The sequence below is a fragment of the Oryctolagus cuniculus genome, chromosome 21, assembly GCF_964237555.1.
Source record: "Oryctolagus cuniculus chromosome 21, mOryCun1.1, whole genome shotgun sequence".
NCBI classification, from domain to species: Eukaryota; Metazoa; Chordata; class Mammalia; order Lagomorpha; family Leporidae; genus Oryctolagus; species Oryctolagus cuniculus.
Window position 1 is genome coordinate 161,023 of NC_091452.1, and position 144,179 is coordinate 305,201.

Consider the following 144,179-nt stretch of genomic DNA (forward strand, 5'->3'; position numbering starts at 1 on the left):
TGAACGCTTTTCTTAATATACAGTTGATCTTCTGTGTTAAAGTTAATTAAAAATGAACTTTAGTGGAGAATGGGACTGGGAATAAGAGAAGGAGGAGGGGGTCTGTGAGTGTGGGTGAGAAAGCAGTAAGAAGAATCACTATATTCCTAAATTTGTACTTATGAAATGGTTCTTTGGAAAAAACCCAAAGAAGTAGGAATTTTCATCCATTTTTTCCTTTCTAAAGTATGAGAATTCACATCAAGAAATACCCACGGACATTTCAGACACCCTGTTAACAACATGACAGAATTCTGATGATTGGATCAACCACTTCCCCATCATTTCCATGGGGGAGAGGAATTATTCCCACTTGATCCCAGGAGACCATGACCACTCAAGCAGAACTGAGCCTCTCCCAAAAGAGAACTTGAGGCTTGGGAATAAAAATGAGATTGCTTAGGATACTTGGGCTGTGCTGCCTGGGATAGCAGTGAAAGATGGCCCCACTGCTTGCTTGAGCTCCTGCACCCACATGGGAGACCCAGATGAAGCTCCTGACTTCTGGCTTCAGACTTGCCTAGCTCAAGCCATTGGGCCATTTTGGGGAGTGAACCAGCAGATGGAAAACTTCTCTTTCTCTCTCTCTGCCTCTCCTTCTACCTATTTGAAACTCTACATTTCAAATAAATAAATATTTTTTAAAAAAACAGCAATTTTGTAAAACCAATTGTTCTCTGGTGTGGTATATTCATTCATGTAACAGCTGAATGAAAAAAAGGATCAAAGGTAATGAGTACAGATGGAGGTAGAGAATGAGATGGTGACCCAAATGTATATATAAAAATACTAAATGTGTTATTTCATATAATCTAAATCCTTAGGTGTATACAATCAGAATATACCTAAGGTTAATTGTGATGTGAAGGGGAAGGGGAGAGGGAGTGGGAGAGGGGAGCGTTGTGGATGGGAGGGAAGACACGGGGGGTGGGGAGGAGGCTATTGTGGTCCATAAGCTGTACTTTGGAAAGTTATGCTCATTAAATAAATTAAAAAAAGAATCATTACAGTCAAAATTACAGGCCTTAGTTCTTATCTATCAATACTAACCTTGAATGTAAATGCATTAAATTCACCAAGCAAAAGACTTAGGTTGGCCTAATGGATGAAAAATATGGACCCCACTAATTGCTGCCTACAAGAAATTCACTTCACAGACAAAAATGCAGCAGACTAAAAGTGAAGGGTTGGAAAATGATATGCCAGGCAAATGGAATGCAAAAGCAAGCATGTGTAGCCATCCAGATATCAGAGAAAACAGACTTTAAGTCAAAAACTGTAAAAAGAGATAAAGAAGGACATTATATTTTAATAAGTTTCAATTCAGCAAAAAGACAAAACAATCATAAATACATAAACACCCAACACAAGACCACCCAGAAATATACAGAAAATACTATCAGAACTAAAGGGAGAAATAAAATCTAATAAAATAATTGTGGGTGATTTCAACAGCACACTCTTATCAATGGACAGATCATCCAGATAGAAAATCAATAAAGATACACCAGAGAGGAAACATATTTTTGGGTAAATGGATCTAACATATACAGGGCATTTCACTCAAGAGCTACAGAATAAACATTCTTCTCATAACTACATTGAAACTTTTCTAAGATAGACCACATATTAGGCCACAAATCAAGTCTCAGCAAATTTTTAAGATTGAAATCATACCATGCATCAACTCAGACCATAAAGGAATAAAACTATAAATCAACAACAAAGAACAATGGAATACTCAAATACTTGGAAATTAGAAAATATAATACTGATCAATGGGTTATTGGGGAAATTAAAAAAGAAATCAAAAATTTTCCTGAAATAATGAAAATGAAAGCAATATATCAAAACCTGTGGGATACAACAAAAACAATATTAAAATGTAAGTTTATAGCATTAAGTGCTTATATTAAAAAAAGAGAATGTCTGAAATTAAAGATATAACAATGCATCTTGAAGATTTTGAAAAACAAGAATAAACCAAACCTAAAATCAAGAGGAGGCAAGAAATAATAAGGATAAGAGCAGAAATAAATGAAATTGAAACTAAAAAAAAAGATCAACAAAGCAAAAAGTTGTTTTTTTGAGAAGATAAAAAAATAAACCTCTAGCCAGACTGAAAATAAAGAAAATTGGAGATAAAAAGGAAACATTAGAATTGACACCACTGAAATATGAAAGATCATAAGAAGTTACTATGAATATATGCTAATAAAGTGGAAAACCCTGAAGGAATGGATAAATTCATGGATTTGTAGAACCTACCAAGATTAAATCAAGAAAATATAGATTTCTAAAGAGACCCATAGCAAGCAATGAGAGTGAAGCAAAAGTCAAAGCCTTTCATCACGGAGAAGTCCATGACCTGATGTCTTTACCGCTTTTTTTTTTTTATTTTTCTTAATTTAATAAATTTGAATTTACAAAGTGCAAAAAAAAAAAAAACAGGTAGGGAATTATTAATAAAAAAGGTAGCAAAATTCTGTTGGAACTGTTTCCTGAAAAATTGAGATAAAATTGATAGACTAAGATCCATGTTTGATACAGAACACAGTTCTTTTCACTTGTCATATGGAAACCAAAAAATGCTAAAGGCTTACTGAATGTGGAGAAAATCAGGGAGGTGGGTAACTGGATTAATCGTGTGGAGGGGTATACATGATGAGAGAATTGGTATGCTGTTCTGAATATGCCTGCTCATTCTTAATCATGAAGCCAATGTTCCCAGCAGAGTTCTGCAGACTTGAGAGTGATTAAGGCACAGAAATGAAGAGGATGTGTGGGCAGCAGAGAGTCATCAATGATGGACATTAGCCCTTGACTTCTTTCCAACTCATATGTGGAATGATGCAAGTGGACATTTTGTTGATCCCAGCACCAACTCTTTCTTTTTTTTCTTTTTTTTTTTTTTTTTTTTTTTTTTATGACAGGCAGAGTGGACAGTGAGAGAGAGAGAGACAGAGAGAAAGGTCTTCCTTTTGCCGTTGGTTCACCCTCCAATGGCCGCCGCGGCTGGCGCGCTGCGGCCGGCGCACCGCGCTGATCCGATGGCAGGAGCCAGGAGCCAGGTGCTTTTCCTGGTCTCCCATGGGGTGCAGGGCCCAAGCACCTGGGCCATCCTCCACTGCACTCCCTGGCCACAGCAGAGGGCTGGCCTGGAAGAGGGGCAACCGGGACAGAATCCGGCACCCCGACCGGGACTAGAACCCGGTGTGCCGGCGCCGCTAGGCGGAGGATTAGCCTAGTGAGCCGCGGCGCCGGCCAGCACCAACTCTTTCTATACTCACCAAAACCACCAAGAAGTCCACTGGAGTAACACACAGTCCTTTGTGCACAGTCCAATCATTCAGTGGTCTCAAGTGCCTTGTTGGACCACGGTGAATTTATACAAAGAGGAGAGGAATGAGCATCCAAAACATGTTGTTCCAACATGTTTTTCCAACATGTTTTCCCCCAGAATGGAGGGTGGCAGGTGCAGAGCCCCAAGGCAGGGTGATCTCTTGAGTTACTGTATGGGACACAGTGAAGCAATGAAAAGGCTGAGCTGCAAGTGCTGTGCTGATCACATGGGTGCTAAGGGCAATGTCTTACTGCACTGACTTCCTTAGAAATGACTTCCTGTAGTTTCTAGTTGTGCCCCATTCTGACTCACTAGGTGGGAAGAGAGCAGTACTGGGAATCAGCTGTGCCCTGCACAGAGAGCTATCCTCTGCAGGGGTTTGAGCCCACCAACACCTGCCAGTTCCTTGTTCCCCTAATCTCAGCTGATGTTTTGACCTTCATCTCTGCATACTGAAAACCCTGGAAAGATGTTGTTTGTGAGCCTCTGTACCTACTCCTTCCTCCACACGATACACACTTCACAGGGCAGGACACACAGGAAATGCTATCATTACCTTAAGCCAAGTATCAACCGAGATGGAGACCTGATCCTGGGTGGCTTTTTTCCTATCTATTACCAAGAACCCGACACCATCAAGTTATTAGAGAACATCGGAGAAACTCTGCAAGATATAGGCACAGGCAAAAACTTCTTGGAAAAGACCCCAGAAGCACAGGCAGTCAAAGCCAAAATTAACAATTGGGATTGCATCAAATTGAGAAGTTTCTGTACTGTAAAAGAAACAGTCAGGAAAGTGAAAAGGCAACCAACAGAATGGGAAAAAATATTTGCAAACTATGCAACAGATAAAGGGTTGATAACCAGAATCTACAAAGAGATCAAGAAACTCCACAACAACAAAACAAACAACCCACTTAAGAGAGGGAATGGGAAAGGGGAGGGTTGCGGGTGGGAGGGACGTTATGGGGGGAAGCCATTGTAATCCATAAGCTGTACTTTGGAAATTTATATTCATTAAATAAAAGTTAAAAAAAAAAGAGATGGGCCACGGACCTCAATAGACATTTTTCAAAAGAGGAAATCCAAATGGCCAACAGGCACATGAAAAAATGTTCAAGATCACTAGCAATTAGGAAAATGCAAATCAAAGCCACACTGAGGTTTCACCTCACCCTGGTAAGAATGGCTCACATACAGAAATCTACCAACAATAGATGCTGGCGAGGATGTGGGGAAAAAGGGACACTAACCCACTGTTGGTGGGAATGCAAACTGGTAAAGCCACTATGGAAGTCAGTTTGGAGATTGCTCAGAAACCTGAATATAACCCTACCATACAACCCAGCCATCCCACTCCTTGGAATTTACCCAAAGGAAATTAAATTGGCCAAATAAAAAGCAGTCTGCACCTTAATGTTTATTGCAACTCAATTCACAATAGCTAAGACATGGGATCAACCTAAATGCCCATCAACAGTAGACTGGATAAAGAAATTATGGGATGTGTACCTATAGAATACCATACAGCAGTAAACAAAAATGAAATCTGGTCATTTGCAACAAAATGGAGCAATGTTGAAAACATCATGCAGAGTGAAATAAGCCATTTCCAAAGGGATAAATATCATATGTTCTGCTTGATCAGTGAAAACTAACTGAGCACCAAAAAGGAAACCTGTTGAAGTGAAATGGACACTATGAGGAACAGATATCTTTTTTACACTGTCCCCAGTATAAAACTGTTGTGTCGTGGTAAGTTCAAGATTGTGCTTATGTGTTAAGTGTGCTTGTGTTTGAATGTGAGTGTATGTTACTATGTGTTTAATCCTTTTTGAGAATGCTGTATGGTATGCAGAAAGTTGCAGAAATGCCAACCAAGTAAGGAGCAGGTTCCTTCCATGCTTCCCTGTTCACTTTTCTATTTGCTTCTTATTCCTTCAGTGACAGAGCTGTTCCCACTCCATTGGCTTAGATTTCTCAGATGTAGCCCTGGGCATCTTGGAATGAATCACAACATGGGGACTCCACATCCCATCCTACCTACATGCATGGAGAGGGCACAGGTGTCCTGAGACACTGAGAGTCTCATCTGGGGTTGATATTAGGATTAAGAGGTCACTCTGGGTGTCAGCATTGATAAAACCATTGTTAAAATGTACATAGTAGTGAATCCATGTGTGTCTGAGATGTGCCACCATAAACAGACTGTGTCTCACCACATGTCAATAACTGAGCCCCAACAGACTGAAGGCGTTACATTCCTGAAAGTAACAAGAAGAAAGGGATTTATCTTCCCTGAGTTTATTGCTTGAATCCTGAAGGTTCTTCTCCAGGAACCACACAGAAACTGCATTAATTCTTGGCTTAACATACCTGTGCAGTATGTGTTTTAGTAAACAAGATATCTTGTCTCTGCACCCTTGGTGGTGGTAACAGTGGAGTGTGCTTCTGACTCACTGCAGAGAAACACATACTCAAGTGTTCAGAAGAGGGTGAGGCAAGGAGCTGTTGGTTTAGGTGGAGCTTGTCTGTCCTTGTCAGCGACTGTTGGAATTTAATGCTTATCAACTCAGCATGTTGCCATGCTCTGGAGGTAACTGATAATGGGGCCAGCAACCTCTGAGGCATAAGATTACTGTGTGATCTCTCCTAGTCTGTGTACTCATATTGTTCTGTGCTTTCTCAATATTTCATTGAATAAATTTATCTGTTTTTATTTTGTATATTATTAACCAAGATGCCTAATTGGACATTTTGTGGAAAACCTTTAAATCGTGAATCTTCTGGTTAAGTGGCAGCTATTGATTATACCCTGTCAGATTTATGGAGACAGAGTTTGATTATTTGAAAGGGAATTAATCTCTCATCTCAAGGATGCTGTGTGGGAGACAGTGAGGATCTGCCTTGTTCATTATCTCAAGGTGAGAGGCTTTAGCCCATGCCACAAAGAGGAGGCCAGGCTTTGCTCTCTTCCTACTGTTCCCAGGTAAAAAAGTGTCTGGCCACCATTATGTGCAGACCTGCCAGCACTCATATGTTTGTCATGCTCTAAAATTGCATATGCTTTAATCCCATTTAGTGAATATGAGCCAGATGATTAATTTTTTCTGGAGTCTGAATCAAACTCCAGCCTCAATACTGTGAATTTACTTCCCTGATGGAAGTTATGTTGTTATTTGCCTAATAGGAATTATTTTATGTTGATATACCACACTTCTTTACCCAATATTTGACCTTTGATTTGGTATTCATTTCGTGCAACTGTAAGTAGCACTGTAATGATCAATTTTATTTAATAAACTGCATGTTTCTCTGAGATGCTGGGGGTACAAAAATGAATAATGAGATAAAGTCTTTTATCAAGATTTTTTAAATACTTACCTAATCATGGCTGATAAACCTGTAGGTGTTCAGCACCCTCTCACAAAAACTGCACTCTTTTTTAATGTCTCCACATCCTTCATTCCTTCTCTCCAACTGTGTACCACCCATCTGTTTTATGTCTCTAAGGATCAGCCTGTTATGGCCCCTTCATGTGAATTAATTCATATCCTTTGTGGTCTTTTGTGACTGACATCTTGCAGTGCACCATGTTTTCCTGTTTTATCCACGTTGTGGCCTGCAGCAACATTTAGTATACCTTTCTCAAAATATCTTAATATCTATACTACCTTGGTGTCAGACATTCTTATTTACTCAAAATAACTCTGCATACCATGTCCTGTACTTAACAACTGACAAATTTGCCTTCAGAATAAAAAGAACTAAGCTAGTCAACTTTCAGCTGATACCAAATGCTATAAATAACCCAAGGTGAGTGCAGAATGACCTTCACAGTGAAAATTATACTACTAAGGCCAAATATTTAAAAGAAAAAAAGTTTATTCAAAGGTTTTATTTTATCATTCAAATAAATAAATTTAATTTGGACACATGCCAGCTGCATGATTTCTTTGTAAGGTCAACTTCATTTTTAACAAGTTCGTCCTCTATATGATCTGAAAATCTCCTTGGGTTAAGTGTGCATAGAATGCTAACTTTTACCTAGAGGACAAAATTAAATTTCAAATTCCACATATAAGAACAGCATGTACAACACTGTGTAACACAATAAATACCATTCAGTTAAAAATAAAGCACTGCCAATTAGAAACTTTTTGAATGTGTATTATATAATATTGAGGAAAAGGATAAATGACAAACTCTTTAGTTAAGCTCAATACAGAAACATAATATCCAGTGCAAAACAACTAAATGTATGATTGGATGAATATATTGAGTCCCACGTAACTTATTAACTGTTACGAATTTTCTTAGCATTCAAATTATGGAATAAATGTAATAAGTTATAAAAGTTCAAAAGAATTCCAAGAGAAGAATAAAAAAGAAATTCATAGTGAGAAAATAGAACATCCACTCTCATACACATAGAATGTGACAGTTCATAAATTCTAAGAAATCATTTTTTCACTTAAGATATAGGCTGTTATTATAGAGTAAATTGAAATTATGTTATAGCAAAGATTAAAGACAAAAGAGAAAGAAAGGGGGGAATTGAAGGATGGAAGTGTGTTTATTTTCTTAGGACTGTATCTATGAAATATATGAAATCCATTCTCTATTTTAATATCAATTTTTAAGAAGATATATAGAAAAGAGGAGGGAACATGCAATTGTAAAATATGAAATCACAAATATGAATTCAATAGAGAACAAATAAATGGAAACTAAGCAAAAATCCTCAATTATCTGACAAACAGAGTTCAGGAGTCAACTCTTTACATTTCAAAGAAAACAAAATGTTAAATCTGATTTGAGCATAGCAAGATATTAGAATAGAAAATTAAAGTGAAGGCCAGGGACAAATGGCTCAGGTGGACCTGGCCGAGGAGGAGAATGTTTTAAAATTTCGGACAACTGATGAATCAGGTTGTGTTCTTCCTGCTCCAGAAATTACTGAAAACAGAAATGCTTGCTCCTGGGTATTGTCCATAGGTTGGGACACATCGAAGCTTTCCTACATGGTTCATGAAAGTGAGTGTGATCATTGACACAGTTTGCTTCAGAGGAGTCCAAAGGCCATTCCATGATCTTCTAGAGCCCTTGGAACCTCACTCCCATCTCCTCCATGTGCCAGAAGTGTGGCACCACTGAATAGAAGCCTGAGTCTGACCTTTGGTGCTTCAAGGCTTGGCTGTGTTGCTGCTCTGAATTCCATGGTTTCACCCTTCTCCGTGATGCAGCCCCTCTCTTTAGGTGGATGTGGAAGAATTACCAATATGTGCTGGCCTTATGCTTTGCCATCCAGGAGATCAGTATTGTCCTTCATCTTCTCCCAACCTGATCCTGGATTTCAAATTCTTCAATGCCTTTGCCAATGAAGAATACACCATATTAAACCTAGTGTATTTGTTGGTTGGGATGAATCTGTCTTTTCCTAGCTAAAGCTGCCATAAACAAGACAGACATATTGCCATCATTGCTGGAACCACATCAGCATTGTCTGTTGAACAACTTTTGGAACTTTACAAAACCAAACAGGTAAATGAATTGTAAATATGGAGAGCTTTTAGAATGCTTTTGGAGCTCTACAAAACCAAACAGGTAAAGAGTTGTAAATTTGGAGAGCAATAGTTGAATCTCCCTCAACAGCATTCTCTCACCTCTGAAAAATGGAAATGGGGCACCTGAGTATACATATCACACCACAGTATAAGAGAGATCCCATGGATTTCCCGGGGATGTGAGATTATTAACAGGGGAAATAGAAAGGAGAAATGGAATTAGCAATGCATTTAGATAGCTTTCTTAAGATTCCTGTCAGGACCTGTGTAACATTCCCCACCTGCTGGAAGCATTGAATGTCTAATAGTCTCCCTCTTTGCCTCATAAATAATGTCCACAGCACAAAGACGTGTCCCATCCTAGAACAGCACTGTCTCAGGTGGCATACAGAGTCCTAGAACTGTTGTATGTGGGGATATATTTCTGGGTTATCTTTGGGAAAACACCGAGGGTGACAGTGAAGAAATGTTTTTAAAAAGACTTCTATATTTATTTATCTAAAAGGCAAAGCAATGGAGAAAGAAGGAAGGGCACATAAACATACACAAGGTGATGAGGTAGATCTCCTATGCGAAGGATCCCTCCCCAAATGCCCACAAGAACTAGATCTGGGCCAGTGTCATGGCTCAATAGGCTAATCCTCCTCCTTGAGACGCCAGCACACTGGGTTCTAGTCCCGGTTGGGGCGCTGGATTCTTTCCTGGTTGCCCCTCTTCCAGGCCAGCTCTCTGCTGTGGCCCGGGAGTGCAGTGGAGGATGGCCCAAGTGCTTGGGCCCTGCACCCCATGGGAGACCAGGATAAGTACCTGGCTCCTGCCATTGGATCAGCATGGTGCACCGGCCACAGCACGCCAGCCGCAGCAGCCGTTGGAGGGTGAACCAACGGCAAAGGAAGACTTTTCTCTCTGTCTCTCTCTCTCACTGTCCACTCTGCCTGTCAAAAAAAATGAACTACATCTGAGCCAGCCATGAGACAGCAGCTGGGATCTCTCTCCAGTTATACCACATGGCAGGAAGGGTACCTAGTACTTGTGCCATATATTGCTAATGCCTAGAGCAAAGCAAAAGACAAAGCAATGGAGAAAGAAGGGAAGGCACATAAACATACATACAGTGGTGGGGTGGATCTACTATCCACAGGATCATTTCCCAAATGCCCACAAGAGCTAGATCTGAGCCAGTCAGCAGCCAGCAGCCAGCAGCCAGGATCTCATCCAGTCATACCACACGGCAGAAAGCATGCCTAGTACTTGTGTCATACATTGTTGATGCCTAGGGCACATTGGCAGGCAAGCATATCTGAAGCAAATTAGCCAGGACTTTAACTGGCACCTTGAAATGGGAGACTGGTGTCATAATTTGTAGTCTAACACACAGTACCACAATACTGGCTCCACCGTGAGTGTTCAGACTCATATCCAGTTATACTGGAGATCAACCAACCATAATTAGTCACAAGCACAAAGGTTGATTTTTCCCAGCATTTCCAGTGGTGATGCCACATACCAATATGCATATCAGACATGTGGATGTTTATTCCAATCTTTGGGATACAGGAAAGCAGCTGGGCAGACATGGAGTTCCTATATTACAAGCTCTGCAGGTTTGCTTACAAAATTTCTGACTTGATGTTGTGCTGAGTATGCCACAGAGATATGCACAGCCAGCAAGTCTTTCCACATGAATGCCATGACCCAATGACTTGAGTCATTATCACGGCCTTAACATGTCTGTACCAGCATCTCAAAAATAATTCCCCAGGGACTCACCACACAATCAACAATCAGGACATGTGCCTGCCATACATATTCCACGTGGTGAGCAGAAGATTGTGGATTGGAAAAATTATTTTGCCCCAGAAAAAAGAGGATTGGTGATTGTATTCTTGGAGACAATGCAGGATTCCTGCGATAATCAATGCGCTCCAGATACCAAGATCAACACAGTAGAGATTTCTGTCTCAGAGTTAATTACATTGGTGGCTGCTGGAGGAGGTGACTCTGCTCCACCAGTCACCCTGGGCAAGGATGTAGGAAAGACCACGGGTTGGGTGGAGCAGAATCCAGAGTTACTTCTTCCTAAGTCCCCACTGCAGGACATGAACAGCATACAAAAACTGACAGATTTTTTTTAAAGCTACGAATGAGGAGTCACATTTATTAACCTAAAGCAACGGGCATGCAAAGCATGGTCTTCTCTGTGGCTAGGATAGGATGATTTTTCATCTCTACTGCACTCTTTCTTTTCACACAATAGTAACCTAATTAAAGCCCACCTTGGGATATCTTTTTTTCACTCACTTACAAGAGAGATAACGCAAAACTCACTAGGCTCACTAGGCTAATTCTTTGACTGCGGCGCCAGCACCCTGGGTTCTAGTCCCGGTTGGGGCACAAGATTCTGTCCCAGTTGCTCCTCTTCCTGTCCAGTTCTCTGCTGTGGCCCAGGAAGGCAGTGGAGGACAGCCCAGGTCCTTGGGCCCCGCACCCGATGGGAGACCAGGAGGAAGCACCTGGATCCTGGCCTTGGATCAGCACGGTGTGCCAGCTGTGGAGGCCATTGGGGGTGAACCAATGGAAAAAGAAGACCTTTCTCTCTGTCTGTCTCTCTCACTGTCTAACTCTGCCTGTCAAAATTTTTTTTTAAAAAGAATCTAAAAAAATATTTGATCATATTTTTCTTTGTTTTCAGCTCACCTATGGCCCTTTTTATCCCATGGTAAATGATAAGGACAGTTTTCCTCACTCTATCAGATGGTCACCAGTCACAGCTCTGTGGGCCACAGAATGATCTCCTTGTTGCTACATTTTGACTGGACTTGGTTGGTGCTTTTTGTGTCTAATGACATGAAGGGAGAGCTGTTCCTTCAGTACTTTGAAGCAGAGGTGCTGAAGAAAGATGTCTGTGTGGCTGGCCTTTACAGTTAAGCTCCCTGTCACAAAGAAGTTGTATGGAGATAGTGATCTTACTATCATGAGTAGCATCAGAGCCTCATCTGCAAATGTATATACACTCCATGGTGATGTAAGGGGACTTATCAGTGTGGACATATCATTGCAGTCCTTTGTAACCATGAGGAAGGTGTGGATCATGACATAAAAGTGGGATCTTGTTATGTCTGAGACAAACTACATACTGAACTCTTTGCATGGAGGCTTCTATTTTCACCCAACAAGGAGAAATCCCTGGCCTCAAACATTTTCTCAAGATGGTAAACCCTACCTACTACCCAGAAGACTTTTACTTCAGTAAATTATGGCTTTTCCATCTGAACTTCTCACTTATAGGATCATTGTGTTGACATGTTGGAACCTGCACACCAAATACTTCCTTAAAGTTTCTTCCCGGAAGTATTGACCTGCTGATCATACCTGACTCCAGCTATTTAGTCTACAATGCTGTCTACAGAGTGGCCCACATCCTCCATAAAATGCTTTTGTAGAAAGTAGAAATAGGATCTCCAGGAGAAGAAGCCCAGCCTATGATTCTTCCCTGGCATGTAAACCTCCCCTTGAACAGAAGAGGCAATGACAACTTGATGGAATCTAGAGATGTTTTATTGACCTACAGCATCATGACCTTGTTCTCATTTCAAGGTCAGAGAGATTAGGTACAACAGAAGATGGGTTGTTTCCATTGGTTAATGGTTTATCTGTGATTGATGGCTTTGGCTGAAATTTGTCACTGTAGATTGTGAGTGTTTAATTTCTAATCAGAAATTGTATCAGAAAAGTTTCTAATGTAGGCTGAACTGCTGCAAACTATCTAATGCAACACATAAAATTAAAAGATAAAATGTTGTCATGCGAAAATATTCTTTGGAATTTATTCCAAGCCAAAAAAGACATATTGACCAATTATTTTTAATTTCTATAAATTTTTCATTTGTAAAATTTAACAATTTTAACATCCTGACACATGTACATCACATGTGGATATTTTATATATATACGTATATACAGTTTTTTTTTTTTTCTGGAATAGGGATATCAATATAACAAGGTGAGGGATTGATGACAATCTTGCTAATACAGGGAGAGAAGGGTATATGTCACTGAAGTGTACATTGTATGGTTCAGTGAAACAACATACCAAATGCTAGGCTATCATGACAATTTTTATACTCTGTATATTAACTCCCATAAATCAGAAAAACATGATATTTACCTTTCTTGGCCTGGAGTCTATCACGGAGTCTACTGATCTTCAGTTCCACGTATTTTCTTGCAAATTTTGATAAAATCTGGAAACATTGTAATTGATCTATAATTCAGTATAAGCTCTGGCCTAAGCCCTTGCTGAGATAAGATACTTTTTGTGAAAATAGAAATGGATTCCACATAATATCCTAAAAACAATAGGCTACGGATTGGAAATGAAGCATGCTAGACAAACTGTCCTTAGAAAATCTGTAGCAATCAGGAAGCAGGGACTGTAGTCAATTTCTTAAATGTGAGACTAGTGAGGATACACGTGTGCACAGGATATGCCCTCTGGGTTAAAAATGGATTTGTCTGGATTTTAACCTTGGCTTACATGAGTCCATTCTCCATATATAGAATGTATTTAGGACTTTATTTTTGCATGTGAAAAAGATAAATACATTAAAAAATTTGTAGAATAATAATAATAATAAATGAATGAAATGTGAGGAAAAGTAAAATATATATGTAAAAATTAACATCAGAAAGTTTATTTCATAATCTAATTGCAATTTACTCATGAGAAGTTTATTTTATAAACTACATGATTGGAGTCAAACCTTAGGAAAGGAAATTAATCTTTTAAGAAGGTTCCCATAGATATAATTAATGAATTATTTATAAATTTTGTCCTCTACATTATTTAAGAATTAAATGATAGTGCTTAAAGAGAACTTATTTGTAGGCTGGCGCCGTGGCTCACTAGGCTAATCCTCCGCCTTGCGGCACCGGCACACCGCGTTCAAGTCCCGGTCAGGGCGCCGGATTCTGTCCTGGTTGCCCCTCTTCCAGGCCAGCTCTCTGCTGTGGCCCGGGAGTGCAATGGTGGATGGCCCAAGTACTTGGGCCCTGCACCCCATGGGAGACCAGGATAAGTACCTGGCTCCTGCCATTGGATCAGCGTGGTGCACCGGCCGCGGCGGCCATTGGAGGGTGAACCAACGGCAAAAGGAAGACCTTTCTCTCTGTCTCTCTCTCTCACTGTCCACTTTGTCTGTCAAAAAATAAAAATAAATAAAAAAAGAGAACTTATTTGTATTCCATAGCAGGTGCGTTGCGATCCAGAACGTCAAAGGTTAACACATAATAGAAAAAATATAATAAGCTTTTGTAGATTTGAAATTTTGTCTTTGGTTATACAGTACTACCTGTTATGCCAAAGATAGTCACAGTCTTCACAATAAGTAACCCAAAGCCAAAGAGAGAGAGAACATCTTGTACTATATTCAACCTGTGTTAAGGTATAGGAATGCCTTAAAAGGCATAATGTATATTGTTGATATACATAAAGTATGTATTTTATAAATATGGACCTCTGAGATATTACCAGTGGTCTTGTATCTCTTAATGGAAAATATGTCTTATGAAACAATCATGCATAAATCTCTAATTTTTCCCCAACCAAAATACACCAACCATCACCTGTATTTTGAACTTTATGAAGAACTTATGTATAAACACACCTGTGATATATCACAATAGCTAACAAGTTATTTCAGTAGCCATCTATGTGGTGCCTAACTGGTAACAGTAGAGTTTGCTTCCATAAAGCCTCAACCTAACTTTCATGGCCAAGGCTGCAATAGAACCTATGCTGCAGTCAAACTCTGGACCACAAACTATAGTTTTCTGATTGGGTACAATCATCTTTAATGTTTTGTTGAGGGAGCAGAGGAGTACCTGAACCAAGGAAATGTTTAACCATCCAAAGAAAACTAATATTCTACCAAATGGAAAAACTGAATGCAAAAGACAACAAAGAGGGCTTGTTTAGAGCATGTGATTTCCCACAACTAACTTGGATGTGCTCCCTATTTCCAATTATGCCTGTCCTCCAGCTTCATCCATTTCTGAGGAAAATCTAATTTACAATGGTGCTAGAGACAACGTACTCTTCCATGAAACAGGAAACCTCATGGCGCATTACGATATCCAGAACCTTGTGTATTTTCGTAGTGGCCTTCTTTTGCTTAATAAATTGGAGAGTTTTCTTCCAAGAATCCACATGAACAAAGCCTATTTTACAATGAGGAGGTGATAGAATGGCCTGTTGCATTCAAAGTGGCATGATTTTCTTTTGATATGAGATACCCACAGAGAGATCTGTGAATAGTCTTGTGAGATTAAGTGAGAAGTGATCAGGTTCCTCTCTAACACTTGGGAAATAGGGTTGGTGAAATGGGAATGGTAATTGTTGAAATGCTGAAATGGATGTCTAGGTATTAGCCACAGGTACAGGAGGAGGGGCTATAATCGTGACCTTCAATTGAAGGCAAAGGTGTTATGTAGTGAGGAAGGATCTACTGACACCCTTCACAGTGGATGATAATATACCAAAACATGACCAGTGCTTCTCTTTTTTCCTTCAGACTCCTCCATCTGTATGTTGCAAGAGGTGTGGTCCAAGATTTTGGAAAAAGTCACAGGAAAGAAGACCTATCTGCTACTATACTTGTGTTTTTTGTCCAGAGAAAGAAATTGCCAATCAGACAGGTAGAAAATTTCTAATCCATAACCTTACTGTCCCAATATTTATCTACTAAAGGGAAACCAAAGAGATTTATAGTGAGTATCTAGTGCATCATTGTTCTCAATGCACGCATGTACACATTCATTCAATATATCCTTTTATGATCACTACAGCTATTTCTTTGTGTTTAAGTTGTCTGGTGGTGTTCATTCTAGTAATATTAACTGTAGCACTGATTCTAAAAGATATCACAGCGTGTTAGATAAGTCATCATCTGAAATTTGCTGATGGAACATGCTATATTCCATGTAAGAAATGCAGGATGTATGATCATCAAGGCTTTCTATTGGTGCCTTTAATCTTGAAGCCAATTCATCTTTACAAACAGATGATAAGTACAGAGCTCGTGCTTGTATGTCAACATGGCCATACTGTGTTCCTTCCTCCACTGTCTTTAATGTTGTGCACAGCATTAAGGATGTCTAGTACCACATGTACATTTAGATTTATAGAATTTATTAAAGGAAAGGTGCAAGGCGAAGTATGAACATTATTCATAATAAAATATACAGTTTGGTATACTCATAAAAACTTTTGAAAAAGACAAACATAAAAGGAATTACCTATAAAAACATGTACTAAGAATGCAAAAAATATGCTAGGTCTCATTGAGAAATACTTCTGTTTTCTTTTTCAAAATATGAGAAATAGACCTTGTAATGATTTGGTTGCCTCTAAAAGGGCTTCCTTTGTGTTAGCAGTTGCAGCCATTTGGTTTTAATTGTTTCCTAGAGGAAATAGTTTTGTCCATGAAGAAAACAACAGAACAAAGAGTTAGCCTATGCATGAAGGTTTTACAAAAATTTAATAACAAGTAAAAAGAATTAAAAATCATATGCCTGAAGAATGTTGTACAACAATACTTGCTTGAATGTACAAACACTCTAGAAAGTATCTGAGATTGAAGCCAGAGCCCCTCATGACCCCAAGAGGAGGAATGTGTACATCAAAATAAGAATGCCAGGAAGACTGACTCTAAATTACATTAGGATCTTGTATGGTTGAAGATGTATCATCTACAAAATCTAACTCAAACCCTTATGACAAGTGCAGCCAAACCCCAATAACATCCTCTGCATTTAACTGAAACAAAGATATGCCCATTCACTGACTTGTCTCTGTGACTTGTTTCTGGCTGTACTGGCACCAAAATGTTATTTCAACAGAGACAACATGGTGTCCAGAGCTGAAGTTGTCCCTCACCTACCATAAGAACAGTAGGGTAACAAGCTATGCTTTCATTAAAATTAGTGAAAAGTTCAAACAAAACAAAAAAATTTCTCAGAGTTTGAGAATGATATTCTGCTATACCTGACCTGTGATTATTTTAAAATTTATTATGTATAAATGAAATGGACACTTTTATTTGGTTATTGTTTATACCCTTTGCCTACATTCCCACTGAATAATAGTCTTATTGCTTTTACTTGTTGAACTCTTTATTTGTTGGCGTTTTAAGCCTTTGACTATAATGTAAATTAAAAATATGATATTTCAAAAATCAAAAAGGAAGGAGGGAAGGAATAGTGGAAGGAAAAGGAATGAAAGAAAAAAATGAAAAGAGAAAAAAAGAAAGGAAGGGAGGCAGAGATGGAAGGAGGGAGAGGTGAAATGGATGAAGGGAATTATCTTAAAATTGTAACAATGAATGGAATGGAATCTCTTGTACTTCTATTAATAGAAAAATAACGTGAGAATTGGTGAGAATTGTATTACAGTAATTTTCATGCACTTGCTGTGTCCCTGAGAGTGTAATGTATTGACAAATTCATTTGGAAATTAATATAAACTATTTACTAGAAAAACATCTAAATACTCCATCAATAACTTGATAAAATATCAGTTACACCCATATTTCTTTATTTTAAAAACAGGTCCATTCAAATCTAAATGTTGATAATTCAATGAAATGCACCTCAAGATTACATTTAAAAATTGACAAAAGGATTCCCATGGAAATGAATATAGAGAATGAGAAAAGACTTGTTTCGCCAGATATCAAGTAGTATGCAGTCAGAAAATGCTAGCATGTTGGCTGTAAGGTTATCTTAGGAGTTTTGGGTTTTTTTTTCTGTGTCTGAGCCTCAGCAATACAGGATGTGACGTGAGGCTGACTTAGGGAACAGAACAGAGAAAGGCTGGGAAGCATTCATGCCCATACGAACACTGAAGTGTCACAGGATGAGTCAACCTAGACCCATCTGCTGAAGGTGCTATTTGAATGAGTTTTTTCCAATCTATAAATGGGCATCCTCCCTCATCAGCAATGCAGAAACTAGATCGGGTGGGCCCTGGTATACATCACATGCTCCAAGTGGCATTGCAGTGTTGAACATTTTCCACAACAGGAAGAAATTCCGAATTTCTGCGAAGTAAATATTCAGTCCTTTTCCTTACTCAGAGGCAAAACAGTACATCCAGTGTGCTGATCATGGGTACCCAAATTAGGAAAGAAGTTGCTGCCTCCCTAAACTGGTGATCTTCTTAGCCTTTGAGGAATCCCTGGGGATGGCTCTGGCCTGCATGGCTCTGTGCTTCTGTGTACTCACAGCTGTGGTCCTCTGGGTCTTTGTGAAACAACAAAACACTCCCATTGTCAAGGCCAATAACCGGTCCCTCAGCTGCATCCTGATCATACCCTCCTCCTGTGCTTCCTCTGCTCCTTACTCTTCATTGGTCATCCCAACACAGCAACCTGCCTCCTCCAACAAATGGAATTTGGCCTTGGCTTCACAGTGGCTGTTTCTGCTGTGCTGGCCAAACCATCACTGTGATTCTGGCCTTCAAGGTTACAAAACCTGGAAGAACTATCAGGCGATTGCTGGAATCAGGAGCTTCAAACGCTGTTGTTCCCATCTGCTTCCTGATCCAACTGGCTTTCTGTGGCATCTGGTTGGGAATCTCTCCTCCTCTTATTGAAACAGATGCACACTCTGAGCATGGCCACATCATCCTGATATGCAAACAAGGGCTCGGCCACTGTCTTCTACTGTGTCCTGTGCTACCTGGGCTCCTTGGACCTGGCAAGACTCACTGTGGCTTTCCTAGCCAGGAATCTGCCTGACATGTTCAATGAAGCCAAGTTCTTGACTTTCAGCATCCTGGTGTTCTGCAGTATCTGGGTGAGCTTCCTGCTTGTATACCACAGCACTAAGGGGAATGTCCTGGTGGCCGTGGAGGTCTTCTCGATTTTGGCCTCCAGTGCAGGGCTCCTGGGCTGCATCTTTGTCCCCATGTCCTATATTATTCTCATATGACCTGAGAAGAACTCCTTGAATGATTTAAAGCAAAAAAAAAGCAAGTTCTAAATGATTCTAAAATTTTTCCACTTGGTTTGCTATCACATATTCAGAGAACAGAACTAAAATCCAGACTGAAGTAGCATTCCAGAAATATGAGAGAACTAAAATTGACTTTTCCTTTAAAAACTAGTTGTGGATTGGATTTTTAGCCTAGCAATCTGAGGGCATGGCATCAATTTCTGGCTCTGGCTCTAGGTCTGGCTTTGGCTCCTGATCTGGATTTCTGACTCCAGGGGCCCCTGGAAGGAAGTCGTGAATCCTCATGTAACTTGGTCCTGGCCACCCGTGTGAAAATCTAGGACCTGACTCCCTGCTGTTTGTTGTAGCCTCAGCCCAGGCACAGGCATTGGGGGTGTAGAGGTGTAATGCATTGAATGGGAGGTCTCTCTGTCTCCATCTGTAACCTTCTGTTTCTCTTTCTCTCAGAGTTTGTAATGGAGTTTAGAGAAAAATTTTATATTGAGTAAAAATTAATTATGGTGCAAATGCCAATCAAGGCTACAACAACAATGCTACTTTATATTAAATGGCTATCCCTAAAATGATGAAGACTGAATTAATTTCTATTTATTTATCAATGTTCAGACAATGTAAGTGTTCATATTTTCTATGACATCTAATATACATGCTTTATATTATGCTTGGTCTGACTATTGAGTGCTTGTCAACTAATATGAATTTGAAAGTGAGATCTTATTGCCTAAACTGAGAATAAACTTTCTTGCACGTTTTAGGATCTTTCCCTTATGTTTCACTGTGGTGAGTTTGATTACAATGTGTCGTGGTGAGGATCTCTTTTGGTCATGTTTATAAGGGGTTCTATGAGCTTCCTGTACTAGGATGTCTCTGTTTTCCAAACCTGGGAAAATTTCTGCTAGCATCTCACTAAAAGGCCTTCTAATCCTTTCTCTATCTCCATGCCTTCAGGAACTCCTAGAACCCAAATGTTGGTTTTTTTTAATAGTATCCTGAAGATTCCCAATAATATTTTTTAGATTTCTAATTTCCTGTTCTTTTCTTTGGTTTGTATACTTTCCTGTGCTCTGTCTTCTAAGTCTGATATTCTCTCTTCTGCTTCAGTGATTCTGTTTTTAAGGCTCTCTAATGTGTTTGTCATTTAATCTATTGAATTCATTTCATTTTGATTTCTCTTCACTATCACAATTTCATGTTCTACTAGTTGTTTCATTTCATTTTGATTCCTTCTTATGATTTCATTTTCACAAGAGAGATTTTCTATCCTGTCCAGTAAGGATTTCTGTAGTTCAAGAATTTCCTTTTGAGAACTTCTTAATGTTATTATAAATTTTTTGAAATCCATATCTTGCATTTCTTCTATCTCTTCGTCTTCATAATCTTGAATTGGGGTGTCTTTTTCATTTGGGGGTGTCATAATGTCTTCCTTGTTCTTGTTTCCTCCGTTTCTGCATTTGTTGCTTGGCATTGTGAAGATATTCTTTGGTTTCTTCTTTTTTTTTCCTTGCTGGTGGTTTTTCTCATTACACTATGACTCTAGATTAAGTGGGCTGTCTGCTTTTGATGGATTCTTAGAGGCTAGTGATGGATGTGGCCAGAGAGCTCTGTTCAGTTTTTCAGGGTTAAGGGTGTGCCAAAGGTGACACACCCAAGTTAGGCTTGGTAAATCTTCTCTCTCTCTCTCTCTCTCTCTCTCTCTCTTATTTATAAGAGAAGTAATTCTGCCCAGCTGAGCAGAATTGAAGGTAGTCAATGTCTGAGCTCCAGCCCCTGTGGGTATAATATTCATCTGCTCTGTCCCAAGGACCACACAAAGGATCTGTTCAGTCCTCAGTGTAAGTGCAAATTCCCCTGCAGTCTCCCACTGGGTTGCCAAGGTTACTGAGTTTGTGTACTCTCCCGAGTACTCACATTTTGGGTACTCTGTTAGATCTCTCACACAACCTCAGTTTTTTTTTCAGTCTCAGTTCATTAGCTCCACACATTCACTAGGTCCTAACCTCCTGTTATTCCTCCCCACCAGAGTCATGTTTTTCTGCTTGGCTGATGGCAAGTGCCACTTTAAGTATGTCCAAAATGGTACCTGCTCTTTGTCTTGCTCACTTTTGTAAGGTGAATGGAGAGAATTGTGTTCATACCTGTCACTTTTATTTATTTATTTATTTATTTTCTCTCCTCTAGTTAGCCTGGTGAACATTTCCCCATGGGGCTTCAAGCCTCATTCCCTCTAGGCTCTTTTTTAGATTATATTTATTTATTTGAGAGGTAGAGTTACAGACTCTGAGAGGGAGAAACAGAATGGTTTTCCTTTTGTTGGTTCACTCCTCAAATGGTCTCAATGGCCAGAGCTGTGCCAATCCAAAACCAGGACCAGGTATTTCTTACAGTCTCCCATGTGGGTTCAGGGGCCCAAGGACTTGGGCCATCTTCTGTTCCTGGCCACAGCAGAGAGTGGCACTAGAACCAGCACCCATATGTGATGCTGGCTCCTCGGGTGGAGGATTAAACTACTGCACCATGGTGCTGGTCCCATTCTTGGAATAAACTTAATCAAGGAAGTCAAAGACCTCTACAATGAGAATTACAAAATCATAGAAATAGAAGAGGCTATAAAAATTGGAAGAATCAATATCATCATAATGTCCATTCTTCCAAAAGCAATATACAGATTCAATATGATACCAATCAAAATACCAGACATCCTTCTCAGATCTGGAAAAAGTGATGCTGAATTTCATAAGGAGGCACAGGAGACCTCAAAGAGCTAAAGCAATCTTGTACAACAAAAACAAAGCTGGAGGCATCACAATTCCAGATTTGAAAACCTACTACAGTGCAGTTACAATCAAAACATTATGGTACTGATACAGAAACAGATGGATAGAACAGTGCAACATTGTTCTATAGAATAGAAATACCTGAAATAAATCCAAACATCTACAACCAACTTATATTTGATCAAGGAGCTAAAACCAATTCCTGGAATAAGGACAGTCTATTCAATAAATGGTGCTGGGAAAACAAGATTTCCACATGCAGAAGTATGATGCAAGACCCCTACCATACTGCTTACAAAAATCCACTCAGAATGTATTAAAGATCTAAATTGAGGACCTGACATCATCAAATTATTAGAGAACACCTGTGAAAGCCTGCAAGATACAGGCACAGGTAAAGACTTCTTTGAAAAGACCCCAGAGGCACAGGCAGTCAAAGCCAGAATAAACAATTGGGATTACATCAAATTGAGAAGTTTTTGTACTGCAAAACAAACAGTTAAGAAAGTGAAGAGGATGGGGGGAAATATTTCCAATTATGCAACTGATAAAAGGTTAATAACCAGAATCTACACAGAAATCAAGAAATTCATAACATAACAAAGAACCCACTTAATAGATGGGTCAAGGACCTAAATAGATACTTTTCAAAGAGGAAATTCACATGGCCAACAGTCACATGAAAAAATATTCAGGATCACTAGCTATCAGGGAAATGCAAATCAAAACCACAATGAGGTTTCCCCTCAACCCGGTTAGAATGGCTCACATACAGAAATCTACCAACAACAGATGCTGGCGAGGATGTGGGGAAAAAGGGACACTAACCCACTGTTGGTGGGAATGCAAACTGGTAAAGCCACTATAGAAGTCAATCTGGAGATTCCTCAGAAACCTGAATATAGCAATAATGAAATGAGCCAGTCCCAAAGGGACAAATATATGTTCTCCCTGATGAGTGACAACTAACTGAGCACCTAAAAGGAAACCCGTAGAAGTGAAATGGACACTATGAGAAGCAATGACTTGATCAGCCCTTTTCCTGACTGTCAAGGAATAGTGTACTTTTTTTTTCCTTTTAGTATTTCCTTTTTCTGCTTAATTCCATTGGTTGAATTCTTTAATTAACAAACAATTATTCTTAGGTATTTAAAATTATTTGAATGATGATTCCTGTTAAAAATAAGAGTTGAAATAAGAGAGGGAGGAGATGTACAGTTTGGCACACGATCACTCAGACTTATCCCTAAGTGTAAAGCTAGAAATATGCCATGGATTTCAAATCACATTAATTTGGCAGATACGAATGCCACCCTACTATTTAAAATGATCAGTTTAAGTTCATAATTAATCAGAAAGATAGGACTAAGGGATCAAATGAATAAGACCAGTGTCTGCTAATAATAATTGATAGAATTAAAAGGAGAGAATGATCCAACATGGGAATCGAGATACACAGCAGACTCATAGTATGGCAAACGCCCTAAACAGCACTCTGTCCTCAGTATCAGCCCAAAGGCATTTGGATCTGGCTAAAAAGCCTATTAGAGTTTCTCAGGCATAGAAAGCCAAGACACTGTGGCAAAAAAATGACCTAAATGAAAGATCTCTGTGAATGAGATCCCAGTGGAAATAATGGGCTACCAAAGAAGGAGGTACATGGGCTGGCACCATGGCTCACTTGGTTAATCCTCTGCCTGTGGCACCAGCATCCCATACAGGTGCTGGGTTCTAGTCATGGTTGCTCCTCTTCCAGTCTAGCTCTCTGCTGTGGCCCAGGAGGCAGTGGAGGATGGCCCAAGTGCTTGGGCACCAGCATTCACATGTGATACCAGAAGGAAGCACCTGGCTCCTGGCTTTGGATCAGCATAACTCTGGCCATAGCAGCCATTTGGGGGTGAACCAGTGGAAGAAAGACCTTTCTCTCTGTCTCTCTCTCTCTTTCACTAACTCTATCTTTCAAATAAAATAAATAAATAAAAAATAAAAAGGAGCTACTTTTCTCTGAAGGGAGAAGAGAACTTTCACATTGATTATGGCCTTATCTAAATAAGGTCAGAGTTTGTGAACTCAAGAGGCTTCCATAGTCTTGGCATCTCATGACAAGAGTCTCAGGTGATTACTGACATCATAAATAAGAGTGTTAATTTTAAATCAACAACAGTAGTCACTATGCATTTACTCCCCATGTAGGGTCTCTGTCCTTAATCTATTGTACTATGAGAATTAACAGTAAAACTAGTACTCGAATAGTACTTTATACTTAGTGTGTCTGTGTGTGTGCAAGCGGTTGAAATCTTTACTTAGTAAAAAATTGATCCGTGTATAAAGATAATTAAATATGAATCTTATTGAACAATGGGATGGGAGAGGGAGAGGAGATGGGATGGTTTTGGGGTGGGAGGAAGGTTATGGGGGGGAAACTGCTATAAACCAGAAGTTGTACTTTCAAAATTTATATTTATTAAAAAGTTTCTTAAAAAATGAATACAAAAGTACCTAGAACCAGGGCTGAGCACATTCCAGGCAATTCATCACAGAAATTATTCTCTTTCCCCTCCTGTGTAAGAAATCAACCCACATCTTCATTTGGTCATTAGATAAGTATATAGTTCCATAAAAAATCTTGAAGCATGAAAATAATTTTTAAATTTTTTACAACATACATATGACTGAATTTTCAGTGGTTTGTAGTGGTAAGATATAGCCACACTATCCCAAGTTTCTAATTCAAGTCACTGAATAAATGTTCTAATGAATGAATGGAATTCATTTAATAGCAATATTATCAGTATAGAACATTTTTAAGCAGTATTTGAGACAGTGATAAAAAGCTCTGTTTCTGAAAGCTGTGATAGCTCATGTTATGAAGCACCTAAAACGTTGTGTTAGGATGGATGTAGAAAGGAAAATGAAGGAATAAAGAAGAGAAGTTTTACCTTACTGTCATTTTCCAATATTTTAAGAGTTGACACATAGAACAGAATGAAGAACCATTCTCCGTTGAGCCAGAGGTAGTAATTAGCACTGAGCAAAAGAGTTATAAAGAAGCAGGCTCTGGACCAAAAAGATGGAAATGCTGCCAGGTATAGATTTTTATGGTTTGCAAGTATTATTCTACACACTCAATGTGCAGTTGCTCGTTTCATTAATGACATTAATATATAGTAGGTGGTAAACCCATTTTTCATATGGAGAAACAACATTTTCAAATTATCAAGAGATTAATGTAAGATCACACAACTTCTGAGATGTGGGTCCGGGATTTCACTAAGATGTTTTGACTGCAAACCTGAAAAATACTCCTGAACACCTTGGGGTGCTGGCTGTCATCACAAGGACAGCTATCAAACCACCTGATAATGAAGTAGCCCATCCCTGACTTGCCCTCTTCCAGAGTTAACGCTTGTATTTCTGTGGCTGATTTTGTTCAGACCCTTTGTTGCTGTATGTGCGAAGCATTATAGAATGGGGATGGAATTCTGCTCTGAGATGGCACTTATGTAGGAGGAGGCTATGGCCATAATACAGCTGTTGGTTTTATTTTCAAGATGTCTAGTTTTTTTTTATGAAATCTTGGGGGAAAACTTGAATTTTAAACATAGCTGCCAAGTGCTTGCTAGGGGCCTCAGCTTCTTAAATCTACTTCAATATAGTAGCCTCAGCTTCCTGAATCTACATTACCACGGATTCCTATATCCAGACAGAAAGGAGGCTTTAGGGTTAAAAAAAAGATCCTGATAATCAAACATTGAAATTAGTAGTAATAACTCACAATTCAAGCTTGCTGTCATTTGTTCCTCCCACCGATGCAATGATTTAAAGTACTATGAACCCAATTTACTCATAAGGAAACAGATTCAGTGGAGTAAGTGACTTGGCTTAGGTTCTTTGGTTAATAGGAATATAACCAAACCCACTATTTTTTTTTTACTAATGTCTTTAAAATTTTCTCACCACCATCTGAGCCTACTCATCTTCATTCCTTACCTACACTTCTGCATATGGTCCTTTTGCTTCCTTTCTTGCCTAACTTTAGCACCTTGCTCACCCACAACCATAACAATATGAAGTGAATGAAATTGTTTCTCTAAGACTTAAATCCCTGGGGAATGTCTTCTGGCACTGAAAGCAACATCCAGACACAGCTGTATGGTCCTAGATCACTTGATTCCCCCTTGGTTGAGTCCCATGTCAGACAGCCTCATCTTAACAATGTACTTTGTACATGTTTCTTCTTCCTGCTTTGTCCTTCAATCTTCTGGTGCAGTCATCCTGAGAGGTCTACAAGGTGATCTAGGGCTTAGAATAATAAATGATTACATTATAGGGTGAGATCTGGGTTCCTGACTCTTTGCAGCTGCACGAACTTGGGCAATTCCTTTCTCCTTTTCTGTAAAATAGTGGTAATAATAATAATAATAAATCACCCATGAGTATTGTTTGTCCTTGCAAGATAATAAAAATATCCCCTGGTTTCCCAAATAACAATGGCACATGTGGTGGTGCTAATTATCTGCCCAGTGCCTTGAAATTTTGCACTTTAGTGAATAATATCTTCATTGATGTTCATGTAAACTGTGTTTCTAGAATATATTTCTGGAAATTTTTCTTTATTTTTGAAAGTATGTGGCCATACATAGCTTTCAAGAGTTTTCCTTTTTCTCTTACAGACAAAGTGCATCAAATCTGGCACTAAGATACACAGCTCTCTGTGCCAACATGGATAGTAAGGTAATGGAAGAGATTGGAGATTAAAAAAAAACTGTCTGCTACCTGTTACAGTTTGCTTCCACAAGATTATGACCTGTATAGATGTTGGCCCCTCACAGGTAGGTAGGTGTGTGAATAAAGAGGAATCAGGATCTTGCAGTGACTTTTTCTGGTACAAATTACTGCACTAGACTTTGACTAGTACTTAGCTTACTGCAGTTGATATTTATCATTGCAACAGTGAGAACAGGCTAATTTTACAAGAAACTGACAAGCCATTAACTCATATTAGAGAAGGAGGAAATTGAGGTACTGAGATGCAAATTTGCTCAAATCAAAGAAAATAATTAATGGTGTGAGATCTATACCCAGTCTGATTCCTCTTTAGTCTACACATAGGATCACACTTTTTGACAGTTTTCAAAAATAGTTCATGTAAAATGTACATTATAGAGAAAACCAATGAATTTCAAAAACATTTGCACCAAAATAAATGTATCTTTAATCCAATTTCCCATGAACATTTATTTTTAAGTCCCTTAGATATTAATGTGGTGCTCCACAGCTTATTAACCATTTTGATCTACATTCATTTTATGGAAACCAAGGCAGAGAAGGATGCTGACTGAGAAATGATGGGTTCCAGAGGAAGAGATACCAGCAGCACAAGCACTGTGGCCACGTGAGAAGAGAGGGTTGATAAGGATCCCATTTCTCATTCCTCCCACCTGTTGCCACCTCTCCTCAGAATTGGAGTAACAGGTATGTTTTATGAGGTTTAGAGATAAGAGGCAAGGAAAATGGGAAAAGAGATTTGAAAGCAACCACTATCTTTTGAATCTTTAGGAAATTTCTCACTTTTATGAGTTAAGGTTGCCTTTTATAAAAGGCTCAAATTATTTTCTACTTTTTGAACAATTCATTTCCTTTCATGATTGAGGGTACTGCACATGTAAATCATAATCTTACAATAAACCTCTTGGGCTTCTTTTCCAGGACTTTTGATTCTTGAACTTCTCATTTCTGTGCACATGCAGATTATCAGAGAGACAGGGCATGCATGGAGGTTGATGGGACACTAACACTCATCTGGTACTTTCCATATCTCCAGTAGGAAGACTTCACCCAGAGGGAGTTCAGGCCTGCATAATGGTATCAGAGCATGAGGTGTCCAGACCCTCCCACTACATCTGCAGTAAACATTGCTGTTCTTTTTTCCTCTGATCCCTCAGCAACAAGGGACAGAACAACACTCTTGTGGGGATAATGAAGACTGGATGTTTTTAGGTGTTAATGGGTGGCCAGTCTTGAATGGTCAGAAGCATTGGGGCATTTCAGGGACTTACAATGGCCAAAGCAGAAGATCCATTTGGAATTCTTTCAAAGGAGATCTGCAGGAGAGGTTACAGGGTAGTTACCATGATTAGGAAAAAGACTCAAAGTAAATGGACAACTGACAAAAGACATGATGTAATACCACCACAACCCCCTCCCACTGCTAAAAACTTACGGGAGATTGAAGAAACCTCCCAGAAAAAGCCTTAATATTGATGTGTGTTTATATACAGCTGTGGGTGTGTGGTGTAATGAGAAGATGAAAAGGTCATGCCAAGATGGCCACTGAGGTGAGAAGGTCATGCCAAGATGGTCACTGACAACAGAAACTGCCTGGCAACAGGCTGTGACTGGATGGCTTCAGAAACCACATGACAACAGAGCCTGACTCATAACAGGCTGTAATTGGATGGTTTCAGAAACTGCCAGGCAACAAAGCCTGACTGGCAACAGGCTGTGATTGGATGGCTTTGGAAACTGCCTGTTAACAGGCAGTGATTGGTAGGGGCATAGACCGCCCCTTGACCGGATTGGCTGTCTTGGCTATATAAGCAACTGTAGCAACTGAAATAAATGAGTCTGCAGGCTGCTTGCCTCTGGCCCACTTTCACCCGACTCCCGGGGTCTGTGTGGTGACTCTGTGCCTCTTGCTCCCACCACACTCCTCCTCTCAGAATGAATCCTCTCAGAAGAAATCAACATCAACATCTGGCACCCAACATGGGGCTTGAACCCAGAACCCTGAGATTAAGAGTCTCATGCTCTACTGACTGAGCTAGCTGGGTGAACCAAAAGTAAAAGGAGGAGCCGAGAAGTGCTGTGTGCTTCTGGGTGGTGTGTGCTAACCTGGGGTCACTTAGACCAAGGACAAGTACAAGGAAAGGGGCATAGGAGGGGCTTCTGTGCTCACCCTCACAGAAGCGAACAGCACACAAAACATCAAGGAGCCTTCTTGCCGAAATCCAAGGGGGATCTTGCCGAGTCTGACACGCTGTCTCTCTGTCACGTTGTGCACCAGATGTTGCTCACCCTCACAGAATGGAACAACTGATGTTGGAGTTGATTTCTTATGAGAGGATTCATTCTGAGAGAAGGAGCATGGTAGGAGCAAGAGGCACAGAGTCACCACACAGATCCCGGGAGTCAGGTGAAAGTGGGCCAGAGGCAAGCAGCCTGCAGACTCATTTATTTCAGTTACTACAGTTGCTTATATAGCCAAGACAGTCAATCCGGTCAAGGGGTGGTCTATGCCCTTTCCAATCACAGCCTGTTGCCAGGCAGTTTCCAAAGCCATCCAATCACAGCCTGTTGCCAGTCAGGCTTTGTTGCCTGGCAGTTTCTGAAACCATCCAATTACAGCCTGTTATGAGTCAGGCTCTGTTGTCATGTGGTTTCTGAAGCCATCCAATCACAGCCTGTAGTTTCTGTTGTCAGTGGCCATCTTGGCATGACCTTCTCACCTCAGTGGCCCTCATGGCATGACCTTTTCACCTTCTCATTCCACCACATTTCAACCTCAACAGAGGGAACTGATTTAATAGACTGTACAGGGTGTTCTCTAGGGAGTAACAGCTGCTGATGAGGAAAGGATGGGGGATTTGTGTCAGGGATAAATATTTTAGTTAAACAGAAAATTCAATTATTGAACACAACTGGTGGGGATTAATTTTTTTTTTAATTTTTTCATTTATTTGACAGATAGTAGGAGAGACAGAGACAGAGAGAAAGGTTTTCCTTCCATTGGTTCACCCCCCAAATGGCCGCTATGGCTGGAGCTACACCAATCTGAAGCCAGGAGCCAGGTGCTTCCTCCTGGTCTCCCATGCAGGTGCAGGTGCCCAAGCACCTGGGACATCCTCCATTGCCTTCCTGGACCACAGCAGAAAACTGGACTGGAAGAGGAGCAACTGGGACTAGAACCCAGTGCCCATATGGGATGCTGGCACCGCAGGCGGAGGGTTAACCAAGTGATCCATGGATCCGGTCCCACTGGGGATTTACAATGGTGAAGCTGCTATGGGAAACAGTATAGGAGTTCACCAAAAAATTAACAATTGAAATAACATATGATTCAATAAGCTGGATACATGGGTATTTCCAAATGTTCATTGAAAATAGAATTAAAATATTAAAAAATGTTATTAAATTATGTATTAAAATCTTTGCATAGGTTTCAAAATTTCTGTACCAAAATCAAATTTTTTTATTTGACAGATAAAGTTAGACAGTGAGAGAGAGAGACAGAGAGGACCAAAATCAAATTTTAATTCAGCTTCTCAACAAGAATCTTGAAGTACCCTCATATACCATAAAGGATGGAAAGTAGGGACTCAAAACATATATATATATATATATATATATATATATATATATATATCCATGTGCATAGTATCATTCTTCACATTAATCAAAAGTGAAAGCAACATAATCTCAGCAAGTTTCAGGAAAAGACAAGATGTGGTCAATCAACAAAATAGAATATTAATCAGCCTTAAAATGAAAAGAAATTCTGACACTTGTTTTAATTTGACTGAACTTGAAGTCATGCTAAGTGAAATAAGATGGTCATAGAAGAACAAAATTTGTTTGACTTCTATGAGATCGCTAAAGTAAATTCATAGAGACAGATAGCAGCCTAGGGTGGGGAAAAGTCACTAGAGACTGGAATGCAGAGAGGAATGGGGAGTTAATATTCATTGACTACAGTATTTTAATTGAAGAGGAGGAAAAATAGTTGGGATATGGATAGAGGTAATGGTTGTGCTACAATATGAATGCACTTAATGCCCTTGAAATTCGTACTTACAAATGGCTAAAATGATGAATTGTATTGTGTGTATTTTACAATTGTTTAAAAGAGAGAAAAGGAAAACTTTAGGCAAATTTGTTGTGAAGGAAAATGAAATGTTTGTCTCACAACTATGAAGTCCACATGTGGATCTACCTGCAACAGCATCATGATCCAGGGCTAATGATCAAAATATGGGATCTATGTCTTGACCTCCCATCACTTAAGACCCCTTGGGATAAGCCTCCAAAACCATCAGACCTACTTCACTGCCACACTCAGTTAAGTAAGAAAGATCCATTTCCCATGTAGACTCAAACAGGGTGATATCAATCCCTTTCCATTTCTTGAAGCACCAATAGCACTTATTACACAATTACGGAAATCAGCTACTGTGGCCAGAGTGTAGAATTCAGTGACAGGCTCAGGCTAAGGCCCTGTGCCCCAACCCTGGGATGGGACAATCAATCACATTTTAGTATAGAGTCTAGGAAGAGAGTGGATGATGGTGTCCCCAAGTTCAGATAGAGGTGTAGTTTCCAGAAGGAGAAACAGAAGAAATAGTTATTCATTCATTCATGCCATTGTTTATTCAACATTTTCTATTGTTTTGTTGTTCAGTCATTGGCTTAATGTGGGACGAAAGACAACCACAGTCAGGGCCTCGTCTTTGCCTGGAGAAACATTATCTTGTGCAGAATGACAAATGTATGATGTTACTTCAAAAACTTCAGAGGGCAGGCATTTGGCATGGTGGTTAAGATGTTTATTGAGATGCCGACATGCCATACCAGAGTATCTAGGTTCAAGTACTGAGTCTCCTGATTCCATGTTCCTGCTTTTACACACCAACAGAAGCAGCAGAGATTACGGTACAGTTGATTGGATGACCTGAGTTGAGTTTCTCACTTCTGTTTACAGCTTGGCTCAGTTCCAGATGGTGTGGGTATTTGAAGAATGAAGATGGGTTACTGGCAGTCTATGATGTCTTTGGCTTGCAGACACATCACCCTGATCTCTGCTTTTACTTTCACACATTCTGCCTGTTCCCATATCTGCCTCCAAATCCCCCCATTTCATAAGGACATCATCCATTGGATTGTGAGCAAGCACACTCTAGTATAATCTCACCTGGATAATTTAATGACCCTTCTAAGTCACAGTCTGAATTACTACAGTCATGATTTAAATACCAAATTTGAGTGTTAGGGAGCACAATTCATCCTTGGCAGTGACTGTCCTTTTTCTGATCTATCTTCCTTGTTTCAAAAAAGTGTGAAAAATGGAGATTTAGGAAGAGGAGCACCTCCTTATGGTGATATGCAAGAAACAGAATAGACCATGTTGAGGATTGACCTAAGTTGACTAAAAATCTTCTAGAGGGGAAGGGAAGGTTCAAGGAGGGGTGAGAATTTGTAGCTTCAGGGAAAGGGAAACTTCCAAAACTGAGGAGACAGGGTGGACCTGCGAGGAGGACTCGGATGCCTGAAGTGCAGAACACCAGCAGGGGAGTCTATGCAGCAGTGCTGGAAGCCTTAGACCACTCAGGAAATAAAAATTCAACAGAGTGAGTAGCACCTGTGGAAAGAGTGCACAGTTCAGGGGGGATGAATTGAGGGACTAAATGCACCAGGATCCCTTGGTGCCTCCACCCTCCCCCAAATCAGAGCTTCGGTGGGCAGGCAGCAGCCATCTTGTTTGTTTACATTTGGGCTTAAAGGTGAGCTGCCTCTGCCTCTGCACTAACCTTTGGAAGTGGAGTCCAAAGGTGGAGTGGAGCGACAAGACACTCCTTGTGCAGGGGGTGCAGCGAGGGTGCCCCGGCCCGCGGGGTAATCAACTAGGACATGAGGAGGGCAGACCTGAATGGAGAGACAAACCAGACACGAGAAGGGAGACCAAGACAGTACTCTGATCAAGGTCTCAACTTTATTGGAGAAGGAGGTGGCTCATATAGTATAAGGCAAGAATTGTACAGTTGAGGGTAAGCAGGAGTCATCCCACAACATAGATCAAAGGAATAATTTCACAGGAATCAGTATCAATTTGACAAAGGGAGTTACAGCGAGGTCTTACAGCTACCAGATGTGCTTATCAAGGTACAAGAAAGAGAGCACTGAAGCCAGAAGGCCAAGCGCTAACCATATCAGTGAATTGTACAAATGGAATTTTCTAGTGAATCCTCCTTACAGGAACACAGCTGAAGGTTAGTTTAAACAAAGGCCTATACAGGGAAACCAGCACAGTGGCTCCCAACAGAGGGAGGACAGCTCAAAGCCCTGACACCAGTTACCAGAAAAAAAAAATTGAATAGCACCCACAGGAAGAGGGCATGATCCAGGGGGATGAACTGAGGGATTAAAAATGCCAGGATCTTTGGAGCCCCCACCCTCCCCACAATCAGAGCTGCAGCGGACAGAGAGCAGCCGTCCTGTTTGTTTACATTAGGGCTTAAGGGAGGCTGGCCTCTGCTCCAAAGGAGGAAGCAGCAGGGGCAGAGTCCAAAGGTGGTCTGGAGCTACTCAACACTCCTCATGCCGTAGGTGCAGTGAGGGAGAGCGACTGACCAATGAACCTCAGGCACAGACACATAAGGGAGAACATAGGAACAGGGAAACTGGCCCCCAAGGGGCAGAGATTGGCACCTCAAAGCCCTGACACCAGCCCACTCAAGTTACAAATAAATAAATAAGTAAAAAATAAATAAACAAACTCTAGAAGGTAGAGCAGCCTGCTTACACTGGATATTGGTATAGACCACAGCAGCTTATAGCAGAGGGAAATCAACCTGAAAAACAAACCAGACAGAATACAAAAAAACAAAGAAAAAACCCACAATAAGAATATAGAACATATAAACTCGCCAATGGAGCAAACTAAACCAACCATAACAGAGACTGAAGAAGAAGAAGAATTTGAAACCATGCCAGAAAAAGAATTCAGAAAATTAATAATCAGATTACTTAGAAATAATGAGAAACAGTTTCGAGAGCTGAATGAAAAACAAGCCCAAGGATTAGAGGTCCTAAAGGGAAGCCAGAATGAAGTATTGGAAATGAAAAACTCAATTGACCATACAAAAAGCACCGTGGAATCCCTCGGAAATCAAACAGATGAAATAGAAGAGCGAATATCAGAATTTGAAGACAAACTTCCAGAAATAATACAGTCAGTTCAAACACAGGAAGAAGAAATCTTCCTACAATCTTGTAGGAGATCTATAAGATGAAATCAAATGGTGTAATGTTCAGATAACAGAAGTCCCTGAGGGGGTGGAAAGAGAGAATGGATTGGAAGCTGTTTGTAATGAAATAATATCAGAAAACTTCAAACAAAGGCAGCTGGATAATAACAGGCAAATTCAGCAGATAGCCAGGAGTCCGAACAGGATAGACCGGAAGAGAAATTCACTGTGACACATTGTTGCAACAGTGACACACAAAGAACAAATCCTAAAATGTACCAGAGAGAAACGACAAATCACGTTCAGGGGTAAGTTAATCAGACTACCCCAGACTTCTCATCACACACACTACAGGCAAGGACACAATGGCATTATATATTTCAAGTTTTAAAAGACAAACAATCCCAACCTAGAATACTATACCCTGCAAAGCTATCATTTATGAATGAAGGGGAAATAAAGATCTTCCAAGACAAAGAGAAATTGAAAGAATTTGTATCCACGTGTCCAACCCTACAACACTTGCTCAAAGACATGCTGCACACAGAAATACAAAAACAAAAACTTCACTACAAAAAAAGCTAATGTAGAGTAAGCTACAAACAAATTTCAAAATACATAAACAGCTCGTTTCAGGAAACAAGACTGGGAAAAGAGAGTACTTAACAGTAATCACACTGGACATTTTTTCATGTGTCTGTTAGCCATTTGGATTTCCTCTTTTGAAAAATGTCTATTGAGGTCCTTGGCCCATCTCTTAAGTGGGTTGTTTGTTTTGATATTGTGGAGTTTCTTGATCTCTTTGTAGATTCTGGTTATCAACTTTTTATCTATTGTGTAGTTTGCAAATATTTTTTCCCATTCTGTTGATTGCCTCTTCACTCACCTGACTGTTTCTTTTGCAGTACAGAAACTTCCCAATAGTTAATTTTGGCTTTGACTGTCTGAGCCTCCAGGGTCTTTTCCAGGAAGTCTTTGCCAATACCTATATCTTCCAGGGTTTCTCCAATGCTCTCTAATAATTTGAAGGTGTTGGGTCATAGATTTAAGTTTATAATCCATGTTGAGTGAATTTTTGGTAAGGTGAAATGTAGGGGTCTGGCTTCATGCTTCTGCATGTGGAAATCCAATTTTCCCAGCACCATTTATTGAATAGACTGTCCTTACTCCAGGGATTGGTTTTGGATCCTTGATCAAATATAAGTTGGCTGTAGATGTTTGGGTTGATTACTGGTGTCTCAATTCTGTTCCATTGGTCTATCCATCTGTTTCTGTTCCAGTACCATAATGTTTTGATAACAACTGCCCCGTAGTATGTCTTGAAATCTGGTATTGTGATGCCTCCGGCTTTGTTTCTGTTGTACAAGATTGCCTTAGCTATTTGAGGTCTCTTTTGCCTCCATATGAATTTCAGCATCATTTTTTCCAGATCTGAGAAGAATGTCTTTGGAATCTTGATTGGTATTGCATTGAATGCATAAATTGCTTTTGGGAAAATGGACATTTTGATGATATTGATTCTTCCAATCCATGAGCATGGAAGATTTTTCCATTTTTTGGTATCCTCTTCTATTTCTTTCTTTAAAATTTTCCAATTTTCATCGTAGAGATCTTTAACGTCCTTGGTTAAGTTTATTCCAAGGTGTTTGATTGTTTTTATAGCTATTGTGAATGGGATTGATCTTAGAAGTTCTTCCTCAGCCGTGGTATTGCCTGTGTATACAAAGGATGTTGATTTTTGTGCATTGATTTTATATCCTGCTACTTTGCCAAACTCTTCTATGAGTTCCAATAGTCTCTTGGTAGAGTTCTTTGGGTCCCCTAAATAAAGAATCATCATCTGCAAAGAGGGATAGTTTGAGTTCTTCCTTCCAAATTTGGATCCCTTTAATTGCTTTTTCTTGCCTGATAGCTCTGGCTAAAACTTCCAGAACTATATTGAATAGCAGTGGTGAGAGTGGGCATCCCTGTCTGGCACCAGATCTCAGTGGAAATGCTTCCAACTTTTCCCCATTCAATAGGATGTTGGCCGTGGGTTTTTCATAAATTGCTTTGATTGTATTGAGGAATGTTCCTTCCATACCCAGTTTGCTTAGAGTTTTCATTATGAAAGGGTGTTGTATTTTATCAAATGCTTTCTCTGCATCAATTGAGATAATCATATGGTTTTTCTTCTGCAGTCTGTTAATGTGGTGTATCAGATTATTTCATTTGCACACAATGAACCATCCCTGCATACCAGGGATAAATCCCACTTGGTCTGGGTGGATGATCTTTCTGATGTGTTGTTGCATTCTATTGGCCAGAATTTTATTGAGGATGTTTGCATCTACGTTCATCAGGGATATTGGTCTGTAATTCTCTTTCAATGCTGCATCTTTTTCCGGCTAAGGGATTAAGGTGATGCTGGCTTCATAGAAAAAATTTTGGAGGACTCCCTGTTTTTCAATTGTTCTGAATAGTTTGAGAAGAATTGGAGTTAGTTCTTCTTGAAATGTCTGGTAGAATTCAGCAGTGAATCCGTCTGGACCTGGGCTTTTCTTTGTTGGGAGGGCCTTTATTACTGTTTCAATTTCTGTCTCAGTTATGGTTGTGTTTAGGTTTTCTATGTCTTCCTGGTTCAATTTAGGTAGGTTGCGTGTGTCCAGGAATCTATCCATTTCTGATAGGTTTCCCTGTTTGCTGGCATACAAGTCCTTGTAGTAATTTCTGATGATTCTTTCATTTCTGTGGTGTCTGTTGTTATATTTCCTTTTTCATCTGATTTTATTGATTTGGTTCTCTTGTTTTTTTAGTTAGTTGGGCCAATGGGGTGTCATTTTTTTTTTTTTTTTCAAAAAACCAGCTCCTCATTGGGCTGATTTTTTATAATATTTTTTTTCAGATTCAATCCTGTTGATTTCTTCTCTGATTTTAATTATTTCGCTTCTCCTTCAAGATTTGGTTCTGGCTTGCTGCAGATTTTCTATATCCTTGAGATGCATTGAAAGCTCATTCATTTGGTGTCTTTCCAATTTCTTGATGTAGGCCCCTATTGATATAAATTTTCCTCTTAACACTGCTTTTGCTGTATCCCGTAAGTTTTGATTTGTTGTGCTGTTATCCTCATTTACTTCCAGAAAGTTTCTGATTTCGCTTTTGATTTCTTGAGTGACCCAGTGTTCATACAGGAGCATGTTGTTTAATCTCCATGTGTTTGCATATGCTCTAGGGATTCCTGAGTTGCTAATTTCCAACTTGATTCCTTTATGGTCTGAGAAGCTGCATGGTATGATTCTAATTATTTTAAATTGCTGAGACTTGCTTTATGGCCTAGTATGTGGTCAATCCTAGAGAAGGTTCCAAATAATGCTTAGAATAATTGGGACAGTGCCGTGGCTCAATAGGTTAATCCTCCACCTAGCTGGTCCGGCACACTTGATTCTAGTCCCAGTCAGGGTTCCAGATTCTGTTCTGGTTGCCCCTCTTCCAGGCCAGCTCTCTGCTGTGGCCTAGGGGTGCAGTGGAGGATGGCCCAAGTCCTTAGCCCTGCACCCCATGGCAGACCAGGAGAAGCACCTGGCTCCTGCCTTTGGATCAGCATGGTGCACCGGCCACGGTGGCCATTTGAGGGTGAACCAATGGCAAAGGAAGACCTTTCTCTCTCTCACTGTCCACTCTGCCTGTCCAAAAAAAAAAAAAGAATAATTTAAATTCTTTAAGTGTAGGATGAAAAGTTCTGTAGATATCTGTTAGATGCATTTGGGCTATAGTGTCATTTATATCTAATGTATCCTTGTTAATATTCTGTCCAGTTGATCTGTCTATTTCTGAAAGTGGAGTATTTAAGTCCCCCAGTACTATTGTATTGGAGTCTAAGTCTCTCTTTAAGTCCATTAACAAATCTTTCAAATAAACTGGTGCCCTGTAATTAGGTGCATATTCACTGATAATTGTTATATCTTCCTGTTGAATTGATCCCTTAATCATTATATAGTGCCCCTCTTTGTCTCTGTTCACAGATTTTGTGTTAGTTTATGTTGTCCGATATTAAGATGGCTATGCCCGCTCTTTTTTCATTTCTGTTGGCACGGTATATCTTTTTCCAGCCTTTCACTTTCAGTCTGCATGCATATTTGTTGGAAAGATGTGTTTCTTGTAAGCAGCAAACAGATGGCTTTTGTTCCTTAACCCAATCAGCCAATCTGTGTCTTTTAACTGGATAGTTCAGGCTATTAACGTTTAATGTGACTATTGATAAGTAGTAACTTTGCCCTTCCATTTTCCCAAAGATATTTTCTAATATATGCTTTGAATTTCCTGTGATTATTTGCTGTGTGGTTTCCTTCCTTTACCTTGTTTCATATTGATGAACACTTTTCTGTGTGTAACACATCTTTAAGCTTCTTTTGCAGCGCTGGACGAGTCATGACAAATTCTTTCAATTTCTGGTTGCTATGAAAGGTCTTCATTTCACCTTCATTGACAAATGAGATCTTTGCAGGATATAATATTCTGGGCTGGCAGCTTGTCTCTCTTAGTACCTGGGCTATGTCTCGCCATTCCCTTCGAGCTTATAGGGTTTCTGATGAGAAGTCTGCTGTGAGTCTAATTGGAGATCCTCTGAGAGTAGTCTGATGTTTTTCTCTTGCACATTTTAGGATATTTTCTTTATGTTTCAGTGAGGTGAGTTTAATTACAATGTGTGAGGGTGAGGATCTCTTTTGATCATGTTTACTAGGGGTTCTATGAGCTTCCTATACTAGGATGTCTCTGTCCTTCTCCAAACCCAGGAAGTTCTCTGCAAGTATCTCACTAAAAAGGCCTTCTAATCCTTTCTCTCTCTCCATGCCTTCAGGAACTCCTAGAACCCAAAAGTTGGGTTTCATAATAGTATCCTGAAAATTCCTGACAATCCTGTAGATTCCCAACAATATTTTTTAGAGTTCTAATTTCCTCTTCTTTTCTTTGGTCTGATTGTATCCTTTCCTGTTCTCTGTCTTCTAAGTCCGATATTCTCTCTTCTGCTTCACTGACTCTGTTTTTAAGCCTCTCCAATGTGTTTGCCATTTGATCTACTGAGTTCTTCATTTCATTTGATTTCTCTTCACTATCTCACTTTCTTGTTCTACTAGTTTCTGCATTTCATTTTGATTCCTCCTTAGGATTTGATTTTGAAAACTTCTACATGTTCTTTTCATACATTTTTTGAGATCTGCTTCTTGCATTTCTTCTATCTCATCATCTTCATAATCTTGGCATGGTCTTGTTCATTTGGGGGCATCATAATGTCTTCCTTGTTCCTGTTCCTCCATTTATGTGTTTGTTAGTTGGCATTGTTGAAATATTCTTCGGATTCTTCTTCCCTTACTGTGGTGTTTTTTTGTTCTACTATGACTGTATTAAGTGGACTGTCTGCTTTTGAAGGAACCTTAGAGACTTGAGATGGGTGTGGCCAGAGATCTCTGTTCAGTTCTTCAGGGTTAAGGGTGTGCTAAAAGTGATACACTCAGGGCCGGCGCCGCAGCTCACTAGGCTAATCCTCCGCCTAGCGGCGCCGGCACACCAGGTTCTAGTCCCGGTCGGGGCGCCAGATTCTGTCCCGGTTGCCCCTCTTCCAGGCCAGCCCTCTGCTGTGGCCTGGGAGTGCAGTGGAGGATGGCCCAGGTGTTTGGGCCCTGCACCCCATGGGAGACCAGGAAAAGCACCTGGCTCCTGGCTCCTGCCACTGGATCGGCACGGTGCGCCGGCTGCAGCGCGCTGGCCGCGGCGGCCATTGGAGGGTGAACCAACGGCAAAGGAAGACCTTTCTCTCTGTCTCTCTCTCTCACTGTCCACTCTGCCTGTCAAAAAAAAAAAAAGTGATACACTCAGGTTAGGCATGGTAAATCTCTCTCTCTCTCTCTCTTTTTATTTGATTCAGAATGTAAGTAATTCTGCACAGCTGAGTGTAATTGAAGGTAATCAGCTTCTGATTTCTGGATTCTGTGGGTGTAACATTCATCTGCTCTTTCCCAAGGACCACACAGGGAATCTGTTCTGACCTCAATGTAGGATCAAATTCTCCGGCAGTCTCCCACTGGGTTGCCATGGTTACTGAATTGTAGCATCTCTGGAGAGTACTCACATGAACTCCATGATTTCTCTCACCCATAGTCTCTTTTTTCACTGTCTCAGTTCATTAGCTCCACACATTCACTAGGTCCTAACCTCCTGTTATTTCACCCCCACCAGAGTCAGGTTTTTCTGCTTGGGTGTGGGTGGGTGCAGCCCTGGGGTCACGCTGCTTTTACATATGTCCAAAATGGCACCTGCTCTTTGTCTTACTCACCTTTGAGAGGTAAGCAGAGAGAGAGAGACTCCTGTCCATACCGGTCCTTTTTTTTTTTTTCCTTTCTCCTCTAGTTAGCCTGGTGAACTTTCCTCAATGGGACTTCAAGCCTTGTTCTCTCTAGGCTCCTTCTGCCATTTCCTCAATAATTTCTCGGGTTACTTAGGTTTTGCGTCACCTCCCCTTCCAGCACAGATGCGTAGACTCTGTGGCTGGGCTCCTGAGCCATAGGCATCTTTTCTCTCCCTGTAGATCCTCCGTGTCACATGCACTAGATCTGGAAGAGTTTCCTCTACAATTTTTTTCCCAAGCCTTTCCCTGAAACTACAGTAACTCCACTTTTATTAAACTATCTTTTCCCGTACTATCAGTGCATGTCCTCACTATTCCACCATCTTGGCTCCACCCCAACTCCATATCATAAGTGACAACAAAACTCTATAAAGATTTACAAGCAAGTGTTCCTATTAAAACATGGAAATTATGCCACAAGCACATTATTAAGTCCATCTAATCCAAATTGCCACAGAGGTCCTTTAAAGCAATCATAATAATCTGTGAAAATATTCAAGAAAAGTTATTCCTTTTCTCCAAGAAAAGGTTAAAGCATTAGTCATCTCTACTTTTCAAGCTACTGGAAATGGAATAATGAACATTTAAAAAACAATAACAAAAAGGAAAACTCCCTCCAATATAGATCTGCTAGAGGTAGAAATTTAAAGCAGCATACACTGTTTAAGCTTCATCAACCAGGGAACAAAATGGTGCTAATCTGAAATTACCTAAATGTCTGCTGTTTATAATATCTAAGACACAGACAATGGGTTGTAATTTATCCCTGAATTTCATATTCAAAATTTCCTTACATTAATACATTACAGTATATTCCTTATATTAATTCCTTACATTAATTAGTAAATTATGATAGTTTTTACTATTAAATGATTGTTTTAACAATGGAAGTGCTTGTTTTCATAACCCAGATACCATAAAGACATCATTGTAAACATCACACTGACAAACTCTGTATTCATTTAGTTTGAAATTATATATTGCAAATGGGCAGATTTTATTCCTATATTCTTAGTTTCCAAATATATTCTTTAAAAAAGCTTCTGTACCTCATTTATAATATTGAGATCTCATGCATTTCAAAGTGATCCATGGGCCAGCACCATGGCTCACTAGACTAATCCTCTGCCTGCAGCACCGGTACTCCAGGTTCTACTCCCAGTTGGGGCACCAGATTCTGTCCCAATTGCTCCTCTTCCAGCCTAGCTCTCTGCTGTGGCCTTGGAAGGCAGTGGAGGATGGCCCAAGTGCTTGGGCCCTGCACCCACATGGGAGACCAGGAGGAAGAGTCTGGCTCCTGGCTTCAAGATTGGTGCAGTACGCTGGCCGTAGTGGCCATTTTGTGGGGCGAACCAATGGAAGAAAGACCTTTCTCTCTGTCTCTCTCTCTCACTGTCTAACTCTGCCTGTTTAAAAAAGAGTGGTCCATGATGAGTATGTGTTCATCAAGTGTTCAGTTTAATGTGGCTAAAATACTTAATCTCAGTTACCTGAATGCAGTTTAATGACTTGTGATGCTAGTAAATTTAGCATCTCATGAAAATAAAATTTTTTGATGCTTCTCTAAGTTCAACTGAGCTAGCAAAAATAATTTGAATGACAAAAATACACATCTTTTATATTTAGATTGCTTAGGTCCAAATGAATAGAAGCCCCAATAACAGATGCTGACTGTGACAGGCAGATCCTTAGAGTCTGGCAAAATAACTCCAATGCAAAGACACACACACAAAAAAAAAAGAAAGAAAGAAAAAGAGAGATATTATTATGTAGACTTCAACACTATTAGTCAATAAGATGGCAGACTTGCAATGGATATAGCTTCAAGAAGACACTGGAGATTAGAATGTTTTCACTCAAAGACCTGAACTTCAAGGAAGGTATACTTGAAGACATTCCCTCCATATTACTTATGTAGTATGAATCTGCATGGCATAGTATATTTCTGAAAAAAAATCGAAATATTAATAGGTACTGCTTCTGAATTTTGTTAGGAATAAGAAAGCACCACTGATTTGAGGTTGTCCTGTCATCACTGATAGTTGATTTTGAGTTGTTTATTTCAGCCTTTTCTTACTAGACTTTTTTCTGAGTAATGTCATGTAAGACCATTATTGTGGCTTATGGACCACAAACAAGACACATTTATAGTAGTATTTCATCATAGATAGATCATCCACAGTACACATTGACAAGACAGATTCTTACAACACCTCTACTTGAATCCATATTGCAGAATGACCATTTTTTATATCCTCATAGTTCGATTCCACGGAAAATTCATGTGCCAAATTTTCAAAGTGGTACAAAAGAGGTCCTAGATTTATCCAAATTCCACCTGGTTTGAGTTTTTTCCATATTGTATCAACATAACCAATTACATTGTGAGCTGTATCTATGAAGAAACAATACAGTTCCTGATATTGCATTCTGAACAAATCTTCTACAGGCATAGAAAAGTTAGAACCAGAGCTGGTGCCACAGCTCACTAGGCTAATCCTCTGCCTTGCGGCGCCGGCACACCGGGTTCGAGTCCCGGTTGGGGCGCCGGATTCTGTCCTGGTTGCCCCTCTTCCAGGCCAGCTCTCTGCTGTGGCCAGGGAATGCAGTGGAGGATGGCCCAAGTGCTTGGGCCCTGCACCCCATGGGAGACCAGGATAAGTACCTGGCTCCTGTCATTGGATCAGAGTGGTGCACCAGCCGCAGAGTGCCAGCTGCGGCGGTCATTGGAGGGTGAACCAACAGCAAAGGAAGACCTTTCTCTCTCTCACTGTCCACTCTGCCTATCAAAAAAAAAAAAAGAAAAAGAAAAGAAGAAGAACCAGGAGGAAGACTTGGGGAGGGGGGTCAACATCAGGGAAGAAGATGTGTCAAATCTGATCAGCCGATCTCCAGTTATTGCTAAGCTCATGGATCCAGGGATAACATTTACATTCATTAATTTCAGAGCATCTGTTGAGTAAAGTTGGAAGAAAAGAGCATAAAAAACTCGGTTCATTTCCTTGACAAGCATAACCTAGCACAGCTTATTCCCAGGCAGGTCTTCCTAGTGCAGCACCAGGTACCAGAACAGTTACTTTAGAAGGATCCCATCTCTCCTTGGGAAATTTTTTTTAAAAATCTCCTTAATGCTTGGCTGGTAGCAGGCATCCCTTTCTGCTTTCCCATTTTCACTTCAGTCTCTCACAAACTGTCTCAATGTGGATTTTAACTTATTCATGTCAAACGTAGATGCTGCCCTAATCTTTCCATTCCCATCTTTTCCATATTGTTTATTTTCAAACATATGCATGCTTTCATTCACAACGGTGAGTAGTATTCATTGATTATGATCAATGCATTTTCGGATCTTGTCCAAATGTAGAAGAAGTTGAGGAATTAGTTTCTGCCAATTAGGTGGAAGTGATCGAAACTGTCTTTCTTTTCAATGTTCTCACTCATGCAAATTGGTGCCGTAATGGCAGAAGGCATTAACGATCTTCCAGAAGTGCTTGCGCCCGAGCCTCTCTTCCTCCGCCGTGCTGCGTGCAGCGGTGGATAAAACCTAAGGAGCCCTAATGCGGCGGAGAACTGCACTTCCCTCTGGCTCCCACCACAGCTGCCTCCCCGCCCACACTTCCACCACAGCCTTCAGGCAGCTGAGAGGCAGGAGGCAGGGGCCACGTCCATTGCTGCATCGCAGCCGCAGCCCTAGGCCTGGCTCACTTGCATCTCATCGCGAGTGAAAGTGTGGTGGCCGTCCATTACTTTTACATCAAAATTGGAAAAAGGTGTAAAGTACAAATGAATGAACATAAAGTACAATTAGACCAAATACCCAGTAACTTTCAAAAGAAAGATACTTGCAAAAAGGGTGACATTATTAAGTTCAAAGCAATAAGATAATTTATATATATTAAGAACTAAAGATTGAAAAACCTGGAATGTGAAAATGACCATGCTTGACAAAATTGAGAAACTGTATACATAAAATTTTTAAGAGGACACAGAGATTTTCATTGAGTTGAAAAATAAAGTGAAATCATAATGAAAAAACCTACAAAGTTTCATATTGTGGTTAGCTTTCACGAGGACATTGGTGGTTGATATAGGTGATAGTAATAGATTTAAAAAAATAAGGATACATCTGTTATAATAATTTAAAGTATATATTAATTACTGGGTGTAGTACTGAATAGTGAAGGAGTAATGATAGGGTAACAGCAGATAAAAATTATTTGCTGAACAATATTCCATCATAGTAATATGAGAATTAAATTATTACAAGTTCAAAATGTTAAATCAAGAAAACATCAGGCCAATTACCAGGATAATATTAAAATATATGTGCATCAAGAATTATACTTGTGAATTTGAAAAAATAATGATGATTTGAAGTCCTATGCAACTACAGAGAAGTCAGAGAACACATGACCTTGAGAAGGACAATTGTTACATTGGTCCAAGAGAATTTGTACAGTTTAGTTTCCTGATGCATTGAGATATGCCACTCTTTCCAATGCCTGCATCCCATGCCAAAGTGATCATTTGAGTCCTAGCTACACTATTTTGATCCAGCTCACATCTAGAGTGCCAGAGAGGGAGCAAATGGTAGCTAAAATTCTTAACTTTTTCCCACCAGCCATCTGGGAGGCCTGGTCAATTTCATTGCTCCTGGATTTGGTCTGGTCTGGCCCTGGATGGTGCAGCCAATTGTGTAGTGAACCATTAGATGGAATCTCTCTCTCTCTTTCTCTCTTTCTCTCTCTCTCTCTCCCCCTCCCTCCCTCTCTCTGTCTCTCTTCCTTTCTCACTCATTCCTTCCCTAATTTTTTTTAAATAATAAGAAAATGTGAACATAAACATTGTCAGGAGAATGTGGAGAATTATCCTTCAATAGGCAAGGTCACAATGAAAAGCCAGTGCAAAATTGTCACAGACTCACTATTCTATCATTGATAGACATTTGGATATTGATATTATACATGTGATAGTAATACTTTGAAACACAAAGTAAAATAGTATTATAACAATATTTTGAATACTGTGAATTACAAGTAGGTAATAACAATAGTAGTGATAAATACATATAAGGAAATATTTTAAGTGAATTCTCTGTTAAATTGAAAAATTGAAAGAACGCAGAAAAGATCATGCACTCAACAGAGAATTCTTAAATATGGTATACAAGTGTTGAGGTATACATCTTGGACATTTTCAAAGTCAATAGGAAAGCTAGTATTTCATAAAAAAACTTTTGACTATAATAAACATATGAGTTTCATTGAATGAATCATTACATCAGACCTAGAAATCTCTGATCAACTGTTTGTGTAAGATGCCAAGACAACACACAGAAGTTTCAGTAAGTTCATTATCTCATGAAAAAAACAATGGCTACATATTCATAGTGTTAGGATTGACACAAACTGTGATACTGATGGAATACACAGACAATAGTAATTAGGACAAGACTAAGCTACAAAAGACTCACATTCTCATAGACAATATATAATATGACCACTGTCAGTAGAATTGAGTAATTTGATAAGAGCCATAGTACAGTGAATCCCAACTGCTCCATTTCTGATCAAGCTCCTTACTAATGTACCTGGCAAAGAAGCGGAAGGCAGCCTAAAGTTAGGCCCCTGCATCCTTGTGGGAGACCTAGAAGAAAATCCTGGTTTCTGGTTTTGGCCTGGTCCAGTCATGGCTATTGTAGGCATTTGGGAAGTGAGCCAGTGGATGGAAGATTCTCTCTCTTCTCTCTTTCTCTCTCTAGTTCTGCCTTCCAAATAAATAAATAAATCTTTTTTAAAAAAATGAAACCCACAATTAAAATGATATTTAAGAATATTATAAAGCTTCAGGATTTTTCTTTTTTTGATAGGCAGAGTAGACAGTGAGAGAGAGAGAGAGAGAAAGGTCTTTCTTTGCCGTTGATTCACCCTCCAATGGCCGCCATGGCCAGGGCACTGCGGCCAGTGCACCACGATGATCCGATGGCAGGAGCCAGGTATTTATCCTGGTCTCCCATGGGGTGCAGGGCCCAAGCACTTGGGCCATCCTCCACTGCATTCCCTGGCCACAGCAGAGAGCTGGCCTGGAAGAGGGGCAACCGGGACAGAATCCGGTGCCCTGACCAGGACTTGAACCCAGTGTGCCAGCACCGCAAGGTGGAGGATTAGCCTAGTGAGCGTGGCTCCAGCTATGGATAACTTTATAATACTACTCTCAAGTTTCTCAACACATTTTTAATATCTTACTTCAAATGGTCCATTGCTTTAAAAAACTGAAAATAAGACTGTAACATATTTATGCACCCAGATTTACTACTTTTACACTATGTATTTACCCAGACTTCTATCTGTTTGGATTTGTCTCTTGAAAATTTTATAACAGTATGCTTTGTTATAATTATCATTAGCTAGTTTTTACTATGTAACATTTGGATATCTTCAAAGTCATAAATCCCTGGATACCAACTATATCCTCAAATCCCTAACATCACCTTAATCTCAATAATTCTTCAAAGGAAATAAAGAATTCTGAACATCTTCATAGGTACATGCTCAATTATTACTGTGAAAGGATTCAGGGACATGAGCCAAAGAGTGAACCATACAAGACAAAGTCCATGCATCACTCAGCATGAGCTTATAATTTCCCCATAGTGGAGTCCATTGTTATTACTAGTTCCCCCAAAAAAGGATGAAAATATTCAAAGGACATTGACAACTAGATAATTTCATCAGAGACTTGCTCCGGGTCTTTTTGAGGTATGGTCCCTTAGGCATCATTGGACAACCACATCTTTCCTATCATCACTAGTATATCCAGAGATTGAGCTGATAACACATGTTCCACTACTGTGAATTATATTGTACAAGTAAATATGTGTTCCAAAGCTTTGAGTTAAATGAAGACATTAATACCAAGTGAGTCATTCTGAGAGAACCTCCAACCTCCATAATCTGGGTGAAGGTCAATCTTTCATTAGAAAAAAAGTATTTCTATACATATTATGACATGTAACCTGACATCTTTGATCAATGGATTATAATTTTCACTAGATTTGAAAAATACTATGTTCCCCCTTCACTGAATATTTTTCTGTCCATTCTCTAGTGAGGTCTGTAAATTACATGTGTGTCATTTGACCTGTATAACTCTGCACTCTGCACCCCAGAATATCTCCTATTTTCATCTGAAATTTCATATCAATGGAGCCATTATTTCTGACAGGTCTTTGTATCCTCAGAAAAATGAAAATGAATAAATCTATGGCTACATTTCACTCTTTTTGACTTCAGAATTTACCTCTTACCAAGCACATCTTCAAATTCTATAAATGTAGGCAGTGCCGTGGCTCAATAAGCTAATCTTCCACCTTGCGGTGCCGGCACACCAAGTTCTAGTCCCGGTTGGGGCTCTGGATTCTGTCATGGCTGCCCCTCTTCCAGGCCAGCTCTCTGCTGTGGCCAGGGAGTGCAATGGAGGATAGCCCAAGTACTTGGGCCCTGAATCCCATGGGAGACCAGGAGAAGCACCTGGGTCCTGCCTTCGGATCAGTGCAGTGCACCAGCTGCGGCAGTCATTGGAGGGTGAACCAACGACAAAGGAAGACCTTTCTCTCTGTCTCTCTCTCTCTCACTGTCCACTCTGCCTGTCAAAAAAAAATTCTATAAATGTTATGCAATGAAATACACATATGTGTTGATGTTCAAGTACCAACTTTGTCATTCCATCTCCATGGTCACAAAAAAAGCTCTTCTAGATTTTTTTCTTTGGGCTCTCTCAAAGGGAAAGTTTGGAAGCAGAGACTACATTTAAGAAACTCTTACAGTCAGAAAGATCACAGTTTGTGAAGGAGTAATTACAATGCTGCTGTTAAGGAATGATCTAACATGAGGTATGTTTAGAAAAGAGCTATTTGAATGATCATATTTACTTATTGAATCACAAAACAAGATAAAAAACTTTTGAAATGTATCAGATATATTAGGTGAAACAATTCATTTAAGTGTAATTTTAATTTGTATTTATTTTTGTAACAGTTTATCAGTTTTTCCATTCTTTTAAAAACTTACATTATCTGAAAAGGAGAGAATGAAGTGTGATAATTTGTGAATTTTCCATTGGGATATTAACTCCTTCCTTATTTTACCATAAGATATTCTAGTGATGTTTGTTAGTAGAAAATTAAGCTTTCTGTGATGTAACTGGAATTTTTTTTCTTTTTCTTTTGACAGGCAGAGTTAGACAGTTAGAGAGAGACACAGAGAGAAAGGTCTTCCTTCCGTTGGTTCACCCCCAATGGTTGTGCCAGTCCGAAGCCAGGAGCCAGGCTCTTCCTCCTAGTCTCCCATGTGGGTGCAGGTCCCAAGCACTTGGGCCACCCTCCCCTGCCTTCCTGGGCCACAGCAGAGAGCTGGACTGAAAGAAGAACAACCAGGACAGAACTGGCACCCCGACCAGGTCTAGAACCCAGGGTGCCAGTGCTGCAGGGGGATTAGCCTAGTGAGCCATGGCACCAGCCTCTTTTTAAAAAATATTTATTTGAAATTTATTTACTTGAAAGTCATCATTACAGAGAGAGAAGAAACAGAGTTTTTATATCTGCAAGTTCGTTCCCCAGGCGCAAATCAGAATCTGGGAGCTCTTTCCAAGTCTCAAAGTGCAGGGTCCCAAAACACTTGTGCCACCTTTCTCTGTTTTCCTCAGGCCATTATCAGGGACTGGATTGAAAGTGGAGCAGCTGAGACATGAGTGGGTCAACCATATGAGATGATGGCATCGCAGGAAGTGGATTTACCTTCTACGCTACAATGTTAGTTCCTGTACTTTTTTTTTTTTAACTTTGCTTTGTATTTAATTTTGTCATGAAAAGTTTCCGTATTTTTGTATTCAGATTTCTCAACTTTTGTTTGTAAGCCTTTAGGATGTTGAATTTCAGTTAGAATGGACTTTTCTTATCCCACATTATAAATAAGTTCTTTGTGAAGGTCTCAATTTTTATGTATTTTATAGTGTGAACAGCAGATTCACCTTTAACTTTTTTTCTATATTAATATTTAAAAGTATTTAATTAAATGTTCATAGCTTTATCTTCTGGACTTTGGTGACACTGATATTTGAAGTTGATCTGTTCTATTTGATTTTTTTTCATAGAGTTCTCAAGATATCAGGAACAATGGTTAGGTAATTATTTGGTAGACAAAGATCCCCAGAATATGAAGGACTTCCACAGTCAATATGTCTGTCAAGCATCCTTTTGTTCTCAAGATGATGGAACATCATTTACAAGTACATTGCTGATCATTATTGTGGCTGCAAGATAAAGAGGGTAATGAATCATAGGTGATTTCTGAGAAGTAACAAAAGTCACTTTCATTGACATTTGCTAAAGTGAAGTCTTCTGGCCTTCTGTTTGAGATTTCCTATAGCGGGAGTAGAAATATGGGGTCCTTTCACAATAATGACATCAAATATAAGTGTGGGGGGGGGTGAGCATCACACTAGGGAATCTTCTCTTCCCACCTATTTCTTAACTGCATCTCATTCCCGGACAACTTGAATGTCTCATCTATTCATCATGTAGCACTCAAACTCAGCAACCCTAAGTGATGCCAGGGACCTGTTTGATATCCAGATGTGGCTTCTATCAATCCATAGGCCTGTGACTGTACCAAAGGTACAAAAGTAGAATATGAGTAGAGTAATCACCACAAACATTCCTTTTAAAAAAAGATTTATTTATTTGAAAGAGTTACATGGAGGTAGAGGCAAACAGAAAGAAAGAGAAGTCTTCCATCTGGTGGTTCACTCCCCAAATGGCCACAATGGCCGGAGCCAGTCTCTGTTCTCTGAAATGTGCCTCCTTTTCTATCATTCACTAGGCACTCATTGGTAATAGCCCTTCAGGACATGAATTTTTCAGGAGCTGATCAGCTCTATTGATGTGCTTTTACCTGTAATCTAAAATGCTGTCTGTACAGCTTAAACTTCCAGAGCTTTTTATGGTTAGCTTGGTTGTTTCCAATGGTATAACTAAAAAGTGAACATAGAGTCCAGGTGGGTGTCAGGTTTATGAGTTGTGATTTGTGAAGTTGTTGTTTGCTTGTTTCTGTATATTTTAAAAACTGTGTTTCCAAGTATATCCCATTCTTCAACTTTCCTTTGGACCATTTTGAAAAATTGAATTTATTTTGGGCCAGACTAATTTATTTACCTATTTTAACAAGAGTTGTCATGGTGATAAACTTCATTTAAAATTACTGTGGCATTGTGTATTATTGTTTTTGGTTCTCAAAGAATTTGTTGTCATATTTTTTCTGTAGGTACTAGCATATTTTTACTTTATTATACTTAAATGAGGATGCTTTGAGTTTTCCAATTGAAGCAAATTTACAGTTTCTCCTTGTTCCTCTACTTTCTTGGTTCTATAATTTTTTGTTGTTGTTTGTTTTATGAGCTCAACAGTTCCCTATAGTCTTACCAGATGCAAAGAAGTAACTGAAATACATTACTGTTATTTTTGCAACTTCTTTTCCTAAAATTTCAAGTTTTAAGTAAAAATATTTAACTTAGTAAGTATCACATAGGATACAAAGTTAGAGTTACCATTAAGTACATACAATGGGTCTTCAGAAACTGTGTAAATGTATAAGAAAACTATGGGGTTGATGCTGTGGCGTAGTAAGCTAAGCTTCCACCTGCAATGCCAACATCCCATATGGGCACCAGTTCAAGCCTGCTGCTTGTCTTCCAATCCAGCTAACTGCTATGGCCTGGGAAAGCAGTGGAAGATGGCCCAAGTGTTTGGGCCCCTGCACCCCATGGGAGACCAGGAAAAAGCACCTGGCTCCTGGCTCCTGCCATCGGATCAGCGCAGTGCGCCGGCCGCAGCACGCCGGCCGCGGCGGCCATTGGAGGGTGAACCAACGGCAAAGGAAGACCTTTCTCTCTGTCTCTCTCTCACTGTCCACTCTGCCTGTCAAAAAATAAAAAGAATAAATAAAATAAAAAAAAGAACTAACAAAAGCACAAGTAGCAATCTTTTTATAACTTTCACTTGCTCTCTGCTATAATTGGGCCTTGAGCCTCGTCCACTGTTTCTTCCATGGGTTGTTGATCGACACAATTTCCCATCAGATGTTGGACTCTTCTTTCCGGTGTCCAAATGGGTTGTGCAGCTCCCTGTGGAAAGAAACAAACAGCTCCTCGTACCCTTCTTAATAAAGGGAATGGGCCTTTCCACTGATTATCCTGCAAATCTTTCCACATAATCCATTGTACTGATTCTTTATCCATTACTTGAGTGTGTATTTCTGCTGGAGTTTTGCCATTTTTCTTCTTATTTAAAAAGTTTATAGTATATAATGCTAAAGCCAAGGTATCCTTGTTGGATACTGCATACTCCCCTATTCCCCCTTTTTTTTATTAATTAAGTTTTTTAAATACAAATGAGTACATTCCACAATGGCCTGGCCTTGAGGATTATATGGTATACCAGTTAGATGTACAATGCCAAATTCCTTTAAAAAGGTAGCAAAGCGAGCCAACGTATAAGCCAGTCCATTATCAGTTTTGATAACCTGAGGAATCCCCAGGCTGCAAATGACTTCAAACAATGTTGAATAACTTGTTGCATGCCTTATTTATTCAGGGCCATGGCCATAACCATGCCTGAATAAGTGTCCACCATCACATGAACACCACTCTGCCATCCAAAAGAAGGAATATGAGTAACATCCATCTGCCAAATGTGACACGGCTTAAGGCCACGGGGGTTGGCGCCTGTTGGAATTCTGGGAACCATGGAAACTACACACTTTTCACAAGATTTTATAATATCCTCAGCTCGCCTACAGGGAATGTTATATTTCATGCTTCAGGTGATACTATATACATGCCATTTAGAGTGGTACTCTTTGGCCTGATCAATAACAGTGCAGGCAAGCAAAAAGTGCGAGTAATGATCAGGTAGCATATTGCCCCGGCTAAGTGGTCCCGGTAAATTCGAATGTGCTCTTATATGTCCTATAAATATAGGATGGTGCCTTTGTATTAACAATTTTTGAATTTCTGTTAAATAGGCAGATATCGTGGACAATCTGTAAATACTGCATGCTTCATACAACAATCTTACTACATTAACCACATAAGCACTATCCGACAACACATTTAAGGGACCTTTTTCTTTTCGTAATACTGTTGCAATGATGGCTAGCTCTGCATGCTGGGGAGAGGGGAACACAGTCAACACAAAATATCGCTGATCACCAATAATCGTGACTCCAGTTCCCCCCTTCACCCCATCAGTAAATACTGTGGGGGCCCCTTCTATTGGATGCTTGCACACCTTCTGTACCTGCACAATTGGAATGTGCATGCAAAATGTAACAAAAGGATGATTTGGGTAATGATTATTGATCTATACTTGTAATACTAGAATTACATATGCCCATGCCCAATTTTCTCTTGTCCATGCTTCCACGGCCTCTTTGCAAAAAGGTATGACACATCGTACAGGATTTTCCCTGAAATCTCCATTGTCTTTTTTATCGTGGTTAGTATCAAATCTGCAACGGCTGAACCCTGAGTGTACAGCACTCGAGGTAAATGTGAATGTGGGTAAACAAACAGTAAAGGGCCTCCTTGCCAAATTACTGCAAAGGGGTACATCTGTTCTACAACACTAAAATTTCTAAAGACTTCGACAAATCACGTCTTTGCATTTGGGTAGCCTTAAGACGTGTCTCAACTTTTTGTAAAACTGCAGCTGCCTCTGGAGACAACTCTCATGGTGAAGTAAGCTGTGAATCACCCTCTAAAATTTTGAACAGTGGAAGCATTTCCTCAGTGGTCAATTTACAATAAGGTCGTATCCAGTTTAAATTTCCGCATAATTTTTGAAAATCTTTTAAGGTTTTTAGTCCTGTTGTTGCAATGGTAAATTCCAAAGGGGCCACATTTGTTGGCATTAGCTTAAGTCCTAAATACTGAACTACTGTGTCCTTTTGAACCTTTTCTGGTGCTATTCATAATCCTGCTTCCTGCAGGCATGAGCTTAAGGTCATAAACACTGCTTCCAATTGATCCTTCCTAGCAGATGTTAACACTAGATCATCCATATAATGGAAGATTTTTACTTCTACATGTTGTTGGTGAGCAGGTTCTATGGCTTGTGACACATATAATTGGCATAAGGTGGGACTATTGGCCATGCCTTGAGGGAGAACTCTCCACTCATACCTTTTATTTGGACTTTGATGAATTATGGCAGGCACAGTAAATGCAAATCTTTGGGTATCCTTTTTATGTAATGGTATACTAAAAAAAAATCCTTAAGATCAATTACAATCAAAGGCCAATCCTTGGGGATCATGGTTGGTACTGGAAGGCCTGGCTGCAATGCCCCCATGGGTTGCATTTGTTGATTTATGGCCCTTAAATCACATAGTAAGTGATACTTAAGGAAGACCTTTCTCTCTGTCTCTCTAAAAAAAAAAAGAATACACATTCCAAGGGGTTGTGGATGGCTGAAGGTGACCTGCCTCCAGCTGTTGTTGAACTATTTCATGTATGACAGCCAATTTTTCCTCAATAAGGGGCCACTGTGGTATCCACACAGGCTTATCATCCAGTCAAGTTAGTGGCAACAGCTGCCTTACAGTGACCCCTATGAAAAACCCAGACCTTGTCTTCCTTCATTTGCCCTAGTAGTGATGGGATCCATTATGCCCTGTTCATTTATCCCTAGACCCCCACTGGAGCAACCCATTTGTTTTATCATTTTCAACCCTGGGGAGTGAACAGCTGTAGACTCATTTGTTAGTTGTACTTGTAATTGTTCTTTTTTTAACTTTTATTTAATGAATATAAATTTCCAAAGTACAGCTTATGGATTACAATGGCTTCCTCCCCATAATGTCCCTCCCACCAGCAACCCTCCCCTCTCCCACTCTCTCTCTCCTTCCATTCACATCAAGATTCATTTTTGATTCTCTTTATATACAGAAGATCAGTTTAGCATACATTAAGTAAAGATTTCAACAGTTTGTTCCCACACAGAAACATAAAGTGAAAAATAATAGATGATTTTTAAATGATGATGAAATCAGATCAGACCTATTGTCATGTTTAATCCCAGTGAGAGTAAAGTAGGGAATTGATAATTTCTTCTTTTTTTTCAAGCAGATCAGTTTAGTATACATTAAGTAAAGCTTTCAACAGTTTGCACCCCCATAGAAACACAAAGTGAAATATACTGTTTGAGTACTCATAGCATTAAGTCTCAATGTACAACACATTAAGGATAGAGATCCTACATGAGGAGTAAGTGCACAGTGACTCCTGTTGTTGACTTTACAAATTGACACTCCCGTTTATGGCATCAGTAATCTCCCTGTGCACCAGTCATGAGTTTCCAAGGCTATGGAAGCCCCTTTAGTTCTCCGACTCTTATCTTGTTTAACAAGGTCATAGTCAAAGTGGAGGTTCTCTCCTCCCTTCAGAGAAAGATACCTCCTTCTTTGAAGACCTGTTCTTTCCACTGGGACCTCATTCACAGAGATCTTTCATTTAGGGTTTTGTGGTGGTGTTTTTTTTTTTTTTTGTTTTTTTTTTTTTGTTTTTTGTTTTTTGCCAGAGTGTCTTGGCTTTCCATGCCTGAAATACTCTCATGGGCTTTTCAGCTGGATCTGAATGCCTTCAGGGCTGATTCTGAGGCCAGAGTGCTGTTTAGGACATCCGCCATTCTATGAGTCTGCTGAGATACTCACTTCCCATGTTGGATCACTCTCCCCTTTATTTATTCTATTGGTTAGTATTAGCAGGTACTAGACTTGTTTATGTGCTCCCTTTGACTCTTAGTCCTTTCATTATGATCAATTGTCAGCAGAAATTGATCACTTGGACTAGTGAGATGGCATTGGCACATGCCACCTTGATGGGATTGAATTGGAGTCCCCTGGTATGTTTCTAACTCTACCATTTGGGGCAAGTCAGCTTGAGCATGTCCCAAATTGTACATCTCTTTCCTCTCTTATTCCTACTCTTATGTTTAACAGGGATCACATTTCAGTTAAATTTTAACACTTAAGAATAACTGTGTATTATTTTTCAAAAGAGGAAATCCAAATGGCCAACAGGCACATGAAACAATGTTCAAGGTCACTAGCCATCAGGGAAATGCAAATCAAAACCACAATGAGGTTTCACCTCACCCCGGTTAGATGGCTCACATACAGAAATCTACCAACAATAGATGCTGGCAAGGATGTAGGGAAAAAGGGACACTAACCCACTGTTGGTGGGAATGCAAACTGGTCAAGCCACTATGGAAGTCAGTCTGGGATTCCTCAGAAACCTGAATATAACACTACCGTTCGATCCAGCCATCCCACTCCTTGGAATTTACCCAAAGGAATTTAAATTGGCAAACAAAAAAGCGGTCTGCACCCTAATGTTTATTGCATCACAATTCACAATAGCCAAGACCTGGAACCAACCTAAATGCCCAACAACGGTAGATTGGATAAAGAAATTATGGGATATGTACTCTTTAGAATACTATACCGCAGTAAGAAACAATGAAATCCAGTCATTTGCAACAAAATGGAGGAATCTGGAACACATCATGCTGAGTGAAATAAGCCAGTCCCAAAGGGACAAATACCATATATTCTCCCTGATCGGTGACAACTGACTGAACACCAAAAATGAAATCTGTTGAAGTGAAATGGACACTATGAGAAATGGTGACTTGATCAGCATAGCCCTGACTGTTAATGGACAACTTAATACATTATCCCTCTTAGTAGTTTTTTTTTGTCTGCTCTACTTAATAAGACTGGTTTAATTCTGTAATTAATTTTGTTTATTTTTTCAAAAAACCAGCTCCTCATTGGGACGATTTTTTGTAATGTTTTTTTGGATTCAATCCTGTTAATTTCTTCTCTGATTTTAATTATTTCTCTTCTACTAGATTTGGGTCTGGTTTCCTGCAGTTTTACTAGGTCCTTGGGATGCGCTGAAAGCTCATTTATTTGGTGCCTTTCCAATTTCTTGATATAGGCCCCTATTGCTATAAACTTGCCTCTCAATACGGTTTTTGCCGTATCCCATAAGTTTTGATATGTTGTGTTGTTATCCTCATTTACTTCCAGAAAGTTTCTGATTTCGCTTTTGATTTCTTGAATGACCCAGTGTTCATTCAGGAGCATGTTGTTCAGTCTCCATGTGTTTGTATACTTTCTGGGGTTTCCTGACTTGCTAATTTCCAGCTTCATTCCACTGTGGTCTGAGAAGCTGCATGGTATGATTCTAATTCTTTTAAATTTGCTGAGACTTGCTTTATGACCTAGTATGTGATCAATCCTAGAGAAGGTTCCATGCACTGCTAAGAAGAATGTAAAGTCTGTAGATGTAGGATTGAAAGTTCTGTAGATATCTGTTAGATTCATTTGGACAATAGTGTCAATTAAATCTGCTGTTTCCTAGTTGATCTTCTGTCTGGATGATCCATCTATTTCTGAGAGTGGAGTATTGAAGTCCCCCAGTACTATTGTATTGGAATCTAAGTCTCCCTTTAAGTCCCTTAACATATCTTTTAAATAGACCGTTGCCCCGTAATTAGGTGCATATACATTTATAATAGTTACATCTTCCTGTTGAATTGAACCCTTAATCATTATATAGTGCCCCACTTTGTCTCTCTTAACAGTTTTTGTATTAAAGTTTATTTTGTCTGATATTAATATGGCTACACCTGCTTTTTTTGGTTTTTGTTGGCATGGAATATCTTTTTCCAACCTTTCACTTTCAGTCTGCATGCATCTTTGTTAGAGAGATGTGTTTCTTGTAGGCAACAAATAGTTGGGTGTTGTTCCTTAAGCCAGTCAGCCAGTCTGTGTCTTTTAACTGGCCAGTTCAGGCCATTCACATTTAATGTGACTATTGATACATAGTGACTTTGCCCTGCCATTTTCCCGGAGATATTTTCTAGTATATGCTTTGAGCTTCCCATGCTCTTTTACTGGTAGGTGTTCTTCCTTTCCCTTCTTTCATATTGATGGCCGTGTTTCTGTGTTTCTGAGTGTAGCACATCTTTAAGTATTTTTTGCAGGGCCGGACGAGTGGCCACAAAGTCTTTCAATTTCTGTTTGCTATGAAAGGTCTTTATTTCACCTTCATTCACAAATGAGAGCTTAGCAGGATATAATATTCTGGGCTGGCAATTTTTCTCTCTTAGCACCTGTGCTATGTCTTGCCATTCCCTCCTAGCCTGTAGTGTTTCTGATGAGAAGTCTGCTGTGAGTCTGATTGGAGATCCTCTGAGAGTAATCTGACGTTTCTCTCTTGCACATTTTAGGATCTTTATTTTTTGTTTCACTGTGGTGAGTTTAATTACAATGTGTCGTGGTGAGGATCTCTTTTGGTCATGTTTACTAGGGGTTCTATGAGCTTCCTGTACTAGGATGTCTCTGTCCTTCTCCAAACCTGGGACGTTCTCTGCTAGTATCTCACTAAAAAGGCCTTCTAATCCTTTCTCTCTCTCCATGCCTTCAGGAACTCCTAGAACCCAAAAGTTGGGTTTCATAATAGTATCCTGTAGATTCCCAACAATATTTTTTAGACTTCTAATTTCCTCTTCTTTTCTTTGGTCTGATTGTATCCTTTCCTGTTCTCTGTCTTCTAAGTCCAATATTATCTCTTCTGCTTCACCCATTCTGTTTTTAAGGCTCTCTAATGTGTTTGTCATTTGATCTATTGAGCTCTTCATTTCATTTTGATTTCTCTTCACTATCACACTTTCCTGTTCTACTAGTTTCTGCATTTCATTTTGATTCTTCCTTAAAATTTCATTTTCACGAGAGAGATTTTCAATCCTGTCCAATAAGGATTTCTGTAGTTCAAGGATTTGCTTTTGAAAACTTCTAAATGTTCTTATCATAAATTTTTTGAAATCCGTATCTTGCTTTTCTTCTATCTCATCATCTTCATAATCTTGGCTTGGGGTGTTTTGTTTATTTGGAGGTGTCATAGTGTCACCATTGATCTTGTTCCCTCGATTTCTGTGTTTATTGCTTGTCATGGTTAATTCTGTTTCCCTCACTGTGAGGTTGTTTTTTTTTTATACTATGTCCATGTTAAGTGGACTGCCTGCTGTTGGAGGAGCCTTGGAGGCTTGAGATGGGTGTGGCCTGAGAGCTCTGCTTGGTTCTTCAGGGTTACAGGTGTGCAAAAGTGACACCCTCATGTTGTGCGTTGTAAATCTCTCTTTATTTATTTATTTATATTTTATTTTATTTTATTTTATTTTATTTTTTTATTCAGGAGGTAAGTAATATTGCAAGGCTGAGCAGAATGGATGGTATTTAGCTTCCGATCTCTGGCTTCTACCCAAAGAGTCTGTGCAGGCTCTGTTTCTCCTTCGGACTCCTACTGGGTTGCCTAGGCTACTGAATTGTAGCCTTAACTCTCCCCTTTTATTATGTATATCCCAGCTCTTTGTCTCTTGCTTGCCTTTGCAAGGTTGGCGGAGAGTGGAACTTGTCTGTACCAGTATGCCCCCACCTTTTTATTTGTTTATTAATTTTTCCTTCTCTCCTGTAGTCAGTCTGTTGAACTTTCCTGCTTCAATGCCCGCTTCCCTCTAAAATTCTGTCCGCCGTTTCCCCGCCAATGTCTCCGGTTACTGAACTCACCTCCGCTTCCAGCGCCGATGTGTGGACTCAGAGACCTGGGCGTCCCTCCTCTCCCCGCTGGTGTCTTTGTCACATCGACTCCCCTTCCCGCACTGGCGCTCAGACTCTGCGGCTCCCGTGGTTCGGCTTCCGCGTGGTGGGCGACCCTGCTTTCCCAGTAGGTCCTCTGGGTCACAGCAAATAGCTCTGGAAGAGTTTCCTCTGCAATTTTTTGCTGATCCTTTTTCTGAGGCTACCGTAACTCCGCTTTTATTAAACTAAATTTTCCCGGACTATCGGTACGCGCCCTCACTATTCTGCCATCTTGGCTCTGCCCCCTCTGTAATTGTTCTAATATGTACCTCCCCCATAATGTGATGGGAACAGTGCAGACATACGGCTGCACCTTGCCTTTATTTCTTCCTGGTCCTGCCAGTCCAGCACTTGGGCACTCCTGGATGGGGCAACTGCAGTGCCCAATCCCACTGAAGTATTGTCTCCCTCTTGCAAGAGCCACGACATTGGCCAATCATTCTCAAAGACAATGCTAACATCTGTGCCTGTGTCTAGCAGCCCATGAATTGCTTTTCTTTTAATGGTGATGGTCCATATAGGATGGTTCCCAAGTGACATGGACAGGGCCACAAAATTTCTGCCTTGAATGCCCCTATTATCAGCAGTAGGCATCATAATTATCAGCTGAGCAACTGGCTGTGATGGCAACAGCTGTACAAGTCTTTTAGTAGAATGCAGCAACACCTTAAGTTTTTTACAGGGTAAAAAAAAGACAATTCCTGTCACCACCAATAGGCCTGTTAGGGAGTTTGTAGCTTTTCCTATGGTAATTCCTATGCCTTCCAAATCGCTTAGAGGATCGTGTGGGTGTACATCTACCGCTTGAACTCCCATTTGTGGTGTTAATACTGTATAGTTGGTGGCTCGCAGCTCTGTGCAATAAACGCCTGACTTCCCCTCAGCTGCTGCCCTGTTCCCTGAATTACTTGACCTTGTGATGCCAGCACCCACTGAGATTTCAGGCCTCCAGGTGCTGGTGCCCTCTGTCCATTTTTTGGGCATTGTTCCCACTGCTTTTTTGCCCATTGCCCTGCAGGCTCCGAAAGTGGATTACCTGATTTATCCTGTTTTGAATAGCATTTGTTAGCCCAATGATTGCCCTTACCACATCGGGGGCAAAGTCCTGGCTCCCGACCAGTGTCTCTATGCACCCAAGCCTTGGATCGGCACTCCTTTTTTAAATGACCTTCCCTTCCACACTTAAAGCATCTGCGCCCTCCCACATCTCAGTGAAGCATTTTGGCCATAGCTACAGCCACATGTGAAGCCGATGCTACATCATCCATAACATCTCTGCAAATTTTTAGGAATGTGGGAATGTCCTTATGTGGCCATGGTCTCAGAGCTTTGTGACAAATTTTGTTTGCCTGCTCGTAAGCCAGTCTCCAGACCAATGGCATAGCCTCCTCCATGGTCTCAAAAATGTTCCCTGCAGCCTCCTTAAGTCTGTTGACAAAGTCTGCATAAGGCACCGTGGGGCCCTGCACAATCTTTGTTAGACTGTGCCTAATCTCACCCTTTCTTGGAATAACTCTCCATGCACTTTTCGCCAATTCTCTAACTTGCATCAATACCGCTATGGGAGCTCTTGCGTGGGCATCGGTATCGTTAAAGGCTCCTTCCCCATTTAGCATGTCCTCATTCCAAGCTGCATTTCCGGCCCTGTGGTTTTGCTTGGCTTGTTCCTGAGCTGGTTCCCTGTATGCAGCAGACCACAAGAGGAAGTCTCCACCACCCAACACTGCTTTTGCTAAATTTCTCCAATCATCCAGAACCAGGCCCTGAGTTCCTATATTTTCTAAAACTGCTTGTGTAGGCCAGCGCCATGGCTCACTAGGCTAATTCTCCACCTTGTGGTGCTGGCACACCAGGTTCTAGTCCCAGTTGGGGCACCGGATTCTGTCCCGGTTGCCCCTCTTCCAGGCCAGCTCTCTGCTGTGGCCCAGGAGTGCAGAAGAGGATGGCCCAAGTGCTTGGGCCCTGCACCCCATGGGAGACGAGGAGAAGCACCTGGCTCCGGCCATCAGATAAGCATGGTGCGCCGGCCGCAGCACGCCGGCGGCGGCCATTGGAGGGTGAACCAATGGCAAAAGGAAGCCTTTTCTCTCTGTCTCTCTCTCACTGTCCACTCTGTCAAAAAAAAAAAAAAAGAAAAAGAAAAAAAACTGCTTGTATAAAATTAGCATGGGGGCCATACAGCTGTACTGCCTGTTGTAATTCTTTTAGCAATTTGTGATCCATAAGGCTCCATCCCAGTTGCCTTGGGCATCCAGAACTACTGGAAACACATGGCCAGGTTCCTGATATTGCTCCCAGTCTGGAGCATGGTAACGTCTACTGTCCAAGGACTCCCTGGGTTTGGAAAGAATCATGCCCACTCCCATTGTCTCTTCTTCTGAGTCTGCCCGTGGTGAAGCAGAGCAGCCTCTCCTGACAGGGACTGACTCGGGCAACGTAAGTGGCCGATACCATGGTGGCGGGTCGTCCTCGAGGGACAGGTTTGCAAATGAAGTCAGATCAGGATATAAGCGAGGTGCGCAGGATGGTTCTCCCAGATGTGGGGGTGCAGTCGGCGGAGGGCGGTCCTTCTCGGTGCCTTCCCACCAACCACTCCTCCTTTTTGTTCCTCTGGGTGTTCTCACCTACTGACTTCTTGTTGCCTTGACTGCCACAGTCGCTAGAGTGACTGCCCTGGCAAGACTCCTCCTGCACTTTTTCTAAAAGCTCGCTCCCTTCATCTAGCAGGAGTCCTATTCTCTCAGTGGGGTCTTGAAGGGCCTGGTCAATGACCTGCCACAATCTGAGCATCTCTGTTGGCTCTCCAGCTGCCCTCAATTGTCTACCCACCCTTTTCCACTGTAGCTCATCTAAATCACCCCTCTCCACAAACCATGGTGACACCCTAGCAATGGCCCTAGTGAAGGCACAGACCGCAGCCGCTTTAACGGGTGTCCCGGTAGCCTTTAATAAATGACTCAACAGCAGTTGTAGTGGTAGTGGATGGAGTGTTTCCCATGTTTTACAAAGACAGCTGCCGCTGTAAAGCGGTGTTTACCTCCTACCCTTCTCTGCTTGGCGCTAATACTTTGCTCTGAAATCCCCGCCTTTTTTCCCTGGCGTTCCTTTCTGCCTTTTTTTTTTTTTTTTGGTGTTCTTAATTACAATTCACCTTTCATCCTTTCTTTTTAATGTGGCACTATTATCTCACCCATTTACTCCCACTGCCTTCTTTAGCATTTTTCAGCACAACACACTTTCCGCCCCTATGATATGGTGGCGTTTTTTCTCTTCTGCCTATTATTAGGTTCCTAGATCCCATTTTGGCGCTTCTCCCCTTCTCCTAGGATGGTACTGCAGTTTCTGCCTTTCCTTACGAATTACCCAAACTCCCGTGTGAACACACGTTTACCTTTGTTACTAACCTCTTCCTGTGAGTCGCGAAGCGATCCAAGTCACGGAACCACTTGTCGCTCCCTTGCCCACAAAGGAATGACGCTATTGCAGCTAATAGGTCTTCCGTAGACTTTAATTACGAGAGGGAAAATAACAGTGACAGAGGTAGAGAGAAAAGAAGGAGTAAGAAGCAAAAATAGAGTTTCCTTCCTCGGCATACGGCTTATATACAAAATCCAACCAATCACAAGCGGGCTAAAGTCCATGCATGTAGTCCTCTAATCCAATACTTGTTCACGCAGTGTACACACATCCTTGGGCCAGTCAAATGAGGTGTCACGCAGCAGGCACCATCTTTTTGTTTACAGCACTCTTAGCTCCTCCAGAAAAGCCCTGCCCATTGGAAAGCACCTGGTAACTAAAACTAAAAAACTTCCGCCGACACGGCAACAGCTGCCAGGCCAAACGTTGACAATGCGGCCCCATGACTGGCCAGGCCAAGGGGCCCCACAATAGAGACAAATGCTATAAAAATATCATTGAATTCCAAAATCTCAATTTTACTCATATATATTACATTTTTTCACTACCTGTTACAGATCAGGGAAAACATGTGGCATTTTTATGTTTGAGTTTCTTGAGCTCATTATACGCTGGACATTAATCCTTTATCACTTTCATAGTTTGCAAATATTTTCTCATATTCTGTTGGTTGCCTGTTCGCTTTTTGGAGTGCATTCTTTGTAGTGTAGATGCTTCTTAGCTTGATGTAATCCCATTTATCTATCTTTGCTTTGATTATCTGTGTTTTTTGGGTTTTTCCATGAAGTCTTTGCCTACAACAATGTCTTGGAGAATTTCTCATAGTTATCCTCTAGTAATTTGATGGTATTATGTTGTAGATTTAGATCCTTGATCCATTTGCATTTGATTTTTGGAAAAGGTGTCAGTTAGGAGTCTTGTTTCACACATCTGCATGTAGAGAACCAATTTTCAAGGATTATTTGTTGAAGAGAATGTCCTTTCTCCAGGGACTGGCTTTAACTCTTTTGTCAAGCTTAGTTTGTTGTAGATGTGTAGATTGATTTCTGGAGTTTCTATTCTGTTTCATCAGTGTACATGTCTATATTTCAACCAGTACCAGGCTATTTTGATTATAATAGCTCTGTAGTATGTTTTGAAATATGGTATTATGATGCCTCCAGCTTTGCTTTTACTGTTTTTTTTGAATATTCTATCCATTTATTAAAATTGATATTATATACAATTGTTCACAGCAACTCCTGTTGTTGATTTAACAATTGACACTCTTATTTATGACGTCAGTAATCACCCGAGACTCTTGCCATGAGCTGCCAAGGCTATGGAAGCCTCTTGAGTTCACCAACTCCGAATTATTTAGTCAAGGCCATATCAGAGTGGTGGTTTCTTCCTCCCTCCAGAGAAAGGTGCCTCCTTCTTTGATGGCCTGTTCTTTCTGTTGGGATCTTGTTCACCCAGATCTTTCATTCAGGTAATTTTTGCCACAGTGTCTTGGCTTTCCATGCCTGCAAGACTCTCATGGGCCTTTTAGCCAGATCCAAATGCCCCAAGGTTTGATTCTGAGGCCTGAGTGCTGTTTAGGGCATTTGCCATTCTATGAATCTGCTGTGTATCCTACTTCACCCAAGGATCATTCTCTCCCTTTTAATTCTATCCTTCATTATTTGCAGACACTGAGCTTATTGTGAAATCTCTTCGACACTTAACCTATCTTTTTGATCAATTATGCACTTAAACTTATCACTTTAACAAATGAGATGGCATTGGTACATACCTCCTTGATAAGATTGAATTAGAATCCCCTGGCACATTTCCAGCTCTACCATTGGAGGTAAGTCTGAGTGAGCATGTGCTGACCTGTATATCTCGTCCTCTTATTTCCACTCTCATATTTAACAAAGATCACTTTTCTGTTAATTTTAAATGCCTCAGAATAATTGTGTATTAATTGCAGAGTTCAACCAATGTTATTAAGTAGAACAAAACAACAACAACAAATCCTAAAAGGAATAAAATAGTAAGTTGTTCCTCAACAGTCAAGATAAGGGCTGTTCTGGACATTGTTTCTCATAGTGTACATTTCACTTCAACATGTTTCCCCCTAGGTGCTTGGTTAGTTGTCATCCATCAGGGAGAACATATGATATTTGTCCCTTTGGACTGGCTTATTTCACTCAGCATGATATTTTTCAGATATCTCCATTTTGGTGCAAATGACCAGAATCAACCAAGGGTATCAAAGATCTCGATGAAAATTGCAAAACAGTAAAGAAAGAAATAGAAGAAGACACAAAAAATGGAAAAATCTGCCATGCTCATTGATTGGAAAAATCAATATCATAAAAATGTCCATTCTCCAAAAAGCAATTTACAAGTTCAATGCAATACCAATCAAAATACCAAAGTCATTCTTCAAAGACCTAGAAAAAATGATGCTGAAATTCATATGGAGAAACAAGAGACCATGAACAGCTGAAGCGATCCTTTACAATAAAAGCAAAGCTGGAGGAATCACAATTCCAGACTTCAAGACATACTACAGGGCAGTTATAATCAAAACAGCCTGGTACTGGTACAAAAACAGATGGATAGACCAAGGGAACAGAATAGAAACACCGGAAATCAATCCAAACATCCATAACCAACTCATATTCGACAAAGGACCTAAAACCAACCCCTGGGACAAGGACAGCCTCCTCAACAATTGGGAAACTGGATGTTCGCATGTCAAAGCATGAAGCAAGACCCCTACCTTACACCATATACAAAAATTCACTCAACATGAATCAAAGAAATAGAGATACGCCATGACACCATGAAATTAAGTGAGAGCATAGGGGGAACTCTTCAAGACATTGGAACAGGCAAAGAATTCCTAGAGAAGACCCCAAAAGCATGGGTAATCAAAGGTAGAATGAACAAATGGGATTACCTCAAATTGAAAAGTTTCTTTACAGCAAAAGAAACAGTCAGAAAAATGAAGAAGCAACCAACAGAATGGGAGACATTATTTGCAAACTACACAACTGTTAAAAGATTAACAACTAGAATCTATAAAATGATCAAGAAACTCCACAGCAACAAAACAAACAACCCAATAAAAAGATGGGTCAAGAACCTTAACAGACATTTTTCAAAAGAGGAAATCTGACTGGCACCGTGGCTCACTAGGCTAATACTCTGCCTTGCGGCCCCAGAACACCGAGTTCTAGTCTGGGTTGGGGCACTGGATTCTGTCCCGGTTGCCCCTCTTCCAGGCCAGCTCTCTGCTGTGGCCAGGGAGTGCAGTGGCCCTGCACCCCATGGGAGATCAGGATAAGTACCTGGCTCCTGCCATCAGATCAGCGTGGTACACTGGGCATAGAGCACATTAAGGACAGAGATCCTACATGGGGAGTAAGTGCACACTGACTCTGTTGTTGATTTAACAATTGGCACTCTTATTTATGACGTCAGTAATCACCCGAGGCTCTTGTCATGAGCTGCCAAAGCTATGGGAGCCTCTTGAGTTCACAAACTCCTACTCCAAGGACATTCTTACATCTAGCAAGGCCAACTGAGCCCCACATGTCCAACTGGGACAACAGAGGAACAAAAATCCCAGCATACTAACATACACAGTGCTCTGTACCTTAGCATATCCAGGAAAGGCAACCTCTGAGACTGAAAGTAGAGAAGCCTACTCCTTCAGAACATGCTTCTGTCTCTTCCCACTGTTGTCCTTCCCTTGGACACTTGAAACATTGCAGGTTATGGCTGAAATCTGTATATACAGGAATTCAATCAAGGTCCTCATGTACCTGTCCAGTCTGAATATGGATGTGGACAGCTCTCTGCATACTAAAGACTGAGCTGGTGTCAAGAGCTCAATGTGCAATAGGGAATGTGTCAATGCTCTGTATGATGTGCACACCTGAGTGGATGAACATCACTGAAACTCTGTGCTCACTCTGAATGATGAATCAGCCTATTCCTACTGGTATAGTGAAAGGTTGGGGACAAAATTCCATGTGCAGAAGACTGCTCAGTTGACAGTAGACTGGGGTGTGGCACCAGGCCCATCTTTGCTGTCACTCTGTAGTTACTGGAGTTCTGTGAACCTACCCAGTATGTGCAACTGGGGCTCTGGGTTATGCCTTCTATGCCTCACTCACCCAGAAATCTGTGCTGACTGCAACTTGGAAGTGGGCTCTACGGATCATGACTAACACAACATATCACTAGTTTGCTGGGTACTATGACTCATTTTCTGTGTTCTGTGCAGGCCCAGCCAGATTTGTGGTGCTATTGCTCGCTTGTTACTTGGGCTTGAGGTTTCTATACTCAACCCAGTTCATCAAGCAGCTAATGAAGAATGGCCCAAGACAGTCTGTCCTGCTGCCACAGAGCCAAAGTCACTCACAGAGTCAGTCACCCTCTCAGACAGCATATGTGGGACTTTCTTCATCCACTTAGGATTAACTCTTACAGCTCTGGATTCAGGCAGTACCTAATAGTCTGTCAGACTATTCAACAGCTGTACACTCTCACAACCCCAGCACATGACTTGGTGTTGGCACTGTGTTCCAGGCACAACACAGTACCAGCAAAGTGTGCCCCCAACAGCTGAGACACTCTTCACACTGGCCACTCCCTCCTAAGACATCTGGGGATCTGTGTAACAGGGATCTTAGTGACAGCACTGAGCCACAGGAACAACCAAGAATACTATTATAGCAATCATCAACTGTAGTAAAGGCATAAGGAGACTATACCACAAAAACTACATAGAACTAAAGCTAAAACAGTGTACTAAACCTATACCCAGAGGCACATCTCCAGGAAAAAATTTTCAATCAGCAAAATATATTCTTTAAAAGCAATGGAAACAACCGATTCCCCAGATGCATAAAAATCAGTGTAGAAACACAAGGGTTACAGTCTGCTGTAGTAGTCAACCCTTTATACAAATGACTATCATACTTGAGGTAAATTCTATAATAGAAGTGAAAACTTCAGAACTTATATGGTTAAAGCAGAGCATGGAGCAGTGAACACTAAGATAAAAATGTTCCAAGAAGAAAGTGATGTGTTACGTGTTAGTATTAGAGGATGAATCTGGACTAATCTGGAAAAGAAAGAAAATTCTATGGAAGATCCTATGAGGAAAGTGTGGAATGAACAGGAAACAATGAGAAAGACTTTATGTTTAGAAAACCATAAACTATCTAGTACTTTAGAAACATAAAATATAAGGGCTGGTTTCAGTTGAGTAATGTGAGGGATCACAACTATTACACAATGAGGTCTATTCTAGAGGTGATAAAGTGCCATTCAGGTCTTGAGGAAAAAGTTAACTGCTCAGGATTCTACCTGTATAAATTCTCTTTGTCAACAGTATAGAGGATGAACTAGCAAAGGGAGAGACTGGAAGTACCAGGTTGTAAATATATTTCTATTCTATATATGGAATGTCTTCTGTCTATCCTTATCAGATAATATCCATATAAAGGTCTTTACTCTGTGAGGTTCAACAGATTCATAACCCAATCCCAGGACTTTTTGAATTATGACTACTGTGACATATCATTATGCCTAATAAATCATGTGTCCAATGTTTTTAAAGATTTATTTATTTATTTGAAAGGCAGAGTCACAGGGGGAGAGGGAGAGATATGGGAGAGGGATTTCCATCTGCTGATTCAATCTGCAAATGGCTGCAAGAGTCGGGGATAGGCCAGGCCAAATCCAGAAGCCTATAACTCCATCCGGGTCTCCTAGAGGAATTTGGTTTCTTAAACAGAAAGGAATTTCTCCCTGCTTTCTGTACCTTCAACACTTTCCTCAGAGGATATTCCACAAAATTTTCTGTGCTTTCCAGGTTAATACAGATTCATCCTCTAATGCTAACATTTAACATCACTTTATTATTGAAACCTTCAATGTCAGACAGATTGGGCCATCTTCTGCTTTCCCAGGCTCATTAGCCAGGAGCTGGATCAGAAGCAGAACAATAGACTGAAACAGGCACCCATATGAGATGACAGTGTTGCAGGCGGTTGTTCAACTCACTCTGCCACAACACTGGACCCTGTCCAATGCTCTTTGATTCATTTTTTTATTTTATCTTTTTAACAGATTTATGGAGGTACAAGACACACAGCAGTTAATTCATCCAGTTAAAGTGTGCAATTATTTATTACATTCAGAACTGTATATGTGGGGAGCAATCCGGACTAGACTGAGTTACTGGAATTAAGACTTATTCTATGCATCTGCTCTCCCACAGTATGGCGCTGGGAGAGAAGTAAACAGCTTTTACACAGCTGCCTCCAGTTCAACCAATAAACTGTAGGACTTGCTCCTGATTGGAGGAGAGCAGCGTACTCGGCGTGTGGGCAGCCGAGTTAGGATTGGCGGAGGAGGACTATAAAGGAGGAGAGAGACGGCATGCACTAGGAACATCTAAGGGGAACATCTAGCTGAAGGAACACCTGTGCAGCCCCCGAGAAGAGCCGGCCGGCGGTGTGCCGCTCCCCTGCGGAAGTGGGGAATGTGGCCAGGGGGAACTGCCCTTCCACGGAGGTGGAAGGGATAGTAGCCAACCCGGGAAGAACCAGCAGCAAACCCGGGGAGGGCCGAGCAGACGAAAGAACAGCGCAGGGTCCTGTGTTGCTCCTCCACGAAGAGGGGGAGCGACAGTATATTCATCACCATAATCACTTTTAGAACACTGTCATCACACTAAAGAACTAAACCAATAGCAGGTACTTCCCATTTCCCATATTACCAATTCCAGCCCTGGGTAACCACTAATTTCTGTCTTTAGTGTTTATTCTTGATCGTTCATTTATGTAGAATCATATAATGGCTAATATGAATAGTGCTGTTGTAAGCATTCATTTACAAGTTTGTGTAGACCTATGTTTCCATTTCTTTTGTGTATTTACTTAGGAGTACAATAGTTTGTTGATTCACATGTAAATTTTAAGTTTAACATTTCAGGACTTATGAAATAATTTTTTTTTTTTTATAGGCAGAGTGGACAGTGAGAGAGAGAGACAGAGAGAGAAAGGTCTTCCTTTGCCGTTGGTTCACCCTCCAATGGCCGCCGCTGCAGCCGGCGCACCGTGCTGATCCGATGGCAGGAGCCAGGATCCAGGTGCTTTTCCTGGTCTCCCATGGGGTGCAGGGCCCAAGCACCTGGGCCATCCTCCACTGCACTCCCTGGCCATAGCAGAGAGCTGGCCTGGAAGAGGGGCAACCGGGACAGAATCCGGCGCCCCGACCGGGACTAGAACCCGGTGTTCCGGCGCCGCAAGGTGGAGGATTAGCCTATTGAGCCACGGCGCCGGCTTTATGAAATAATTTAACTAGGAAGCTGTACCACTTAATATTCCTACCAGTAAATTTTGAGAGTTGCAGTTTCTTTTTTTCTTTCTCTCTCTCTCTCTGGTTTTTTTTTTTTTTTTTTTTTTTTTTTTTTTTTTTTTTTGACAGGCAGAGTGGACAGTGAGAGAGAGAGAGACAGAGAGAAAGGTCTTCCTTTTGCCATTGGTTCACCCTCCAATGGCCGCTGCGGCTGGTGCACTGCAGCCAATGCACTACGCTGATCCGCTGGCAGGAGCCAGGTACTTATCCTGGTCTCCCATGGGGTGCAGGGCCCAAGTACTTGGGCTATCCTCCACTGCACTTCCCAGGCCACAGCAGAGAGCTGCCCTAGAAGAGGGGCAACCAGGACAGAATCCGGCACCCCAAGCAGGACTAGAACCTGGTGTGCCGGCTCCACAAGGCGGAGGATTAGCATAGTGAGCCGCGGTGCTGGCCGAGGGTTGCAGTTTCTACACATTCTTATTGACACCTGATATTTTATTTCTTAGATTACAGCCATCCCAATTGACGTAAACAATTATCTCATTGTGGTTTTGAATTGCATTTCCTTATAGCTAATGACATTGGACACTGTTTTGGTTGCTATTTGTACATCATCTTTGCCAAATGTCTATTTAGATATCTTGTTGTTAATAATTGGCTAATTTTTCTTTTTATTATTGAGTATAATAATTCTTTATATGAGACCAACATTGTGGAATAGCAAGCTGAGTCATGGCATGTAATATCAGAATCCTATATTGGTGCACTGGTTGAAGTCCTAGGTGCTTTCCTTCTAATTCAGTGTCTTGTTGATGTACCTGGGAAGGCAGCACAAGATGGCCCAAGAATTTGTGCTCCTGATACTCATTTGAGAAACCTGGGTGGAGTTATTGGCTCTTGGCATCAGCTTGGCCCAGCACTGTTATGTATATTTGGGGAGTGAACCCACAGATGGAGGATCTCTCTCTCTCATTCAAATAAATCAGTCCTTTTTTTTTTAAAGTTCCTCATATATTTTAGATAAAAATATCTGACCTGATACATAATTTATAAATGTTTTATCACATTCTACAGGTTGTCCTTTTATCTTTGTTGATGTATTTTGAAGCATGCAAAAATTTAGTTCTGATGAAATCTCATTAACATTATTATTTCTTTGTTTTTTGGTTACATATATAAAAAACCCTTACTTAAAGACATGAAGATGTATTCCTGTTGTTTTTGTTTCCTGAGAGCTTCATAGTTTTAGTTATGAGATTTAAGTGTGTAATGCACTTGAAATTATGTTTTATGAGAGTGTTTATGTATTTAAAGAAGAGATTCAACTTTTTTCTCTTGGATGTAAATATTCAGTTATCTCAGCACAATTTGTTGAGAATATTATTTTCCCCATTGATTAGGCTTAGCTCCCTCATCCAAAACCAATGGTACATAAAAGTGAGGGCTTATGCATAGGCCATGGAAGGCTGCTCTCCTGGAGATTGTATTCAAAATAATTAGTCAAGAAAATGAAAATTACTCAGACTGGGATTTAGGTTTAAGTCTGTCCTATGACAACACTATACTTTCTTGAATACTGCACTTCTGCAGTCTGTTTTTAAGTCAACTTTGTTTTTTCTTTTTTAGTTTGTTTTGGTTGTTGTGGTTTTTTCACATTCCCACATAAATTTTAGAATCAGTTTGCTAATTTCTGTAAAAAACTCAACTGAGAATTTAATATATATTGTATTGAGTATGTAGATTTATATCTTAACAATGTTAAATATTTGAGTCCATGAGCACAAAGTTATGATTTATTTAGGTCTTCTTTAACAATTTTTCAGAAATATTTTGTAGTTTTCAGTTTACTTTTCGCAATTTTAATTTTTAAATCTTTTTTATAAGATTTTGTTTATTTACTTGAAAGTCAGAGTTACATAAGGAGAGAGAAAGAGAGGAGGAGAAAGAGAACCATCCATCTGCTGGTTCACTCCACAAAGGGTCACAAAAAATGATATTTATTTTATTTATTTGAAAGAGTTACAGAGAGAGTTAGAGACACAGAGAGAGGTCTTCCATCCACTGGTTCACTCCCCAGGTGGCTGCAATGGCCAGAATTGCGCTGATCCAAAGCCAGGAGCCAGGAGCTTCTTCCAGGTCTCCCACAGGGGTGCAGGGCCCCAAGAACTTGGGCCATCTTCTACTGCTTTCCCAAGCCATAGCAGAGAGCTGGATCAGAAGTGGAGCAGCTGGGACTTGAACCAGCACCCATATGGGATGCTGGCACTGCAGGCGGTGGCCTTACCCACTATGCCACAGCACTGGCCCTGCACTTTTAATTTTTAATTTTAACTCATTTTGATGTTCCATTAAATCCAATTGATTTTACTTCCATTTTTTCAGAAAGTTCATTGCTCATGTATAAAGCTAAAATTGAATTTTGTATCCTCACTGAAACATGACACTAATAGTTTTAGGCGTATTTTAAAAATATTTTCATCAAAGAATAAAGATAGGCTTATTTCTTGGTTTTCATTCTGAATAACTTTCATTTTCTTGCCTAATTGTATTGGATAGAATTTTAAATATAAAGTTGAATAGAGGATTGCTGTTCACATTCTTATTGATACCTGCTATTTTATTTCTTGGATTACTGCCATCCCGGTTTGGGTAAACAATTATTTCATTGAGGTAAACATTATCTCATTGTGAAGGAAGATATCCTTGTCATATTTCAGATTATACAGGAAAACTATTCAGTGTTTTAGCATGAAAGGTGGTATCAGCAGGAAAGAGTTTTGTTATTGTATGTTTTTGTTTTGCTTTATTTTGTTCTTGGTACCCCCTCATCAGATTGAGGAGGTTCTCTTCTATTTCTAGTTAATGGAATTTTTTACCATGAAGGGTATTAAATTTTTATAAATACTTTTCTGTATCAATTAAGGTAGTCACAGCATATTTTAACTCTTTTTATATTGATATTGAACGTTATATTTTTAGATTTTAAATCATGTCCTGAATGTAAATCGTAAGTAATGTATACTTCTCTTTGTATATTGTTGGCTTTGTTTTGCTAGCTGTATTAAGGATTTTTAATCTATATTCACAAGAGATATTGATCTCAATTTACTCATGAATTCTTTTTCAAGTTTGGATATTAAGGAAATATTAGCCTCATCCAATAAAGTTTGAAAATTCTCCTTTGTCTATGATCTTCATATATATATATGATATATATCATATATATATATATATATAAACTTAATTACACTGTGATACAGAAATATTTCTTGTAAGTAGCTTTATTTCTACTTCCTCTAGAGTGTCAGTCTGAGTGCCCTGTTGCTCACTCACTCATAAATAAATACAAATTAAAACAATAAATTACTTATCAGATTGTAGAAAATCTAAAAGCACAATTTTTTGGCCACTTTGTGAACAGATACACATTCTATTATATTGCTAGGAACTCAAACACACACACACACACATCTACCCCCATAAGAGAGTGCTTGAATAGCTGCAGAACATACAGTAAAGCCCTGTGCAACAACATAGAGAATAAAGTCATGGGGCTGGAAAGTGGTACACTGAGTTAAGTCACAACCTGTGACACCAGTAGCTGATAATGGAGTCCCTATTCAAGCCCTGGCAAGTCCACTTGTGATCCAGTTTACTGCCACTATACCTGGCAGGAATGTGGAAGGTGGCCTACATACTTACAACCCTGCCACTCAAATGGAAAACCAGAATGAAGTTACTGACTCCAGACTTCAGCCTGGCAAAGACTTGACTGTTGATGTGGCCATTTGGAGAGTGAAGCACTAGATGAAAGATCTTTTTCTCTCTCTTTCACCTTTTCAAACAACTTCAAAAATAAGGGCAATCACTGACATATAAAGTGATTTTCAGAATATATTGCTAAATACAAAAAGTACAATTGAAAAAAAATATCCATAGTGTGCTGTCATCATTAAGAAATACAGGGGGCACATTTGACTAGCTTAGTGGTTAAGACACTAATTAGCATGACTGAAACCCATATCAGTAGACCTAGGAGATGGTGATTAAACTCAAGTGAGGTTTCCTCCTCTCACAAGGGAGACCTGACTTCAGTTTTTGGTTCCCGACCATTACACATAAAAAGTCTTAGAGATCAGCAGGAGAAGCTGAGGTACCCTCCAGCCCTCAAATCTAGATATTCTTCCTCCTAGGGTTTCTATTCAAAATATTGATTCCTGGAGACAGATTTTGATTGGCCCAAGGGTCCTTGAAGCCAACATGTATAGATAAGTGGATAGATAGATAGATAGGAGCCCTCATATATAGATATAGTAAGAAAGGTCTTGCCCCATCAAGGGACCTCTGGGAAGGAAAGTGACTAATCTTGGCCTTCTCAGGAGTTTACTCCTCATTCCCGTGAGAGGCAATGGAGGGGCAGGATTTTACTAATAGCATCCCTCACAGGCATCTCCTTAACTGAGGAGACTTTCTGTCACCTGACAAGTCTCTGAAGTCTCTGGTGGCAGTGGTCTATTGGAAAGCAGCATGAACAAGCTTCATTTTCACTCCCTACCTAGAGACTAGAGAAGCAGTTCAAGATCTTCCTGTTCCTACCAAGAATCCCGGTGTTCTCTTCCTTCTTTCTTTCCTTATACCACCTTGTATCTCTTTCTCTCAATTCCTTTCCCAGCCCCGTTCAACAGCTCTGTTTCAATTTTCCACCACCATATGGCAGTGGAGAGGATGGACCAACATTCTGGTCATGAGGTTATTTGGATAAATGGTTATCAGTTGATTCCAGGGAGCAAATCTTGGGTGGGAGCAGAAACCCACCCTAGGCTCCAGGCCTAGGCCCCAGATTTAGTGCAGAACCAGCTAGCCAATTACATAAAAAGAGTTTCAAGGCAGCTAATTGCACTTTACTGTATCAAACATTAGTACTTTGCCTTCTTTATATTTTCAATACCTGCATAGTTTTCCATTCCTAACAAGAATTTATCCTAGTAGCACCCACAGATGCCTGTATGGGTGTGCTTGTACTAATCTTGTTTTTTTTTTTTTATATTAGGGACAGTACTGACCTGATTACCAGTTTTTGGAGTACAGGGGCCTCTTGGGTAGCTGCCATGCCTTTAACATTCATGGTGGTGCCTCTCGTCTCCAGTGGGCACCAGGTTTGCATTGGCAGGCGTTTTTCTGCTGTTCTGGAAATAAGGAAGGTGTGAGTCATTCATGGTAGAGGGTTAGCAAAGGGAAAGACTCCTTTTCTAGTCACCAGTGCCAGCTTATTGAGATAAGAAAGAAACTACTAAGATGTTCTCACCACGGCCAATATATTTGACAGGCTTTCATATGTTCTCCAAGATCTTAAAACGTATGACCAGCTTGTCACAATGAGAAAACAATTCTCACAAAGATTATGAGAACTACTGTTTTGAAATGCTCTTGACTCAGGGTTTTTCATTTTTCCAGGTGCCCTATCAGCCAGTCCAACACCTGGAGGAGAGATCTCATAGCAGGATATCTTGGTTACATTAGGTAAGCCAAAGAATACTTTGCTGAGAAAGTAGCTTTGAGCTACTTCTTACCAAGGAATGATACATTTTAGAGAGGTGAATGGTGACAAAGTTATTATAGGGGCATGTATAAAGACCTGTGGTTGAGAAGGGGGTCAAAAGAAGACCTAGAATTTTGAATGAGAAAAGAAGGCAGGTACTAGTCAGCATGAGAAGTAACCAGACTACATTGCGAGCAAAGCCAGCAACTTTCTGCCAGAATTCTTGCCCAATCCTGTGGTCAAGGCAGCAGGAGGACACCTAGAGCACTGGGAGATTCAGCAAGGGCAGAGGTGTCACTCAGCACAGACAATTTCAAGGTGGAACTGCAGCTCTGCAGCCTAGAGGGCCTTGGAGGGCAGTACCAGTAGAGCTGTGCTTTTTTTTAATATTTGTTTTATTTATTTGAAAGACAGAGTTACAGGGAGATGTAGAGCCAGAGAGAGAGGTCTTCCATTCACTGGTTCACTCCCCAAATGGCCATAATGGCCAGAGCTGAGCTGAGCTGAAGCCAGAAGCCAGGAGCTTCTTGCACATGGGTGCAGGAGCCCAAGGACCTGGCCATCTTCTACTGCTTTTCCAGGACATAGCAGGGAGCTGGATGGGAAACAAAGCAACTGGGACTCAAACTGGTGCCCATGTGGGATGCTGGCACTGCAGGCCAGGGCTTTAACCCACTGTGCCACAGTGCTGGTCCTGAGCTGTGCTTCTGATATTTGCAGTAACAAGAGATGTACAAAGTCAGAGTGGGTAGGGTCAAATACATGACACCAGGAAGAAATCAAGCAGGTCTACTGCAGAATAGACTAGAAACATCATGTCTGTTTTGGGCTCCCAGAGGTATTAGAAGAATTTAATACAGAGTCAGAGAAATATTGTTCTCTTCTGCCCATAAACCATAGCTCTGGGGAAATACAGAGGCCATTCAGCTTCAACCACCCTGTTGAAAACATACAAGGCTGGCACCACAACTCAGTAGGCTAATCCTCCACCTGCAGCACAGGATCACTGAGTTCTAGTCCTGGTCGGGGCACTGGATTCTGTCCCAGTTGCTCCTCTTCCAGTCCAGCTCTCTGCTGTGGCCTGGGAATGCAGTGGAGGATGGCCCAAGTGCTTGGGCCCTGCACCCACATGGGAGACCAGGAGAAGTACGTGGCTCCTGGCTTCAGATCAATGTGGTGTGCTGGCTGCAGTGCGCCAGCTGCAGCGGCCACTGGGGGGTGAACCAACAGAAAAGGAAGACCTTTCTCTCTGTCTCTCTCTCTCACTGTCCACTCTGCCTGTCAAAAAAAAAAAAAAATACAAGTGACTCTCACCTTTTAACACAACTGGCTTGTTTGCATTAAGAACACAATAGCCCAGGATCTGTTTGGGTCCTGCTACAATTGAGAACAGCACTCAGTGTTTCCCTGATTTTTGCCCTGTACATTAACTTGGAATCACTCTACAATCTTAGCCCACCCTGCTCCTCCTTGTAATCTGGCTTCTGCCTTCCTCCCACGGATCAGGGAAGTGGCTTTCAAAAGCACCATGGTGGTCACTAGGATTTCTGGCCATGTTTTTCTGCCTTTCATTCAATCCAGATATGCGATGGGATACTTTCCGATCTATGTATGGAGTTGGAGAGGCACTGTGAAACCTGTTCTGGCCAATGAGTTTTAAATGGGGATGGAATGTGACAGGAGGCAAAGATGGAAACACACTGTACCATAACTTATGGGATGCAGCCCAAACTATCCTGAATGGGAAGTCCAAGTCAATGAGCACCTACATAAAAAGAAAGACTTCAAATAGACGACTGAGCATTACTACTGAAGGAAGAATAAAAAATAACAAAGTATCAACAAATTTAGCAAACAATTAACAACAAGGATTAGGAAATGACAAAAGAAACCTGAAAAACAACAGAAAGGATTAACATAACTACTGCTTTAAAAATATTTATTTAAAAGGCAGATATATGTATGCATATATATGTATTCATATATGATACACACACATTTCTCTCTCAGAGAGAGATACAGAAATATCATCCAACTGTGTTTTATTACTTAAATGTCCATAAAAAACCAGGGCTGAGCCAGGTCAAAACCAGGAGTGAGGAACTCACCCAGGCCTTCCATGTGGATAGTAGGGACCCAAGTAATTGATCCATCACCTGCTGTTCCCCACTGTGAAGTTAGCCAGAAGCTGCAATCAGGAATACAGACAGGACTCAAATCCAAACACATGGATGAAGACATCTTAAATGGCATTTTAATTGCTAAACAAAATACCTGCCCTGAAGCTTTTCTTTCAAAATGATAATTAATGATCCCTAATTCAGAATACCAAAGAAAAAAGTGTAAAGACTGAAAAAAAATGTAAGTGAGAAAGGAGACAATATAACTGATGCCACAGGAATACGAAAGATCATGAGAATACCGTGAATACGCAGAGGAAATGGAGGATTCCTTAGGAATATGCAACTAATAAAATTGAGTTGGGAACAAATAGAAAACATGGACAGAACACTAGCCAGCAAAGGGATTAAACAAAGAATAAAATGCATCCAATTAAAATAAATTTAGAACATATACACTTTGCTACTGGATTCTACAAAATACATAAATAAGAAATTGCAGCAATTCTATAATTCTTTTGAAAGATGAAGAGGAACAAATAATTCCAAGTTCATTTCATGTGACCAGCTCTTCTGATTCAAAAACCAAGCAACAGTGATGATGTTCTTATGTAGCCAGTTAAGCCCCAACTTGCTGTGCTGGTGCTGAAATTCCTAACAGAAGAAAGCTACAGGCCAGCATCCCTGACAGACACAGATGGAACATTTTTGACAAAGTCTGAACAAACTAAATTCAACATTACATTTAACAAGATCCTCAAGCCAGATTTCCAGAAATCTAAGGGTAGCACATATGTAAGTCAATTAATATAAATATTAAGAATAATAAACAATAAAACACATGATTACCTCAGTAAATGCACAAAATACATTTGGCAGAATTCATTTTTCTCATATGAACTTTTAAAAAATAGCTACAGAAGGAACTTGACAGGTTCCACTAGCTCCATCGCCGCCATCTCTGGACACCCATTCCCGCATATACTCACCATTTCATAGTTTCGTCTTCACAGAGCAAGGGACTAGAGCCTGGATATGACTGTGACATGAAAATCTCACATGGTTACATGTTGTCCCCCTCACCCCTAGCACACTCGATTGGACAGTTTGAAATCCAATGGCCATCTATGATGTAACAAATGCTGTAACCAATCAGCAGCCACCATAGCAAGGTGGGGGGCAGTCACTAGGAGTTACACAGTTTGGAAGAGTGAGACACCAGGGCTCAGGTCTGAAGATGGCTCCTCCAAAGCCTGATTTTTCTTACTGTGGGGGACCCACCAGTTCCATGCTCTGGCATGGACCTGTGATGCAGAGCTTGCAGAGGAGTAATAAACCTGCTTATAAACCTGCTTCAGGTGAGTTACAGTGTACCAGCCATGAACGCATTCTTATTTTTTTAATTGGTGCACATATATTGACATTTTAGGAATTTCCTGACCATGAAATATGTTTTTCTTCTCTAACAGGTACTATCAAAATTTCCACCAGTTTAATCTCCTAGGAGCAACATTGGATTATTCCAGTTGATTCATCCTTATAATACTTTGAATATTTTCACCATTACTTGCTGTCTAATTTTTTTGTTTCCCATATTTGCTTTATCTTTCATTCAATGTAGTAATATAGAAGTTTGCATAAGCAACTATTTAAATGTTAATACCACTTTATTTTTTTCACTTAAAAATATAGAGATTATTTTGTAGTAGTTTAAGTGTTCCTTGCTTCTTAATTGTGCCTTTGAACAAACAGAAACTTGTAATTATAGTGAAATTCAGTTTATCAACTTTTTACTTAGTATTATAAGCTTTTAAACAGTTGTAGCCCCCTGTGCAAGATGTACTAGGTTATTTTTTAGAACATTGTTGCCCAATAAAATTTTTTGACATTGAAAATTTTCTTAACTAAGACTTAACACTTGAAATGTAGTTAGTGAAATGGTATGATTTTATTTTAAATGCAAATAATTTTAATTAATTTAAGCTTAAAATTAGATAGACACATTTGGTTACTGGTTGTGTAGATACAGAGGCTTTCTTTTCTAACTTACACAGTTGGATAATAAATCACCTAAAATTGCTTTTTGAATATGTTATCACATAGGAGTCAATATTGATTTTTCCACATATAAATCCAGTTGGATTTTCTATATACACACCATACTTTAATAAAAAGACCATCTTTATTTCACTATGTACCCTGCAGTGCCATCTGCATTATAAAGGAAGTGAATATATATATATATATTCAAGTATATATATATATATTTGTTCTACTTTTGAACTATTTTATTTCTTTGGCCCACATGTCCTTTTTAGTACCAACAGCATTTGCTTAACTACAGTAGCTTTCAATTTGAAATCACATATAATTGTGTAAAGTCTCCAGTTTTTTCTTATTACTGATTATCATAGCTATTCTGGATCTTTGTATTTCTGTGTAAGCTGTAGAAACAACCTGTCATTTTTTACCAAAAATCCATTATCTGATTTTTTAATTGGTATCACATTGGATCTTTAGGAAATAATGCATTTACCTACAATATTTTGCTTAGATTTTTATTGAACTATAAAATGGGTTTTATTGACATATTGATAATATTGAGATGTGATTTACTCATACAGCATATACTTCTATTTATTTTATTCATTATTTTCATTACATTTAGTGCTACCCTAAATATAATTTTTAAACATTTATTATTTTAAATATCTGTCTGAAAAACCTTGACAGAGATCTGTTGATTCACTCCCAAACTGCCTGCAATAGGCCAAATTCAGAAGACTGTAACTGATTTTGGGTATCTCACCTGAGTGACAGGGACCCACATACTTGAACCATCACCACTGCCTCCCAAGACACATGTTAGCAGGACTCTGAACCCAGGCACTTAGATATAGTGTATGGGTGTCTTAACCATACCGTTAAATCTCTGCTCCATTATTTTGACAATTTAATTATAAAATTTGTATCGCAAATTTATAGAATTAAAACTGATTTTATATTAATTTGCATCCAATGACCCTGCTACACTTCTTTAAAATATTTTACTTTATTATTTTAGATTTGCTACACGTGCTGTCATGACATATCCAAATGATGTTAGGTCCATTATCTTTGTTTTTACTTTGTAATCATATAGCTTTCCTGTTGAAGGCTCTATATTGTGATATAGAAGGGATGATAATGAATAGTCTTGTCTTATTCCTGGCTTTAAGAGGATGTTTTTTATATTCAATGTAAAATATTTGGCTAGCTGGTGTTGTGGCTCACTAGGCTAATCCTCCACCTGTGGCACCAGCACCCCGGGTTCTAGTCCTGGTCGGGGCGCCGGATTCTGTCCAGGTTGCTCCTCTTCTGGTCCAGCTCTCTGCTGTGGCCCGGGAGTGCAGTGGAGGATGGCCCAAGTCCTTGGGCCCTGTGCCCACATGGGAGACCAGGAGAAGCACCTGGCTCCTGGCTTCCAATGGGTGCAGCATGCCGGACACAACACGCCAGCCGTGGCTGCCACTTAGGGAGTGAACCAACAGAAAAAAGAAGACCTTTCTCTCTGTCTCTCGCTCTCTCTCACTGTCTAACTCTGCCTGTCAAAAAAGAAAAAAAGAAAAAAATATTTGGCTAGATTTTCTTCAAAGATCAAGAGATCCCCTTCCTTTTATAATTACTAAAGTTCTTCTTTCAACCACGATTAGGTATTGAATTTATCATATTTTTCTGTTTATGGAAATGATTGTATGATTTGCATCCTCTTATTCAAATCGTAAGTTATATTGGTTCATGACAAACTTTAAAATATTGCATTGATTAAGATTTAAATCCATCTTCTAACACATTCAGGTTGATTGTTACAAATTAATGGTTTAGGGGCTGGCATTGTAGCATAGTTGGTAAAGCCAGTGCCTGCAATGCGGGCATCCCATAGGGGCACAGGCTCTTATCCTGATTGCTCTATTTCCAATCCAACTCCCTACTAATTGCCTGGGAAAAGCAGTGGAAGATGGCCAAAGTGCTTGGGACCCTGCCACCCAAATGCGAGACCCAGACAAATCTTCTGGATCCAGGTTTCATCCTGGCCCAGCCCTAGGTGTTGTGGCCATCTTGGGAGAGAACCTGTGGATGAAAGGTATTTTTCTCTCTTCCTCTCTAACTCTGACTTTCAAATAAATAAATGTATCTTTTATTTTTATTTTTTATTTTTTTACAGGCAGAGTAAGAGAGAGAGACAGAGAGAAAGGTCTTCCTTCCATTGGTTTACCCACAAAATGGCTTCTATAGCTGGCGCACTGTGCTGATCTGAAGCCAGGAGCCACGTACTTCTCCTGGTCTCCCATGGGGTGCAGGGCTCAAGCACTTGGGCCATCCTCCACTGCACTCCCGGGCCATAGCAGAGAGCTGGACTGAAAGAGGAGCAACCGGGACAGAATCCAGTGCCCCAACTGGGACTAGAACCTGGGGTGCCGGCGCCACAGGCAGAGGATTAGCCAAGCGGCGCTGGCCAAGACAGAACATTTTTCATTATAATGCCTAGGATTTTTGTGTGTGTATGCTAGGTTGATAGAAAGTAAGGATAAAGCAAACAAAAATCAGAAAACAGAAAAACAAACAAAAATCCCTCAAATTTCCCTACATAAGCACATAAGCATAAGTAACACATAAGTATTACGGAGATTGTGGAAAAACAAATGACCTACAAGGCAACACCCAGGCACTGTAACAATTATGTTTTTATTTTAATTTTTTTAAAAAAATTTTTGACAGGCAAAGTGGACAGTGAGAGAGAGACAGAGAGAAATGTCTGCCTTTTCTGTTGGTTCACCCCCTAATGGCCACTGCGGCCAGTGCGCTGCAGCTGGCACACCACACTGATCTGAAGCCAGGAGCCAGGTGCTTCTCCTGGTCTCCCATGTGGGTGCAGGGCCCAAGGACTTTGGCCATCCTCCACTGCACCCCCAGGCCACAGCAGAGAGCTGGACTGGAAGCGGAGCTACCGGGACTAGAACCCGGGGTGCTGGCGCCGCAGGTGGAGAATTAGCCTATTGAGCCATGGCGCTGGCCAACAATTATATTTTAAAATAAAAATTCCTCTTGGGTTTCTAAGAAAAATAGCTGTGAGGGGCTGGTGCTGTGGCACAGTGTGTTAACACTCTGGCCTGAAGCACTGGAATCCCATATGGACACCATTTCTTGTCCTGGCTGTTCCTTTTCTGATCCAGCTCTCTGCTATGGCCTGGGATAACAGTAGAAGATGGCCCAAGTCCTTGGGCCCCTGGAAGCTGGGAAGAAGCTCCTGGCTCCTGCCTTTGGATTGGCCAGCTTCGGCCGTTGTGGCTATCTTGGGAGTGAACCAGCAGATGGAAGACCTCTCTCTCTGTCTCTACCTCTCTCCATTACTCTGTCTATCAAATAAATAAAATAAATCTTTAAAAAAAAAGAAAAGAAAAATAACTGGGAGTCAGGATTGTGGTTCAGCATGGTTGCTGTCACTTGGTACTCCAATACCACATACAATTGTGTGTGAAATCCATTCCCTCTTCTACTTCCAATTCAGGAGGAGCTGGTGTGTATTGATGTCAGCAGATAATAGCTCAGGACCTAGAATCCCTGACACCCATGGAGAATAGAATTCCAGGTTCCTGACCCAGCCCCAGCTGTTGTATAGGATTTTTGGAGTGAATCAGTGGAAAGATGACCTCCCTCTTCCTGTCATTCTACCTTTTCAAAAAAGAAAAACAAAAAAGAAAAATTTCAAAAGTTGTAATCATGTTTAAGTACATGGTTTTAGTATAAACGTGATTTACCATATATATCCTAAATACAGATTTTGATTTGTCTGCTCAGGAAGCAGCAGATTGTTGGCCTGCATGCTCATTCCATTCCCTGGGTTAACAGATGCTACTGGCGGAGATGCGAACCCACTCTGGCCCGCGGGGTGGCTTTCCTGCTGGACCACAGGCTGAGGAGAAATGCAAGTGATGGGCACTGAGTAGGACTTCGCAGCCCCAAACATGTCTGGCGCTGAGGCAGGCCAGTCTGAGCCTCCTGGCGACGGGGATGTGGGGAGTTCACTGAGCCGAAGTTGCCAGACTCCTCCTGCAGCCCTCACTGGACTCACCCTGGCCCTGGGTAGCTGCAACCGAGCCCTGTGTTGCTGGTGAACTGGCAGTTTGGGGATAAGAACCTGATGACAATTGAGAGACCAAAATGTACAGTGTTATGAGTCCTACCTCAGTCCTCTGGGAGGGTATGAAGGGGGCTCTGCCGGCTCGCCCTGTGTACGGTGCAAGGCCAGGGCCCTTCCCCCACCTCCCTTCAGTAGCCCAGGCTCTGAGGTGTTGGTATCTCTCAAGCGGCTTCTGGCTGCTGTTGGACTCTCTGAAGTGGCTCCTGGTATCTCTTCTTACTAAGCAGCAAACCTGCAGTGGCTTGGAAAATCAAAAATGGAAGAAATAAAGAAAACTTTGCACTCAAGATGCCTTTTAACCACAGAAGGGTAGTGAGAGTTGAGGACCGGTTCTGAGGTGTGCGGACAATGGTGCAAAAACGAGTGTGGCCCAGTGGGTTCCAGGAAAGAGCCAATTCTTCACATAAGCTGGTGCTTTGCTCGGCCACCTGGCCTCCCCACAACGCTGATGGAACCAAGCTGCTCTCGGGCTTTAAGAGGAGCTGGTGAGTGCCTCTGACCCTAAGCCTCAGCCCAAACCCTGGGCTCCTCCACCCTGCCTGGTCCCCCTCAGGTCTTCATGAAAACAATGCAAACGCCCAGCATTTTGCCTAGGGCATGCCAAACCTGGTGGCCTCTTGAGTGCTGGATTCTAAGGAGCCCACTGGCAGTGGAAGAGCAACCCACGGGGCATCGGAACAGTCCAGGAGGCTGCGGCAGCGGGAGAGGCCCAAGCACCACAGGAGTGAATGTGGCGGGGTCACTGCCAGTGGTGCCCAAGGCCTAGTGGTGCCCAAGGCCCAGCGGTGCCGGCGCACCACTCTGGGGAGGTCTTTTAGCGATGGTCCCAGTGTCCCCGGCTGTGCCCTGCAAAGGTGGAGCAACAGAAGCCCTGTGTGGGGAGATCTGTGGAGCTGCACTGCCCCCGCGTGAACATCCAGTGCACAGGCCTTGCGTCTGCCCTCATTTGGGTTGCCTCTCCGCCTGAGACCTGGAAGAAGAGCGTTGAGGGCACTGTGTGTTCCCAGGAGGATCTGCAGGACAAGAGGAAGCTAGAATCTTGACTTCGGTGTGGGGGCTGAGGAATGAGGGTTGCAGGTTACGCATGCTCCCAGAAGCAGTCACCACCTCTGTGTTCCAACGCTGTGATCACTTTGCTGCGCATGGGCCTGGGACAGTTTGCTTCATGAACCCAACCCCCTACCAGCGTAGTTATGCCGCGGAGGCAGACAATCCCAGCTAGCGGGCTGGGGTCGGGGTTGACAGTGCTTGCAAACAGGTGGTGAAGGAGCCAAGAAGCATGAAGTGGTGAGTTCTGTTGAGGCACGGCGGCTTGGTCAGAAGCAAGAGCCTCCGTGGCGCCTGGCCTGGGTCCTGCACACTCAAGCCCGGCGCAGCTGGGAAGCCTGATGCTGGTATCCTGCTAAGTTTTTGGAGGTCGCGGGGGAAGACTTGAGCATGTTCAGCAGCGGTTTTACTATTCCTGTTCCCACTCCTTGACCTTCTGACTGCGTCACCATAACACCTATAATCTAAGAAAGGAAGATATTGTAAATTATTTGGGACATTTTAACTCAGAATTCTCTGCAGCGGGTCTGCATCTGGGAAAACCCACGGAGGCGCAGTCTTGGACTTGGACCAACACTGCCATCTGCTGGACACTCTCGAGAACTGCCTGGGCCTCTGTAAATAGGCTTTGTGCTCCTTGCAATCTGATACTTAATGACCTAGGAAGATGAAATTTTAACCCAGTAGGATAGCATAACAGTCAATGACTCAGCTTCTTTTCCCATGGAGCTTCAAGGATCACTGGACAGACATCATTCACTTTATGGACATTGTATTTTTTTTATTTTTTTCTTTGTTTTGTTAAGGCCATTTATAAGTCCTTTGCATTTAAAAAGTAGTCAAATGAGCTGAATGTCGATTTTTTAAAAAGATTTATTTCTTTTATTTGAATGGCAGGGCTGCGCAAATGATGATGGAGAGAGAGGTTTTCAATCTGCTGATTCACTCCCCAGATGGACCGAACAGCTGGAGCTGGGCCATTCAAAGCCAAGATCCAGGAGCTTCTTCTGGGTTTCCTAATTAGGTGCCAGGAACATAAGGACTTGGGCCATCTTCCATGGCTTTCTCTAGCATGTTATCAGGGAACTAGAATGGAAGTGGAGCAGCTGGGACTTGAACCAGCACATATATGGAATGCCAGCACTGCAGATGGTGGCTTATCCTGCCACACCACAGCACTGGCCCCTGAATGAAGATCTTGAACTCTTGTTTCTTTCCCCCTTAGAAGTTTTGCTGTAAATAGAAAATATTTTAGCACTGCTAACAGGTTTTCAAAACCGAATCATATTCACAGGTACTGTGGGTTAGGACATGTCATAATGTATCTTCATTAAGCCTAGGTTATCCATGAGAATGAACAAAAATGATTCATTGCAAAATTGCAAAGACAGTTCATCCTATCCATCATGCTCACACCCTGGCTTAAGTGTGCTGTGGTGGGAGGTGCAATCTTTAATGAATCAGCAAACTTCAATGACCTAGAATACCAAAATTCCACTGAAAACAGTAATGAAAAATAACACTTTGATTTTAAGGCATGATTTCTTTTACCTGTCCGCAGATTTGTATGTTGAAGTCCTAATCCACAGAACATGTGCATGCGATTCTATTTTGGAGACATCATCCTTAAAGAGGTGATTAAGTTCAAGTGAGATCATTGGAGTGGCCCTAATCCAATGTGACTGGCATCATAGGAGGAAATTAGTACAGATGCACCTAGTTGGTAGACCATGTGTAAACACAGGTGAGCACAGACATCTGTAAGAAAAGGAGGTCAGAATTAACCTTGATCTTAGGTTTCTAGTTTCAAGAATTTTGAGAAAATAAATTTCTATTGCTTAAGCTTCTCAATCTGTGGCATTTTGTTCTAGGAACTCTGGAAAACCAAAATATCACAATTACCCCCTCTAATTTTCATATCACTTTTCACATATTATTTAAGTCCCATGATAATTTTGAGACAGATTGGTCACCTTCAGTGGCAGTTTACTGTTGGTCATCCAGCTGTGCTAGAGAGCAGTGGTTAAAACCAGGTTGCTTTGACTAGAAATCTATGCTACTTTTCTTTTACATGATGACCATTCTACATATCTTTTCCTCCACTGCATTTGTGCTGTGTGATAGGTGGTGAGATAAGTCACGTACAGATCTTTAAAGGAGTTTTATGTACAGTTCAGCACATGCTCAATCAGACTTGACTCAAATGGTAGAGTTAGAAACATGCCATCTCACTTGTCCAAGTGATCAGTTTCATCATAATTGATCATAATCATAGGATTAAGAGTCAAAAGATTTCATAAACAAGACTAGTGTCTGCTAATACTAACTGATAGAATTAAAAAGGAAAGAACAATCTAATATGGGAAGTGGGATACACAGCAGACTCATAGAATGGCAGATGTCCTTAACAGCACTCTGGCCTCAGAATTAGTCCTTAAGGCATTCAGTCTATTTAAAAGATATGTTAAGGGACTTAAAGGGAGATTTAGATTCCAATACAATAGTACTGGGGGACTTCAATACTCCACTCTCAGAAATAGACAGATCATCCGGACAGAAGATCAACAAGGAAACAGCAGATTTAATTGACACTATTGCCCAAATGGATCTAACAGATATCTACAGAACTTTCAATCCTACATCTACAGACTTCACATTCTTCTCAGCAGTGCATGGAACCTTCTCTAGGATTGATCACAGTTCTCTGTACTGTCCCAATGGAAAACTCCTAAGTCATGGATAGTGTTGTTTCCAGGGCCTGGCTGAGTGCAAAGCACATATTAAAGGCTAAATGAATATTTTTAAAATGAATTGATGCTCCAAATTTATAGCTGATGAAGATGGATATCCCAATACTTGACAAGAGTTCAAGCAACATTTGGAAATTGCAGCATATAAACAGCCACTCAAATGATTAATAAGGCTGCACTAATGTGAAAAGGTAATCTTAGGCTCCACGGTTTCCTTCCTGCCCTTATGGTTTCCATTACATGTCTTGACATTTCAACTCCTGGTAGCTCAGCTGCTAGTCAGTTTACATGTGACATTATTTTAAATAGTGACAACAGGGCTGCTATGGCACCAACTATCACATTTTTAAACCAGTATAAAAATAATGAATGAAAGTTACAGAGGAAGGTAGCTCATCTTTATAACTCTTTCTTCATTAGGGTTTTTTTCCTTAGAAAACTGCAATTCCTTATTTGTAGTCAGTACAATGGGATTTCAGTCCACCTCTATCACTGGAAGAAGAAAATAAAATTGCCACAATTGAATAATCAATGTAATTCATCCTATGAAGTTAGGTGTGAATTTCCATTAGAAAAAAAAAAACTCAGCATTCTGTCTCCAATAAAGATGATGAAAATAACTGTGGGCAAGCCCCTAACCACTTCTGCCAAGCTGAGTAACAGGGGATCTTAATTCAAGCAGGAGGCCTTGGTGTCAGGTGTTGCACATTAACAATATATGTGAATCAAATATTCTTTCCTTAGCCATTGAACATTGCTGTGACTTTTGCTAAAGACCACAAGATTCTAATCTAAGTATTTTGAGTAAATCACTGGGAGTAACTGGATGATATGAGAATATGAGAAAATAAACTCAGATATTACACCTGTAAATCAGGAGAACAGAGGCTCCTCTATTTTTTTAAAGAATTATTTTATTTCTTTGAAAGACAAAGTTACAGAGAGAGGTAGAGCCAGAGAGAGAGGTCTTCTATTCTGCTGGCTCACTCCCCATAAGACTGCAACAGCCAGAGCTGAACTTATCTGAAGCCAGGAGCCAGGAGTTTCTTCCAGGTCTCCCACGCGGGTGCAGGGGCCCAAGGACTTGGGCCAGCTTAACTGCTTTCCCAGGCCATAACAGAGAGCTGGGTCATAAGTAGAGGATCCGGGACTCGAACCAGTACCCACATGGGGGGCCGGTGCTGCAGGCTGGGGCTTTAACTCACTGTCCCACAGTGCTGGCCCCTCCTCACTCTATTTTGACCCTTAAATGGTTACATTCCTTTTAGCTTAATTTAGAAAAAATGTTAACTAATGAATAAATTCCAAACAGTTAAATCTTTGGACTCTCATGTTGGTGATTCTATTTTATATCTTTACAGACAATTTTACTAATACTATGCATCACAAAAATAGCTCAGTACGTTACTATGAGAAATCATATCTCAAGACAATTTTCACTTTGGCATAGTCTCATGCTGTTCCAAATCCCCTTAGGATTATTATTCTTTGGGTCAAGACATCTCTCATCCTATAGGAAATTATCTTTAATATAACACTGAAGCTCCTCCAAGTCTTGCTTTAATGGGTTTCTGGCTAAGAACCGTCTGTTTTCACTCCTTCTACAGGGCTTACAGAGTCTGACTGCTTGTTCTGAGCTGGTATCAGCAAAATGACAATTTTAACATGATCTCAGTTCAGCATCAAGTGTTCAATTTACATTTTAGCAATTAGTCAGGGTCTGCCATGCTTTCGGCGAAGGAAAAAGCTGTTGAAAACTATCCAATACATACGGAATAGACAGGAAAAAGCAAGTGAATTGCAATACAAGGAACTAAACTATGGCTTGTAAAACTGAGTCCAGTTTACATTTGGAGAAGCTGAAGGTTTCCCACACTCCCCAGAAACATCACAGCTTCTTCATGGCTGATTCTAAGTGGAGAATATACTCAAGAATGTCTTAATTTTATGCAGCTCAGCAAGAAAAACTCAAACCCAAAGAAAGAGACTGGGCCAAAATAAAAAAAGTGATTAAAATTTTAAAACAACAAAAGAACTGTATAAAATGGCATCTGATATTCATCTAAGGATTACAGTTGTGAACTCTGTCATCAGTCAGTGAGTAATACATCTTTGTCTTTATTGCCAACCCTCAACATCTCATAAAGCAAGAAAGGTCAAATCAGTTATCTTTTAGCAGCCAAAATGCTCCATGCTCCTTTTATCCATGACCTTCAACCTAACAATTTTCACTGTTTCCCTTTTAATGTAAATCCTAGCTAACAATCATAGCACAAACTAAGTACATTCATATATTCATACATTTATAATATTTTATATATATATGAAATATATACATATTTTATATATTTTAACAGGCAGAGTTAGAGAGAGAGACAGAGAAAAAGGTCTTCCTTCCTTTGGTTCATCCCCCAAATGGCTGCTATGGCCAGTGCGCTGTGCTGATCCAAAGGCAGGAGCCAGGTGCTTCCTCCTGGTCTCCCATGTGGGGGCAGGGCCCAAAAATTTGGGCCATCCTCCACTGCCTTCTCAGGCCACAGTAGAGAGCTGGACTGGAAGAGCAGCAACCGGGACAAAACTGGCACCCCAACCAGGACTAGAACCCAGAGTACCAGTGCCACAGGCAGAGGATTAGCCTAGTGAGCCATGGTGCCAGCACATATTGTTTTTAATTATGTATGCATATATACATGTAATACATGCATATATAGTATACACTGCTTACAATAATATATGCATAAAATATAAAAATTGCATATGTTTATGTGATAATATATGATGTTTCACAACATGTGTGAGTTGCGTCACACTAAATATATTTATCCTTTCAAGTATTTAACATTTTTTTATACTGAAAGCAATTTAGTGACCTTAAGGTCATTATTGTTAGGTATATTTCTTATAATACAAATCTGATGATGATAAATTCTCTCAACTCTTATTTACCTGGCAACGTCTATCTATTCCTCATATCACTTTTTAGTAACCAAAGCATTCAACTAAATTATCTAAAGCAAAATCTAAGAGCTTCTTTCCAACATAACCTTTCCCCATGTTAAATAATACTTTGTACACTTAAATAAGAGGTTGAGAGTTAACAAATACATCATCAGAAATATTCCATTCTGATTCCTCCTTGACCTTTGTCACACCAATCATCAGAATTCTGAGAGCTTCAACACTAATAGATAAGCACACTAAGGGCTGATTACCTTATGTCAAATATACACATGACACTCTTCAGAATTATATTCCATTGAAGGAGCCAGGAGCTTTTTTTTTCATGAAATGCTGCCTCTACTCAAAATCAAGTTTCATATTCTAAACTAATAACAAAGTATAAACCACAAAACATGATAAACATTTCATTAAGCCCTTAAGTTTTTCACAAAACACTTATTTTAACAATATTAAATATAATAGGTTTATATAAGGACAAGATAATTCAAGTTTTGATTCTGAGTGATTGATTACAAATGTCAATACTGGCAAAAATAAATAGTTAAGAGGTGCCCCCATCTCTAGGACAAATATGCAATTTTTATTTTAGAGATGCCTGCTGCAAGTGACTCTGGGATACTGAAGTATAAATAGCTAGTGTTTATGAGTCACCTAGAAGATGTCTCAATACCACACAACCTAGCAGAGTGTTTCCTACACATATCTGGTAAGTAAAAAAAAAAAAAGGAAGAGGAAGAATGAGGAGGTGAAAGAGTAATGGGAGAATCAGTGGAGATGGGGAGATCTGGGTCTTGTAACACCCAATGCAAGGATGAAATATAACATTTGGGGATATACTAAGAAGCTGATGTGGATATGAGTTGAGACAGAAGAAAAAATATGAAGTCAGGATGCCAGGCGTATCCTCCTGTCTTTTACTGTCTCTGAGGTTCAGCGGAGAAAGATGTGAGTGGGATACCAAAGTCATATAGGAATGTTGTACCTGAGTGAGTGCAGACAGAGGAGCACCACACATTGACAAAACTTGATGGTCCTTTATTGCCAGTGGTGGAGAGTGGGCTCATGTCTTAAAGAACTCTCAACCCTGAAGCTCAAAGCAATGGGGCTTACAAAGTCAAAAACACAAGGATGGGAGGGCAAGTACATGGTTCTTAGGACTGGGGGGAATACATGGTTACCAGGGTCAAGCTGGCTTAAGATCTATGCAAAACTAATATTAATTACAATCTTGACAAATCCAATCATAATCTTGATATTAGTCCATTTGCAACCTATCTGTTTTTAAATTTGAGTGATCATTCTAGGGATTTTCTGTGCTCTGCCAAGTGGGATGCAGTGGACTGTTATCAGATCATAGTTTCAGACCAGAGTCTCATGGTGGGGTGTACTTCCTGAAGATGGAGTCTTGTGTGCTCTAAAATGCGGTTCTTACTGTCAAAATGTGACTTCAAGAAGGTATGTAGATTTCCAAAATGAAGATGATTCTAGTCAAGAGCTACAATTGAGTTTATACTCTCACTGAAGACAACTATTTGGGAGGTGGATGAGATGGGAGGAACACATTGTATCTATCCCTAGAGGATTTATTTTGGATATTATTTCCTTTATTAAGATGTTATTTATTTATAAATTTCTTTTACATTTATTTATTTATTTGAAAGTCAAAGTTACACAGAGAAGGAGAGGTGCAGAGAGAGAGAGAGATAGAGAGAGTCTTCCATCCACTGGTTCACTCCTCAATTGGCCACAATGATGGGAGCTGCACTGATCCAAAGCCAGAAGCCAGGAGCTTCTTCCAGGTCTCCCACATGGGTGCAGGGGCCCAAGGACTTCAGCAATCCTCTATTCCTTTCCCAGGCCACAGTAGAGAGCTGGATTGGAAGTGGAGCAGCCGGGACTTGAACCAGTACCCTGATAGGATGCTGGCACTGCAGGCAGCAGCCCCATTTGCTATGCCACAGCACTGACCCCCAGATGTTATTTATATGAGAGGCAGAGATATAGAGAAAGGGAGAGACAGAAAGAAAGGTCTCTCTGGTTCACTCCCCAAATGTCATATCAGCACTGGGAAATATAATGTCAATGAAGGGGGTTGTGGAGACCAGTTGAAAGTGGGTCATTCTGAATGGTGCATCCAGCTCCTTCAGAGCCCTTTGACTCTGGTGTTAGATGAAGCATTAAGCTACATATCTCACATGTCTGTATGTCATACAGGCATTATCTAGATTATGGAAGAGCAATATCAGGATTTAGGGATTCCATCCAGGTTTGCCACATGGTTAGCAGGGACCCGCATACCTCATCCATCATCAACATGGAGAGGAAGCAGGACTAACCCAGCACTTTGATACAGAATGTGAACATTCAATGCAACATCTCAACCACTGTACCAAACACCTCCAAAACCAAAAGATTTTCAAGATAGAATTCTTTCAACAGCAAAAATCCAATTTGTACTGCACAAATCCAAAATGCTCAGCCAAGTTAAGACACAGTTCCACAGTCCCACCTGAAGCATTATATGGTACTACTTCAGATAACTTAAAGCATATGCTCCACTTACCACAGTGTCTTCTTTTCTTTCATCTTTTCTGAAATGATTTATTTCTTTTATAAACCTTATTTAAAAACAATAAAATAGCTTGCTTAATTACAAGGAGATAGTGATACAGTTCTCACTGTTTTTCTATTATTTTATTTAGCCAAGAAGATGTAAAGGCATAAAAGAGAAGAAAATTTGAAAAGATATTTTGTTAGAGTCGACCACCCGAAAAACGTCACCAAGAGACGTCTCTTATACAAACAGCAAGGGGAAGCTTTATTGATTATCCAGCATGCTGGGGCTGTCTGATCATACATGAGCAGAGCAGCCCTGAATAACCAAAGATTAGGGTTTATAAAGGCAAAACCCACAAAATTGGGAGGGGGAGAGAACACATGGTTGCTAAGCGGTTGCTAATATCTTACAATCAGCAATTATGATCTTAAGACATAGACAAATCACATTTTCATTATTAGCTCAGGTAACCCAGGTGTAACCTTTTTATTTTTAAGCTTGAGCAATCATGCTAGGGGGTTTTTGTGTGTTGCCAAGTGTGATGTAGTGCACTGCTATTGTCTGACTATTTGAGATCATAGTTTCAGACCAGAGTCTCACGGTTGGGGGGGTTGCTTTCCCAGAATGCAGTCTCAAGTGCTCCAAAATGGAGTCCCTACTGTCAAGGTGCTACTTCACTCTGTCTTATTTTCACAGCTGCACCAGGAAGGTTTAAACCTGTAAGCTTAAGCTTAACTTTTTACACCCGCACATATACAATTTTAACTCTTCAATTTAAGGTGAGACAATGCAAGCACAAAATCAGACACTGGTATACACTCACATGCATTTTGAATTTAGGAAGATCAACATGTACTACTATCTGTAATTCATTACTAATGGCAATTTCCCTTAATTTCCTTTTCAATATAAATATCTTCAATAGGTGGAGCCAAGATGGCAGAATAGTGAGGGCATGCACTGGTAGTCTGGGAAAAGATAGTTTAATAAAAGTGGAGTTATGGTAGCCTCGGGAAAAGGATCAGGGAAAAATTGCAGAGGAAACTCTTCTGGATCTAGTGGCTGTGACTTGGAGGACCTATGGGGAGAGCAAGGTCGCCCACCTCATGGAAGCTGAGCCACAGGAGCCGCCAGAGCTGCCGGAGCCACCGGAGCCAACGGATCCGCCAGTATCGCCAGAGATGCAGAATCTGTGCACCAGCGCTGGAAGGGGAGGTGAGACAAAAACCTCTGGTAACCCGAGACATTGGTGGGGAAAGGCAGAAAGAGCCTGCAGAGAACAAGGCCTGAAACCTGATTGGGGAAAGTTCACCAGGCTGGCTGGAGGAGAGAAAAAAATCGAATAAATAAGGGGAACCAGAACGGACATTTAGCCTTTCTCTCCACTCACCTTACAAAGCAGAGCAAGACAAAGGGCAGGTGCCATTTTACATAAGTAAAGCAGTGCCTTCCATTTTGCATATGTAAAGTGGGTGCCCCTCATTAGCCAAGCAGAAAAACCTGACTCTGGTAAGCAAATGAATACCTACAGGGGCCAGATTTCATACATCAAATACTCTCAATTCCACTCAGCTGTGTGGAATTACTTCCCAACTGAGTCAAAAAAATAAATAAAAGAGAGAGAGAGAGCGAGTAAGAGAACAATCAGGGTGAATCACCTTTGGCACACCCTTAGCCCTGTAGAAACAGAGCTCTCTGGCCACACCCATCACAGCCTCTAAGGATCCATCAAAAGCAAACAGTCCTCTTAATCTAGAGTCACAGTATAATGAGAAAAAAAAAAAAAAACAAAGAATATCTCCAATATGCCAAACAAATGCAAAAGCCGAGATAACAAGAACAAGGAAGACACTAAGACACCCCAAAATGAAATAGACACCACAATTCAAGATTATGAAGATGATGAGACAGAAGAAATGCAAGAAGCAGATCTCAAAAAAATGATAAGAACATTAAGAAGTTCTCAAAAACAAATTCTAGAACTACAGAAATCCTTAATGGACAAGATAGAAAATCTCCCTCGTGAAAATGAAATATTAGGAAAGAATCAAAATGAAATGAAACAACTAGTAGAAAATGAAACTGTGATAGTGACAAGAAATCATAATGAAATGAAGAATTCAATAGATCAAATGACAAACACATTAGAGAGCCTTAAAAACAGAGTCAGTGAAACAGAAGGGAGAATATCAGACTTAGAAGACAGAGCACAGAAAAATATACAATCAAACTAAAGAAAAGAAGAGGAAATTAAAAATCTAAAAAATATTGCCAGGAATCTTCAGGATACTATTAAAAAATCCAACATTAAGGTTCTAGGAGTTCCTGAAGGCATGGAGAGAGAGAAAGGATTAGAAGGCCTTTTTAGTAAGATACTAGCAGAGAACTTTCTGGGTTTGGAGAAGGACAGAGACATCCTAGTACAGGAAGCTCATAGAACCCCTAATAAACAGGACCAAAAGAGATCCTCACCACAACACATTGTAATTAAACTCACCCACAGTGAAACATAAAGAAAAGTTCCTAAAATGTGCAAGAGAGAAACGTCAGATTACTCTCAGAGGATCTCCAATCAGACTCACAGCTGACTTCTCATCAGAAACCCTACAAGCTAGGAGGGAATGGCGAGATATAGCCCAGGTACTAAGAGAGAAAAACTGCCAGCCCAGAATATTATATCCTGCTAAGTTCTCATTTGTAAATGAAGGTGAAATAAAGACCTTTCATAGCAAACAGAAATTGAAAGAATTTGTTGTCACTCATCCAGCCCTGCAAAAGATGCTTAAAGATGTGTTACACACAGAAACACAGAAAGACGGTCATCAATATGAAAGAAAGTAAATGAAGCAATCTCACACCAAAAGATCACTGGAAGTTCAAAACATGTATCAGAAAATATCTTTGCCAAATGGCAGGTCAAAGCTACTACTTATCATTAGTCACATTGAACATTAATGGCCTGAACTGTCTAGTTAAAAGACACCGATTGGCTGATAGCCTAAGGAACAAAACCCGTCTGTTTACTGCTTACAAGAATCACATCTTTCCAATAAAGATGCATACAGACTGAAAGTGAAAGGCTGGAAAAAGATATACCATGCCAACAGAAATGTAAAAAGAGCTGGCATAGCCATCTTAATATTGGATAACATAAACTTTACCACAAAAACTGTGAACAGAGACAAAGGGGGCACTATATAATGATTAAGGGATCAGTTCAACAGGAAGATATAACATTTATCAATATAAATGCACCTAATTACAGGACACTGGTTTATTTGAAAGATTGTTAAGGGACTTAAAGGGAGACTTAGACTCCAATACAATAGTACTGGGGGACTTCAATATTCCACTCTCAGAAATAGACAGATCAATGAGACAGAAGATCAACCAGAAAACAGCAGATTTAACTGACACTAGTGCCCAAATGGATCTAACAGATATCTACAGAACTTTTCATCCTACAGCTAAAGATTTTACATTCTTCTCAGCAGTACATGGAACCTTCTCTAGGATTGACCACATACTAGGCCATAAAGCAAGTCTCAGCAAATTTAAAAGAATTAGAATCATACCATGCAGCTTCTCAGACCATAAAGGAATGAAGTTGAAAATTAGCAACTTAGGAATCCTTAAGCATATGCAAACATGGAGATTGAACAACATGCTCCTGAATGAACAATGGGTCATAGAAGAAACCACAAGAGAAATCAAAAATTTCTGGAAGTAAATGAGGATAACAGCACAACATACCAAAACTTATGGGACGCAGCAAAAGCAGTGTTAAGAGGAAAGTTTATAGCAATAGGTGTCCACATCAAGAAATTGGAAAGGCAGCAAATAGATGAGCTTTCACTTCATCTCAAGGATCTAGAAAATCTGCAGTAAACCATACCCAAATTTAGTAGGAGAAGAGAAATAATTAAAATCAGAGAAGAAATCAACAGGATTGAATAAAAAAAAATTACAAAAATCAGCCAAACGAAGAGCTGGTTTTTTGAAAAAATAAAAAAAAATTGACACCCCATTGACCCAACTAACTAAAAAAGAAAATACCCAAATCAATAAAATCAGAAATGAAAAAGGAAACGTTAACAACAGACACCACAGAAATAAAAAGAATCATCAGAAATTACTACAAGGACTTGTATGCCAGCAAACAGAAAAATCTATCAGAAATGGAAAGATTCCTGGACACATGAAACATACCCAGATTGAACCAGGAAGACATAGAAAACCTAAACAGACCCATAACTGAGACAGAAATTGAAACAGTAATAAAGGCCCTCCCAACAAAGAAAAGCTCAGGTCCAGACGGATTCACTGCTGAATTCTACCAGACATTTAAAGAAGAACTAACTCCAATTCTTCTCAAACTATTCAGAACAACTGAAAAACAGGGAGTCCTCCCAAATTTTTTCTATGAAGCCAGCATCACCTTAATCCCTAAGCCGGAAAAGGATGCAGCATTGAAAGAGAATTACAGACCAATATCCCTGATAAACATAGATGCAAAAATCCTCAGTAAAATTCTGGCCAATAGAATGCAACAACACATCAGAAAGATCATCCACCCAGACCAAGTGGGATTTATCCCTGGTATGCAGGGATGGTTCAACATTCGCTAAACAATCAATGTGATACACCACATTAACAGACTGCAGAAGAAAAACCATATGATTATCTCAATAGACGCAGAGAAAGCATTTGATAAAATACAACACCCTTTCATGATGAAAACACTAAGAAAACTGGGTATGGAAGGAACATTCCTCATTACAATCAAAGCAATTTATGAAAAGCCCACAGCCAACATCCTATTGAATGGGGAAAAGTTGGAAGCATTTCCACTGAGATCTGGTGCCAGACAGGGATGCCCACTGTCACCACTGCTATTCAATATAGTTCTGGAAGTTTTAGCCAGAGCTATTATGCAAGAAAAAGCAATCAAAGGGATCCAAATTTGGAAGGAAGAACTCAAACTATCCCTCCTTGCAGATGATATGATTCTTTATTTAGGGGAACCAAAGAACTCTACTAAGAGACTATTGGAACACATAGAAGAGTTTGGCAAAGTAGCAGGATATAAAATCAATGCACAAAAATCAACAGCCTTTGTATACACAGGCAATGCCATGGCTGAGAAAGAACTTCTAAGATCAATCCCATTCACAATAGCTACAAAAACAATCAAATACCTTGGAATGAACTTAACCAAGGATGTTAAAGATCTCTATGATGAAAATTACAAAACTTTAAAGAAAGAAATAGAAAAGGATACCAAAAAATGGAAAAATCATCCATGCTCATGGATTGGAAGAATGAATATCATCAAAATGTCCATTTTCCCAAAAGCAATTTACGGATTCAATGTGATATGAAACAAGATACCGAAGACCTTGTTCTCAGATCTGGAAAAAATGATGCTAAAATTCATATGGAGACACAGGACCTCGAATAGCTAAAGCAATAGTACAAAAAAAATAAAGCCAGAGGCATCACAATACCAGATTTCAGGACAAACTACAGGGCAGTTGTAATCAAAACAGCATGGTACTGGTACAGAAACAGATGGATACACCAATGGAACAGAATTGAAACACCAGAAATCAATCCAAACATCTATAGCCAACTTATTTGATCAAGGATACAAAACCAATCCCTGGAGTAAGGACAGTCTATTCAATAAATGGTGCTGGGGAAATTGGATTTCTGAATTGCATATCTCTTTGAGATGTGCAATTTGGGACATGTTCAAGCTGACTTACCTCAAACAGTAGAGTTAGAAACATACCAGGGGATTCCAATTCAATCCCATTGAGGTGGCATGTACCAATGCCATCTCACTAGTCCCAGTGATCAATTTCTGTTCACAATTGATCATAATGATAGGATTAAGAACCAAAGGGATCACAGAAATAAGAATAGTGTCTGCAAATACTAGCTGATAGAATCAAAAAGGGAGAGAACGATCCAACATGGGAAACGAGATACACAGCATACCCATAGAATGATAGATGTTCCAAACAGCACTCTGGCCTCAGAGTCAGCCCTTAAGGCACACGGATCCAGCTGAAAAGCCCATGAATGTATTTCAGGCATGGGAAGCCAAAACACTCTGGCAAAAACAAAACAAAACAAAACAAAACAAAACCTAAATGAAAGATCTCTGCAAGTGAGATCCCAGTGAAAAGAACAGGTCATCAAAGAAGGAGGTACCTTTCTCTGAAGGGAGGAGAGAACTTCCACTTTGACTACAACCTTGTCTAAATATGAGCAGATTTGGTGAACCCAAAAGGCTTCCATAGTCTTGGCAGCTCATGACAAGAGCCTAGGGTGATTACTGATGCCTTAAACAAGAGTGTCAATTTGTTAAGCCAACAGCAGGAGTCACTGTGCACTTACTCCTCATGTAGGATCTCTGTCCTTAATGTGCTGTACATTGTGATTTAATGCTATAACTAGTACTCAAACAGTATTTTTCATTTTGTGTTTCTATGTGGGTGCAAACTGTTGAAATCTTTACTTGATATATGCTAAACTGATCTTCTGTATATAAAGAGAATTGAAAATGAATCTTGATGTGAATGGAAGGGGAGAGGGAGAGGGAAAGGGAAAGGGGAGGGTTGCGGGTGGGATGGAAGTTATGGGGGGGGGAGCCATTGTAATCCATAAACTGTACTTTGGAAATTTATATTCATTACATAAAAGTTAAAAAAATTAAAAAAAGAAAAAAGAAAAAAAAATAAATATATTCAATAGAATAGTTATTTAAAAATTTTACTAGTGTAGAAATTGATTTTGACATCATCAGAGATCATGACGTCTTTTGTTTTTGGAAGGGTTCAATAAATCATCTAAATCTTTCCTTGACCCATAACTCACTTTTATTCTAGCAGGTTTCTTTACCTTATGAAGCCCCTGATGAGCCAAAATGGCAAGCTGTGAATGAAAGCCTTGCAGTTATAAATTGTTCCACAGAACGAATTAAACATTTAACAAGGAAAAAATGATGCTTGATATTCCTGTAATCACTACAAATATAAGGTCTTCTTATTATAAGGTCCCTAATAATACACAACCATGAAAACAACCAAGTAATAACAAAAGTGGGTATAATTTATCATTTTCAATATTAGCCTAACACTGTTTAAAAAATAAATGTACTAATAACCACAATGTAACTGAAAAATATGGCACTAGTAATACTAATTTATAAATGAAAAAAGTTAAATGTAGTTAAGTAGTTTGCCCTCTAGAAATGAGTTGTAGTTGTGAGGGTGTGTAAAATGGAACATTGTTTAAACCTTTTCCCACTTTGGTTCAGTTCAGGTTAATTTTAGAGATTTAATGTGCAAATATTTAACAAAATCTGAACGGCATGGAAGTATGTTCTGCATTTTTAATACTAAAGTAGCCATCTTCAAGTATGAATTATCAGATGATTTGTTAGAGAGAGAAAGCATAATTTCTGGATTCCCTTAGGGCTTCTGGAGCTGATTTTGAGAAAGGTCTGAATGGCTCATTTCTCTTACACAGTCATGGTCTTCCTAAGCTTCCCCTATTATCTTTTTTTTAAGATTTATTAATTTTTTACTTGAGAGTCAGAGTTACACAAAGAGAGGAGAAGCAGAGAGAGAAAGAGGTCTTCCATCTACTGGTTCACTCCCCAATTGGCCACTATGGCCAGAACTGCACTGATCCGAAGCCAGGAGCCGGGAGCTTCTTCCAGGTCTCCCACATGGGTGCAGGGGCTCAAGGACTTGGGCAAAGTTGTACTACTATCCCAGGCCATAGCAGAGAGCTGGATTGAAAGTGGAGCAGCTGGGACTAGAACAGGCACCCATATGTGATGCCGACGCTTCAGGCCAGGGTATTAACTTGCTGTGCCACAGCACCGGCCCCTACCCTATAATCAATTCCCTGAGGTAGACTTGGTTCTGAACCACCAAAAAGTCCTTCCCAATTTCTTTATATTCATGTAGTTTTCCATTGTATCACTAACTGAACTTGGACATCTGATTCTGAAACACAAATACATGGAGTCTCAAAAACTTGTGGAAAATGGGCATTCTCTTTTAATTATATTTTTCCATAAATCTTTTGAAGCACCCTTGTACAGACATTCTTCTCTACTTAATGGGAATTGGCTTCAAGGACCTACTGCAGATACCAAAATTCATGGATGCTTAAGTCCTTATATAAAATGGTGTAGTATTTTTTTGTAACCTATGTACAACCTCCTACATATTTAATTCCAGATTGCTTCTAATACCTAAGACAGTATAAGAACTATGTAAATAGTTGTTACGTTGTCTAAGGAATACCAACAAAGAAAAATGTGCATATTTGGTATAGATACAGTTGTTCTCCTTGAATATTTTTGATCCACAGTTGCTTGCATCTACATGTGCAGAACCCACTGATACAGACTAAACTCCCAGTTTCTGATATTCATAAGGTTTCTTACTTGTAACAAGTGCCAAATCAATTCTGGTCCTTAATGGTCTGGCAGGTTTTACATTTACAGTATGAATTCAGAAATTCAGGAACTGGTTAGCCTCAGTGCTTTGTCACAATGATAGGTTTTCTTAAAACAAGTATGAGTTTTCTGATGTCAATCAAATTTTCAGCCTTCCTAACTGGAAGAGAGAGAGAGGAAAAAAAAAAAAAGGTGACTGGTACGGACACGGGTTTCTCTCTCTCTGCTCACCTCTCAAGGGCGAGCAAGACAAAGAGCAGGCACCATCTTGGACATACGTCATAAACAGAGCGACCTCAGGTCTGCACCGGCCCTGAGCCTTGCAGAAAAACCTGACTCTGGGTGGGGCGAATTAACAGGAGATTAGGACCTAGTAAATTTGTGGTGCTACTGAACTGAGACTGTGAAAAAAGAGACGGTGTGGGAGAGAACTCACGGAATTCACGTGAGCACTCTCCAGAGATGCTACAATTCCATAACTTTGGCAACCCAGTGGGAGACTGAAGGAGAATTTGAGCCCACTCTGAGGGCCGAACAGATTCCCTGTGTGGTCCTTGGGAAAGAGCTTCTGATCTCTGGCTCCTGTGGGTATATCATTTGCTTGCTAACTACCTCCAACTTCGTTCAGCTGTGCAGAATAACTTCCCTTTTGAATCAAAAAAAAGAAAGAGAGAGAGAGAGGTTTACCACGCCTAACCTGGGAGTGTCACCTTTGGCACACCAAACAGAGCTCTCAGGCCACACCCATCTCAAGCCCTAAGGCTCCATCAAAAACAGATAGTCCACTTAATCTAGAGTCATAGTATAGCAAGAAAAAGCACCACAGTGAAGAAACCAAATATCTCCAATATGCCAAATAACAAACGCAAAAACCAAGGTAATAAAAACAAGGAAGTCACCATGAAGCCCTCAAATGAAAAAGACACCCCAATTCAAGATTATGAGGATGATGACATACAAGAAATGCAAGAAGCAGATCTCAAAAAATTGATAAGAACATTAAGAAGTTCTCAAAAACAAATTCTTGAACTACAGAAATCCTTAATGGACAAGATAGAAAATCTCTCTCGTGAAAATGAAATATTAAGGAGGAATCAAAATGAAACGAAACAACTAGTACAACAGGAAACTGGGATAGTGACTGAAGTGAAGAATTCAATAGATCAAATGAAAAACACAATAGAGAGCCTTACAAACAGAATGGGTGAGGCAGAAGAGAGAATATCGGACTTAGAAGACAGAGAAAAGGAAAGGATACAGTCAGACCAAAGAAAAGAAGAGGAAATTAGAAACCTAAAAAATATTGCCGGGAATCTTCAGGATACTATTAAAAAACCCAACATTCGGGTTCTAGGAGTTCCTGAAGGCATGGAGAGGGAGAAAGGATTAGAAGGCCTTTTTAGTGAGATATTAGCAGAAAATTTTCCAGGTTTAGAGAAGGACAGAGAAATCCTAGTACAGGAAGCTCACAGAACCCCTAATAAACACGACCAAAAGAGATCCTCACCACGACACGTTGTAATTAAACTCTCCACAGTGAAACATAAAGAAAAGATCCTAAAATGTGCAAGAGAGAAACGTCAGATTACTCTCGGAGGATCTCCAATCAGACTCACAGCTGACTTCTCATCAGAAACTCTACAAGCTAGGAGGGAATGGCGAGATATAGTCCAGGTACTAAGAGAGAACAACTGCCAGCCCAGAATATTATATCCTGCAAAGCTATCATTTGTGAATGAAGGTGAAATAAAGACCTTTCATAGCAAACAGAAATTGAAAGAATTTGTTGTCACTCATCCAGCCCTGCAAAAGATGCTTAAAGATGTGTTACACACAGAAACAAAGAAACACGGTCATCAATATGAAAGAAGGTAAAGGAAGGAAACCAAGGAAGGAAAGCTCACAGCAAAAGATCACAGGGAATTCAAAGCATATATTAGAACTTATCTTTGGCAAATGGCAGGGCAAAGTTACCACTTATCATTAGTCACATTGAACGTGAATGGCCTGAACTGTCCAGTTAAAAGACACCAATTGGCTGATTGGGTTAAGGAACAAAACCCATCTATTTGCTGCTTATAAGACACACATCTTTCCAACAAAGATCCATACAGACTGAAAGTGAAAGGCTGGAAAAAGATATACCATGCCAACAGAAATGAAAAAAGAGCGGGCGTAGCCATCTTAATATCAGACACCATAAACTTTACCACAAAAACCATTAAGAGAGACAAAGAGTGACACTACATAATGATTAAGGGATCAATTCAACAGGAAGATATAACAATTATCAATGTATATGCACCTAACTACAGGGCACCGCTTTATCAAAAAGATTTCTTAACGGACTTAAAGGGAGACTTAGACCCCAATACAATAGTACTGGGGGACTTCAATACTCCACTCTCAGAAGTAGACAGATCAATAGGACAGAAGATCAACAAGGATACAGTAGATTTAAACGACACTATAGCCCAAATGGATCTAACAGATATATACAGAACTTTCCATCCTACAGCTAAAGATTTTACATTCTTCTCAGCAGCACATGGAACCTTCTCTAGGATTGACCACATACTAGGCCATAAAGCAAGTCTCAGCAAATTCAAAAGAATTAGAATCATACCATGCAGCTTCTCAGACCATAAAGGAATGAAGTTGGAAATTAGCAACTCAGGAAGCCCTAGAGCATACGCAAACACATGGAGATTGAACAACATGCTCCTGAATGAACAATGGGTCATAGAAGAAACCACAAGAGAAATCAAAAATTTCTGGAAGTAAATGAGGATAACAGCACAACATACCAAAACTTATGGGACGCAGCAAAAGCAGTGTTAAGAGGAAAGTTTATATCAATAGGTGCCTACATCAAGAAATTGGAAAGGCACCAAATAGACGAGCTTTCAATTCACCTCAAGGATCTAGAAAACCTACAGCAAACCAGACCCAAATCTAGTAGGAGAAGAGAAATAATTAAAATCAGAGAAGAAATCAACAGGACTGAATCAAGAAAAACATTACAAAAAAATCAGCCAAACGAGAGGCTGGTTTTTTGAAAAAATAAACAAAATTGACACCCCATTGGCCCAACTAACTAAAAAAAGAAGAGAAAAGACCCAAATCAATAAAATCAGAGATGAAAAAGGAAACGTTAACAACAGACACCACAGAAATAAAAAGAATCATCAGAAATTACTACAAGGACTTGTATGCCAGCAAACAGGGAAACCTATCAGAAATGGATAGATTCCTGGACACATGCAAACTACCTAAATTGAACCAGGAAGACATAGAAAACCTAAACAGACCCATAACTGAGACAGAAATTGAAACAGTAATAAAGGCCCTCCCAACAAAGAAAAGCCCAGGACCAGATGGATTCACTGCTGAATTCTACCAGACATTTAAAGAAGAACTAATTCTTCTCAAACTATTCAGAACACTCAAAAAAGAGGGAATCCTCCCAAATTCTTTCTATGAAGCCAGCATCACCTTAATCCCTAAGCCAGAGAAAGATGCAGCACTGAAAGAAAATTACAGACCAATATCCCTGATGAACATAGATGCAAAAATCCTCAATAAAATTCTGGCCAATAGAATACAACAACACATCAGGAAAATCATCCACCCAGACCAAGTGGGATTCATCCCTGGTATGCAGGGATGGTTCAACATTCGCAAATCAATCAATGTGATTCACCACATTAACAGACTGCAAAAGAAAAACCATATGATTATCTCAATAGATGCCGAGAAAGCATTTGATAAAATACAACACCCATTCATGATGAAAACTCTAAGCAAACTGGTTTGGAAGGAACATTCCTCAATACAATCAAAGCAATCTATGAAAAACCCACAGCCAACATCCTATTGAATGGGGAAAAGTTGGAAGCATTTCCACTGAGATCTGGTACCAGACAGGGATGTCCACTCTCACCACTGCTATTCAATATAGTTCTGGAGGTTCTAGCCAGAGCTATTAGGCAAGATAAAGAAATTAAAGGGATACAAATTGGGAAGGAAGAACTCAAACTATCCCTCTTTGCAGATGACATGATTATTTAGGGGACCCAAAGAACTCTACTAAGAGACTATTGGAACTCATAGAAGAGTTTGGCAAAGTAGCAGGATATAAAATCAATGCACAAAAATCAACAGCCTTTGTATACACAGGCAATGCCACGGCTGAGAAAGAACTGCTAAGATCAATCCCATTCACAATAGCTACAAAAACAATCAAATACCTTGGAATAAACTTAACCAAGGACGTTAAAGATCTCTACGATGAAAATTACAAAACCTTAAAGAAAGAAATAGAAGAGGATACCAAGAAATGGAAAAATCTTCCATGCTCATGGATTGGAAGAATCAATATCATCAAAATGTCCATTCTCCCAAAAGCAATTTATAAATTCAATGCAATCCCAATCAAGATACCGAAGACCTTCTTCTCAGATCTGGAAAAATTGGTGCTGAAACTTATATGGAGGCACAAGAGACCTCGAATAGCTAAAGCAATCTTGTACAACAAAAACAAAGCCGGAGGCATCACAATACCAGATTTCAGGACATACTACAGGGCAGTTGTAATCAAAACAGCATGGTACTGGTACAGAAACAGATGGATAGACCAATGGAACAGAATTGAAACACCAGAAATCAATCCAAACATCTACAGCCAACTCATATTTGATCAAGGATCTAAAACTAATTCCTGGAGCAAGGACAGTCTATTCAATAAATGGTGCTGGGGAAATTGGATTTCCACATGCAGAATCATGAAGCAAGACCCCTACCTTACACCTTACAGAAAAATGCACTAAACATGGATTAAAGACCTAAATCTATGACCTGACACCATCAAGTTACTAGAGAACATTGGAGAAACCCTTCAAGATATTGGCACAGGCAAAGAGTTTCTGGAAAAGACCCGGGAGGCACAGGCAGTCAAAGCCAAAATTAACTATTGGGATTGCATCAAATTGAGAAGTTTCTGTACTGCAAAAGAAACAGTCAGGAGAGTGAAGAGACAACTGACAGAATGGGAAAAAATATTTGCAAACTATGCAACAGATAAAGGGTTAATAACCAGAATCTACAAAGAGATCAAGAAACTCCACAAAAACAAAACCAACAACCCAATTAAGAGATGGGCCAAGGAACTCAATAGACATTTCTCAAAAGAGGAAATCCAAATGGCCAACAGGCACATGAAAAAATGTTCAAGGTCATTAGCAATCAGGGAAATGCAAATCAAAACCACAATGAGGTTCCACCTCACCCCGGTTAGAATGGCTCACATTCAGAAATCTACCAACAGCAGATGCTGGCGAGCATGTGGAGAAAAAGGGACACTAACCCACTGTTGGTGGGAATGCAAACTGGTCAAGCCACTATGGAAGTCAGTCTGGAGATTACTCAGAAACCTGAAGATAACCCTACCATTCAACCCAGCCATCCCACTCCTTGGAATTTACCCAAAGGAATTTAAATTGGCAAACAAAAAAGCTGTCTGCACATTAATGTTTATTGCAGCTCAATTCACAATAGCTAAGACCTGGAACCGACCTAAATGCCCATCAACGGTAGACTGGATAAATAAATTATGGGATATATATTCTTTAGAATACTATACCGCAGTAAGAAACAACGAAATCCAGTCATTTGCAACAAAATGGAGGAATCTGGAACACATCATGCTGAGTGAAGTAAGCCAGTCCCAAAGGGACAAATACCATATGTTCTCCCTGATCAGTGACAACTGACTGAACACCAAAAAGGAAACCTCCTGAAGTGAAATGGACACTATGGGAAATGGTGACTTGATCAGCATAGCCCTGACTGTTAATGAACAACTTAATACATTATCCCTCTTAGTAGTTTTTTTGTCTGTTCTACTTAATATGATGGTTTAATTCTGTAATTAATACACAGTTATTCTTAAGTGTTAAAAATTAACTGAAATGTGATCCCTGTTAAACATAAGAGTGGGAATAAGAGAGGGAAGAGATGTATAATTTGGGACATGCTCAAGCTGACTTGCCCCAAATGGTAGAGTTAGAAACATACCAGGGGATTCCAATTCAATCCCATCAAGGTGGCATGTACCAATGCCATCTCACTAGTCCAAGTGATCAATTTCAGTTCACAATTGATCATAATGAAAGAACTAAGAGTCAAAGGGAGCACATAAACAAGTCTAGTACCTGCTAACACTAACCGATGGAATAAATAAAGGGGAGAGTGATCCAACATGGGAAGCGAGATACTCAGCAGACTCATAGAATGGCGGATGTCCTAAATAGCACTCTGGCCTCAGAATCAGCCCTAAAGCCATTCGGATCTGGCTGAAAAGCCCATGAGACTATTTCAGGCATGGAAAGCCAAGACACTCTGGCAAAAGATCTCTGCGAGTGAGATCCCAGTGGAAAGAACAGGTCTTCAAAGAAAGAGGTACCTTTCTCTGAAGGGAGGAGAGAACCTCCACTTTGACTATGACCTTGTCTAAACAAGATCAGTATCGGAGAACTCAGAGGGCTTCCATAGCCTTGGAAACTCATGACCGGAGCATAGGGAGACTACTGATGCCATAGACAGGAGTGTCAATTGGTAAAGTCAACAACAGGAGTCACTGTGCACTTACTCCTCATGTAGGATCTCTGTCCTTAATGTGCTGTGTATTGAGATTTAATGCTATAATGAGTACTCAAACAATATATTTCACTTTGTGTTTCTATGGGGGTGCAAACTGTTGAAATCTTTACTTAATGTATACTAAACTGATCCTCTGTAAAAAAAAAAAAAAGAAATTATCAACTCCCAACTTGACCCTCACTGAAATTAAACATGACAATAGGTCTGATCTGATTTCATCATCATTTAAAAAAATGATCTATTATTTTTCACTTTATGTTTCTGTGTGGGAGCAAACTGTTGAAATCGTTACTTAATGTATACTAAGCTGATCTTCTGTATATTAAGATAATCGAAAATGAATCTTGATGTGAATGGAAGGGGAGAGGGAGTGGGAAAGGGGAGGGTAGTGGGTGGGAGGGACGGTATGTGGGGGAAGCCATTGTAATCCATAAATCGTACTTTGGAAATTTATATTCATTAAATAAAAGTTAAAAAAAATTTTCAGCCTTCCTAAATCCATTCACTCCTCCGTCCTATATGACTTCTTTGATGTTGACTAAGGTGTGAGCCACGAATAAAGGCCTTCCCATATTTCTTACACTCATAGGGTTTCTCACTAGCATGAATTTTCTGGTGTCGACTAAGTTCTGAGCCACGACCAAAAGTCTTCCCACATTCCTTACATCCATAGGGTCTCACCACTGATTTCTCTCATGGTAAGTCAGTTCTGACCTTCCAATAAAAGCTCCCCCACATTCCTTACATTTATGGGGTCACTTACCAGTGTGAACCTTTTGATGTCGAACCAGTTCTGTGCTACAACTAAAACCCATTCCACATTCTTACATTTATAGGGTTTCTCACCAGTGTGAGCTGATGTTGAGCTAGTTCTGCACCAAGATGAAAGCCCATTACACATTCCTACATTTATAGGGTTTCTCACCAGTGTGAACACTTTGAAGTTGAGTAAGATGTGAATCAGAGATAAAAGCTCCCCCACATTCCTTACATTTATGGGATTTCTCACCAGTATGAACTCTTTGATGTAGACTTAGTTGTGAGGCACAGGTATATATTTTTCCACATTCTTTACATTCATAGCATCTTTCACTTGTATGAATTATCCGATGAAGTCTAAATTGTGTGTCATAAAAAAGTTTCCCACACTTGTTATATTTATGTGGTTTCTCATCAGCATGGATTCTCTGATGTTGAAAAAGGTGTGAGGGATGGATAAATGCTTTCCCACATTCCTTACACTCATAGTATTTCTCGTAAGTCTGGATTCTCTGATGAAGATTAAGCTGTGCAGTAGGTGGGGAGGCCTTTCCACACTCCTTACATTTATAGGGTTTCTAAGTTGAGAACTAGAAGGAAAGGTTTTCCCACATTCCTTGCTTGCATTTATGAGGTTTCTCACCAGTATTACTGCTCTGAAGTTGAGTACTTTTAGGCACATTTTTATTTTCATTACTTTTTTTGCTTTTGTGCAGTTTCTCATGCTGCATTAAGTCTGACCTACTATTAAAGATTGCCCCACATTCTCCACATTTATAATCTTTTTCCTTAGTATGAATTACTTCATCTTGAACAGGATGTAACTGGTACTTGAAAGCTTTCTTACATTTCTTACGTTCACAGTCTTTCTCTCCAGTATGAATTATCTGATATTCTCTATTGGTTGTGCAGTGAACAGAACTGGATGTCAACTAAGAGGTTAGTAAGGCTTGTCAGAAATGTCCCTGTTGTCTCTCCAAAGAGCATTTGATTTGATTTCTCTGTTATCTTTGACTCTGGTGCACTAAAGATTAGAGTGTACAAATCTTTTTGTCGTCTTGTGGCACAATGACTTCATTTCTTTTTTTTAACTTTTATTTAATGAATATAAATTTCCAAAGTACAGAATATTGATTACAATGGCTTCCCCCCATAACGTCCCTCCAACCCGCAACCCTCCCCTTAGCCACTCCCTCTCCCCTTCCATTCACATCAAGATTCATTTTCGATTCTCTTTATATACAGAAGATCAGTTTAGCATGCATTAAGTAAAGATTTCAACAGTTTGCTCCCACACAGAAACATAAAGTGAAAAATACTGTTTGAGTACTAGTTATAGCATTAGATCTCAATGTACAGCACACTAAGGACAGAGATCCTACATGAGGAGTAAGTGCACAGTGACTCCTGTTGTTGACTTAACAAATTGACACTCTTGTTTATGGCCTCAGTAATCACCCTAGGCTCTTGTCATGAGCTGCCAAGGCTATGGAAGCCCCCTGAGTTCACTGACTCTGACCATATTTAGACAAGGTAATAGTCAAAGTGGAAGTTCTCTCCTCCCTTCAGAGAAAGGTACCTCCTTCTTTGATGACCCATTCTTTCCACTGGGATCTCATTTAGGTTTTTTTTTCCCCAGAATGTCTTGGCTTTCCATGCCTGAAATACTCTCATGGGCATTTCAGCCGGATCCGCATGCCTTAAGGGCTGATTCTGAGGCCAGAGTGCTGTTAGGACATTTGCCATTCTATGGGTCTGCTGTGTATCTCACTTCCCATGTTGGATCATTCTCTCCCTTTTTGATTCTATCAGCTAGTATTTGCAGACACTATTCTTGTTTCTGTGATCCCTTTGGTTCTTAATCCTATCATTATGATCAATTGTGAACAGAAATTGATCACTGGGACTAGTGAGATGGAATTGGTACATGCCACCTCCATGGGATTGAATTCGAATCCCCTGCTATGTTTCTAACTCTACTGTTTGAGGTAAGTCAGCTTGAGCATGGCCCGAATTGCACATCTCTTCCCTCTCTTATTCCCACTCTTATATTTAACAGTGATCACTTTTCAGTTAAGTTTCAGCACTTAAGAATAATTGTGTATTGATTACAGTATTCAACCAAAAGTATTAAGTAGAACAAACAAAAAAATACTAAGAGGGATAACATATTAAGCTGTTCATCAAGAGTCAGGGTGAGGGCTGATCAAGTCACCATTTCTCATAGTGTTCATTTCACTTTAACAGGTTTCCTTTTTGGTGCTCAGTTAGGTGTCACCTATCAAGGAGAACAAATGGTATTTGTCCCTTTGGGATTGGCTTATTTCACTCAACATAATGTTTTCCAAATTCCTAACAGGGATCACTTTTCAGTAAAAATTTAAGACTTAATTTCTTAATTGTTCACTTTTGGAGATAAGTTTGAATCAGTTTCTCTTTTGGGTGTCCAATCTGGACACCCTTCTTTTGTATCTTTTTTTCTGAACCATCCAGGGCTCTTTTCCCCACCCCAGTAAGGAGATCAACTTGTTTTGATATCATAAAATTCTACACTAAAATCAGGTTGTTGTAATTCTCCCACATTGCATATCAGTACAGATCCTTTTTTTTTACAGGCAGAGTTAGATAATGAGAGAGAGAGAGAGAGAGAAAGCTCCTCCTTTCCATTGGTTCACCTCCCAAATGGCCAGCTGGTGCACTGCACTGATCTGAAGCCAAGAGCCAGGTGCTTCCTCCTGGTCTCCCATGCAGGTGCAGGGCTGAAGGACTTGGGCCATCCTCCACTGCCCTCCTGGGCCACAGAAGAGAGTTGGACTGGAAGAGGAGCAACTGGGACAGAACCAGTGCCTCAACTGGGACTAGAACCCAGAGTGCTGGTGCCGCAGGTGGAGGATTAGCCTAGTGAGCCATGGCACCAGTCCGGTACAAATCCCTCTGAGCACAGTACAAGCAGGTACAGGGAAACATTCTATTAAGTGGCAGAGGGTTAATAAAAGTTATCATTGGTTTAATGAAAGGATTTTCTACAAAGTTTGTAAAATAATAAGGCAAAAGTAAAAAAACTAAAACTTTACAGGTGATTATTCAAAAATGAAGTCATTAAAGTGATAAACATTATGTTGTTAATAATATTTACACTCAAGAAAGTTATTCTGAAGTTGCTATTTTTCTATTAATGCAATAGCATCACACAGGATTCCATATAGGTGTGTAGACTAGAACAATTCTTGTATTTTTAGACCTGACATTCTATAGAAAGTATGCAACTTACAGCTTCAAATTTTTGGCCAAAATTAAAATGAAACTAATGTACATAATTTATATTTAATGTAGTACACTTTCCAGTAAAGATTCCAAATAACACCATTCTTCATCCTTCATCCTTCACAAAAAACTGGATTTCATCATTTTACTTGCTTTACTTATAATATATCAAGAAATGAATGAAACAGATACACTGTAAAGTATTTACCCTCTCAGATTTTCCATGACAGAGTAACCTTCTGGAAAACCCTGGGGTCTACCTGTGGAAGAGATAGGATCTTGCCAAGATTCACCACAAATCATCACTTGAGTGACTGCTCCACTCCTAATTCATTTCCAATTTCCTACAAAAGCACACCTGGGAAGCAATGCCTTAAGTAGGTGGGGTCCTTTGAGCCATGTTAGAGACTTGGATTGAGTTATTTTTAAATAAAATTAATTATTTGAAAAACAGAGAGAGACAGAGAGAATGAGAAACATCTTTTCTACCCTTAAATCTTCCAAACAAAAGTCACCACAAATGTGGTCTGTGTTTATCAGTATGTTTACTGTGGACATGACATGTAATGGAAGATGAGATATGTATTCTCCTGACAAATACAGAGCCTCCATCATTCAGATAGGATGGGGCCCTACCTCTCCACCATACTCACTCAAAATATATTCTAGACAACAGGTAACTAGGGAAAGAACAAATGAAGATTCATTGCTCCCCACCTCATTGGCAGCAGCCAAGAAAGAGATCTTGGTGTTTCCATTTCACTGTGTCAGGACAGGGGAGAAGAAAGCAGACCTAGACTCAAATAGCACGAAGTCTCTGCTCTTACTGAATCTTAAACTTTGTGTGGTATTTCTTTGCTTCTTATATATCTTTAAGATTTTATTATAATAGCTTCTTGTTTAGATTTTAAGGAATCCTCATAAACTTTACTGAAAAAAGTATCCCCACTGCTACACACTGTCATGCCCAAATTCTATACATCATTAAATTTTAATGCTTATATACTTAATTAATAATTGTATTTGTAATTACCAGATCTAGTGACAAATTACCTAAAAATTAAACTGAATAAAAAGTCAGTCTCAGAACTGATTCGTGGTATTATTTATGGGTAGTGGAGGCTTTGCTGATGTTTATTACATGTTCTGTTAAAATGCAATTTTTAAAAATCCTGTAATAGGTCACTCCATGTTCATTAAACTGGTAAAATTCAGCACATGTTTTGAAAAGCACACATGGTGATAAATTTGGAAAAGGTGTTAGGTTTTAAAAGTGGATGTTCTTAGTGTGCTGTACATTGAGATTTAATGCTATAACTAGTACTCAAACAGTATTTTTCACTTTATGTTTCTGTGTGGGAGCAAACTGTTGAAATCTTTACTTAATATATGGTAAACTGATCTTCTGTATATAAAGAGAATTGAAAATGAATCTTGATGTGAATGGAAGGGGAGAGGGAGTGGGAAAGGGGAGGGTTGCGGGTGGGAGGGACATTATGGGGGGAAGCCATTGTAATCCATAAGCTGTACTTTGGAAATTTATATTTATTAAATAAAAGTTAAAAAAAAAAAAAAAGGGCCGGCGCCACGGCTCACTAGGCTAATCCTCTGCCTAGCGGCGCCGGCACACCGGGTTCTAGTCCCGGTTGGGGCGCCGGATTCTGTCCCGGTTGCCCCTCTTCCAGGCCAGCTCTCTGCTGTGGCCAGGGAGTGCAGTGGAGGATGGCCCAGGTGCTTGGGCCCTGCACCCCATGGGAGACCAGGAAAAGCACCTGGCTCCTGGCCGCGGCGGCCATTGGAGGGTGAACCAATGGCAAAGGAAGACCTTTCTGTCTGTGTCTCTCTCTCACTGTCCACTCTGCCTGTCAAAAAATTAAATTAAATTAAAAAAAATTTAAAAAAAAAAAACAGAAAAAAAGTGGATGTCAAAGAACTGAAAAGCTAAAATGACTCACTGTATCTAATGCTGAGAAAATCAGAAGTATTTGTGAAAGTTTTGCTACACTGCACTAGATTTAGGATTTTTGAGAATGTATCTTTCCTATGTATAATATATCCCTGTGCTAGTTTTAAATACCAGAGATTTAAACTGTGAAAGGTTTTTCTTCATTTTTTAAAGATGTTTTTAATTTGAGAGCCAAAGTTACATAGAGAGGGAGAGAAGAGAGGTCTCTACCACTGGTTCACTCCTCAAATGGCCACAACAGCTGGAGCGGGGCTGATCCAAAGCCAGAGCCAGAAGCTTTTTCTGGGTCTGCCACATGGTTGCAGAGTCCAAAGCAACTGACCATCTTTCACTGCCATTACCAATGAGCTGAAACAGAGGTGAAGCAACAGGGACTCTAATTGGTGCCCATATGGGATGCTGGTGCTACAGGTGAAGACTTAACCTACTATGCCACAGCATCAGTCCAGTGAACAGTTTTACAAAGACATCCTTCATGTAGAATAGTCTGTAATATTGTAAAGTATGGTTTAGGTTTTATTTCCAACATATCTTTTAGCAACCATAAATATTTAATATCATATATATGTATGTTTATATACATAACTATTTTTGTAACTGCAAATTTTGTTGTCATTCTTTTTAATTCTATTTTTAATATCTGCTATTATGCCATCTTATGGATAATTATATTGATGTTACCTGTACACAACCATCAGGCATTTCCATTGTAGTATGTGTTTATGTATACAAGCATTTTTGTGTCTGTATGTGTGTATGCATGCACAACTTGTAATGACAATAGTTCTGAGAGTAATACTGTGAAAAATTCTAACACTAATTGCAAATTCTTTGTCTTCCCCGGAGATGGCTGTCTATGAGTAAGACCCTTTAAGTGTTATGGATTGAAATGTGTCTCCCTAAAACTCATAGCTTGAATTGCTAACCACCAATGTGACTCATCCTAGAGAAAGTACATTTAAGCAGGTCAAATGATATCATATGGGTGAGGTCCATTGGGAGAAAAACCCCTGATAACATCAAACCTGTTATAAATTTGATCTGGTATTTTCAACCTCCACAACCCTGAGAAGTAACTTTTAATCATCTAAGTCATATTATCTGTGGAATTTTGTTAGCAAATTAATACAGTCTCATTTCTTCCAGCATTTCCTGCAGTCAAGTAGAAGGTTGCCACAGTTATCAGAGAAATATAGAAATGAAAATTATAACTTCAGATGGCCAAACATCTAGAAACTCAAGAAAGATAACACATAAGCAAGTTACTATCCTTCTCAAGGACCCAGAAAAAAAAAGAATCAAATCCAAGGACAGTAGAAAAAGTGAATAATAAAGATCACAGCAGAGAGTGAGGGCACGCACCGATAGTCCGGGAAAATTTAGTTTAATATAAGGGGAGTTACTGTAGCCTCAGAAAAAAGAACCAGGAAAATATTGCAGAGGAAACTCTTCTGGATCAAGTGGCTGTGAATCGGAGGACCTACTGGGAGAACAAGGTCGCCCACCGCACGGAAGCCGAGCTGCGGGAGCTGCGGGTGCTGCGGGAGCTGCAGGGTCTGCGCGCCAGTGCAGGAAGGGGAGTGCATGTCACATAGACACCAGCGGGGAGAATTGGGACGTCCAGGGCTCCGAGTACACACATCAGCGCTGGAAGGGGAGGTGAGCTCAATAACCCGAGACATTGGCGGGGAAACAGCGGTCAGAATCTAGAGGGGGGCCAGAAAGAACAGCAGACTCACTACCGGAAAGAAGGAAAACAAAAAAGCTTGGGGGTTCTCTCTCCCCCAACCTTGCAAAGGTTGCAAGGCTGCAAGGATTGAAGAATTTGCAAGAGACAAAGAGCAGGCCCCCTCTCTGGATTTACATATCAATAGGGGAGAGCTAAGGAACTGAGTCACTACAATTCAGTAGCCTAGGCAACCCAGTGGGAGTCCAGAGCAGCCTACACAGACTCTTTGGGTAGAAGCCAGAGACTGGAAGCTAAATACCATCAATTCTGCACAGCCATGCCGTGCAGTATTACTTACCCCCTGAATAAATTAAATAAATTAAATAAATAAATAGATAAATAAATAGAGATTTACCACGCATAACCTGAGGGTGTCACCATTGCACACCCATAACCAGGAAGAACCAAGCAGAGCTCTCAGGCCACACCCATCTCAAGCCTCCAAGGCTCCTCCAACAACAGGCAGTCCACATAACACGGACATAGTATAAAATAAAAAATAAATAAATAAAAAAACGCACAGTGATGAAAGAAGAATTAACTATGCCAAGCAACAAACACAGAAATCGAGGGAACAAGATCAACGATGACACTATGATGCCTCTAAATAAACAAAACACCCCAAACCAAGATTATGAAGATGATGAGATAGAAGAAACGCAAGATACAGATTTCAAAAAATTTATGATAAGAACATTTAGAAGTTTTCAAAAGCAAATCCTTGAACTACAGAAATCCTTATTGGACAGGATTGAAAATCTGTCTCGTGAAAATGAAATTTTAAGGAAGAATCAAAATGAAACGCAGAAACTAGTAGAACAGGAAAGTGTAATAGTGAAGAGAAATCAAAATGAAATGAAGAGCTCAATAGATCAAATGACAAACACATTAGAAAGCCTTAAAAACAGAATGGGTGAAGCAGAAGAGAGAATATCAGACTTAGAAGATAGAGCACAGGAAAACATACAGTCAAACCAAAGTAAAGAAGAGGAAATTAGAAATCTAAAAAATATTGTTGGGAATCTACAGGATACTATTAAAAAAAAACCAACATTCGGGTTCTAGGACTTCCTGAAGGCATGGAGAGAGAGAAAGGATTAGAAGGCCTTTTTAGTGAGATACTAGCAGAGAACTTTCCAGGTTTGGAGAAGGACAGAGACATCCTAGTACAGGAAGCTCATAGAACCCCCAATAAACATGACCAAAAGAGATCCTCACCACGACACGTGGTAATTAAACTTACCACAGTGAAACATAAAGAAAAGATCCTAAAATGTGAAATTTCACCTAAAAGGTGAAATAAAGACCTTTCATAGCAAACAGAAATTGAAAGACTTTGTGACCACTCGTCCGGCACGAAAGACTTTGTGGCCACTCGTCCGGCACTGCAAAAGATACTTAAAGATGTGCTACACTCAGAAACACAGAAACATGGCCATCAATATGAAAGAAGGTAAAGGAAGAACACCCACCAGTAAAAGAGCATGGGAAGCTCAAAGCATATACTAGAAAATATCTCCGGGAAAATGGCAGGGCAAAGTCACTACGTATCCATAGTCACATTAAACATTAATGGTCTGAATTCTTCAGTTAAAAGACACCGTTTGGCTGATTGACTCAAAGAACACAACCCAATTATTGTTGCCTACAAGAAACACACCTCTCTAACAAAGAGGCATGCAGACTGAAAGTGAAAGGTTGAAAAAAGATATTCCATGCCATCAGAAACCAAAATAAAAGCAGGTGTAGCCATATTAATATCAGACAAAATAAACTTTAATAAGAAAACTGTTAAGAGAGACAAAGAGGGACACTATATAATGATTAAGGGTTCAATTCAACAGGAAGATGTAACTATTATAAATGTATATGCACCTAATTACAGGGCACTGGGCTATTTAAAAGATATGTTAAGGGACTTAAAGGGAGATTTAGATTCCAGTACAACAGTACTGGGGGACTTCAATAATCCACTCTCAGAAATAGACAGATCATCCGGACAGAAGATCAACAAGGAAACAGCAGATTTAATCAACACTATTGCCCAAATGGATCTAACAGATATCTACAGAACTTTCAATCCTACATCTAAAGACTTCACATTTTTCTCAGCAGTGCATGGGACCTTCTCTAGGATTGATCACATACTAGGCCATAAGGCAAGTCTCAGCAAATTTAAAAGAATTAGAATCATACCATGCAGCTTCTCAGACCACAGCAGAATGAGGCTGGAAATTAGCAAATCAGGAAACCCCAGAAAGTATGCAAACACATGGAAACTGAACAACATGCACCTGAATGAACACTGGGTCATTCAAGAAATCAAAAGAGAAATCAAAAACTTTCTGGAAGTAAATGAAGACAACAACACAACATATCAAAACTTATGGGATACAGCAAAAGCAGTATTGAGAGACAAATTTATAGCAATAGGTGCCTATATCAAGAAATTGGAAAGGTACCAAATAAATGAGCTTGCAGCGCATCTCAAGGGCCTAGAAAAACTGCAGCAAACCAAACCCAAATCAGAGAAGAAATTTACAGGATTGAATCAAAAAAAAAAAAAACACTACAAAAAATCAGCCAAGCGAGAAGCTGGTTTTTTGAAAAAATAAACAAAATTGACACCCCATTGGCCCAACTAACTAAAAAAAGAAGAGGAAAGACCCAAATCAATAAAATCAGAGATGAAAAAGGAAACAACAGACACCACAGAAATAAAAAGAATCATCAGAAATTACTACAAGGACTTGTATGCCAGCAAACAGGAAAATCTATCAGAAATGGATAGATTCCTGAACACATGCAATCTACCAAAATTGAACCATGAAGAAATCGAAAACCTAAATAGACCCATAACTGAAACAGAAATTGAAACAGTAATAAAGGCCCTCCCAACAAAGAAAAGCCCAGGACCAGATGGATTCACTGCTGAATTCTACCAGACATTTAAAGAAGAACTAATTCTTCTCAAACTATTCAGAACACTCGAAAAAGAGGGAATCCTCCCAAATTCTTTCTATGAAGCCAGCATCACCTTAATCCCTAAGCCAGGGAAAGATGCAGCACTGAAAGAAAATTACAGACCAATATCCCTGATGAACATAGATGCAAAAATCCTCAATAAAATTCTCGCCAATAGAGTACAACAACACATCAGTGAAAACATCCACCCAGACCAAGTGGCATTCATCCCTGGTATGCAGGGATAGTTCAACATTCGCAAATCAATCAATGTGATTCACCACATTAACAGACTGCAAAAGAAAAACCATATGATTATCTCAATTGATGCAGAGAAAGCATTTAATAAGAGTCAACACCATTTCATGATGAAAACTCTAAGCAAATTGGGTATAGAAGGAACATTCCTCAATATAATCAAAGCAATTTATAAAAAACCCACAGCCAGCATCCTATTGAATGGGGAAAAGTTGGAAGCATTTCCACTGAGATCTGGCACCAGGCAGGGATGCCCACTCTCACCACTGCTATTTAACATAGTTCTGGAAGTTTTAGCCAGAGCCATCAGACAAGAAAAAGAAATTAAAGGAATACCAATTGAGAAGGAAGAACTCAAACTATCCCTCTTTGCAGACGATATGATTCTTTACTTAGAGGATCCAAAGAACTCTACTAAGAGACTATTGGAACATATAGAGGAGTTTGGCAAAATGGCAGGGTATAAAATCAATGCACAAAAATCAACAGCCTTTGTATACACAAGCAATGCCACGGCTGAGAAAGAACTGCTAAGATCAATCCCATTCACAATAGCTACAAAAACAATCAAATACCTTGGAATAAACTTAACCAAGGATGTTAAAGATCTCTACGATGAGAATTACAAAATCTTAAAGAAAGAAGTAGAAGAGGATACCAAAAAATGGAAAAATCTTCCATGCTCATGGATTGGAAGAATCAACATCATCAAAATGTCCATTCTCCCAAAAGCAATTTATAAATTCAATGCAATTCCAATCAGGATACCAAAGACATTCTTCTCAGATCTAGAAAAAATGATGCTGAAATTCATATGGAGGCACAAGAGACTTCGAATACCTAAAACAATCTTGTACAACAAAAACAAAGCTGGAGGCATCACAATACCAGATTTCAGGACAAACTACAGGGCAGTTGTAATCAAAACAGCATGGTACTGGTACAGAAACAGATGGATAGACCAGGAACAGAATTGAAACACCAGAAATCAACCCAAAAATCTACAGCCAACTCATATTTGATCAAGGATCTAAAACCAATTCCTGGAGCATGGACAGTCTATTCAATAAATGGTGCTGGGAAAACTGGATTTCCACATGCAGAAGCATGGAGAAAGACCCCTACCTTACACCTTACACAAAAATCCACTCAACGTGGATTAAAGACCTAAATCTATGACCTGACACCATCAAGTTATTAGAGAACATTGGAGAAACCCTTCAAGATATTGGCACAGCCAAAGAATTTCTGGAAAAGACCTGGGAGGCACAGGCAGTCAAAGCCAAAATCAACTATTGGGATTGCATCAAATTGAGAAGTTTCTGTACTGCAAAAGAAAGTCAGGAGAGTGAAGAGACAACCGACAGAATGGGAAAAAATATTTGAAAACTATGCAACAGATAAAGGGTTAATAACCAGAATCTACAAAGAAATCAAGAAACTCCACAAAAACAAAACAAACAACCCACTTAAGAGATGGGCCAAGGACCTCAATACACATTTTTCAAAAGAGGAAATCCAAATGGCCAACAGGCACATGAAAAAATGTTCAAGATCACTAGCAACCAGGGAAATGCAAATCAAAACCACAATGAGGTTTCACCTCACCCCGGTTAGAATGGCTCACATTCAGAAATCTACCAACAACAGATGCTGGCGAGCATGTGGGGAAAAAGGGACACTAACCCACTGTTGGTGGGAATGCAAACTGGTCAAGCCACTATGGAAGTCAGTCTGGAGATTCCTCAGAAACCTGAAGATAACCCTACCGTTCAACCCAGCCATCCCACTCCTTGGAATTTACCCAAAGGAATTTAAATTGGCAAACAAAAAAGCGGTCTGAGCCTAATGTTTATCGCAGCTCAATTCACAATAGCTAAGACCTGGAACCGACCTAAATGCCCATCAACGGTAGAATGAATAAAGAAATTATGGGATATATATTCTTTAGAATACTATACCGCAGTAAGAAACAACGAAATCCAGTCATTTGCAACAAAATGGAGGAATCTGGAATACAGCATGCTGAGTGAAGCAAGCCAGTCCCAAAGGGACAAATACCATATGTTCTCCCTGATCGGTGACAACTGACTGAACACCAAAAAGGAAACCTCCTGAAGTAAAATGGACACTATGAGAAACGGTGACTTGATCAGCATATCCCTGACTGTTAATGAACAACTTAATACATTATCCCTTAGTATTTTTTTGTCTGTCTACTAATATGACTGGTTTAATTCTGTAATTATCACACAGTTATTCTTAAGTGTTGAAAATTAACTGAAATGTGATCCCTGTTAAACATAAGAGTGGGGATAAGAGAGGGAAGAGATGTATAATTTGGGACATGCTCAAGCTGACCTGCCTCAAATTGTAGAGTTAGAAACATACCAGGGGATTCCAATTCAACCCCATCAAGGTGGCATGTACCAATGCCATCTCACTAGTCCAAGTGATCAATTTCAGTTCACAATTGATCATAGTGAAAGGACTAAGAGTCAAAGGGAGCACATAAACAAGTCTAGTACCTGCTAACACTAACTGATAGAATAAATAAAGGGGAGAGTGATCCAACATGGGAAGCGAGATACTCAGCAGACTCATAGAATGGCAGATGTCCTAAATAGCACTCTGGCCTCAGAATCAGCCCTAAAGGCATTCGGATCTGGCTGAAAAGCCCATGAGAGTATTTCAGGCATGGAAAGCCAAGACACTCTGGCAAAAAGATCTCTGTGAATGAGATCCCAGTGGAAAGAATAGGTCTTCAAAGAAGGAGGTACCTTTCTCTGAAGGGAGGAGAGAACCTCCACTTTGACTATGACCTTGTCTAAACATGATAATAGTCGGAGAACTCAGAGGGGTCCATAGACTTGGAAACTCATGACTGGTGCATAGGGAGATTACTGATCCATAGACAGGAGTGTCAATTTGTAAAGTCAACAACAGGAGTCACTGTGCACTTACTCCTCATGTAGGATCTCTGTCCTTAATGTGCTGTGTATTGAGATTTAATGCTATAACGAGTATTCAAACAGTATATTTCACTTTGAGTTTCTATGGGGGTGCAAACTGTTGAAATCTTTACTTAATGCATACTAAACTGATCTTCTGTAAAAAAAAAAAAAAAGAAATTATCAACTCCCAACTTGACTCTCACTGGGATTAAAAATGACAATAGGTCTGATCTGATTTCATCATCATTTAAAAAAATCATCAATTATTTTTCACTTTATGTTTCTGTGTGGGAGCAAAGTGTTGAAATCCTTACTTAATTTATACTAAACTGATCTTCTGTATATTAAGATAATTGAAAATGAATCTTGATGTGAATGGAAGGGGAAAGGGAGTGGGAAAGGGGAGGGTAGTGGGTGGGAGGGACGTTATGGGGGGAAGCCATTGTAATCCATAAGTCGTACTTTGGAAATTTATATTCATTAAATAAAAGTTAAAAAATAAGATCACAGCAGAATAAATAAGGAAGAATCTTAAACAATATTCAAATTAATAAAATGAAGAGCAGATTCTTTGTGAAAAATAATTTTCTAGCTAGACTAAGATAAAGAGGAAATGATTCAAATGAATGCAATCAAAGAAGATAAGAAATAATATATATGTTCAAATAAGAAAGTAAAAACTCAAATTAATATTTCTGTTTGCAGATAACATGGTTCTATATGTAAATAAACCCAAGAACATCATCATGAGAAATATGGAACTGACAAATGAACTTAGTAAAATTGAAACTACAAAATGAAATAAGTAGCACTTTTGTATATAATGAACTCAGTGGGAAACAAAGTATAACAAAGATATTTACAATTGTCATAAGAAAATCAGATACCATGCAATAAGTTTAACCCAGGATATGAAAGCCCTCTACAATAAAAACACATAAAAATGATGAAAGAAATTAAATATACAAAAATTGGGAAGATGTCTCATGGTCTTAGATTGAAATAATTTATATAATTGAAATTTATATACAGTCCAAAGTAATGTGCACATTTAATGCCATTTGCATCAAAACACCAATGGAATTCTTTACAGAGAGAATAGCACTGTGGAAAAACTGGCTAAGTTGCCACCTACAATGCCTGTAACCCATTTCAGGACATCGTACAAGTCTTGATAGCTCTACTTTTGATCCAGTTCCCTGCTAGTTTTTTTTGGGAAAGCAGAAGATGCACGTTCCTGCATCATTGCCACCAATGTGAGAGATCTAGATGGTGTTCCAGACTCTGGATTTGACCTGGCTCAGTCCAACTGTTTTTGCCACTGGAGAAGTGAACCAATAGTTGACAAAGCTCTTTCACTCTCTGACTCACTTTGTTACTTTGCCTTTCAAATAAATAAATCTTCTTCAAGAGAAAACAAATTCTTCACAGGACTAGAAAAAAAAAACTAAAAGTTATTTGACATCAGAAAACTCCCAAATAGTCAAAGCCATCATGAGAAATATAACAAATTTAAAGGCAACACAATACCTGATTTCAAAACATATTACAAAAACAGTGTAAGCACTGACATAAAAACAGACACATAGTTCAACGGAACAGAAGACAGCCCAGAAATAATCCCACATTTCCACAAGCAATTCATCTTTCACAAAGAAACCAAAACACATAGGAAAATTACCTCTTTATCAAATGGTCCAGAGGAAATTGATTATCCATATGTAGAAGACTGAAAACAAACCCCAACACTTCTTACACTATGTAAAAGTCAACTCACAGTGAATCAAAAATCATAAAGACCAAAAACTAAGTAAACACAGGCAAACTATAAAACATTGGAATAGGCAACAGTTTTTGGATAAGATTCCAAAATCACAAATGACAAATATAAAAACAAATTTGATGTTATTAAGCTAAGACACTTCATTAAAGCGAAGTATTCATCAGAGTTAAGATACAATGAACAGAATGGCAAAAAACATTTAAAAACTAAGAATATAACAAAGGATTGATATCGAGAATATATATAGACTGGAGAAACTCCAGAAAAAAAATACTACAGTTAAGAAATGGGCAAAAGTTAGAATAGACATTTCTCAGAAGAAGAAACATAAATGATCAAAACATATGTGTATATGCTGAATGTCACAAGCCATTAGGAAAATGTGAATCCAACCACAATATGAGGTACCAAAACCTGTGAGAGAACACAATGGTCAGGTTTTTAATGTTGCAACAAGTGGGTTTAGAAGACCCTGTTCACCTCCAGAGAGAAGAGTCGACATGGAGTTAAAGAAAATCTCACTCTTTCTAATAGGTTTGTTAGAATCGTGACCAGTGCCTGTTAGCTTGTCACAAACTTGTAGGTATCACTACTTTCCTTCTGCTAAACTGCTATTTAGTCACTTCTCTGTGGCTTGCAAAAATAGTATACCGGGCCGGCGCCGCGGCTCACTAGGCTAATCCTCCGCCTAGCGGTGCCGGCACACCGGGTTCTAGTCCCGGTCGGGGCGCCGGATTCTGTCCCGGTTGCCCCTCTTCCAGGCCAGCTCTCTGCTGTGGCCAGGGAGTGCAGTGGAGGATGGCCCAGGTGCTTGGGCCCTGCACCCCATGGGAGACCAGGAAAAGCACCTGGCTCCTGGCTCCTGCCATCGGATCAGCGCGGTGCACCGGCCGCAGCGCGCTGGCCGCAGCGGCCATTGAAAGGTGAACCAACGGCAAAGGAAGACCTTTCTCTCTGTCTCTCTCTCTCACTGTCCACTCTGCCTGTCAAAAAAAAAATAAATAAATAAAAATAAAAAAAAATAGTATACCTGATATATACTGAGGATTTTTTTGTTTTGTTTAGTTTTATTCCTTCTGTCTTTTATTATATTCCTCCAAGGAATCATGACCTCAGAAGCTTCATTCATTTATGCAGTCTGGTTTTCATGAGCCAGGGCAAAGTCATAGGCCAAAAATTGAGCAAAGTTCACAGTGGTTAAAGCAGAGTAGAGGTCAGGAGCCACTGACAAAGGTGAAGATAGAGAAGTAGGCAGACATGGGATGTGGAGGAGTCAAATGGCTTAGGTGAAGGTGTGAAGATGAAGTCAGGTGACAGCTATTGTGTTTTTTACTCTGCTTGGGGAATCGATTGAAGCTGAGAGCAAGAGTGGGAGCCACATTCGATAACTATTGCAATTTCATATGTGTAGGAGAAAGCAGATATAAGGAAGGTGGGACCAGGGAGTTGGAAGGTAAAATGAAGATATATGAAGACAGATAAGGAATAGGATCATCTGGTGATAGATAAGTGAATGAAAAATGTAAAGAACTGATTACTCCCAAATATTTGCATTTTGTAGGAGGGTGAATGTTAGTGACATACTCTGAGATAAAGCTTATCAAAGGGAATCAAGTTTTACTTTTAATTTTGTTCATATTGATTTTGAGGAACCTGTAAAGATCAGAGTTGCATATATGAGTTCTACGCTCAGGAGAAATGCAACTTTATTTAATAAGTGTGAAGTCATGAGTAGATGACTTTACCCAGGCACTACACATATTTGTAAAGTGTGAAGACAACCACTGCAATGGTAAATATCTGAGTAATATCAATATTTCAGAAGAGGCTGAAAGTGAACTGAAAAGGAGTAATCAGAAGTTCAGAGGAAAGCCAAGGAGATGAGAATTGATGTGTGCTGAGGGAGGCAGTGCTTGAGGAGGGAGCTAGGAAATGTGTCAGAGGCTTCTTTCTAATGTGCTTCTTTGCTCTCACTAGTTCTCTATCCCATTACTATGGTTCACTTCCATAATACAATTTGTTCTTAATGAAATTGTATTTCATATCTTCTTATTTGCATGTTGTCATATTAACTATGAAGAAAAAGGGCCTATATTCTGTGCCTAGAAGAGGGTTTGGCACACAGTTGAACTTTAATGAAGTGCTATGTGAATGGCATGTACTGTTAAATGAGGAATTCAAAGCATAAATTGCAACACACTGATCACTAATGACTTTGGGAAGAGCAATATGAGAGGAATAGTGGGAATAAAAAAAACTTCAATATACTGAATAATAAAATTAAATTAAGTGGATGCCAACATTAATGACTTTATTGAGGAATATAACTGATAGGAAGAGGGGTTGGCACTGTGGCACAGTGACTTAAGCTGCCACCTGTGATGCCAGCATCCCATATGAGTGCCAGTTTGAGTCTGGGTTACTCCACTTCCAATTCAGCAACCTGATAATGCACCTCAAAATGCAGCATAAGATGGACCAAGGACTTGGGACACTGCTTGTAATGTGAGAAACCTACATGAAGCTCCTGACTTCAGGCTGGCCCAGCCCCAGCTATTGCAACTCTTTGGGCAGCAAGCCAACTGATGAAAGATCTCTTTGCCTATCCCTCTCTCTATAATTCTGTCTTTCAAATAAACAAAGATTTACAAATATTTAATAAACAAACAGAGAAAGAAAAAAACACAAAAGGCACAATATTAATCATCTTACACCAAAAAATAAAAAAATAAATAAATTCTAGAGAAGTTGTAGGAAAAGAAAACATTCATACACTACAGGTGAAAATGTAAATTAGTGCATATGTTATGGAAAATAGTATGTACATGACATAGTTATCTTACTCCTGGTGATATAGTAAAAGGAAATGAAATCAGAATATCAAAGAGCAAATTTCCTATAGTTACTACCACACAGTTCAACAGCAGCCATGATTTGGAACCAATCTAGCTGTCAATGAAACAGTGGACAAGGAAACATCATTTAGATAAAAAATTAAAATATTGTTATGTCCTGCAAAATTATTAAATCAACTGAAATAAGCCAGGAACAGAGACATAAATGTCACATATTCCTTGTCATATATGGAAGTGAACAAAAATAATGGATCTGAACATAGAATTGTGATTATTAGAGGCTGAGAAGGAAGGAGGCTAGGAATAAAGGAGTATTGGATAACAGTTACAAAAAGACAGGGAGACAGAAGTAACTTCTGCTGCTCCATAATAGAGTTTGATAACTACAGTGGACCATGTCAGGTACTATGTAAAGAACTGGAGGAGAGGAACTGGTAGGCTCAAATCACGAAGAGAAAATGGAAACATTAGTTGTCTAGTTTAATCAGCTTCTATTGCGTACATGTGTTCAAACATTGTACTATACCCAAAATAATGCATGACTGGTATACATTAATCAAAAATTATTTTAAAATAATTTTAAAAATCAGAAGCACATATATATGCTAATAATGAACTATTTGAAAATGAAATTAGAAAAACACTTCCATGTGTAACAGCATAAAAACCAGCTAGAAAACAATATCCTTGGGGCTGGCACTGTGGCACAGTGGGTTAAAGCCCTGGCCTGAAGTGCCGGCATCTCATATGGGTGCTAGTTCAAGACCTGGCTGCTCCACTTCCTGTCCAGCTCTCTGCTATTGCCCAGGAAAGCAGTAGAAGATGGCCCGAGTTCTTGGGCCCCTGTAACCATGTGGGAGACTGGGAAGAGGCTCCTGGCTCCTGGCTTCAGATCGGCACAGTTCCAGCCATTGTGGCCATCTCGGGAGTGAACCATCAGGTGGAAGACCTCTCTCTCTCTCTGCTTCTCCTCTTTCTGTGTAACTCTGACTTTCAAATAAGTAAATAAATCTTTAAAAAAAAAAGAAAAAGAAAACAAAATCCTCCAGCACTGTCAGTGATTAATGAAATACACAGCCCAACAACGAATAAATCAAGATGGTCTTTCCACTTGAACTTTCTGATCAACCCGTACCTGATTTACAACCAGATTTAACTGGTATTCTGAAAATGCCACTGGTGGGAAATTGAATTGATCTCAGATGGAAGGATCCTTATACCTGTCTATTCACTGTTACTGCTATCAATTTTGGCTTACCTCAATGGACCCAAATTCACCACCCAGGTGTCCCAACAAATCACTCAACAGTGACTTGAGACACCTAGGTGTCTCAACAGGTCACCTTGGAAATTTCATATTTCTTATAGTCTTTATCATTAGGAAATGTTGAAAGACCAATAGAGCCTTAAAAGAAACCCTCTCCAAACTCTGTATTAAACTTCATTTAGATTGGACAAAACTTTTATCCTTCGCCCTCCTAAAGCTTAGAACTCTGCCAAACAAACAAACAAACAAAAAAAAACCCTACAGCTCAGTCCCCTTGAAGTTATGTTTGGCAGACCCATTGCTGTCCCAGGACTTGAGCTTCCTCTCTCCCCCCTTCCCTCAAATTTGCCCTTTCCCCTCCTTTTAGCTTTCAGATATTGCCTATGGCAATATACTGACAGTGCCCTCCTGCCAGCTTTGGCTATAGGAGATATGGTCTACTTCTCAGACCCATCCCACTCCACACTAACTTCAAAGTTGATGGGACCTCACAAGGTTCTCTTCCTTATTCCCCCCACAGCTAAACTAGATAATGGCCCCATTTGGGTCCACCTGTCCAGACTTAAAAAGCCCCTCCCACAATGCCTACTCCAGTGCTAACCCACTCATGACATATGGCCACCCCAACGGTCTCACCTCACTCAGACTAACGAAATTAACCACCCTACTTGAGCAGGACCTGCCTCACAGCCACCTTCCACCCTAATGGCCTTTACTCAAACCCAACTCTACATCTTTCTCACGGTCCTTCAGGAAGATCTCTGGATAACTTCACCTCAGCTTTCTTTACTCAACAACCAGACATCTGGTCAACCCTGTCTTGCTCTAGGGAACTTGCATTGACTTCGCTCTGGAGAAAAATCAATGAAATTACAAAAGCCAGAATAAAGGACATGTTGCCCTTTCCCTACTTTCTCTCCCCCCATACATGGTGGGAGATCTGCTCATGGTCTCTCTAGTCATTGGCAAAATGGCTCACAAAACTAGGTAAGTGAAAGGTCTTGAAGGCTTCTGGAGAGCTCCTGGTGCCAAGTTTCTTCAACAACCAGAACAAATAAAAGCCCAGACCTGTGTCCATCCTACGGTGCCATCTCTGGAGACTGTCATCACCTCTTTGCTTCAATAAAGCAAATCGTCTCTGTTAACGTTGGCCTCTTTCTCCTTTTCCCATCTCTCCTTTCTGGCAGTAAGAAAGGACAGATCCTGAGCTATTCCAAATCTAACAAATACTGCTATCAAATTATACACAGCTTCATCAACTTTGTATCTGTGTCTCACTTAAAATATAGGTCATTTTGCCTAAGAGTAAAAAAGCCTGTATCCCTTATTGGAGTATCTGAGCTTCATTCCTGGATATAAATATTGTTTCTGACTCCAGCTTCCTGTTAATTCAGATTCTGGCAAACAGTGATGATGGCCCAAGTGATTGGGTTCATGAAATTCACATGGAAAACTGGTATGGAGTTTTCACCAACCAGCTTTTGCCATGGTTCTTACCATGGCATCTGTGGGCATTTGGGTAGTAAATCAGTGGACAGGAATACTTTGTCTCTTAGACAAATTAACAAGAAAGGAATTTATCAAAGAAAAAGAAACATATTTAGATGGCAGGTCACAAAACGGAATGTGATAAGAGTTAAATGAAAGTAAAATAAAATATTTACTGTGTTTTCTCCTAATCTAGTGCATAAATGTTTATTCAAAATGATAAAATAAAATGACCTGGAGAGCAAAGATGGGAGTGAGGCACACTGTGGCTTGATGGCCTCTGGGCTGGAGGTGCATGGCCTCCAGGAGGCGAAGTATAGCAGTTGGGCCCTGTAAGGGGAGGGAAGAAAGGTGACAATAAGGGGCGAGCAGGCAGTTCCTTATCACAGGAAGAACATTTTCTTCGACATTTAGGTGCTTTTTATTCATATAAAAAACAAGGTGCTGAACTCAGGATTTGGCAAATGCTTCTGTGTTGACTCCTAGAGTGGGTAGTCCTGCTTCCTTTGTCCAGTCACTTTCCCCATTCTTGAAGTATGGATATTTCTTTGTACATTACCTTCATGATTTGGGATAGAAAAGACTGCTTTTCTTTTGTTTCACCTCTTCGATTCAACAGAGAATCCCTTGGCATTCAGCTGGCCTGCTGACTTCCCCAGAAATAAAGAAGCAACTGATAGGAATCTTCTGTTGCAGTTTGCCTAATTATAAAGAAATTACTTTACACACTGAAGGTTGATGTTTAATTTCAAACAGGTGCTTAAGTGGTAGTACTTGTCAATTCTCCACCTTTTGTTCCAAACAAAAAGACTACATACAAGTATGGGTGACTGAAGGGCTTTTAAAATTGTCTTGCAGCCCCTACTAATGCGGTCACGTTGAGCCAGCGCCCGGGCCTGGAATCGGGGCCACCAGCCGCCGCCTGCCGACCATGGATCCCCGCAAAGTGAACGAGCTCCGGGCCTTCGTGAAGTTATGTAAGCAGGACCCGAGCGTCCTGCACACGGAAGAGATGCGCTTCCTGAGAGAGTGGGTGGAGAGCATGGGGGGTAAAGTACCACCTGCTACCCATAAAGCTAAATCAGAAGAAAATATCAAGGAAGAAAAAACAGATAGTAAGAAGGCGGAGGAGACCATACAGACAGACAAGCCGTCAAGTGAGGAAAGTGATCTAGAAATTGACAATGAAGGTGTAATTGAACCAGACACTGATGTGCCTCAGGAAATGGGAGATGAAAACGTAGAGATAACTGAGGAGATGATGGACCAGGCAAATGAGAAGAAAGGGGCTGCCATTGAAGCCCTAAATGATGGTGAACTGCAGAAAGCCATAGACCTGTTCACAGATGCCATCAAGCTAAATCCTTGCTTGGCCATTCTGTACGCCAAGAGAGCAAGTGTCTTCGTCAAATTACCGAAGCCAAATGCCGCCATCCGAGACTGTGACAGAGCCATTGACATAAATCCTGATTCAGCTAAGCCTTACAAGTGGCGAGGGAAAGCACACAGACTTCTGGGCCACTGGGAAGAAGTCGCCCATGATCTGGCCCTTGCCTGCAAACTGGATTATGGTGAAGATGCCAGTGCAGTGCTGAAGGAAGTTCAACCCAGGGCCCAGAAAATTGCAGAACATCGGAGAAAGTATGAGCGAAAACGTGAAGAACGAGAGATCAAAGAAAGAATGGAAAGACTCAAGAAGGCTTGAGAAGAGCATGAGCGCGCCCAGAGGGAGGAAGAAGCCAGACGACAATCGAGCTCAGTATGGCTCTTTTCCAGGTGGCTTTCCTGGGGGGATGCCTGGAAATTTTCCTGGAGGAATGCCTGGAATGGGAAGGCCCATGCCTGGAATGGCAGGAATGCCTGGCCTCAATGAAATCCTTAGTGAGCCAGAGGTTCTTGCAGCCATGCAGGATCCAGAAGTTATGGTGGCTTTCCAGGATGTGGCCCAGAACCCTGCAAATATGTCGAAATACCAGAGTAACCCCAAGGTTATGAATCTTATCAGTAGATTGTCAGCCAAATTTGGAGGTCAAACATAATGCCCTTCTGACAAAGCCCTTGCTGAAGGAAAAGCAGCCCAGATCACCTAATGGATGTCGCAATAATACAAACCAGTGTACCTCTGATCTTCTCATCAGAGAGCTGGGGTGCTTTGAAGATAATCCCTACCCATCTGCACCAAATGCAGCTGAAGCATTTGACAGTGGTTTGTCATTAGGGTATTCATTCAGATAATGTTTTACTACTAGGAATTACAAACTTTAAACTTTTTAAACCTTAAAAATGTTTAAAACAAATTAAAAAGGGTGTTAATTCCTCCATTTTTCTTTGCTAATCATTTCGAGTTTTTTTCCTTTGAATAATTGGGCGAGGAAGATACATAAGTACAGAAGATTTATTGCTCTAGTGTGAGTGAAATAAAGGTTAGTAGTTGGCAGCATATATAACTCATTTAAATAGATGAAGGTTTAGTTGGATATATGGTTACTGAGGCATTTTGATTTGTCCTTAAATGCTTTATTTTTCAAAAATAAAGTGATTTATTTCAATAAAAAAATAAAATTGTCTTGCAGATTCAGCCACTACATGTTAAGCCCATTTGAGACTGTGATGGTATATCCCAAATCTGCATTCTAATTTGAAATGAAAAGAGATGTTAAAAAGTGACACATATTTATATATTTGAATCCTGGCTCATCCTGTGACATAGATTTTGCTGTTAAAGAAACAAAGAGAGGATTACAAGGTTCATTTTATGTGTGAATAAACCACCACAATTTCTTTTCAATTACACATTTTTACATGTGTAAATCCATGCTTTTGGATAAAAAGGGGGATATTTCTCCTGTAAAAGAAAGTTGGCTGGCGCCACAGCTCACTAGGCTAATCCTCCACTGTGGCACTGGTACTCCAGGTTCTAGACACAGCTGGGGCACCAGGTATTAGTCCTGGTTGCTCCTCTTCAAGTCCGACTCTCTCTGTGGCCCAGGAAGGCAGTGGAGGATGATCCACCCACATGGAAGACTAAGAGGAAGCACCTGGCTCCTGGCTTCAGATCAGCACAGCACGCCAGCTATAGTGGCCATTGAGGGGTGAACCAATGGAAGGAAGACCTTTTTCTCTGTCTCTCTCTCTCACAGTCTAACTCTGCCTCTCAAAAAAAAAAAAAAAGAAAGAAAGAAAGAAAAGAAAGTTGTTGACTTCTTTTCTCAAAAGTGTTGACATTTGGTTTTTTAAAATGTGTTTTCATTTTCCTAAGGAAGGACCAGGTTGTGCAGTGGCTAACCCTGTAAATGAATGCTTGGATTTAGTTTAAAAGATGCTGGAAGAATGCAAAAGTTTTGTGTCCAGCGAATCCTATTCACCTCCCTAGATGGGAGGCTGCTGCTGCTGTCTCATAAATTACTTCATCATCTTTTGTGGACTCTTACATAGCACATGAGACTGTTTTCTTTGTTGCTACAGCTAGAAGAAAAATGGCATAAGCATTTTTCTAGTTCAGAAGATGTGATAGACCTTATAATATAGCCTACCTACAACTTTGGACATAGAGGAATGAAAAATGAAAAAAAAAGTATCCATATAATTTTTTTCTGCCAAGAAAAAGAAACCATCTGACATTATGGCATTTTTATTATGTCTTGTAGTTTTTATAAAAGCAAAAAAATGAACTGGATAGTTATAGCTTCCAATAGCTAAAAGAAATTATAGAAGGACCAACATAATGGTGCCATGAGTAAAGCCATAATAAGCAATGGCAGCATCCCATATGGGTGCAGATTTGTGCCCCAGCTTCTCCACTTCCAATCCATCTCTCTGACTGACAATGGACTGAGAAAAGAAAAGAAAAAGGCTCAATTTTTTTGGGCCCCTGTCACTCACATGGGAGACCCAGATGAAGCTCCTGACTCCTGACTTCAATGTATCCCAGCCTGAACTGTTGTAGCCATCTGGAGATAGAACAACATATGGAAGATATCTCTCTATCTCTCTCCACTCTTACTACCTTCTCATATTAACATGATATACTTATCCCAACTAATGTGGTACTATTTACATACTATTTTCTTTTTTAAAGGTTTATTTAAATTTGGTAGGTGGATTTACTTAGAGGAAGGGATGGAGAGCCCTTGCATCCATTAGCACACTCCACAAATCAATGAGTGTGGCTGTCACAAGCCAAAGCCAACAGCCCAAAACTCTATCTGGATTCCCACATGAGTGGCAGGGACCCAAACATTAGGTCACATTCTGCTACTTTCTGAGGTGCAATAGCAGTGACCTGGATTGGAAGTGGAGCAGCTGGGATTTCAACCAACACCCATGTGGGATTTCTTACATTGTAAGCAGTAGCTTAACCCACTGTGTCACAACACTGGCCTTGACACTGATACATCATTAACTAAAGACTAAATTTTATTTGCATTTCCTCAGTTATTACATAATATCCTTTTTTATGTTCTACTAACTCTAAATTATCATTTTAAAATCAGAATATCAGAATATAAATCTTTGTATTATAATAATACATGGGATAGGCAGTGTTGTGGTTCTATAGGTTAAGCTGTTGCTTGGAGCGCCAGCATCCCATAACAGCCTAATATAAGTCATGGATGCTCTTCTACTCCAGCTTCCTGATATTCAGGCTCCTTGTAATGCACTTGGAAAGGCAGAGGAAGATGACCCATGTGCCTGGAACCCTATGTGGGAGTCCAGGTGGGGTTCCTGGTTTCTGGCTTCATTCTGGCTCACCCTAGATATTTCAGCCATTTGGGAAATAAAACAGTAGATGGAGATCTCTCTCTCTCTCTCTCTCCCTCTGACTCTCTCTCAGTGTACCTTTAAAAATGCTTTTGGCCAGCGCCGCAGCTCAATAGGCTAATCCTCCACCTAGCGGTGCCGGAACACGGGGTTCTAGTCCCAGTCGGGGCGCCGGATTCTGTCCTGGTTGCCCCTCTTCCAGGACAACTCTCTGCTATGACCCGGGAGTGCAGTGGAGGATGGCCCAAGTGCCTGGGCCCTGTACCCCATGGGAGACCAGTGCAGTGCGCCAGCCATGGTGGCCATTGGAGGGTGAACCAATGGCAAAGGAAGACCTTTCTCTCTCTCTCTCTCTCTCTCTCTCACTGTCCACTCTGCCTGTAAAAAAAAAAAAAAAGCATTACTCCCTTCTTTCTAAACTAGTCCTACTTCCCTGAATAAACTACTCTGAAAAGTTTTTTGCCTTATCTGAGACTTCTATATGTATATATAGAAAATGAAAAACTGTTATTAAATGATTAAGTCTGTTTCATTGTAACAAATTTTGAAAGGCATGCATACAAGAAGGTTCTAAAAACATTTGTGTAGTGTGCATTATGAAAAAATTATTGAATTTCAATTTTTACACCAAAATGATGTTACTTTTAACTTCATTTCCCATAAGCCTTTTGAAATGCCTTCATAAGAATATTTATGCATGGGGCTGGCATTGTGGCACAATGAATTAAGCCAACACCTCTGATGCTGGTATCCCTTACTGGCAACAGTTCACGTCCTGGTTGTTCTGCTTCTGCTCCAACTTCCTGCTAATGTGTCTAGGAAAACAGTGAAAGATGGTCAAAGTCATTGGCTCTTACATCAACATGGAGACCTAGATAAAACTTTTGGCTCTTGCTTCAGCCTGGCACTGCATCTATTTGGGGAATGAATCAGCAGATGTAAAAACTCTCTCTGACTTATGAATGAAATGAAAATAAGTAAATAAAATGAGAAAAAGTGACATATATGCATGCATTTTTTGCTTTACAAAGGGGCATTTTTTCCTGTGCTTTATTTTATGTATAAGCACTCTATCCCTAAATCACTTTTCAGACCACAACATATTTTGTATTTGATTGTACAGATACACCATAATGTATTTTACCAATTCCCTATCAGTATACAATTAGGTTGCTTGCTTTATTTCCATAATAAACAATATTACAAATAACTTACATAGTCTTTGTGCATTAGATGAAATTTATGTAAAGTAAAATCCTCAGTTGCATCCAACCAAGGGACATTTGCATTTTGTAGAGATCTATCAAATTATCCTCCAAAGAGTCTCTACTACATTACACTCCTACCAATGAGTGCAAGAGACTGTTTCCACACACCTTAAACAAGTGTACATGATCACACCCAGAATTCATTTAGATGCTTCCAATTTCCCATTTTGTCCTACCTCTATCTTCAAGTTTTCTTTTCTTCTTTTCACTTCTCTGTGACAATTGTCCTGCACTTATTATCTTTATACTTGCCCTATATTGTCCTCCCTCACACCTACAACCTCATTTTCCTGGTCTGAAACTTCCATTATAACTTCCCTGCAGTTCAGCACAACTGAACAGAAAACAGATGCTCTACCATTGGTCTCCCAATTTGTCAGTCTCCTGAACCAACAGAGAATGATAATCAAGAAACATGGAAATAGTTAATTTGGGTTACATTATAAGAAATAAATCCCTGGGCCAGCGCTGTGGCTCACTTGGTTAATCCTCCACCTGCGGCGCCAACATCCCATATGGGTGCTGGATTCTAGTCCTTGTTGCTCCTCTTCCAGTCCAGCTCTCTGTAGCTCAGGAAAGCAGTGGAGGAAGTCCTGGTTGCTTCTCTTCCAGCCCAGCTCTCTGACCCAGGAAGGCAGTGGAGGATGGCCCCTTGCACCCTCATGGGAGACCAGGTGGAAGCACCTGGCTCCTGGTTTTGCATCAGTGTAGCTCTGGCTGTAGTGGCCACTTTGGGGGTAAACCAATGGTAGGAAGAACTTTCTCTCTCTCTCTCTCTCTCTCTATCTCTCTCTCTCTCACAAACTCTATCTGTCAAATAAAAAAAAGATTCCTATTTGTATAGCCATGAGGAAAAGTCTTCTAGAAGAATTCTATATTGACTGTTAAACTGAAATCTAGGCCCAACATAGTGAGTAAAGCAGATGATATGATTCTTTACTTAGGGGACCCAAAGAACTCTACTAAGAGATTATTGGAACTCATAGAAGAGTTTGGCAAAGTAGCAGGATATAAAATCAATGCACAAAAATCAACAGCCTTTGTATACACAGCAATGCCACGGCTGAGAAAGAACTGCTAAGATCAATCCCATTCACAATAGCTACAAAAACAATCAAATACCTTGGAATAAACTTAACCAAGGACGTTAAAGATCTCTATGATGAAAATTACAAAACCTTAAAGAAAGAAATAGAAGAGGATACCAAAAATGGGAAAAATCTTCCATGCTCATGGATTGGAAGAATCAACATCATCAAAATGTCCATTCTCCCAAAAGCAATTTATAGATTCAATGCAATACCAATCAAGATACCAAAGACCTTCTTCTCAGATCTGGAATAATTGTGCAGAAGTTCATATGGAGACACAGGAGAACTCAAATAGCTAAAGCAATCTTATACAACAAAAACAAAGCTGGAGGCATCACAATACCAGATTTCAGGACATACTACAGGGCAGTTGTAATCAAAACAGCATGGTACTGGTACAGAAACAGGTGGATAGACCAATGGAACAGAATTAAAACACCAAAAATCAATCCAAACATCTACAGCCAACTCATATTTGATCAAGGATCCAAAACCAATCCCTGGAGTAAGGACAGTCTATTCAATAAATGGTGCTGTGAAAATTGGATTTCCATGTGCAGAATCATGAAGCAAGACCCCTACCTTTCACCTTACAGAAAAATTCACTAAACATGGATTAAAGACTTAAATCTACGACCTGACACCATCAAATTATTAGAGAGCGTTGGAAAAACCCTCCAAGATATAGGTACCGGCAATGACTTCTTGGAAAACACCCCAGAAGCACAGGCAGTCAAAGCCAAAATTAACATTTGGGATTGCATCAAATTGAGAAGTTTCTGTACTGCAAAGAAAACAGTCAGGAGAGTGAAGAGACAACTGACAGAATGGGAAAAAATATTTGAAAACTATGCAACAGATAAAGGGTTAATAACCAGAATCTACAAAGACATCAAGAAACTCCACAAAAACAAAACAAACAACCCACTTAAGAGATGGGCCAAGGAACTCAATAGACATTTTTCAAAGGAGGAAATCCAAATGGCCAACAGGCACATGAAAAAATGTTCAAGGTCATTAGCAACCAGGGAAATGCAAATCAAAACCACAATGAGGTTTCACCTCACCCCGGTTAGAATGGCTCACATTCAGAAATCTACCAACAATAGGAGAGGATGTGGGGAAAGGAGAGGATGTGCTGGAGAGGATGTGGGGAAAAAGGGACACTAACCCACTGTTGGTGGGAATGCAAACTGGTCAAGCCACTATGAAGTCAGTCTGGAGATTCCTCAGAAACCTGAATATAACCCTGCCGTTCAACCCAGCCATCCCACTCCTTGGAATTTACCCAAAGGAATTTAAATTGGCAAACAAACAAGCTGTGTGCACATTAATGTTTATTTCAGCTCAATTCACAATAGCTAAGACCTGGAACCAACCCAAATGCCCATCAACAGTAGACTGGATAAAGAAATTATGGGACATATAGTCTATAAAATACTATACAGCAGTCAAAAACAAAGAAACCCGGTCATTTGCAACAAGATGGTGATATTTGGAAAACATCATGCTGAGTGAATTAAGCCAGTCCCAAAGGGACAAATACCATATGTTCTCCCTGATCAGCGACAACTAACTGAGCACCAAAGGGGAAACTTGTTGAAGTGAAATGGACACTATGAGAAAACAGTGACTTGATCAGCTCTTGTCCTGATGGTTGATGTACAATTTAATACTGTATCCATTTTAGTAATTTTTGTTCTATTACCATTGGTTGAACTCTGTAATTAACACACAATTATTCTTAGGTGTTTGCATTTTAACTGAAAAGTGATCCCTGTTAGGAATTTGGAAAACATTATGCTGAGTGAAATAAGCCAATACCAAAGGGACACATATCACTTGTTCTCCCTGATAGGTGACAACTGACTGAGCACCAAAAAGGGAACCTGTTAAAGTGAAATGAACACTAGGAGAAACGGTGACTTGATTAGCCCTTGCCCTGACTGTTGATGAGCAACTTAATATGTTATCCCTCTTAGTATTTTTTTAGTTTGTTCTACTTCATACTTTTGGTTGAATACTGTAATCAATACACAATTCTTCTTAAGTGCTGAAACTTAACTGAAAAGTGATTGCTGTTAAATATAAGAGTGGGAATAAGAGAGGGAAGAGATGTGCAGTTCGGGACAGGCTCAAGCTGACTTACCTCAAACAGTAGAGTTAGAAACATACCAGGGGATTCCAATTCAATCCCATCGAGGTGGCATGTACCAATGCCATCTCACTAGTCCCAGTGATCAATTTCTGTTTACAAGTGATCATAATGATAGGACTAAGAACCAAAGGGAGCACATAAACAAGACTAGTGTCTGCAAATACTAGCTGATAGAATAGAAAAGGGAGAGAATGATCCAACATGGGAAGTGAGATACACAGCAGACCCATAGAATGGCAGATGTCCTAAACAGCACTCTGGCCTCAGAATCAGACCTTAAGGCATTCAGATCCGGCTGAAAAGCCCAGGAGAGTATTTCAGGCATGGAAAGCCAAGACACTCTGGGGGAAAAAATAAAAAAACTAAATGAAAGATCTCTGCGAGTAAGATCCCAGTGAAAAGAACAGGTCATCAAAGAAGGAGGTACCTTTCTCTGAAGGGAGGAGAGAACTTCCACTTTGACCATGGCCTTGTCTAAATATGATCAGAGTCAGTGAACTCAGGGGGCTTCCATAGCCTTGGCAGCTCATGACAAGAGCATAGGGTGATTACTGATGCCATAAACAAGAGTGTCAATTGTTAAGTCAACAACAGGAGTCACTGTGCACTTACCTCTCATGTAGGATCTCTGCCCTTAGTGTGCTGTACATTGAGATTTAATGCTATAACTAGTACTCAAACAGTATTTTTCACTTTATGTTTCTGTATGGGAGCAAACTGTTGAAATCTTTACTTAATGTATGCTAAACTGATCTTCTGTATATAAAGAGAATCGAAAATGAATCTTGATGTGAATGGAAAGGGAGAGGGAGTGGGAAAGGGGAAAAAAAGACACAAGGAAAAACACATGCTTTTTTGATGTTTTTAAAAAATTATTTGTTTATTTGAAAGATGTAGTTACAGACAGAGGTAGACACACAAAGAGTTCTTCTATCTGCTAGTTCACTTCTCATAATGGCCACAATGGCTGGAGCTGAACCAATCTAAAGCCAGGAGTCAGAAATGTCCTCCAGGTCTCCCATGAGGGTTCAAGGGTACAATGACTTGGGCCAATCTCCACTGCTTTCCCACACACACAAGCAGGGAACTGGGTTGGAAATGGGGTGAATGGAGCCAGAACAAGCACCCCTATGTGATGCCACATTGCAGGCAGGGACTTTAACTTGTTACACACAGATCCAGCCCCTTCAATTTTTATTTATTTATTTTTATTTCATTTGAAAGTCAGAGACAGAGAGGGAAAAGTAGAAGGATTTCTTTCATTTGCTGGTACATCCACAAATGCTCACAACAGCTGGGCATGTGCCAGCCTGAAGCCAGCATCCTGGAACTCCATCCAGGCCTGGGAAAGTTCAACTGATTCTGAAGATACACAGTTCTCAGTGATGCCTGCCTTTATAAAGAATGTCTCAATACAAAATAACATCAATTGCTCAGGGCTTTTGGGACTTGAAAGAAAACTCTCAAATATATCGAAGTTGAGAGTAAAACATTCCAGAGGCTGCTGTCAGCCCACAGGTTTCAAGAGTCTATCTCAGGGTGGCGCCATGGCTCACTAAGCTAATCCTCCACCTTGCAGAGCTGGCACACTGGGTTCTAGTCCCAGTTGGGGCACCAGATTCTGTCCCAGTTGCCCCTCTTCCAGGCCAGCTCTCTGCTGTGGCCAGGGAGTGCAGTGAAGGATGGCCCAAGTACTTGGGCCCTGCACCCCATGGGAGACCAGGAGAAGTACCGGCTCCTGCCATTGGATCAGCATGGTGCACCGGCTGCAGTGTGCCAGCCGTGGCAGCCATTGGAAGCTGAACCAACGGCAAAGGAAGACCTTTCTCTCTCTCTCTCTCTCTCACTGTCCACTCTGCCTGTCAAAAAAAGAAAAGAGTCTATCTCCGGTGAACAAGAAAACAGAGTCAGTCATGGGCAGTTCTGGGCCCCCTTGAACCTCAGATGATCACTGATGTCATACATGAGTGTTAACTGAAAAATTAAAAAGTACTGTACACTAACTTCCAATGCAGGTTCTCTATTCTCAAAGAGTTCTATTATAACTGTCTATGTGCTCTCAAAAGATGTATCATTCTTGGGTGCTTTGTTAAAGTTAACTTCAAAATGCAATGACATTGAACAGCCCTTGTGTTTTTTGTATTTTTTGTTTTGTTTTTTGATTTTTTTACTGTGCAAATTGTTGAACTCTTTACTTAATATAAAGTTGGTCTTCTATGTATAAATGAATTGAAAATGGATCTAAGAGGGGAATAGGACTGGGAATGGAAGAGGGAGGAGGAGGGGTGGGAGAGTCAGTAGAAGGGTGGGTTATGGTGGGAAGAATCACTATATTCCTAACATTGTACTTATGAAATGCATGAAGTCTGTATTCCTTAAATAAAAGATTCTTTGAGGGCTGGTGCTGTGGCATAGTAGGTAAAGCTGCCACTTGCAATGTGTGCCAGTTTGAGATTTATTTCTTTGAAAGTTGGCATAACAGAGAGAGGAGGAAAGACAGAAAAGTGACAGTGTTGTAGCCTAGCAGGTAAAGCTACCACCTGCAATGCTGGTATCCCACATAGGCACCTGTTGGATGTTCCAGCTGCTCCATTTCTGATCCAGCATCCTGCTAATGGCCTTGGAACAACAGAAGATGATCCAAGTAGTTGGATATTTGTCACACACATGTGAAGCATGGATTAAGCTCTTGGCTCCTGGTGTAGGCCTAGCCATGGCTGGACCCAGCTCTGGCTATTGAAGAAATCTGGAGAGTGAACCAGTGGATGGAAGATCTCTCTCTGCTCTCTCTCTCTCTCCCTCCCCCCTCTCTCTCTCCTCTCTCTCTTTCTCTCTCCCTCTCTCTCTCTCTGTAACTCTGCCATGCAAATGAATAAATATATCCTGACACAGAGAGAGACAGACAGAGAAAGAAAGAGAGAATCTTCCATCTGTTACTTCATACCCTAGATGGGCACAACAGCCACGGCTTAGGCAGGCATAAATCAGGAGCCAAGGAATTTATCCAGGTCTCCCACATGGGTGGCAGGGACTAAAAACTTCAGCCATCCTCTGTTGCTTTTCCCAGGGCATTAGCAGGGAACTGGATCATAAGTGGAGCAACAGGGACATGAATCATCACCCAGCCCTGTCCGTTGTGGCCATTTGAGAGGTGATTCAGCTGATGCAAGATCCTTATCCTTCTGTCTCTTCTTCTTTCTCCATAAGTTTACCTTTAAAATAAAACTTTTAAATCTTACCAAAAAAAGTAAAGAGTGAAAGAGGAGCTACACCCATATAAATGAGCAAGGCTACAGTTGTGCTGTCCCAACAGCCTTCCACCTTAAATGGGAAGTCTCCAGCTTACAGATACTGACATAAAAGACTTCACAACATATTTCAAAATAAAAGATGAGAGGTTTAGAAGGCAGGTTGGTTTTATCATGACTTTTATTGAGAAATTACACAGAGTTTAGGCAGATGTTTTAGTGCAGCCAAGTTAATCCAATGCAAAGTTCAACAAGACAGCCTGAGGAAGATGTGCTGACAGGGGAGAGAGCTTTAATGTCTCCATCACTCTTAGCAGCATCATAAAGAGAAGGAAAAAAGTGTACCCAAGTCTGTGGATGATAACATTAAAATTCCAGAGAGGGGTGAGAAAAGCTCAGATATGTTTTCACTAAAATTCCAGAGAGGGGTGAGAGAAGCTCAGATATGTTTTCATTAAAATTCCAGAGAGGGGTGAGAAAAGCTTAGATATGTTTTCATTAGAAAATAAAATGAACTAAATCTCAGAACATAATGGGGCAGAAAATCACTATCAATTCATCAATTCTCACTAGGATTCAGGAAAACTGCAGTGTCTACCCACAGCCCAAATGTCTCAAAATGCATTTTTTGGTTAAATTCATGTAAAGGATTGAAGGACTTGGTTCTCTGAATCTACAAGTGCCAAATAAAGATTCACTTCCCAACATGGGCAGGTATAGCCCAATCAGGCACTCAGAGAACCTGAGAAAAGCTTTTCCACAAGAAGGAACATGAAATATAAAGCAGTCATACAGGACAGCTACATCTACTTCTCAGTGAAAACCCCAGAATATGCATCCAGCAAATGTGTTAAGTCCCAAGAGAAATCAGCTTTGCAGTCTTACAGTCACAAGGAAAGCATAGCCACTTGAAATGCTTTATGGTGACTAATAACAACTTTGTCCTTCTCTGATAAATAGCCTGATGTGGACAGGGCTGAGTTATAAAACACAAACACTATCTACAGGATATGAATCACTATAAAAGCTATAAAATAATACCATGACCAGAAAAACATAATGAGAAAAGCAATGTAATGAGAGAAGGATGAGTTTCTTCAACCCTTCTCTTCCACCAAATTCCCAAGGAACCCTCCCCTGCTAATATAGTGGCATTCACTCCACTGCCAATGGGCTGGAAGGCAGAACAAGTTGTCCACTCTGAAGGCAGCCAATGTGAGTTCATTAAAGTCTCTTTCAATGGTCAGTGTCACACAAGAAGCAGTCTTACCAAGGAGAAAGGCCAAGTGGCATATAGGATCAATGGAGTGATTATTCCTGGGCAATCATCCCCTTTGCAGACCAGCAGAAACAACAAAGAGAAAAGGGGAAGAAGAAAGTCAGGAGGGAAAAAATGGAAACAAGTGGTGGAGACTCCAACTTCCTGGCTTTCAGATGCTCAGACAAGAGCCACCACAGGCTTTATGAGCCACTTGGCAGCAGCTGCACACCATGGTAACTCAGAAAAATCGACAGCTTCCTGTGGTCTATACTTAGCTGACTTTGGTCTGTACACATTCCAGTTGAAATGCACCTGAGTCAAGCAAAGAAAAAGACTTATAAAAACCTTCAAATACAATATGCCCTTGGAAATGAACTTTGTAAAGCCAAATCACACAAGAGTAGGTAGGGATCTATATTTTCAAGAAGCATCACTCATGGCAGACCTATTTAGAGATCAGTTTTGAGCTATGCACTTCCCCCACAGATGCATCTTCTCTTCAACTCCCCCAAAGAGGACCAGACACTGAAGAATGCCCATGTCATGCACATCTATAAAAGAACATCTGTACATATGAGCTGTTACAAATTGTACACATGGATACGTCATGCACAGTAGCCATACATATACATCTCCACATGCCATTTAAAACCATTTCTAAGAAAAGCTTTCCATGATCCAAGAGCAGCAACATTATTTTTGATGCATATGCCTCATTCATAACACAAGATTCTCATTTCTGTTTTCAGAGAAAGAATAAAGTCATTTTTTCCAGAATCATAATTGGTGTCTTTGGTATGTGCTGTCTAGAAGTGTCTGTCTTTCACAAGATGGTAAATTGTTATTCATTCACTGTTAAACATATTTGTAAACTGCCTTAGATTTGGTGTTATAATTTTGCAGGAGTAGGAATGTTCTTTCTCTCAAGACCATTTACATATTTATTTCATTCACGGACCATACAAAGCTAGCAACTAAAAATCAGCATGTTGTAGATTATCCATCCCCACCTGCACTTACCTTGGGAGAACCAGAACAAATGATTCCATGGACCTAATATGGCCCACAAGCTGGATTCCTCCACTTTTGATTTAGAGCAAAATGCTGACTGAAGTTATGATTTCTTTTACATTGC

The 144,179-nt window shown here is 40.1% G+C and overlaps 1 long non-coding RNA gene, 1 other non-coding gene and 3 pseudogenes across 11 annotated transcripts; 1 reads left to right on the top strand and 4 right to left on the bottom strand.

Moving 5' to 3' along the window:
• Positions 1–4,544: 4,544 nt before the first annotated feature.
• Positions 4,545–78,449, bottom strand: LOC103345518 (LINE-1 retrotransposable element ORF1 protein). 10 transcript variants are annotated; one of them, XR_011385098.1, is made up of 5 exons: positions 78,322–78,438; positions 77,321–77,400; positions 74,737–74,854; positions 13,118–13,193; positions 4,545–8,754 (listed from the first exon to the last, which is right to left on the bottom strand). It is a non-coding gene; the product is annotated as an LINE-1 retrotransposable element ORF1 protein (long non-coding RNA). The 10 variants fall into 10 exon arrangements; XR_011385100.1 differs by lacking the exon at positions 77,321–77,400 and having other exon boundaries at positions 8,107–8,754; positions 74,737–74,859; positions 78,322–78,449; XR_007915909.2 differs by lacking the exons at positions 4,545–8,754; positions 13,118–13,193 and adding an exon at positions 51,163–51,317 and having other exon boundaries at positions 78,322–78,418.
• TRNAK-CUU (transfer RNA lysine (anticodon CUU)) lies at positions 28,498–28,570 on the bottom strand. Its single transcript has one exon. It is a non-coding gene; the product is annotated as a tRNA-Lys (tRNA).
• LOC100357532 (carnosine N-methyltransferase pseudogene) lies at positions 30,189–43,883 on the bottom strand (annotated as a pseudogene).
• A 30,013-nt stretch (positions 78,450–108,462) lies between the features above and the next one.
• LOC138847464 (zinc finger protein 568-like) lies at positions 108,463–115,545 on the bottom strand (annotated as a pseudogene).
• Positions 115,546–130,121: 14,576 nt separating this feature from the next.
• LOC100355093 (hsc70-interacting protein pseudogene) lies at positions 130,122–131,819 on the top strand (annotated as a pseudogene).
• The last annotated feature ends 12,360 nt before the right edge of the window (positions 131,820–144,179 follow it).